The sequence below is a fragment of the Muscardinus avellanarius genome, assembly GCF_963383645.1.
Source record: "Muscardinus avellanarius genome assembly, chromosome: 13".
Lineage (NCBI taxonomy): Eukaryota > Metazoa > Chordata > Mammalia > Rodentia > Gliridae > Muscardinus > Muscardinus avellanarius.
This window is the reverse complement of record NC_137799.1, coordinates 8,451,272-8,573,683: the sequence shown is the minus strand read 5'-3', so window position 1 is coordinate 8,573,683 and position 122,412 is coordinate 8,451,272. Positions and strand designations below refer to the sequence as shown.

The following is a 122,412-nucleotide window of genomic DNA, read 5'->3' as shown; positions in this document are numbered from 1 at the left end:
CAACGCGGCATGCACAGAGAAATATCGCAGAAAATATAAATCAGACGCTTCTCTTAATCAGCAATAACTAGGAGGAAAAGGGCAACAGGAAGAGGTTGAGCTATAGAAAGGGCCCTATAGTGAAGCAACTAATGTGACCAATCAGAGGGTATGTAATACTGGAGGACGGAGCCTCTTTAAAACGCAGGAGGTACATAAACAAATGTATCAAAGTAAATCACCAAAGAAGGTGGGATGGAGGGAGGGGGAGGGAATGGGATGGGGGCTGGAGGAGGGCTAATTGGATGATGTATGCTTGTATATCCTCTCAAGTTTTGTACTCCAATGTGATTGATATATGACTACAATGCACCAATTTAAAAAATAAATTAATAAAAAAAATAAATAAATAGCTTGCACATTGAATTAGGTATTATAAGTCATCTAGCGATGACCTAACGTATCCTGGGAGCCAGGCATGGTGGTGTGTGCCTACAACCCCAGTACTTGGGAGACTGAAACAGGTGGATCACAGGTTCAAAACCAGCCCTAGCAACTTAGCAAGATCCCGTTTAAAAATAAAAAATTAAGAGATGAATGTGATGGTTCACGCTTGTAATCCTAGTATTTGGGAGGCTGAGAAATGAGGATCGCGGGTTTGAAGACAGCCTCAGCAATTTAGTGAGATTCTCAGCAACCTAGTGACTTAACCTAGTGAGACCGTTTCCAGAAAAGAAATAAAATCAGGGTATTTTATTTCTTTTTTGGAGATAGAATGTTTATGGATTCAATTATCAGTACCACAAACAAAATAAATCAATAGAATAAAATATGGCTTAGGGTATAGTTCAGAGGTAGAATGTCTTTGGGTTTAATCCCCAGTACTACAAAAAATAAAACATAAATATGGTATATGGAAGTGACGGGCGTGTAGCTCAGTGCTAGAGCACTTGCCCAACATGTACGAGGCCCTGGATTCAATCCTCACCAGCTCCAAAAAGTATAAAAGAACCACGTAGGAGAATGTGTGTGGGTTATATGCAAATACTAAGCCAGAAACCTCCTCCCCCCTCCCCACTGAGGATTAATCCCAGGGGTATTCTACCTCCAAGCTCCACCTCCGGTCCTATTTTTATTCTGAAATAGGATCTCTCTAGGTTGATTAAAGTCACACTACTTACTGGGGCTGTTCTAGAACCTGCAGTCCTCCTGTCTCAACCTCTCTCGAGTACTGGGATTACAGGTATGTGCCACCAGGCCTGGCTATACTAAGCCTTTTTTTTTTTTTTTTTTTTTTTTTGGCGGTATAGGGGATGGAACCCAGGGGCATTCTACCTCCGAGCTACACCTCCAGCCCTACTTTTTTATCCCTTATTTTGAAACAGGGTCTCACTGAGTTGCATAGGGCCTTCTTCACTAAGTAGCTGAGGCTGTCCGCGAACCGTGATCCTCTTGTCTCAGCCTCCCCACGCCGTTTTATATAAGAGACTTTTGGTATCCCCAGGGGATCCTGAAACCAATGTCTCTTGTACACAAAGGGACAACTGTAGGCTGGGCGTGGTGGCGCACGCTTGTAATCCCCGCGCTTGGGAGGCTGAGACAGGCGGATCACACGGGTTCGAAGCCAGCCTCAGCTACTTAGTGAGGCTCTCAGCAACTTAGTGAGACCCTGTTTCCAAATAAAATATAAAGCCCCTGGGTTCCATCCCCAATATCACAAAGGAAAAGAGAATAAAAGAAAGAAAAGGAAGAGAAAGAGACAACTATATTGCCTCTCGGCTCCAAGCTCACCTATTTTTGTCTGCTCTGTGAAAATGTATCTGTGCCCTTTAAATATTTTCCCTGGCCAGCCAGCTGTATATTAAGCTTTGTCCGTAGAGGGCGCTGGAAAGACTGCAGGAGGAAAGGTGTTTGTGCCTGGGTCCTGGGGGCTTGCTAGGAGGGTCTATAGTGCTCACCGGGTCCCTGGCACAGGCCTCATCTCTAGCACTCTAGCAGCACTCAGTAAGTCAGGCACCCGCCATCAGGAGAGCGCCTCTGGCTCCTGCGGTGACTGCAGCGCCCCCCAGTGGCCGTAGCTGTGTTCTCTTCATCAAAGCCCTCGGATGGGTGCTTTATACCTGCTGCTCCTCTACAGACCCCATGTGACTTAACAATGTTTTGTTCTTGTTGTTTTGTTATTGTTGTTTTGGTGGTACGGGGCTTCCTGGAAACCCTTCTACCTCCAGGATACCTCCCAGACCTATTTTATATGTTTTTTTTTTTTTTAATTTGGAAACAGGGTCTCTTAAGCCAGCGAGGCTGGCTTCAAACCTGCGCGATCCTCCTGTCTCAGCCTCCCAAGCGCGGGGATTACAAGCGCGCGCCACCACGCCCGGCTCCCTGTTACTGTTGATAATTCTTTGCATTAATATTCCCTGTTCAAAATACCGTATGGCCAGGTGCAGTGGCACAAGCCTGTAATCCTAGTACTTGGAAAGCTGAGACAGGAGGATCGCAAGTTCAAGGACAGCCTCAGCAACTTAGTGAACCCTTCGGCAACCTAGCAAGACCCTACTTCAAACCAAAAAATAAAAAAGTGCTGGAGACAAGGTGTAGCACCCAAGACCTAATAGACAATGTGTAGGCACAAGGCCTGATGGCCAGGAGCCCCTTGGCAACCACACAGAGTCCCTAGCAACCTGAGGAAGATAGTTGTCAGCACCTGAGACAGAAAACACCTCGCCTCCCTTGCCAAGAGGCTTCACTTCGCCGTGCCGACCACTGGTGAGGAGGCCGAACGCTGGCCTGGCCACCTATGCTGGTAGCTGCTTACCTGTACAAGCTCTCACCTCTGGTCCTGGCTGAGCACTGGTCAAAGTCAGGCCTGGAGACCTGGACCAGACAGGTGGGACCTGAGATCCTGACCCAGCCTGCCGGGCTGCGCGGTGCACAGACTACCCAGCCTGCCTTCCAGGTTCTACGACTTTCCCTCCCTCTGCCCCCAAACAGCATAGCTGGCATAAAGTCTGCACGGAGTGTTAATGAACAGAGAACCTGTCTCCATGGAGTGTTAATGAATAAAGAACCTGTCTCCATCTGGACCACAATAAATCATCATCTTCTTCTCCTCCTCCTCCTCCTCTTCCTCCTCCTCCTCCTCTTTCTTTTTCTTTTTCTTTTTTTTTTTTTTTTTTTTGGTGGTACTGGGGTTCCTGGAAGCCCTTCTACCTCCAGGCCACACTCCCAGACCCATTTTTATACTTTTATTTGGAAACAGGGTCTCTTAAGCCAGCGAGGCTGGCTTCAAACCTGCACGATCCTCCTGTCTCTGCTTCCCAAGCGCAGGGATTACAAACATGTGCCACCACACCCAGCTTGTAATAAATATTCTTGAAATGACCAGAAAAAGGGGGGAAGGACTGGGGTGTAGCCTGAAGGTAGAATGCCCCTGGGTTCAATCTCAACACACACACACACACACACACACACACACACACACACACACACACCAAACAAACAAAAACCACTGTATGGTATCTTTCAGTTTTAAGATTTTTCTGATATTATTAGAACAGCCACTCCAGCTTTCTTGTGATTGTTTTTTACATAATTTATCTTTGTCCACCCTTTTAGTTGTTTTTGTTTTGTTTTGTTTGCGGGTCTGGGGATGGAACCCAGGAGCATTCAACCTCTGAGCTACACCCCCTGCCCTGTTTTTTACTCTTTATTTTGAAACAGGGTCTCACTGAGTTGCAGAGGGCCTCGCTAAGTAGCTAAGGCTGTCCGCAAACCACGATCCTCTGGTCTCAGCCTCCCGAGTGCTGGGGTTACAAGCGTGCCCACCACGCCCGGCTCCTTCAATCACCCCACCCACACCTCTCTCTCTGCCAAGGATGTAACAATGGACCCTGAAGAAGAGGTGTGCAGGACCAGGCACACAGTGGGTGCTCAGGAAAGCAGGCATGACGGGACCTTGACATCCTTAGGGCTCTGCTCACACCGTGCCATCTCTGACCCCCGACAGCGCCCCCACCCCACTCCTGCACAGTGCTCCAGCCACCTTCGCCACCGCTGCCCTTTAGCACAGATAGACCTGTCAAGCCTGGGATGGCAGAAGTAACCTGGGCTCCGAGAGAGAGAGGCGGGAGCTGGCCCATCGCCACTCAGCAGGTCAATGGCTGAGGCAGGCTCCCAGCCCCGCCTCCCAGGCATCGGCTCATCCGCGGGAGGAGAGTCATGCGCGGGCCAGGCCTACAGGAGTCTGGAGGCCCTGGGCTGGCTGCAGCTCAGTGGCGGAGCGCCTGCCTGCCATGCACAAGGCCCTGGGTTCCACCCCAGTGCGCGGGAAGATGACGGGGACTTACTTTGTTGCTACTCATCTCTCTCCGCCGGCTGGTGAGGAGCAGGGGCCAGCGTCCTGCAGGTGGCCCGGGGGGCAGGGATGTGGGGTCACACCTGCAAGCCACCAGAAAGGGTTATGGCCTGAGCGCCCTCCGCAGGCCCAGCCAAGGCCTCACCCTCCGTGTCCCAGCAGCCTGCCCACATACCCTGAACTTTAAGGGGCAGGGCCTTATCTATGGTTCAGAAGGAGACACCTGAGGTCCGGAAAGGGAAGGTATTTCCCCCACACTGCACGGTGTTGGGGAAGCCCTGCCTCTCTCCCTCCCACTGTCCTTCCAGAGCAGAGACCAGCCATCCGCAAGAGCCCTGTTCATACCCTTGGGCTCCTGTGGCCTCAGAATATAACAACACTCCTCCTGCCTGTAATCCCAGGACTTGGGAGGCTAAGACTGACCGTTTGCAAATTCAAGGCCAGCCTGGGCAACTTGGCGTGACCCTGTTTCAAAATAAAAGAATAAAACAAGACTCCTGTTAAGTCCTCCAGCTCCTCTGCTCTGGCTCCCTTTCCGGTTATGCCCCTTATCTGGACCACGGTCCCTCCTGCCCGTCCTGAGTCCCACTCATCCTCCAAGCCTAGGGTGGGCCAGGCACTTGTCAGGTCCCGGACTGAGCCCCTCGAGGCAGGCAGCCCACACCGGTCCTCAGAGACCCTAGCTGCCACTCTCCGCTCGGGGACAGCGGGTACAGCCTTGCCCAGTGAACCCACTCATTAGCAAGTAAGACGCTGGGGTTAAGGGTGCGGTCTGAAGCCAGAGACAGCCTGGGCCTGCAGTCGGCCTGCTAGGACTCCTGATCCTTCAGCCTCTGGGTGGGGGCCAGCCCAGCCTCCTTCCTCCCCCCTCTCTCAAGCCTCCCTCCCACCCAGCTCTTCCCACCTGTAAACAGGGCCTAGGCACTGGCGTCCAGCCCACCCCAGCTGACACAGGCGGGGCCCACAGCTCAGCTCCCTCTGCTCTGGAGGCCACTATCTCCGCCCCTTGACCCAGCTGCTGTTTACTGTTAGCTCCCACTTGGTCACAGGAATAGCCTGTGAACCCCAGGACACACACACACACACACACACACACACACACACACACACACTCCCGGATTGGCCAGGCCCTGGTCCCGCCCACTACTGAACTAAGGCCACCACAGGCCTTAGGTTCCTCAGGTTGGGTCCCTCAGGGCGGGTCAGAGAGACCCCGGCTCCCATCTGTCCCTGCGTCACAGATCAGGAAACTGAGGCTCGCCAGGAGGGAGGACAGGTTTGTCCTTGGATTCAGACCATCCAGGGTGGCCCATCAGCCCCGGCCCAGGGCGCAGGTTGGGTTCAGCCGCTTTCCTACGGCCGGCCGCACAGCAGCCCCCTGGAGCCGGCCAGGTCCCAGGCCCACCCGGTACTCTCCCACCTTGGCCTGGACCACGGTCGCCCTGCCAGGCCCCTCTCAACCCCGCTCTGCGAAGTCCAGAGTCAGGGCGGCCGGTCGGGGGCCACCGCGAGCCTCGGTTCCACCACTTACTGGCCGGGGGGCTTCGGGCAAGCCATGTGACCTCTCTGAACCTCAGTCTCCTCATCTGTGAAATGGGAATGACGAGAGTAGGTAACTCCTGGGGTGGTAGGGGGGATGCGAGCGGCCGCGGCGGAGGGACGCGCAGGCTAGAGCGGGCTCCATCGCAGTACCGGGCGGCGGGGCCGGTGGTTCCTCATGGGTTCGAGGGCCGCGGAGAGGCGAGCTTGCGGGTGCAACGCCCCTCCTCCACTAACCCCAACCTAGCGACTTCCCACCTGAAGGAGCATGCCTGCAACGCAAAGGAGAGGGCCTGGAGGCGCGCTGGGCACCCACTCGCGACGCCCCCCGCACCGCCGCCGAGGAAGCGATCAGCCCCCACTTCACAGACGAGGAGACTGAGGCCGGGAGGCGGGGGCCCGGGTGGCGGCCTGGCGGGCAGGGCGGGGGAGCACCCGGCGGGCCGGGGCGGGTGCCCAGCCGGGGCCAGGCCTGGCGGGAGGCGCCGGCCCGGAGCCCACGCTGCCCGAGCTGGAGGCCGGAGGCCGAGCCCGGGGCCGCCCCCCGCCCCCCGGACGGGCGCGCGGGCTGCGTGGGGGCCGGGGTGCCCCGCCCGCGGCGACGGGCACCGGGCCCCCTGGAGGGGCTCCCCGCGCCCCCGGCTCGCGCACTCGGGGTCGGCGGTCTGGGGCCGGGTCTGGGGGCGCGGTCTCGGGAGCCGAGCGGGCGCGCATCAGCCCCCTCCCCGGCGGCCCCGAGGCGCCCCTCCCCGGCGCGGGGCGCCCCCGCCCGCCCCCGCTCGGCGCTCACCTCCGCCGGGGAGGGGCGCCCCCGCGGCCCCCAGCCCCTCACATGGCGCCGGGACCAGAGCCGGGGTCCCCGCCGCTCCGGCCGCCAGGCCCCGCCGCAGCCCCCGCCGCCGGGTCCTAGCGCCGCCGCCGCCCTGCCTGGGGGCGGGGCCTCGCGGTGGCTCCGCCCCGCGCGGGCGGGGGGACGGGGACGGGGATGGGGACCGGAATGGGGATGGGGACGGGGACGGGGATGCGGACGGGGATGGGGACGGGGGTGGGAATTGGGATGCGGACGGGGACGGGGACGGGGATGGGGATGCGGACGGGGATGCTGACGGGGATGCGGACGGGGATGCGGACGGGGATGGGGATGGGGATGGGGATGGGGACGGGGATGCTGACGGGGATGGGGATGGGGATGGGGATGGGGATGGGGACGGGGATGCTGACGGGGATGGGGATGGGGACGGGATGCTGACGGGGATGGGGACGGGGATGGGGACGGGGATGGGGATGGGGACGGGATGCTGACGGGGATGGGGATGGGGACGGGGATGGGGATGGGGACGGGGATGCGGACGGGGATGCTGACGGGGATGGGGACGGGGATGCTGACGGGGATGGGGACCGGGATGCGGACGGGGATGGGCGGGGGACCCCGCGTCCGCCGCTGCGGGAGCGCCCCTCTCCGCGCTGGACCGCGTCTAGTGACAACGACACCAGCAGCCGACCCCGATGGGGAGGCTGAGAGCCGAGCACGCTGGGCTCGGGCTCCGTGGAGTTTCTCCCGGGGCTCCCAGCTCCCTGCCCAGAGCTGGGAACCCAGCAGTCACCCTGGGCGGACTGGACACTTTACGATTGGATTCAGACCTCTCTGCCATCAGCTGGCCGCGCAGCCCTGATACATTATTTCCCCTTCCTAGCCTCTGCAAAATAGTTTAAATCTTCCCCTGGGCTTGCTGGGGCATGTCTGTAATTCCACTACTTGGGAGGCTGAGACAGGAAAATCGCGGATTACAGGACAGCCTCAGCAAATAGGCCCTCAAAATAAAAAGAAAGGGCTGTAGGTGTAATTCAAAGGTAGAATGCCCCTGGGCTCAAGCCCCAGCATCAAAATAAATAATAAAATGTCACTTTTTAGCCAGGCACGAGGGCAGGTGCCTATAATCCCAGGAGTGGGGAAGCCAAGACTGGAGGGTCGCAGGTGTGAGGCCAGCCTTAGCAATTCAAATTCAAGGAGACTCTCGGCAACTATCGAGACCCTATTTCAAAAGGGAAAAATAAAAAGGTCTAGAGGTGCAGCTCAGAGGAGGTAGAATGCTCCTGGCTTCAATCTTTAGTAACACAAAAGCAGTAAAATAAAATGTCACTTGTTATAATTACCAGGGTATTCATTACATCATTTTATGGTAGCGACACTAACAATTTAAGCAGGGGACTAGCTACATAGACGTAGGCAACGTCCTGCCCAGGTGAGCGGGAGGCTGTTAACGCGAGGGTGGTGGCCCACGCTTGTGATCCCAGCATTTGGAGGCTGAGACGGGAGGATCACAGTTGGTGGACAGCCTCAGCTACTACTTAGAAGTAGGCCTTACTACTTAGAGGCCTTTTGCAAAATAAAGAATAAAAGAAAAGGGTTGGGAGTGTAACTCGGAGGAAAAATTCCCTTAGGTTCCATCCCCAGTACCACACACACACACACACACACACACACACACACACACACACCCATAACGCACAGGTCAACCTGCACCACTGGGGAAGGACAGCCAGGGCACTTAAAAACTTAAAATTCTTTGTTGCTGTGCTGGGGACTGAACCCAGAGGTGTTCTACCTCTGAGCTACACCCCCAGCCCTATTTTTTATTCTTTATTTTATTTTTTTTATTCTTTATTTTTGAAATAGGGTCTCACTGAGTTGCAGAGGTCTCGCTGAGTATCCGAGGCTGGCCATAAACCTTAGTTTTTTCCTTCCTCAGCCTCCCAAGTACTGGGATTACAAACACTTGCCAGCACAAACATCCCCTGCTGGAAACAGGGATTTGCTAAATTACCGAGAGACTTGCTAAACAGCTGAGGCTGGCTTTGAACCCGCGATATTCCTGTCTCAGCCTCCCAAATACTGGATTACAGGGGTGCGCCACCACACCTGGCTGAACAAAATTTTAAAGAGCAGCATTTTTTTTTTGCGCCCCCAGGCCTGCCCTCATTTTGTATAATCACTTGAGAAAAACAAAGTTATAAAAGTTCTTATTCCATGCCTGTGTACATGTATCACCAGAAGAAATCCTTGCAGATATATGCAAAGAAATTTGTAGCAGCGCTGTTTACAATAATGCAGAAGCTTAGAGAAACAGCTAGGATGGAAATGTTTACATTATCAAACACTATGTAGCCGAGGAAATGAATGCGCTACACAGATGAATCTTAGAGACATAAGTAACAGAAACAAATGTGGGAAAGGAAAGAAAATACACACGATACTATTCAAGCCTACTGTAGGAGCGGCTGCTTACAGGAGAGACTGTCTATCACAGTGATTAAATTTTAAAGGTGCTGGGCGTGGTAATCCCAGCATTTGGGAGCCTGAGACAGGAGGATCGAGGTTCGTGAACAGCCTCAGCTACTTAATGAGGCCCTTTGCAACTCAGTGAGACCCTGTTTCCAAATTAAGAATAAAAAAGAGAGCTGAAAGCCGGGCGTGGTGGCGCAGGCTTGTAATCCCCTCGCTTGGGAGGCAGAGACAGGAGGATCGCGCAGGTTCTAAGCCAGCCGCGGGCGCTGGCTTAAGAGACCCTGTTTCCAAATAAAAAAATTTAAAAATAGGTCTGGGAGTGTAGCCTGGAGGTAGAATGCCCCCTGGATTCCATCTTCAGTATTATTTTTTTTCCCGGTACTGGGGATGGAACCCAGGGACATTCTACCTCTGAGCGATACCCCCAGCCCTAATTTTCTTTCTTTATTTTTGAAGTCTCACTAAACTGCGGAGGGCCTCACTAAGTAGCTGAGGCTGGCTGCGAACCTGCGATCCTCCAGTCTCAGCCTCGTAAATACTGGGATTACAAGCGTGCGCCATCACGCCCAGCTTCAAAGCCTGCGATTTATAATTCCAGTCTGGTAGGACGGTCTATGGCTCAAGAGGTCTGTGATTTTTATTATGCTTTATAACTTATATGATACAGTCATTTATGTATATCCCAATGCTTCAAAAAGAAAGGTGCAGAAAACGAGGTAAGTCAGAAGACAGCCTTTGCCTATCAGCAATTAGTGCTAATAGGGGTTATTTACGGAATGTTGGGCTGCTCGGTTTTGTTTGTGTTTTTGTTTTTGTTTTGACTTAACTATTTTCCAAAATTTTTAAGGTAATGGTCACACAATATTTTTATATTTGAAAGTTTCTAAATTGGGCATGGTGGTGCACACTTGTAACTCCAGTACTTAGGAGGCTGAGACAGAAGGATCACAGGTTTGCAGCCAGCCTCAGCTACTTAGTGAGGCCCTCAGCAGTTTAGTGAGACTGCAAAACTAAAGAAAAAAACAAACAGGGCTGGGGGTGTAGCTCGTACTGGGGATGGAACTCGGGCATCCTACCTCCTAACTACACTTCCAGTCACATTTTTTTATTCTTTATTTTGAAAAAGGGTCTCACTGAGTTGCAAAGGGCCTCACTAAGTAACTGAGGCTGTCCGCAAACCGCGTCCTGTCAGCCTCCCAAATGCTGGGATTACCACGCCCAGCACCTTTAAAATTTAATCACTGGGATTACAAGTGTGCGCCACCATGTCCGGTTTACCTCCAGCCCTATTTTATATTTTACTTTAAAACAGGGCCTCACTAAGTTGCTGAGGCTGTCCTCGTGCTTGCGATCCTCCTGTCTCAGCCTCCCAAGTACTGGGATTACAGGTGTGTACCACCATATCTAGTTAATTTGGTAAAGTATTAACACTCGTTTTAAATTAGAACCCGTGGGCGGGTGCGGATGAGGTCCAGCCTCCGGGCTGTGAGGGGCCGCCCTCGGGCCGAGGAAGGGGCTGGCCTAGCAGGGCGGACTCGGAAACCCCTGCGCCTGGCAGTCCACCTCGTCCTTGCTGGGCCTCAGCCGGATCCCCTCCCCTGGGCCTCACGGCCGCCGGCTCCACCCTGCTGACAGCCGAACGGAAAACCGCCGAGGGGGGCCGGGGAGCTGGCTTGCTCAAGGAGAACCCGAGATGGGGCCACCGGCGGCTACACTGGGCTGCGCCGGTGGAAGCTTCCTGCCCGCCGCCTTTCTCTCTAACCCAGGCCCCAGGACCCGGGGGGCTTCACCCCAGCCCGGAATCCAGTGCTGACCGACCTCCCTCATCAGGCCTGGCAGGTCTCCGGCCAGGAGGCTCGCTTCCTTCCCGCTCCCCTCAATAACCACCACCTCAATAGTAATAATGAAAGCGCGCTTGGAGTCCCAGCACTTGGGAGGCTGAGACAGGGGCATCGCGGTTTGAGGACAGCCTCAGCTACTTAGGCCCTTTGCAACCCAGTGAGATCCTGTTTCCAAATAAAGAATAAAAAAAGAATTTTAAAAAGGGGTTGGGGGTGTGGCTCCGAGTAGAATACCCCTGGGTTTCCATCCTCAGTACGAAAAAAAATAAGGGCTGGGGGTGTAGCTTGGAGGTAGAATGACCAGGGTTCCATCCCCAGTACCCCACACCCACAAACACCAAAAAAAAGTAATAATGATAAATAAAGCAACAGCTCCTGCTGCTCGGATGCCCCTCGTCGAGTCCCTAATAACTATGACATGGGGCACTGTTACCCCACCTTTTCTCTTTTTGCTGTACTGGGGATGGAACCCAGGGGCATTCTACCTCCAAGCTACACCCCCAGCCCTGTTTTTTCTTCTTTATTTTGAAACAGGGTCTCACTAAGTTGCAGAGGGCCTCACTAAGTAGCTGAGGCTGTCCGTGAATTGCAATCCTTCTGTCTCAGCCTCCCGATGCTGGTAATCCTCAGGTCTCATCCTCCCAAGTACTGGGATTACAGGCATGGACCACCACACCCTGCTTTGTGACCCCACCTTCTAGAAAGAGCTGAAGCTCAGGCACATGTAGCTGGCAGGGCTGGCACTCCCCCAGGTCTAATACTCACAGAGCTGTTCTGAACCGAGGCCCGATACCTGATGCTCATGGCTGGCCAGGAATGAGGGGGTCCTGTGTATGATCCCCCATACTTCCTGTCTCTTAGCAAACTTCTCCCTCTTCCTGCAGTGCTGGGGCCGGGGCCCAGGGCCAGGTGCAGGCCAGGCACACACTCTACTGCTGGGCCACACCCCCACCCCCACTTCCTTTTTGTGTGTGTGTGTGTGTGTGTGGTACTGGGGATGGAACCCTGGGGCATTCTACCTCTGAGCTACACCCCCAGCCCTATTTTTTATTCTTTATTTTGAAACAGGGTTTCACTGAGTTACAAAGGGCCTCACTAAGTAGCTGGGGCTGTCGGCAAATCACAATCCTCCTGTCTCAGCCTCCCGATGCTGGTCATACAAGCGTGCGCCACCAACCCGGCTCTACCCCATTTCCTTTAGCAAGCTTTTTTGTGCTCTTAGGATTTTACCCTTCTGTGAAGTTCTAGAAAGAGCCCTGCCTGCCACCCCAGGTCCCAATTTACAAAAACTAAGACCAAAGCCCAGGGGGGTGGCTTGGCCAAGATTCCCCAGGAGGATTTGCACAGAGCTTGCTGGAAGTCAGGAGGGGCCTCCCCAGGAGAGAGAGAAGCCAGGGAAACAGCCCTGGGCAGGCGAGGGCCTGGAAAAGGAGCTGCTTCCTGAGCGCGCACTCCCAGAACCTGGCTCGGAGGTCTGGGACCAGCCATGGCTGGCTCCTCCCAGACAGATCCTGGGGTGGTCAGACAGGCCCAGGAGACAGTGGACACCCGTACCCACCCAGAGGCAGGCCTGGCCTCCCTTCCTCACTGGGGATGAAGCCCCTTAGGTCACCTCCTGGTGAGACTCACCACCTGGTCTCAGATGGGAGGGGTCCCCAGGAAGTGTGCCGAGGGGCAAAAGGACCAGGGTGTGGATGGGAAAGGGACCCAGAGGGGCTGACACCCAGGTGCCCCTTCTCTTCAGGATGTGAAGCGGCTGCCCCCACTCACCTTTCAGCAGCCGCAGGGTCTGCAGTGATGGAGGAGGGGGTCCTCTGGGCCATCCTCCAGAGCCTTCAAGCTGACCCAGAACCAGCCAGCAGACCTATTGGGCCATGGGGATCGGCCTGGAGGAAACACTTTGTGTATATATGTCTCCAGGACACACCATTTGGACCAAGGCGGGAGTAAATACTCCACCCAGGGGCAGGGCCAGGACAGAGGCACCTCTGTCCTCTGAGCAGCTTCTCCTGGGGTATGGAGGAGGAAAGGGAGGTGGGCTCCCGGGGAGGTGGGGTTTGAATCTCGTCAGGATCAGCAGAACCCTGGGCCTTGGATACCCAGGAGGAGGCCCTGAGCAGGGAGACCACTAATAGGGTGTAGAGGCTGTGCCCCTCTGTTAGTACCAAGGCGGGCAGGGACGGGGGGATGGCCCCACTTAAATGTTGAGTCACACGGATCACATGCCAGCTAAGTCCTAAGCCCCAGGGACAGTTCAGTGTCTCTGAACTCACACAATCCTGTGACCTTTTTTGTACTATGGACTGAACCGAGGGGCATCTACCTTTGAGCTACACCCTCAGCCCTTTTTATTTTGAAATGGCCTAAGTTGCTGAGGTCTCGCAAGGTTGCCGAGTCTGGGCTTGAACCTGGGATCCCCGTCTAATCCCTCCCCAAGTACTGGGATTACAGGCAGGTGCTACCAGGCCTGGCTAGGTAGGGGCTATGACTGTGTGTGTGTATGTGGTACTGGAGATTGAACCCAGATGTACCCCACCTCCAAGTTACACCCCCAGCCCTTTTTAATTTTGTTTTGTTTTGGAACAGGGTTTCACTAACTTGCTGAGGCTGGTCTTGAAACTGTGATCCTCCCATCTCAGCCTGTCTTAATACTGAGATTATGCCTGTAGGGGCTATTTTAGTATCTTTTATAGACAAGGAAAGAGGGAGAAACCCAGAGAACAGTAACTGCCTGGGTCCCACGCAGGAAGAGGAGTCAGAATGAGGCCAGGCGCCCCCACGTCCATCTCCCCACCGCTGCTCAACACCTGCTCAGGGACCCTCCCCACCTCCAGGCCACGACTAGCGCCATCAACTGTGGGGTCCAGGGCTACATGAAAATGTGAAGCCCCTTGCTAAAAAAAAAAAGAATTTCAAGTTGGCCACAGCAGAGATTAAGCTGAGTCAGGCAGAACCTCTGGGTGACTGACAGGTGCATCCAAGTGGGCTCTGACCCTGCAGAAGACAGCTAGAACCCCGAGTCCTTTAAGTCTCCTAAAAGGAATTTAGTCCTTTCGTCTCCTTCTGGAGAGAGCCCTGGCCTCCCACACAGCTTCTGGGCCTGAGCGCATCCTGGCTGAGCCCTTCCAGGACCGCCAGTGCTGGGGGCAGACACCAGCCCCCTCCCAGAGAGGCTGCGCGCCCCATTAATGGTTGGAAGGTGGGACTGTTTTGCCCACTTGATAGGGAAGCCACGTGAAGCTCAGAAAAGGGGCCAGGGCCAGCTCCAACCAGCCCCCTTGCAGACCCACCCAGGACCGCCCTGGCTGGCTTTCCAGTCTTACAAAGGACCAAGCCCAGAGTTGATAGGGAATTACACTGGCCCAGCCTTTGGAATTTGACGCAGCCCAGATTTAATAGGGAATTTAACTGGCCAACCCTTTGGAATTTGACCCAAGTGCCCCCGGCCTCCCCCACTGCCAGCAGGGCATGCGCGTGCACGTGCGCGCGCACACACACACACACACACACACACAGAAGCAAAGTAGTAAAGGGGTCTGGCTGCCCTCCAGTCAGTAGGTTAGGGGACCGTGTCGGGCAAGGAAACCCCCATCCCCATGCAGACACGTGACCACACTAGACACAGTGTCCAAAACACGTTTACCCGTATGCTGAGACGGCCCTGGCAAACGGTGCTCACAGGCCTCCGTGCCCATCAAAGCCCAGGCTTCGGGCTGCCCCGACCAGGGCCACCAGCGCAAGAATGTGGCACCAAGGGCGACTAGGGGCGGAGGGTGGAGGAAGACCGGGACTGGCACAAGGTCACGATGCTGGTGAGCTGGGGCCGCTGGCCCCGGGGCGAAGGACACTTGAGAGGCTGGCAGTGGGATGGACCCCACATGACGGCGTGGTGGGCGCCTCGGGGCAGGGCTGGAGGCCGGAGCGCGCCAAGGGTCTCCGGTGGGGGGAAAGAAGGAACCCTCGGTCCACAGGGCACCGTCAGGAGTGAGAGTTCTAAATTCAGTGTCTGTTATGCAGCATGGCGGCCCGCACAGGCCTGGGGCGCAGCAGCCTGCCGGCCCTGGCGGCTACTCTGCCCTCCAGGACGGGTGGGCAAACACGATGGGCCTCTTCTTGGCCCAGCGGGAGAACACGGCCTTCTCCGTGATGAAGCGGTGGGCGCTCCGCGGCGCCCGCTCGTGCGCCAGGTACATCTCACACTCGTCCAGCCGGCCCTTCTCGAAGTAGTGGTAAGGCACCGAGGGGTGGCTCTCCTTCCTGCGGGGTAGGGAAGCACTAGTGGGGGGCAGGCGTGGAGCCCCAGAGCTGCCCACCTCCCCTCCCAGGCTGAGCCTGGCCCGAGGAACCCCATGGCCAGGGTTCAAAGCCCCAACCTGCCTCTTGCCAGCTGGGTGACTCTGGACCAGAGATGCATCTTGTTTTTTTTGTTTTTGTTTTTGTTTTTTTGCAGTACTGGGGATTGAACCAGGGACATTTAACCTCCGAGCTACATCCCCGGCCCTATTTTTTATTCTTTATTTTGAAACAGGGTCTCACTGAGTTGCAAGGGTTTCACTAAGTGGCTGAGGCACTCTGCCACTGAGCTGCACCCCCAGCCCCTGACGTCCGCCTACTGCTCCATTTTATACCCAGAGTGGCAGCGGTTCGGGGCAGTGGTAGCAGCTACAGGCCACACCACAGCGTGGGGTTCAGTGTCAGACACCGCTCCGGAGGCCAAGCTCTTTCTAGGATGGGTATCTTTGCCTTGGCCACCCGCAGCGAAGCCCCCACAGCTCCCAGGCCGTCTGCAGGGGCCCGCAGTGCTCTGAACCTCCCTCCTGCCCCGCTGGCCGGCCTGACCTGCAGTAGCTGTCGCTGACCATCCCGTAGACCACGATCTCCTCACACAGCTCCAAGGCCAGGATCATGGTGAACCAGCCGGTGCTGAGAAAGGAGCCCGACTTCCTCCTGGGAGAGGTCACAATGTTGCCAGTAGCCCTCCTGGCACCCCACGCTCTCAGGGTAGCAGCTCTGAGTCTCCTGACCCCGGCTAACCTCTACAGAGGGGCTCCTGAGGAAGGGGGGGCCAACCCAAGGACAGCATGGCGCCTGGACACAAGCCCAGGTGTGTTCAGCCTCCCACCCCAGCAAGACTTAAGGCAAATCGAGCTTGGTGGGCCGGAGGGAGGGGACCGGGCCCCCCACCACTTCCTCTTCTAGGCAGGTGGTGGCAGGCAGCGGGAAGGAGTTGGGGCATCTGGACGTTATGCTCCACGTGACCCAGCGCAGAGGGCGAGAGGATGGAATTCACCCAGGCGGCGACAAACCCAGACTGCAGGGACCCAGGACGGAGCAGGAAACCCGGCCAGGGGGCTGCCACAAGGGCAGGAAAAGATGGTACCTTGGGTCAAGGGATCACCCAAGGGCGTGCAAGAAAATTCAAGAGAGAAACATGTGGCAGGGGATGGCCCAAGGCAGGTCCAGGGCAAAGGCTGTTTTTGGCAGAACTCCTGGAGGCCGTTTCCTGAGCCGGGGGGAGCAGGTGTGCCGAGGACGGCTGGCGAGAGGGGGTCAGGAGAGTTCTTTTGGGTGAGGGAGAAAATGAGATTTTGGATGCAGAGTGCGTCATCCAATGCCTGGTGCATGGTGATGGCTGTTATTACTGTAACTGGTACATCTGTTATCTGGAAGGGACCTCAGAGGCCAACAGAGATCTCAGAGCTGTGGGGAGGGCCCCGGGCTCACCGGTTCTTGCCCGTCTCGTCCTGGAAGACCTGGTCGCAGTAGGCCATCATGCTGTCCGTGAAGGTGTACACCTGTAGGCCCGGGTACATCTCGGTGAGCTGTAACAGCTTGCGGTAGGTGCGGCCCAGCACCCGGTCCATGTTCCTGCCCTGGCCCCACACCACGTACACGGTGTCGCGGGCCTGCTGGAAATAGTGCGAGTAGTTGCGCAGCAGCAGCGGCACGCTCGTGTGCGAGACCACGCGCAGGGTACTGCGCCGGCCCACGTCCGCCTCAAAGCCCACGGTGGGCGCCTGGTTCATGCGTAGCACGCACTCCGCACCGTCGATCTGGGCGCCCAGGCCTGAGCCCAGCATCTGGCCGGAGCTGGACACCACCGCACAGCTGCGGCACAGCTCTCTGATGAGTGGCTGCAGGGGGGGAGAGAGGAGGGATGCTAGCGGCGGCCCCGCCCACCCATCCTCCCCTCCCGCCACCCCCCCATGGCAGTGGATCTGTCAGCTCTGGGGACCCACCTCCTTTTTTGCTGTTGGTGCTGTGTTAGGGATGGAACTCAGGGACACTCTACCACCGAGCTATGTCCCCAGCCCTTTTTATTATTTTAATTTTTATTATTATTATTTTGCGGTACTGTGGATGGAACCCAGGGGCTTTCTACCTCTAAGCCGCACACATCCCCCAGCCCTATTTTTTATTCTTTATTTTGAAACAGGGTCTCACTGAGTTACAGAGGGCCTAAGTAGGAGTTGAGGCTGTCCGCGAACCACGATCCTCCTGCCTCAGCCTCCCAAATACTGGCACACACCACCAAGTCCAGTTTATTATTATTTTTTATTTATTTTACGGTACTGGGGATGGAACGCGGGCATTCTTTTTTTTTTTTTTTTTTTTTTTCCCAGTACTAGGGATGGAACCCAGGGGCATTCTACCTCTGAGCTACACTCCCAGTCCTATTTTTTATTCTTTTTTTTTTTTTTTTTTTTTTTTTTTGTTTTTGTTTTTTTTTTGGTGGTACTGGGGTTCCTGGAAGCCCTTCTTCCTCCGGGCTACACTCCCAGACCTATTTTATATTTTTGAAACAGGGTCTCTTACACCAGCACGGCTGGCTTCGAACCTGCGCCATCCTCCTGTCTCCGCCTCCCAAGCGTGGGGATTACAAGCGTGCGCCACCACGCCCAGCTTTATTCTTTATTTTGAAACGGTCTCAGTTGCAAAGAGCCTCACTAAGTAGCTGAGGCTGGCCATGAACCTGCGATCCTCCTGTCTCAGTTTCTCAAGTACTGGGATTACAAGTATGTACCACCACACCCTGCTTTATTCTTTTTTTTTTTTTTTTTTTTTTTTTTTTTTTTTGGTGGTACTGGGGTTCCTGGAAACCCTTCTACCTTGGGGCTACACTCCCAGACCTATCTTAAACATTTTATTTGGAAATAGGGTCTCTTAAGCCAGCGTGATCCTCCTGTCTTCGCCTCCCAAGCACACGGATTACCAGCATGCGCCACCACGCCCAGCTATTCTTTATTTTAAAACAGGGTCTCATTAAGTTGCAGAGGGCCTCGCTAAGTTACTGAGGCTATCCTCAAACCTGTGATCTTCCAGTCTCAGCCTCCCAAGTACACGCCTGGGCCACCATGCTTAGCTTATTTTTTGATTTGAGACAGGGTCTCACTAAGTTGCCCAGGCTGGCCTCAAACTTGTGATCCTCCTGCTTCAGCCTCCCTAGTAGCTGGGATTGCAGGCATGTGCCTTCTTGCCTGGCTTCCAAGGACTGCCGTTAAGCCATTTGGCAGGCTGGGCAGGTGGAGTGACTTCCCCAAGTTACACTTAAACTAAGCGGTAGAGCTTAAGAGTCTACATTCCGAGCCCAGGCTCCCTCCTCAGCCAGACCTGTCCCTGTCCTGTCCCAAAGGCCCTAACCATGTGTAGTTAGGGTTGCAGGAACAAATATTTATCAAACACTTAGAACAGTTTTAGGCAGAGACTGGATATCAGAAAAGTGTTTGCTAAGTAAATATAAGCCTCAGAGTCAGCCTCAGTCCTTCCCTGCCCAAGACCCACCCATCATGTGTCTGGTTTATAAGTAAAAGAAAGGTCCTCAGAGCCAGGTGCTGGCACACACCTGGAGAAGGGGTAGCAGGTTAGTGAGGCTCTCAACAGCTTAACAAGGTCCAGTTTCTGTATAAAAAATGAGCCGGGCGTGGTGGCACACGCTTGTAATCCCAGTATTTAGGAGGCTGAGACAAGAGGATTATAGTTCATGGACAGCCTCAGCTACTTAGTAAGGCTCTTTGCAACTGTTCAGTGAGACCCTGTTTCAAAATAAAGAATAAAAAATAGCCGGGCATAGTGGCGCATGCTTGTAACCCAGCGCTTGGGAGGCTGAGACAGGAGGATCGCGCAGGTTCAAAGCCAGCCTCAGCTACTGAGTGAGGCTCTCGGCAACTTAGTGAGACCCTGTTTCCAAATAAAATAGAAAATAGGTCTTGGAGTATAGCTCGGAGATAGAAAAGCCCCTGGGTTCCACCCCCAGGACCACCAAAAAAAAAAAAAAAGAAGAAGAAGAAAGAAAAAGAATAAAAAATAGGGCTGGGGAGGATGGAGCTCAGAGGTAGATGCCCTGGGTTCCATCCTCAGCACCACAAAACAAAACAAAACATTAAAACAAGAGTCTCCATGTGTTGCTGAGAGTATTGCTCCTTGCTGAGGCTGTCCTCACACCTGTGTGAGCCTCCTGTTTGAGCCTCCCAAGTACTAGGATTACAGGCATGCACCACCACACTGGGCTTTTTTTTAATTATTATTTTTGCAGCACTGTGGATGGAACCCAGAGACATTCTACCTCCGAGCTACACCCCCAGCCCTAGTTCTAGCTGAGGCTGGCTTCGAACCTACGCGATCCTCCTGTCTCAGCCTCCCAAGCGCGGGGATTACAAGCGTGCGCCACCACGCCCGGCTTCGGCTCTAGTTCTTTATTTTGAAACAGAGTCTCACTGAGTTGCAAAGGGCCTCACTAACTAACTGAGGCTGTCCGCGAACCGTCTCGGCCTCTTGGCCTCCTGAATGCGGAGATTCCAAGCGTGCACCACCACGCCCGGCTCTTATTCTTTATTTTGAAAGAGGGTTCCACTAAGTTGCAGAGAGCCTCACTAAGTAGCTGAGGCTGGATGCAAACCTGCGATCCTCCTGACTCAGCCTCCCACATACGGGGATTACAAGGTGTACCACCAAGCCCACTAGTTTTTTTGTTTTTAAACAGGGACTGAGTTGCTGAGGCCTCACTGATCTGCTGAGGCTGTCCACAAACCTGTGATCCTCCTATCTCAGCTTCCCAAGTACTGGGATTACAGGCGTGCACCACCACACCCAGCCAGTGTGCGTTCTTGGCAGTGTTGGGATTCCTGGTCCCAAACCCGGGGAACGCACGCTTTTCCATGCAAAAGCCAATAATCCTGTATCAAACTTCTCCAAGTCAAGGGCTAGGAGGGTGGCTCTGTGGTGGAGCACTTGGCTGGCACACATGAGACCCTGCGGTCCAACCCCAGTACCCCAAAACCAAACAAAGCTGAAAACCACCTTCATAGAGTCGGCCCAGAGAGGGCTGCAGAAGGGCCCAGAGAACTTTTGGGGGTGACCTGAAAGTTCTCTGAAACTGCGGTTGTTAACGCTCCTCTGTACATTAGTCAAAGCCGGTTAAATGCTTTAAACAGGTCAGTTGTAAGCCGGGCGTGGTGCTTGGAATCCCAGCATTCGGGAGGCTGAGGCCTGGAGGATGGCGGTTCGCGGACAGCCTCAGCTACCTAGTGAGGCCCTCTGCAACTCAGTGAGACCCAGTTTCAAAATAAAGAATAAAAAATAGGACAGGGGGTGTAGCTCAGAGGTTGAATGCCCCTGGGTTCCATCCCCAGACCCGCAAAAATAAATAAATAAATAAATAAATAAATAAATAAGTCAGTTGTAGGCTGAGACAGGAGGATCCAGTTTCCCAGCCAGCCTCAGCTACTTAGTGAGGCCCTCCGCAACTCAGTGAGACCCTGTTTCAAATAAAGAAAAAAAAAAAAAAAAATAGGGCTGGAGTGTAGCTTGGAGGTAGAATACCCCTGGGTTCCATCCCCAGGATTGCAAAAAATAAATAGGTCAGTTGTGTTTTATGTAAATTATATACCTCAGTAAAACTGATTTTAATTTTTTTTTTCTTTGCAGTACTGGAGATTGAACCCAGGAGCATTCTACCTCTAAGCTACACCCCCAGCCCTGTTTTTTGTGTTAATTTTGAAACAGAGTCTCATTAAGTTGCAGAGGGCCTAAGTAGCGGAGGCTGGCTATGAACCCGTGAGCCTCCTGTCTTAGCCTCCCAAGTGCTGGGATGACAAACATGTGCCAGAACAACCTGCTGATTTTTTTTTTTTTTTTTTTTTGCGGGTCTGAAGATGGAACCCAGGGGCATTCGACCTCCAAGCTATACCTCCTGCCCTATTTTTTTATTCTTTAATTTGAAACAGGGTCTCACTAAGTTATGAAGGGCCTCCCTCAGTAAGGAGCTGAGGCTGTGTGCAAACTCGCAATCCTCTGGTCTCAGCCTCCCAATGCTGGGATTACAAGCGTGCGCAACCACACCCGGATGATTTTAACATTTTTTAAATGCCTGGAGAGTGATTTGCACAGACCTCAGGCTCGGTGAGGCCCTGCCTTGTCTTGTTAATCCTGCGAGGCAGGCCCTGGGCCACAGCCTGTGGATGTCCCTGGGGGCCAGCCGTCATGAGCCTTCCTGGGGTGAGGGCTTCAGAGGCCGCCAGGCCAGGCTTCAAGCCACGCCAGGCTTCAAGCCACGCCAGGCTTCAAACGCTGACTTTAAAGACTTATAAGGAAACCAGGCGTGGTGGTGTGTGCTTATAATTCCCGGAGGGTTGCAGGTTCAAGGACAACCTCAGCAAGTAGCAAGACTCTCGGCAATTTAGTGAGATCCTGTTTTAAAATAAAAATAAGCCCGGCGTGGTGGTGGCACACGCTTGTAATCCCGCGCTTGGGAGGCGGAGACAGGAGGATCGCGCAGGTTTGAAGCCAGCTGCGCTAGCTTAAGAGACCTAGCTTAAGAGACCGTGTTTCCAAATTTAAAAAAAAGTATAAAAATAGGTCTGGGAGCGTAGCCTGGAGGTAGAAGGGCTTCCAGGAACCCCAGTACCACAAAATAAATAAATAAATAAATAAATAAATAAATATAAAAATAAAATAGGGCTTGGTGGGTATCCTGGTAGCTTGGAGGTAGAAGGCCCTTGGGTTCCAACCCCATTACCACACACACACACACACACACACACACACACACACACACACACACACAAAAGACTTATAGGAACTAGGCATGGTGGCACATGCTTGTAATCCTGGTACCTGGGAGGCTGAGACAGGAGGATAAGAGATTCAAGGCCAGCCTCAGCAACTTAGCAAAATGCTCAGTAACTTAACAAATCACCCGGTTTCAAGACAAAACTAAAAAAGGGTTGAGAGTATATCTTGGAGGTAGAATGCCCTTGGATTCAATCCCAGTATCAGAAACCCCCGCTAAAAGCTAGGCTTGGTGGTGGGTGCCTATAATCCCAGGATTTGGGAGGCTGAGACAGGAGGTTTGCAGGTTTGAGGACAGTCTCAGTAACTTAGGGAGACCCTGTGTAAAAATAAAATAAAAAGGGCTCAGCCAGGCATAGTGGCAGACACTTGTAATCCCAGTACTTGGGAAGCTGAGACAGGAGGATCACGGGTTTGTGGACAGTGGACAGCCTCAGCTACTTAGTGAGGTACTCCACAACTTAGTGAGACCTTGTTTCAAAAGAAATAAAAAAATAAAGCTGGACGTGGTGGTGCACACTTATAATCCCAGCATCTGGGAGGCTGAGACAGGAGGATCATGATTCGCGAACAGCCTCAGCTACCTAGTGAGGCCCTCCGCAACTCAGTGAGACCCTGTTTCAAAATAAAGTGTAAAATAGGTCTGGGAGTATAGCCCGGAGGTAGAAAGCCCCTGGGTTCCACCCCAGTACTACAAAAAAAAAAAAAAAAAAAAAAGAGGGCTGGGAATGTCACTCGGAGGTAGAATGCCCTGTGGGTTCCATTCCTAGTACCACAAAAATAAATAAATTAATAATAAAATAAAAGAGCTGGGGGTACAACGTGGAGGTAGAATACCTCTGGGTTCCACCCCTAGTACTGAAAAAAAAGGAGGGAGCTGTGAGTATATCTTGGAGATAGAATGCCCCTGACATCAATCAATGTTCCACCCCCAAAAAACAAGCAACCAAGGAAAGAAAGGCAGACAGGATCTGGCCTCCCTGGGCTCATTCTCTGGGAGGGTGAAGGGTCTGAAATGGACTCTGGCTACCACGTGCTAGGCGGACGCCCTGACCCAGCCCACTTCATTATATCTCCTACCAGGGCCTCCCTGGGGCCTAAGAATGTGAATTCCCCAGTCATTTTGTTTCTCAACCAATTTTTTTTTTTTTTTTTTTTTGGTACTGGGGTTCCTAGAAGCCCTTCTACCTCTGGGCTACACTCCCAGACCTATTTTTTTATTTGGAAACAGGGTCTCTTAAACCAGCGCGGCTGGCTCCGAACCAGCGCGATCCTCCTGTCTCTGCCTCCCAAGCACGGGGAATTTACAAGCGTGCGCCACCACGCCACCACGCCTGGCATCAACCAAATATTTTTCACTGTTTTATTCCAGTGCTGGGGATGGAACCCAGGGCCTGGTGCACCCCAGGTGAGTGCTCTACCGCTGAGCTGCACCCCAGCCCCCCTCAAACACCTGTTCTATAGCTGAGCCTTCCCCGCAGCCCCGCGGAGGCAGAAACTGCCCCGCGGAGGCAGAAACTGCCTCTTACAGATGAAGAGAAGACTGACCCAGGGTGGAAACTCCAAAAACACCTCCTCCAAGCCAGAATTCTGAGCACACACGCCCAGCCCCCAGGCCAAACTGCCAGATCCCCTCCTGCAGAGGTAACGGAAGCAGGAAGCCTTCTGCGCTATGTATTAACATGAGATAACTTTGGGAACAGAGAAACCTTTTGATATGGGGCCACCAAAATCAGCTGCTTAAGCCCCACCCAGGAAGAGCAAAAGTGGGGAGGCGGGCACCACAGACAGCTCATCACCCCTGAGCTCCTGTCCCTGTTTCCCCCACCCTTGGAGAGCCCTGGGGTTGAATATAACCTTTATCTGGGTCATCTCTATCCTCAGCCAATCAGCCCAAAGTTAGACAGACACAGGGCAGGTGCCTGGGATGTACCGCTCAATGGACTGTGTGCAGACAGAAACCGAAAGGTGCACCTCTGCCGGCGTGGTGGGCACGCTTGTCATCCCAGCACTCGGGAGGCTGAGGCAGAGGATCGCGGTTCGTGGACAGCCGCAGGTACTTAGTGAGGCCCTTTGCAACTCAGTGAGACCCTGTTTCTAAATAAAGAATAAAAAGAAAATAGGGCTGGGGTGTAGCTCAGAGGTAGAATGTCCCTGAGTTCCATCCCCAGTACTGAAAATAAATAAATAAATAAATAAATAAATAAATATGCACCTATCACAGCGGACTACAATGATGATGTCTGTCCCTCCCACCTGATCACAGCTCTAAGACAGTCACCTCTCCCTCCCCCCTCCCTCCTTCTTTCTTTCTCTTTCTTTCTTCTTTCTTTCTTTCTTTCTTTCTTTCTTTCTTTCTTTCTTTCTTTCTTTCTTTTTGAGGGTGGCACTAGGAATTGAATCCAGAGATGTTCTACCTCTGATCTACACCCCCACCCCCAGCCCTATTTTATTTTATTTTTTGTGGTATTGGGGGTGGAACCCAGGGGCGTTCTACCTCCGAGCTTTGCCCCCAGCCCTATTTTTTATTCTTTATTTTGAAACAGGGTCTCACTGAGTTGCAAAGGGCCTAAGTAGCTGAGGCTGTCCACAAACCGTGATCCTCCTGTCTCAGGCTGGCTTTGAACCTGTGCGATCCTCCTGTCTCGGCCTCCCAAGCACGGGGATTACAAGCATGCGCCACCACGCCCAGCTTTACTTTTTATTTTGAAACAGGGTCTCACTGAGTTGCAGAGGACCTCACTAAATTGGCTGAGGCTGGCTGTGAACTTGCAATCCTCCTGTCTCAGCCTCCCAAGTACTGGGATTATAGGCGTAATATAATCTCCCATACCTGAGATTACAGTATGCTACACCATACTTGGCTATGCCCAGCTACATATATATATTTTAAACATGGTCTCAGAAAGTTGCTAAGGTTGGCTTTAAACTTAAGATACTTTTGTCCCAGCCTCCCAAGTACTGGGACTACAGGTGTACATGTGGCTCCCAGGCACCTTTTAATTAATTAGTTAATTAATTTGTGTGTGTATCTGTGGTGTGTGTGTGCGTATGGTACGGGGAGGGAAGCCAGGGGCATTATACCTCCGAGCTACATCCCCAGCCCTATTTTATTTATTTTTTTATTTTCAAACAGGGCCTCACTAAGTTGCTGAGGCTGGCTTCAAACCCTCTTGTCTCAGCCTCCAAAGTTCTGGGTCTGAGGTGTGCGCTACCACACCCTGCTGTCAAGTACGGTTTAACCCCAGCATCCACCTGGGAGCAGCCAGGCCATATTTGCTTAGCACAATCACTAGCTCCTGTTTTCCCCTGGATGCGGGGCTCAGGAAAGCGAAGCCACTGGTCCAGACGCCCCGGCTGGTGAGCAAAGGGGCGAAGCGCAGGTCCCGGCTGGCCCCCGTGCCCTAGAGTGGGGCACCGGGCAGCCCCGCCATGCCCGCCTGGGAAGGCCGACTCACCTTCCCATCCGGCACGCTGCTGTAGCCCCTGAAGTGCAGGGGCCCTGGCACAGTGGACCTGGGGCTCATGGGCAGGCGGTGGTCCCCCTGGCACGTCGCTGTGCAGAGGGGCAGGCAGGCCCAGCAGCACAGGAGGAGATAGACCACAGAGAGGACCAGGGAACACAGGACGATGAGCAGGACGCGATCCTGGGGAGACAGTGGGCAGTAGAGATGGGGCACCGGCTCCCCAAGAGTAGACTCCGCTTCAGCAGCTCCGAGAAGCCCCAGCCTCCCTCTGTAGAGGTGCCAGGCTCTGCGCACTCAAGCCCCGGGGAAAACCTCAGTGTCCCCTATTCTAGGTACGAGTTGGGGTTCAAGTGAGAGCCTGTCTCCTCAGGCCAAGACCATCTGGCAAGGAACTGGCAGGGTGGGCCTTACATCCACACTGCCGGCTCACCTTCTCAACCCTCGGCTGCTGGGGGGCACTGCAGCCTGGGGCAGGACTCTCCGTCCCTCCGGCCTTTAGCCCAGGAACCAGGGCAGTCCCCATACAAGCCAACTCAGTGGCAAACCCCTAGCTAATAAGAGACAATTTCATTTTTTCTTTTCTTTTTTTTTTTTTTTTGCAGTCCTGGGGATGGAACCCAGGGGCATTCTACCTCTGAGCTACACCTCCCACTCTATTTTTGATTCTTTATTTTGAAACAGAGGCTCACTGAGCTGCAAAGGGCCTCACTAAGTAGCTAAGGCTGTCTGCAAACTGCGATCCTCCTGTCTCGGCCTCCTGAATGCTGGGATTACAAGCGTGTGCTACCATGGCTGGCCTGAGATGATTTCTATAATTGAAAGCTGCTGCCCGGACACACCAGCCTCTAGAAACCCTGTACTCCATTCAGGCCATTTGAACCAAGGGGCCCTTCCAGCCCTCGGGGCCCTGCCCAGGCTCCGTGAAAGCCCCCACCCACCCTTTCAGGAGTTGCAGCCAGAGCGGGAAGAGGACCCTTGTTCTGGGCCACCGTGTGCTGGGCCATCCTGGTCAACACTGGTGTCTCTCTGGACTCCAATTTTCTAGGCCCTAAGCCAGCTTTCTGAAACCACCAAGTAGCTAGCTGTTCTCGGAAAGTCCAGTGTGGGTAGGCAGCCCCTGCTCTCAGCCGCCACACACATTTCTTCCCACAAGCCGCATCAGCTTCTAAAAATAAGTAAGTCTCCTTTGGGTAGCCAGCTGTTTAGGGGACCAGGCTTAGCCCTTAAGGCCTCAGGTCTGCCCAGCACCTGGTGCCCTGCTCAAGGGACCAAAGACCCAGAGACCCTAACTCAGTCGAGCAGTTGAGGTTAACGTCTCCCAACATGCAGGCCTCTTCCCACAAACAGGCTCCTGAACTTTCATGCCATTCCCAGACTGACGTCCTCTGGTGACCTTGTGGTACCAGCACTTACGCTTTTTTTTTTTTTTTAACTGGGGATGGAACCCAGGGGCATTCTACCTCTGAGCTACACCCCTAGCCCTATTCTTTCTTTTTTTTTTTTTTGAAACAGGGTCTCACTGAGTTGCAAAGGGCCTAAGTAACAGAGGCTGGCCTCCAACCGATATGCTCCTGTCTCAGCCTCCCAAATGCTGGGATTAAAAGTGTGCGCCACCATGCCAGGCTATCACTAAAGCAAGATACTGAAACTCACGAGGGGACGATGTCACTTGCCTGGGACCACACAGCCGCCCCGCAGGGCTGGACTCATTGCCCTGTCCCTCTGTTCTGGAGCAGTAGGGTCAGAGGGACCATCAGGGGTGGGGTGGGGGCGCGCGGGGAGCCCTGGCTTTCATCCCAGCACCCACACACACGCACACACAGTGACCATCGGTCCTGGCTGGGGAGGCTGCTGCTCCGTCCCCAGGTACTTATTCCCCGCCTGCCGGCCACTTACCCTAGCCTTCATGCTGTCGCTGGCCCTCCGCAGTCGGGCTTGGGCTGGAATGGGGTGTAAGCCTGGCCCCAGCCAAAGGTCGGAAACTCAGAGCTGGGAAGGGAAAGAGCAGACCCCAGGGTACGGGGAAACTGAGTCAAGGGAATTGGGGAGGGGGCCAGGCCGGGGTCAAGGCAAATGGCGTCCAGGAGTCAAATGCCTTTAAGCCTCCAAACATCGGGCAGCCGCGTCCCAGACTAACGGGGCCGGGATCGAGGACCTCCGCGAGGCCTCCCGCCAAATGGACACCCCTGTGCAGGCGGGGAGGGGCGGGGGGGGGCGCGATCAGATCAAGGTCACCCTCGGCCGAGGCCCAGGCGGCCGCCCCGATCCCACCGCATCCATCCTACCTCCCTGCCCGCGGGCGATGCCGAGGCCTGGGGAGGCGGGACGTGGGACCCCCACTCTCCTCCGGCGCTAACCAGGCGGGCAGGCGGGGGCCCCCGGAGGCTCGCGATCCGCGGCCCCGAGCTCCATGCCCCGCCGCCGGCGAGGGGCCGAAAGCCGGGCCCCCGGGCGGAGGCGGCGCCGCGGCCGCAGCTCCCGAGCTGGAACCAAATCGGCGCGGCGGGGCGGGGCGGCGGCGGGACGTGCGTGGCGAGCCCGGCCCGGGGGCGGGGCCTAAGGGGGCGGGGCCTAAGGGGGCGGGGCCTGCCTGGGCGGCTCGGCCTGCGGGTCCTCGGGACCCTCCTTCTGCCCCCCGCTGGACCATGTTGCAGAGACCTGGACGGTGCTGGTGATGCGGTGTTGTGACTCCCCCGCCATCCCGACAGGAGTTTCTCCATCTGAAATGGGGGGGGCGGGGGAATCGCAGGCGGCCCTCCGTCTCTAGCAGGCAGCTTCACCAGATTCAGCAATTAAAATGCTAGCTGCACAGTTGAATTGGAATTTCGTAGAAGCAGTGAAGAGAATCGTTGTTTTTTTTTAATATAGTTGTTCGTCTGTTTGAAACAGGATCTTGCTAAATTGCTGAGACTGATACTTGGGCGGCTGAGACAGGAGGATCGCAGGTTCGAGGTCAGCCTCAGCAACTTAGTGAGGCCCTCCGCAACTTAGTGAGATCCTGTTTCAAAATAAAAAATAAAAAGGGCTGGAGCCAGGCGTGGTGGCGCACGTTTATAATCCCAGTACTTGGGAGGCTGAGGCAGGAGGATCGCGCAGGTCCAAAGCCAATCTCAGCTACCTAGTGAGGCTCTCGGCAACTTGGTGAGACCCTGTTTCCAAATAAAATGTTTGGCAGTGTAACCCCAAGGTAGAAGCCCCTGGGTTCCATCCCCAGTGCCACAAAAAAGGGGAGGGGGCAGGAGATGTAGGGCAAAGGTCGAATGAATGCCCCTGGGTCTGATCCCTGGCACCACAAAACAATCCAACTGCTGAGACTGTCTTCCAACCTGCGATCCTCCTGGCTAAGCCTCCCAAGTCCAGGGATTGCAAGCATGCACCACCATACCGAGCTAAAATCGTCTTTAAGAAAACATTGCAGCCAGGTGTGGTGCCGCACATTTGTAATCCCAGTATTTGGGAACCTGAGAGAGGAGGATTGCAGGTTCGTGGCCAGCCTCAGCTACTTAGGCCCTCTGCAACCTGTTTCAAGGATAAAGAATATTCGGGCGTGGTGGCCCGTGCTTGTAATCCCAGCATTCAGGAGGCTGAGACCAGAGGATTGTGGTTTGCAAACAGCCTCAGCTACTTAGTGAGATCCTTTGCAACTCAGTGACACCCGGTTTGAAAAATAAAGAATAAAAAAATAGGGCAGGGCTGGGCGTGATGGTGCAAGCTTTTAATCCCTGCGCTTGGGAGGCTGAGACAGGAGGATCGCACAGGTTTGAAGTGAGGCTCTCGGTAACTTAGTGAGACCCTGTTTCCAAATAAAAAATATAAAATAGAGTATAGCCCAGAGGTAGAAGGCCTCTGGGTTCTACCCCTAGTGCCACCAAAAAAAAAAAAAAGAGTAGGGCTGGGGGTGTAGCTCGGAGGTAGAATGCCCCTGGATTCAATCCCCAGTACTGCAACAAAACAAACAAACAAACAAACAAACACTGCAGCCAGGCATGGTGGCACATGTCTGTCTGTAATCCAAGTACTTGGCAGGCCGAGATAAGAGGATCACAGGTTCGAAGTCAGCCTCAGCAACTTAGTGAGGCTCTCAGCAACTTAATGAAACCCTGTTTTCAAATAAAAAAATTAATAATAGCCAGGCGTGGTAGCCCACGCCTGTAATCCCAGCATTCGGGAGGCCTTGACCGGAGGATAGCAGTTCATGGACAGCCTCAGCTATTTAGTGAGGTCCTTTGCAACTCAGTGAGACCTGGTTTCAAAATAAAGAGTAAAAAATAGGGCAGGAGGTATAGCTCGGAGGTCAAATGTCCCTGGGTTCCATCCCCAGTACCGCAAAAAAAAAAAAAAAAAAATAATAATAATAATAATAAATAGGGCTGGAGATAAAGCCCAGAGGTAGAAGGGCCCTAGGTTTAATCCCTACTACCACAATGAATAAATAAATATGAATAAAAAATAAAATACATTGCATTTGGTGCCGGGATTCCAACCTTGGTAACACACACATGCACACACACACACACAGAGTCCTGCGTGGTGGTACATGTTTATAATTCCAGTACTTGGGAGGCTGAGAATTGAAGATTTGCAGCCAGCCTCAGCTACTTAGTGAGGCCCTCCACAACTTAGAGAGTACCTCTGGGTTCAATCTCCAGTACCGCAAACAAACAAACAAACAAACAAAGTGCATTCACTAGAGAGTTCCTCCAGCCCTCAGGCTCCGCCCTCCCTCCTCCGGGAACCAGCGGGCCTCCTCTCTCAGCCCCATTGCAGACTCCATTCGCTTTTTCTCCGAGGCCTGGGAACGGGCAGGATGTCAGAGGGTCTACCCCGCTCAGCAACCCTCCAAGTCGGCCTGCTCCAGCTTGGACGAGCGCCCTGCAAACCCGCCCCAGGGCGGCGCAGGCCCTGCCCAGGCCTCTCCTCCTGGGCCTCACCCAGCCTGGCCGCTCACCCGAGGGGAGGCGCACGGCGGTCCCCAGATCACAGCATGCCCGATGGCTCCAGCTGTCAGGGTAGAGGAAGATCCAGTCCACAGTGGAGCTGAGACCAGGAAACGCCATCGCCCCAGATGAATCTCTTCTGGTGTGTGTGTGTGTGTGTGTGTGTGTGTGTGTGTGATACTGGGGATGGAACCCAGGGGCACCGAGGTGGAACCGAGCTATACCCCCAGCCCTAGTTTTTATTCTTTAATTTGAAACTGGGTCTCACTGAGTTGCAGAGGGCCTCACTAAGTAGCTGAGGCTGTCCGCGAACCGCGATCCTCCGGTCTCAGCCTCCAGAATGCTGGGATGACAAGCGTGCGCCACCACGCCCGGCTGTCCTTCCATTTGTTTTTTTATCAGAATCCCGAGTCTTTCTCCAGCTGAATCTCCTGCATGATGTGAACTGCTGCGTTCCTCTTGGCCACCCTCCCTCACCCTGCCATTTCCCGTTCCAGTGAGCTCATCCCTGCCCCTGGGCCTTTGCACATACTCGTCTCTACCTGACCTGCTCTCATCACATGACTGGTTTCTATCATTCAGCTCAATCATCTCCATCTCAGAAAGGTTCTTGCTGACCTCCCGGTCTCAGCTGGGGCCCGCCATGTCCACACTGCAGGGCGCTGGGTACACACTAGGCCCCCTTAGCATCAGCTGAATGAGTGAGTAGGGAGAGCCCGGAGTCCTGGGTCCTGTGAGTGCGAGGCCCTGCCAGAACTCACTGCAGGAGACCGGGGAGGAGAAGGGCTGAGTCACCCTGTGTATGAGAGCAGGGCTCTGGACCCCCGGAAGTGTGGCAGCTGACCCCGGTTCCTGCCGCGAGGCGCTGACCGGTCACCTCCCTTAAGGACTCTCTGGCCCAACTTCCGGCTAAGCAAGAGCAAGAAATTCCGAGGTTCATGCCAGCTCAGAGAGGTTGAGTCATCACCCAAGGTCAGCCAGACAATAGCGGTGCTGACCCACCGTGTATAGTTCCAGAGCACACACGCCCGCCATCTTCCTTTGGCGGTACCTGAGGGCTTGTGACATGGCAATATGGGCTTTCCCATATTTCCCACGTGGCTTTCCTCAGTCCTGAGCTGTCCAGCCCTCCCTGGGGGGACAGCTCCCCCCTCGCCACACCCCCGGCCCCTCCCACCCTAAGATGTGTCATTCTCCCACCCTAGGCCTTGTGGGGACCCTCCCAGGAACATGGCTGACTCTTCCTGCTTCTGTTTAGAAGCGGAAGCCCAGCCGGGCGTGGTGGCGCACGCTTGTAATCCCAGCATTCTGGAGGCTGAGACTGGAGGATAGCGGTTCGCGGACAGCCTCAGCTACTTAGGGAGGGCCTCTGCAACTCAGTGAGACCCTGTTTCAAAATAAAGAATAAAAAATAGGGCAGGGGGTGTAGCTCGGAGGTCAAATGCCCCTGGGTTCCATCCCCAGACCCACACACACAAAAAAAAAGTAGTGAAAGCCCTACTTGGGAAGCGGAGACAGGATGATCGGATTGCAGGTTCATGGCCAGCTTTGGCAATTTAGTGAGGCCCTCGGCAACTTAGGGAGACCCTGTTTCAAAATAAAAATAAAGCGGGGTATGATGGCGCACGCTTAAAATCCCAGCATTTGGGAGGCTGAGACAGGAGGATCGCAGATTCATGGCCAGCCTCAGCTACTTAGTGAGGCCCTCTGCAATTTAGTGAGATCCTGTTTCAAAATTAAGAATAAAAAATAGGCTGGGTGTGGTGGTGCACGCTTATAATCCAGAAATCGGGAGGAGGAGACCAAAGGATCTCACAGTTCATGGCCAGCCTAGTACCTCAATCAATCAATCAATCAATCAATCAATCAATCAAGGGCTGGGAGGTAGAACGCCCTTGGGTTCAAGGCTGGCCTTCGCTGCCCACACGATCCAGGGAATAGCTTGGCCTCAGCACCTTGCCCTTGACACCCAGCAGGTGCATGTCCCCAAAGGCACCAAGCTCCTTCCCGGGTGGCTGCCTGGCAGAGAGCCTGTCACATGTCAGAAGCTTAGTAAATATTTAATGAGTTAATGAGGTGTTTCCCTCCTTCCGATTTCACACGTTAGACCACGAGCACAGAGAGGTTAGCACCTTGCCCTTAGTCACACAGCCAGGTGCTAGAGCAGCTGGGAAGGAAAGGCCCCCTTGGGCATGGGCGAATCGGACTGGGGCCAGAGGCCAGGCTGGAGTTTCCTGGAAAAGGGAGAAGCAGGCTCCCAGGGGTGTCTGTGCAGCCCGGACCCTCGGCCTGACCTCTGCCCCTTGCCCTCATTCCACGGATGGGAACAGAGATGTCAGAGGACTGGGCTCCCTGCAGACCATCAGCGACCCTTCCGCAGACCTCTAGGAAGCCCCAGCCCCTGCTCCCGCCCCAGCTCCCACCCGCATTCCAGAGACTCAGGAGCCAGGGGAGGGCCATGCACGAGCGGGGCCGGGGGAAGGCCTCAGTTTCCCCATCTGGACGACAGGGGAGCAGAGCCCTCCACCTCTTGGCTTCCCCAGGGCAGGGGGACTGGACCGCCGGAGCTGCCGTTTGTGAACACGGGCTCCACTGTCCAAAGGCAGGGTGGGGTCCCAGTCCAGCACTTATTGCTGAATAACCCTGCTCCGTCCCTTCACCCCCGAGCCTCCATTTCGCGGTCCAAAAAGAGAGAAGAAGAAGGGCAAATTTCGAGGATTAATGAGCTGATAGGGCGGAGTCACACCACAGGACAGCTGTCAGTACAGCTAGTTGGCGGATGCTGCCCTCTGGTGGCCGGAGCGAGGGTCAGCGGTTCCTCTGGTCCAGGCAGGGCCGGAGGCCGCGCCTCACTCGGTGTGCGCCTCCACCCACTGGCGGAGGCGACGCGCGTACAGAGTCGGGCTGACGGTGGAGAAGGTCCTGCCCGGGTAGCGCAGCGTCTTCCACAAGTACTCCAGCCGCTTGCGAAGCCCATAGACCGTGGCCAGATCCACGAGGCCCAGGAAATAGCGCTGCTCCGTCCCGTCCAGGGTGTGGAGGGCGTTGGGCACGTCGGGCAGCAGCCGGCGGTTCTGAGTCTCTGGCTCCTCCGGGCTCTGGGTCCCTTGCACAGACCTGAGTGCGGGCCAACAGTAGGTGAGACTGCGGCCTCATAACGCCGGGCGTGGTGGTGCACGCTCGTAATCCCAGGCGTGGGAGGCTGAGACAGGAGGATCCCACGGGTTCGAAGCCAGCCTCAGCTACTGAGTGAGGCTCTCAGCAACTTAGTGAGACCCTGTTTCCAAATAAAGTATAAAATAGGTCTGGGAGTGTAGCCCGGAGGTAGAAAAACCTCTGGGTTCACCCTCAGTACCATACACACACAAAATTAAAATAAAATAAAAGTTGCAAAATAGGTCTGGGGATGCAGCTGGTGGTGTAGGAAAGGCGGAATGAAAACAAATTTTGGTAAAGCCAGGCTTGGTGGCGCATACTTGTAATCCTAGTACTTGGGAGGCTAAGATAGGAGGATTGCAGGTTCAAAGCCAGCCTCAGCAATTTAGTGAGGCTCTCAGCAAATTAGCGAGACCCTATTTCTAATAAAAAAAATAAATAAAATTGGTCTGGGGATATAGTTTGGAGGTAGTAGGCCCTTGGGTTCTATCCCTAGGAAAACACATATACACACATAAAATTGGTATAAACACTATTCTATGCAAACTGGGGCTCACTGGCTGAGTGACAGGCATGGCCTAAGGCTGCCGGAGCTTGGATTGGTGGCTCAAAGGCTCTGTGTCCCGTGGCAGACATTCCACTAATCAATTCGGATGCAGCCAGCAATGGACTGTGTGGGGAACATGAGCCGGCATCCTGCTCCGGCCTCAGCCACCCAGGGTCATCTGCTAAGGGGCAGGAAGAAAGGCTGGAGGAGCACACCTCATCTTCCGCCCTATTATTTTATTTTTTTTTTATTTTTTTATTTTTTGGTGGTACTGGGGTTCCTGGAAGCCCTTCTACCTCCGGGCTACACTCCCAGACCTATTTTTACATTTTTATTTGGAAACAGGGTCTCCTAAGCCAGTGCATGCGGCTGGCTTCGAACCTGCGCGATCCTCCTGTCTCCGCCTCCCAAGCGCGGGGATGACAAGCGTGCGCCACCACGCCCGGCTATTTTTTATTTTAAAACAGGGTCTCACTGAGTTGCAAAGGGCCTAAGTAGCTGAGGCTGTTCGTGAACCGTGATCTTCCTGTCTCAGCCTCCCAAGCACTGGGATTACAAGTGTGTGCCACCAAGCCTGGCTCTGATTTTTTTTTTTTTTTTTTTTTTTTTGGTGGTACTGGGGGTGGGACCCAGGGGCTTTTCTACCTCCGGGCTATACTCCCAGACCTATTTTATAATTTATTTGGAAACAGGGTCTCACTAAGTTACTGAGAGCCTCACTAAGTAGCTGAGGCTGGCGATCCTCCTGTCTCATATTTTTTCTTTTTGAAACAAGGTCTTGCTGGGTTGCCGAGAGTCTCACCAAGTTGCTAAGGCTGTCCTTGAACCTATGATCCTTCTGTCTCAGCCTCCCCAAAGTGGGGATTACAGATGTACACCACCACAGCCCGCTGACATTCTCTTCAAATCCACACTGAAGCCCTTGTCCAACTGGACCTCGTCAATTCCGTTCCCTGACTGTGGTCTTCTTGTGCCCCCAGCTCCACCCACCAGGCTGCTCCAGTGAGGGGTATGCACGCACGCGCGCGCACACACACACACACACACACACTGTTTGCATCCATCTCCGAGCCTTTGTCTGTGCTGTTCTGCCGTGGGAGGTGTCCCTACACCTCCCGGTGTATCCTGCCCACACTCGATCTTCCTTGCCCTGGGCTCACCTGGCCATGCGGAAGATGAGGCTGTTGTCCTGGCCCCTCTCGTCCTCGTGGAGACGCTGGGAGGCCATGAGGAGGCTATAGTCTAGCACGTTGAGCTCCCGGAGGAAGGTGGTGTCCAGTTCTATCTGGCGGAGGAGCCAGCTCCGCTGGGGCCCTGCAGGAGCACCCGGCCAGCGCCTGAGTTCTGGTCATGTGCCAGCCCGGGAGCTCCACCTGCTCCTGCCCCAGGAGGGCGGGTGTCCTAATGTCCCCATTTCAAAAATAAGAATTCATCTGAAGCCAGGCATGGTGATACATACTCGTAATCCCAGTACTTGGGAGGCTGAGACAGGAGGATCCCAGGCTCAAGGCCAGCCTCAGCTACTTAGTGAGGCCGTCCTCAATTTAGGAAGAGCCTGTTTCAAAATAAAGAATAGCCGGGCGTGGTGGCACACACTTATAATCCCAGCATTTGGGAGGCTGAGACAGGAGGATCGCGGTTCGCGAACAGCTTCAGCTACTTAGTGAGGCCCTTTGCAACTCAGTGACACCTGTTTCAAAATAAAGAACAAAGCTGGGCGTGGTGGCGCACGCTTGTAATCCCCACGCTTGGGAGGCAGAGACAGGAGGATCGCGCAGGTTCGAAGCCAGCCGCGCGCGCTGGCTTAGGAGACCCTGTTTCCAAATAAAAATGTAAAAATAGGTCTGGGAGTGTAGCCCGGAGGTAGAAGGGCTTCCAGGAACCCCAGCACCACCAAAAAATAAGTAAAATAAAATAAAATAAAGAATAAAAAATAGGGCTGGGGGTGTAGCTCAGAGGTAGAATGCCCCTGGGTTCCGTCCCCAGTACTGTAAAAAAAGTTTTTAAATTTAAATATGTGTGTGTGTGTGTGTGTGTGTGTGTGTGTGTGTGTGTGTGTGTGTTACTTGGTTACTCAGGACTGAACTCAGAGGCATTCTTTTTTTATTTTTTATGGTACTGGGAAATGAACCCAGGGGCATTCTACCTCCAAACTATACCCCCATCCTATTTTTTTATTCTTTATTTTGAAATAGGCTCTCACTAAGTTGCTGAGGCGGGCTTTGAACCTCTGATCCTCCCGTCTCAGCCTCACAAGTACTGGGATTACAAGTGTGCGCCAGAACTCCTGGCCCTATGTTTTCATTTTGAAACAGGGCCAAGCCAGGCATGGTGGCGTACATTTGTAATCCCAGCATTTGGGAGGCTAAGACCAGATGATCACAGTTCACGAACAGCCTCAGCTACTTAGTGAGGCCCTTTGCAACTCAGTGAGACCCTGTTTCAAAATAAAGAATAAAAAATAGGGCAGGGGGTGTAGCTCTGAGGTCAAATGCCCTGGGTTCCATCCGCAGCACCGAAAAAAAAAAAAAAAACAGGCCTCACCAAGTTGCTGAGGCTAGCTTCAAACCCACAACCTCCTGTCTCAGCCTCCCAAGTCCTAGGATTATACGCATGCACCACTGTACCCAACTACTCATCTATATAATTTGCCTAACTTGCAAGCTATGGAGCCAGGATTGAGCCCTGCTCTGCCTGTCCCCAGAATCTATGCAGAGGGCAGTGCCAAGGATGCTCTGCTGAACTTCACCGTGGAGCAGCCGGTGCCCACGCCGCAGCTCACCCAGGTCCATGGTCCTGCCCTGGAAGTTGCGGTCCTTCAGCACCAGGACAATGGGGCTGCCCTCAGGGGCCGGCTCCACCCAGCGGCTCACCTCGCAGCCCTTGATGTCATACCTGGGAAGTAAGGAACCGTCAGCTTTGCGACACCCAGAAAGACTCACCCTGCAGGCACCAATCTCGTTATATACAACATCTCCTCACAAGAGATGAGGAGATGGAGGCTCTGAGCGTTCCTCTCACTCACCTGGGCCACAGGTAAGTAAAGAGCAGGACAGGGAATCCCACGCCAGCCTCTGGAAGCCCCTAGGGCAGGGGACGGGAAGCCCATGGCTCTGGGCAAGTGCCCAGGAGGGCAGCGATGGCAGCCAGGGCTGTGTGCGGCCAGAGGCTGACTTGAAATCCCTGCTCTTCATGTCCGTATGTGGCTTTTGCCTGCCTCAGTTGGCGTGGTGGTGCACACCTGTAATCCCAATATTTGGGAGGCTGAGAAAGGAGGATCACAGGTTCGAGGACAGACTCAGTAAATAGTGAGAGTCTTATCAACCTAGCAAGACTCTGTTTCAAAATAAAAATAAGTCGGGCATGGTGGCGCATGCTTATAATCCCAGCATTTGGGAGGCTGAGACCAGAGGATCGCGATTTTTGGACAGCCTCAGTTATTTAGTGAGGCCCTCTGCAACTCAGTGAGACCGGGTTTCAAAATAAAGAATAAAAAATAGGGCAGGGGGTGTAGCTCGGAGGTTGAATGCCCCTGGGTTCCATCCCCAGACCCGCAAATAATAACAACAACAACAACAACAACAATAATAATAATAATAATAATAATAATAATAAAGTTGGGCATGGTGGCACACGCTTGTAATCCCAGCAGTTGGGAGGCTGAAATAGGAGGATCATGGTTTGCCAACAACCTCAGCTACTTAGTGAGGCCCTCTGCAACTCAGTGAGACCCTGTTTCAAAATAAAGAATAAAAAATAGGGCAGGGGTATAGCTCGGAGGTAGAATGATCCTGGGTTCCATTCCCAGTACCACTAATAATAAAAATAACAATAATAATAATAATAATAATAATAATAATAATAATAATAATAATAAGGCTGAGAATGTAACTCGGAGGTAGAATGCCCTAGGTTCAATCCCCAGTACCACAAAAATAAATACATGAATAAATTAAATAAAATGAGGAAGATGGCAACGCCTACCCACAGCATCGTTCTGGGATAAAGATAAAGAACATTAAGGCCCCAGACAGTGCCTGACGCGGACCGCGCGTCAGCTGTCCGTCTCCAGCCGGCCGGTCGGGGAGCGTCCCCTCTCCTGGGCCTGGGCTTTGAGTGCGGTCCTTCCGGTGGCGCACAGGGGTGGGGTGGGCCTGCGCCTGCGCACAGCAGACTCACCTCTCAGAGATGCGACCCGGGGGGTAGAAGATGCTCTGCATGATGATGAAGTATTTCTGGGGACAGGGGTGCAGCGTGAGGGAGGCCGGGACCCCACCCCGTCCCTCCGCCCGGCCACCTCGTCTGGGCCTCACCCACCTTCTTTCCCTGGGCCACCCGCAGACTGTGCACTCCTGGAAGAGAAGAGGGTGCAGGTAAGGACCCTCAAACTTCACAGCCCAGGGCCCCCCCCCCCCGCATCCTCCCTTTTTTTTTTTTTTTTGCTGGTCTGGGGATGGAACCCAGGGGCATTTGACCTCTGAGCTACACCCCCTGCCCTCTTTTCTTTTCTTTTCTTTTTTGTACTGGGGTTCCTGGAAGCCCTTCTACCTCCGGTCTACACCCCCAGACCTATTTTTATTTTTTATTTGGAAACAGGGTCTCTTAAGCCAGCGAGGCTGGCTCCGAACCAGGGCGATCCTCCTGTCTCCGCCTCCCAAGAGCAGGGATTACAAGCGTGCGCCACCACGCCCGGCTTTTTTTTTTTTTTTTCTTCTTTATTTTTGAAACAGGGTCTCACTGAGTTGCAGAGGGCCTAAGTAACTGAGGCTGTCCACGAACCGCGATCCTCCAGTCTCAGCCTCCCAAATGCTGGGATTCCAAGCGTGTGCCACCACGCCCGGCTGGCATCCTCCCCAATTCTGAACTATGCTTCCTTTTTAGTTTTTAATTGTTTTTTGGTACTTGGAGATGGAGGTTGAACTTAAAGGCATTCTGCCTCCAAGCCACACTCCAATACTGAGGCTGGTCTTGAACTTGCAATTCTCCTGTCCCAGCCTCCCTGGGATGACAGGCGGGCGCCGCCACACCCCACGGGCCTGGCCTCCTCCTCGAGACCCTGCGCCTCCTCAACCCACCCCTCCGGGCCCCGACCCCAGACCCTACCCACAGAGGGAGCCAAGCCCCCACCCCAAACAATGCCAACGATGCCCCGCCCACAGGCAGGCCCCGCCCACCACCACCACCACCACCCCGCTCTGGACTGTCCAATCCCAAGCCTGCCTCCTTGAGCCCGCCCATAGACCCCGACTCCGCAGGTACTTTGCGGTCCCGCCTCGGTCCCCCGTACCCAGCAACCGCGCCAGCAGCGAGTGCGGGTGCCGCTGCAGGTGCCGCACGTAGCGGGGCAGGTGGGCGAGCAGCACCCTCACCTCCCGGCGCTCCTGGGTCTTCAGGAAGAAGCGCTGGTCGTGGCTGCGGGATACGAAGTAGAGGTCACCATCCGGCCGGGCTGGGGTCTCCCCGCCCTGCCCCGGGTCGTCAGGAGGAGGGTCCTCAGCCCCCTCCCCTGTCCCGCTGGGGCTCCGACCTTCCCCCCTGCCCGCCCCTGCCGCAAGCTCACGACAGGAAGAAGCTGGCCTTGCTCTTGGAGGTGCTGAGGAACTGCAGGAACGGGCCGCCGGGGCCCAGCGCCGCCTGGTAGTCCTCCTCCGCCAGGCCCAGCGAGCGCCGCAGCCGGGAGAAGGCCGGGCCGGCCAGCGTGCCCAGCTCGAAGCCCTGCGGGGAGGAGCCCGGGCGTCCACACGGGCCCAGGCTGGGTAAGCACTGGGCCCTGGTGTGGGAGGGGCGGGATGACCACAGACTCCCTGCAAGGCCCCCAGCCACCACTGCCCTACACAGATGGGGAAACTGAGGAAAGAGAGCACATACCAGCACCCCCCTCCCCCAGGATTCTTGGACTTCCTACCTCATGAACCTGGACCAGGACCTCAGAAAAATCCTCCTGGGTGGGCGGCCCCTGCGGGGATGGGTAGAGGGTCTTAGGGAAGTTGACTGGCTGTCCCGGGCTCTCCGGGTGCCCTGTAATGGACCCTGCTCACCCAGTCGATCCTTCAGCCAGCAGGGACCTGTGGGGTCTCTGGTGTGCCCCAGCTGGGCGGATGGGCTGGGGCAGGGGGGTGGCCTGAGGTGTGTCACCCACCGCCGGGTCCCCACAGCACCAGGCTCTGAGCACACAGGGTGGCCAAAGGCTTCCATCCCAGAGCCAGGAGATGGCCCTGGAGTCAAATGGCCGCCTGCCATGGCCTGGGGCAGGATCAGAGAGCGCTTCCTGGGGGTGGTGACCCTGAGCATATGCCTGAAAGGCCACGGGAGGAGGCGGCAGTGGGGACCCGCTGGTGGCTACAGCCGGAGCGGGGAGTGTCTGAGCCTGGAGGGGCGCTGGAGTGTGCACGAGGCTGGACCTTGGCCTTGCAGCCCACGGAGCGGAGGGGGGAGGAAAGGTGGGGGGTCAGGTCCCTGGGGACCCTCCACTGTCGCTGGTTTCCACACCAGGTTTCCACGCCAGGTGTTGATCTGTGAGATGTGGTCAGACTGTGCACATGTGCGCACACACAAACGACACACATGCCCAGCCGGGCCACCCGGCCGCTGAGTTGGCAGCCAGGTGACCTTTTCTGCTGAGCCAGCTGGGCTCTGGCCGGAGCTCCAGGGAGGCTGGGCTGGGCTGGGCCGGCAGAGTAGGGTGGGTCCCTCCTCCATGGGAGGCCCTGGCAGGCTGGGAGGCCTTTCCAACCTCCCAGTATAAGGGCTTCACCCATTATACAGACGGGGCACTGGGGCCCCCTAACAAGCACAGCCACGCTTGAGTCAGGGGTTCCTCAGTGCCCAACATCCTGGGCTTTCCACCACCCCCACAATGTCCCTCCCTCCCTGCAGCCAGCCCCTGCCTTCCTCCTCTGGGTACCCCCTTCTGATCCCCAGCTTGGCAGCAATAGCAAGACAGGCCATCAGCTGGGTCCTGCCCTCGGCACCATGGGGGTAGAGGAGACCAATTGCCATTCACCAGGGGCGGGTGGTCTACGAAGACCTGGGTGGCAGCCCACAGCCCCGCCTGCATCATACAGGTCAGCCCGTGCAGCTCATGCCCAGGGCTGATCTCGAACAGGCCCAGGCGCGGCTGCTTGTCTCGTAGGCGCCAGAGAAGGCCCCGGCGGCCGGATCTCGAGGCGGCGGCTCTGTGTCCAGCCTCTGGGGAGGGGGCCAGCACCTGGTGAGAAGAGGCACAGGGAGCAGGGAACAGGTGGAGGCATGGCAGAGGGTGGAGACCCAGGTTCAAGTCCCACTTCACTACTGTCAGCCTTCCCACCCGCTCTGCCTCAGATAGGACAACGCCATACCCGGCTCACCCGATGTCTGCAGGGTGGCACCCGGCACACAGTCCGCATCCCAAGAGTGAAGGTTCCTGCCTCAGTAGGCAGAGCCCAGCTGAGAGGACCGTCCCTCCCCGGCCTCCTGACCTTAGGTGAACCGCTTTGGGAAACTCTGCAGCCTGCCGACTACAGTAACCGGGCCTGGCCGGCCTCGGCTGTGTTGCTGAGGAGTTTGGGGCCCCGCGCACCGCAAGCCTGGGTAGCAGGCTGAGAGGCCATGATTCGGTCAGCTCGGCGCGTCCTGCTGAGTTCCTCCAGGCCAGCGGAGGGTCAGCACACGCTGACATCCTACCAGTTGGCCCGCGGACCCCCACCATGAGCCCCATCAAGGAGAAGCTTTTGTTATCATCCTCAATATTCCCGGAGAGGAAACTGAGGAAGACCGGGGCACCCCCATTAGGTCACACACACCCCTTCAAGCCTAAGCCCCGAGGTGGGGTGTGTCCTGATCCTCGCCCAGGACGGGGGCCCCCTCCTAGGCTGAGATGGGGGCGTGTCTGCGCCGCTGGCGGAGAGGAAGCCCGGCCCCTGCCCGCCAACCTTGCCTCTCCTGTCCTCTCTCAGGTCCGTTACCTACCTCGCGGGGCCCGGGGCTTGGCGCGGCCATCACCCCCGCAGCAGCTTCCCGGGCTTTGGCCGCGTCCCCGCCGCCCCCAGCAGCAGGATCCAGGCCCCGCCCCTGACTCACAACCGACCAATCGCACGGCGTTGGGCACGGCTGCGCCCAATCCGCGCAGGGGGCGCTGGCGATCGCCTGCAGGTCCCGCCCCCGCGGCTGCAGCATCCTTCGGACCGAGGTCCAGGCGGGGCGGGGCCGCCCCCGGCATCAGCTGGGGTTCACGGGAAGGAGACCCCCACACACCCGTTTCCCACCCTGCGGCCGCAGATCCCCGGGTTTCCCGAGGAGGCGAGTGGCCGAAACCCTGACCCTCCCACCCATTCGGGAATGACTTCACCATTCGCTGGCGTTCAGGTGAGGAAACTGGGATCCACAGAAAAAACGCGACTGCCTCCTGGGGAGCCAGGGTGTCCATTCATGCAACACATCTGTGTGGAACCCTCGAGCTGGGATAGGCCCCGAGAACACAGTGGCGAACCAATGGGAGGGACAGCGCCGCCAGTGTGGTCCTTTAAAGGCATACACCCAATGATGTCACTCTTCTGCTTAAAACCTCCTGTGGCTTCTCACAGCGCTGGAACAAATGTCCGGCTCTTCTCCGGGCCCTGGGGGGCCTGCCTGCCCCACTCCAGCTCCATCTCCGCCGTGCTCCCTCCCCAGCTCCCCACCCGCCCCCAAGCCGGCCCTGGGCCAGGCTGTTTCTAGCCACCAAACTTCAGTCCTTTCCCCCAGATTTCCCACAACCTGGTCACCTCTATCTTTTCCATTGTTAGAGATCGTCTTTTTTTTTTTTTTTTTTTTTTTCGGTACTGGGGATGGAACCCAGGGGCATTCTACCTCCAAGCTACACAAGCCCTATTTTTTTTTATTCTTTATTTTGAAACAGGGTCTCACTAAATTGTAGAGGGCCTAAGTAGTTGAGGCTGTCTGCAAACTGCAATCCTCCTTCCTCCTGTCTCAACCTCCTAAGTACTGGGATTACAAGCGTGCGCCACCACACCTGACTTTTTTTGTGTGTGTGCTGCTGGGATTGAACCCAGGGGTATTTTACTTCCAAGCTACACCCTCAGTCTATATATACATATATATATATATATATATATATATATATATATATATATATAGATAGATATAGATATGTATGTGTGTGTGTGTGTGTGTGTGTGTGTGTGTGTGTGTCTGGGGATAGAACCCAGGGGCATCTGACCTCCAAGTTACACCCCCTTCCCTATTTTTTATTCATTATTTTGAAACCGGGTCTCACTAAGTTGCAGAGCCTCACTGAGTAGCTGAGGCTGGCCATGAACTGCGATCCTCCTGTCTCAGCCTCCCAAATGCTGGGATTACAAACATGCGCCACCACGCCCGGCTTGTTTTATATTTTGAAAGAGGAACTTGCTAAGTTGCTGAGTCTTGCTGCGTGGCTTTCTTCCCCCATCCCAAATCCACATAACCCCCGCTTCTGTCAACTTTCCCTCCCTTTTCTTACTCCCGGCCAGCATCTTTTTCTAACCATTTTTATACTTTTATTGGTACACTGTACTTATATATCATAGTGAGATCCATAGCGACAGCTTCAGCTGGGCGTGGCGGCGCACACCTGTAATTCCCGATACTTGGAAGACTGAGCCAGGGGTAAATCTCAGGTTCAAGGGCAGCCTCAGCAAATTAGCAAGACCTTGTTTCAGAATAAAAAGCGATGGGGGTATAGCTTGGAGGTAGAATATTTCTGGTTTCAATTCCCAGTATAACACACACACACACACACACACACACACATACACACACACACGTGTTCAAGAGATGTAGCAGGCCAAATGGGGAGAGGGTCAGGGGAAAATCCTTTGGATTTTAGGGACAGACATCGGCTAGGCACACAACTGTAATCCCAGTACTTGGGAGGCTGAGGCAGGAGGATGGCAGGTTCGAGGCCAGCTTCAGCAATTTAGTAAGACCCTATTTTAAAATAAAAGATAAAAATAAAGGGCTATGGGAGTAACTCAGAGGTAGATTGCCTCTGGGTTCAATTCCCAGTACCAAAAATTAAAAAAATAAAGGACATAGAGACAAATAGCATTTATTGTTAAGTTTGCCCCAAAGAGGCCAGCCCTGGGCAGGTGGGGCTCAGCCTTCATGGAGAGTGGTCCGTCTAGGGGCCCAGCATGGCTGCCATAAAACGCCCCAGTGGTCCTGGCATCCGTCCGTGCGCCATTTCCCAGAGCCTCCCAGCCCCAGCAGCCTGGGCTGTGTCACACTCAGGAGAGCTGCCTGAGGAGAAGGTCAGGTGCTGCTTCTGAACCTGCTAAGTTCAACGTCAGGGAGGAAACTGAGGCAGGAGGGCAGAGCCCAGAGGAAAAAGTGACCGGAGCCCGACAGTGCAGTCAGGCTTTGTTCAGGCCGGAAGGCGAGAGGGGGGCTTTCGGGTCCTTCTCCCTCCTGGCTTCCGGGAGGGTGAGCAGGAAAGGAGGGGGTTCTGTTCTGTCAGGATGAGTCCGGAGCAGCTCTGCCTCCTGAGAGCCGCAGGGCTGGAGGGGCCAGCTTGGTCCCTGTCTCGGAGGGAGGTAGAGCAGAGGCCCTCACTGAGCCTTCTTGGTCCCGTTCCGGTTCCTGAGCATCACGTAGGTGATGAACAGCCCTGGAACGTGCAGACCAGAAAGACCAGGTAAGATCCCCGCTCTTGACCACAGGGCCGCGCACCTCCCCAGCCGCCCTCCTCATCATCTCCTCCTCCTACCCGCTCATCTGCCCTGGTCATTCCTCAAGCCCCGCATCTACCCAAGTCATGGGGAGCCCCGGGCAAGAGGCTGCATGTAGTGTCTCAGGTTCCCGGGGAACGAGAGCTACCTGTCCATTCCTCATGCACCTGCACCCTGACCTGTGAGGAAGAAAAGTAACTCAAACGGAAGGCCGTGTATCCAGGCAACCATAAGTCACTAGGCCGTAGCTTGCTCAGGAATTTCCTGCAGTCACTAACTGTCACGTTTCAACTTCTGTGAGCCTCCCTGCCTACTTCCACCCTTTGTTCTATAAAATAAGAGCTCCCATGGAACTCGGGGCCAGAGTTTTTCAGGAGCTACCCTAACTTCGGCTCGCCGGTATGATCCAGTTCCTCTTTTACACCCTACCTGGCGCCGGGTCAATTATTCTAGAGAATTTCTGCAACACCTACCTGTCTGCCACCGACCTACTCATCTACCCTACCTTCCAGTCACTCAAACTATTTTTTTGAGCACCAACTCAGTGTGACAGCCTGTGCTGGTGCTGAGGACACAGCAGTGATGCAGACACGGTCCCCTTCTGCGCAAAGCCACTAGAGATGAAAAGGTGCAGGACCCGAGGAGCACCGAGCCAGGTGACAAGAGGGTGAAGGTGACGACGGTGTGAGCAGAGTGGGGAGGGGATGGGAAAAAGGCAGACATGCCATCAGTCCAAGAGCCTGAGGCGCTGGGAAGACCGGACAGGCTACTGACTGTGGAACAGAAGGATGAAAAAGAAATGCCAGACAGAGTGGGGAGCAAGGAGCTTCCGGCAGACGTACAGAAGTGGAAGCATACTCGGCGCGGGAGAGGGTGGCGGGTCCCTCCAGACCCCCTGCCCGGGCTCAGGCTGATGACTCACCCACAAACAGGAGCAGCAGGAGGCCCGCAGCCAGGGGGATGGCGACAGCGTAGGCTCGGGGCAGGAAGAACTTGTGGATAACATGCTGGCTGTCGATGAATGGCTGGCAGGGAGGGCAGGGCCCAGGTGAGCCCTGCTCGTGCTGCCTGGCCCCCATGCCCCACCTCCCCGTCTCAGCCTCCCACTATTGGGATTACAAGTTTGTATAGGCCGCCACGCCTGGCCATTTTTATTTTTTATGGTCCTGGGAACTGCACCCAGGGGCACTGTATCTCTCATCTACATCCCCAGCCCCTTTGGGTTTTGAAACAGGGTCTCATGAGGTTGCTGAGAGTCGGTTGGGTTGCTGAGGCTGATGTCAGTCCTGCGATCCTCCTGTCTCAGCCTCCCAAGTATTGGGATTATACACAAGGGCCACCATGCCTATGCCAACTTACTTTGTTTATTTAAAATTGTTCACTGGGCACCTGCCTGGTGCCTGCTCTAAGCTGGTGCCAGGGATCTGGCAGAGAACACAAAATAAAGGACCTACCCTAAGCACACAGCCTGGCAAAGGGTATCTGAGGAATCCCCAGGGACTCCCAAACTAGGCTCCCAGGTCAGCTTCTGTTTAAATTTTTGTGGTACTGGGGACTGAACTCAGGGGCATTCCACCTGAAATATACTCCCAGCCCTTTAGTTACTGACAGCATCACTAAGTTGCTGAGGCTAGCTTTGAACCTGTGATCCTCCTGTCTCAGCCTCTCATGTGATTATAAGTGTGTGCTACCACACCCGGCTCAGGTCTTCTTTATCCAATTATTTTTTCTTTAAAGGATATCACGAAGCCGGGCGTGGTGGCGCACGCTTGTCATCCCAGCATTCGGGAGGCTGAGACCTGGAGGATCGCGGTTCGTGGACAGCCTCAGCTACTTAGTGAGGCCCTCTGCAACTCAGTGAGACCCGGTTTCAAAAGAAAGAATAAAAAATGGGGCAGGGGGTGTAGCTCGGAGGTTGAATGTCCCTGGGTTCCATCTCCAGACCCGCAAAAATAAAATAAAATAAAGGATACCACGTTCTGCAAGATTTTGCTTTTCAAACACATTACACTTCTTAAGCAATGACTAAAAGATTTTTCCAAATGGAAAAACAAACTCCTAAGTCTTCATAAAATCCAGGGTGCGTGTCAAGCCCGGGAGCCGGCTGACCAGAACTCCCTTCAAGGCAGAGCAAACCCGGATAAGAGTTCACGGTATAAGCGGTGAAGAATACGATCTTGGGCCAGACCTGTCTCCTTGAGCGTCGGCCTCCTTGTCTATAAATGGGAACAGCACTCCTATCTTCTTAGTGCTGTTTGGAGATTTCATGGGAAAGGGAAGGTAAAGTACCCAGCACACCCTGGTCTCAGAGGGCGGCTTCAGATCCAAGGATGGGGAAGGCGAGCCGAGGTTGGCGGGGGTTGGAACTAGGGGGTCCGACATACCAAGAGAATCACCCAGGCGGTGTAGTAGGTGAAGATGATCAGGCTAACGGCGACGAGGCCGAGTCCCACCACCTGGTCTGTCCCCGTGGCCTGGAGGAAAGGGAGGGCTCAGCTGACGAAGGGAGTCTCCATTTAGGTGCAGTAATGGCCGGGGGCGTGCAGCCAGTGTGCGCTCTAGCTTCCCATTCATTCCGCAGCTGGAAGAGGGCCGAGCCAGCACCAATCTCTAGGCTGGGAGGGCGAGCCAGGACTCGGCCTTCTCACCCGTGCGCGGCCGGCCGGAGAGCAACCCCAGCGGGGAGGGCTCGAGCACCGGCACCGGAGCAGACCCCCGGCCCCACCCCCTGACACCTCCGCCCGGCGGCTCTCAGCCCCAGCCTCACCATTTCCTCCACGCTCCCCACCTGAGCAGAGGACACATCCGGTTCCTGATCCGGGCGCTTCCGGCTCTGAGCCGCGGAGCACGCCGGGAATTGTAGTCCGCGGAGCAGTCAGGAGCCCGTTGCTCGTGACCGGCTGGCACCGCCTCCCTTTGCATGTCGGGAAATGTAGTTTCTTAAGAGCATTGTGGGAGGGTCTTTTCCCGAATCTCCCTAGGGCGTTGAAAGCCATCCCACCTGACCTTTGTGGTCATCCCGTCAGATACCCCACCCAAGCCCATCACTAAACATTCCATAGTCCCAAAGCCAGAGCGAGAAGGGGGTTCGAGGTAGGAAGCCCCGTTTTTCAGATGGATCTGGAAAGTGAGGATCTGAAAAGGGGAGATCTTAACTCCAGGTCAGCTGTGAAGTGGACACCAGATCCTGGGGGCCCTACTTCCTGGCATGTTATGTTGCAAGGGCAAAAGCAGATAAGAGACCAGGTCTCAAAGCCTTTTCCCCGGCAGGATCAATCTCCACTCCTGGGTTTCTGAGCTGCCCTTCAGCTCCACTGCACTTCAGTGACACCTTCAGAGATAAGTTCCTTTGCTCCCTAAATTGACTCTTGAGGGAAGGGACAGAATTTTCACAGCCTGGCCTGGATGGGAGAAGGAGCCCCAGCCCGCTCACAGGGATAGGGAAGGTTTCCGTCTGTCTTTCTTTTTTTCTTTTTTTTTGGGGGGTGCTAGGGATTGAACCCAGGGACATTCTACCTCCAAGCTACACCCCCAGCCCTATTTTTATTCTTTATTTTGAAACAAGGTCTCACTAAGTTGCAGAGAGCCTCACTAAGTAGCTGAGGCAAACCTGCTATTCTCATGTTGCAGCCTCCCAAATGCTGACTACAAGCATACATCACCACGCCTGACTATTTTTTATGTTGAAAGAGGGTCTCCCTAAGTTACAGAGAGCCTCCTCACTAAGTAGCTGAGGCTGGCCACGAACCTGCAATCCTCCTGTCTCAGTCTTCCAAGTACCAGGATTACAAACGTGTGCCACCATGCCCAGCTACGAGTTCTCTTTTGGTGCTGGAGATTGAACCCAGGGGCGCGCTACCACTAAGCTATAGCTCTACCCATTTATTTTTATTTATTTCATTTTTAAATATTTATTTATTTATTTAGTGGTACTGGGGGTGAAACCCAGGGGCTTTTCTACCTTCGGGCTATACTCCCAGCCTGGCTCTGATTTTTTTTTTTTTTTTTTGGTGGTACTGGGGGTGGGACCCAGGGGCTTTTCTACCTCCAGGCTATACTCCCAGACCTGTTTTATATTTATTTGGAAACAGGGTCTCACTAAGTTGCTGAGAGCCTCACTAAGTAGCTGAGGCTGGCTTTGAATCTGTGCTATACTCCTGTCTCAGCTTCCCCAGTGCAGGGATTACAAGCGTGCGCCACCATGCCGGCTCTACTTTATTTTCTTTATTTTTGCTACTGGGGATGGAACCCAGGGGCATTCTACCTCCGATCTACACCCCAGCCCTACTTTTTATTCTTTATTTTGAAACAGGGTCTCAATGAGTTGCAAAGGGCCTCAATAATTAGCTGAGGCTGTCCATGAACCGTGGTCCTCCTGTCTCAGCCTCCCAAATGCTGGGATTACCCAGTGTGCGCCACCACGCCTGGTTCTACCTGTTTATTTATTGACACCAGGAAATGAACCCAGAGGCAGTCTACCTCTGAGCTACACCCCCAACTCCATTTTTTATTTTTATTTTTATTTTTTGTTTTTTGGTGGTACTAGGGGTGGAACCCAGAGACCTTCTACCTCCAGGCTATACTCCCAGACCTATTTTATATTTTTTATTTGGAAACAGGGTCTCACTAAGTTGCTGAGAGCCTAAGTAGCTGAGGCTGGCTTCGAACTTGTGCGATCCTCCTGTCTCAGCCTCCCAAGTGCTGGGATTACAAGCGTGCGCCACCACGCACAGGTTTTATTCTCTATTTTAAAACAGGGTCTCACTAAGTTGTGGAGGGCCTCACCAAGTAGCTGAGGCTGGCCGAGAACTCCTGCCATCCTCCTGTCTCAGCCTCCCAAGTACTGAGAGTACAAGTGTAAGCCACCACATCCACCCCTTTTTATTTATTTATGTATTTATTTATTTATTTTTGCAGGTCTGGGGAATGGAACCCAGGGGCATTTGACCTCCGAGTTACACCCTCTGCCTTATTTATTTATTTATTTATTTATTTATTTATTTGTGGTACTGGGGATGGAACCCTTCTACATCCGGGCTATACTCTCAGACCTATAATTTTATATATATTTTATATATATAAATTTTATATATATTTCATATATTATATATTATATATATATAATTTTAAATATAAGTGTATATATTATATATATACACTTGTATATATATATGGAAGCTGGGCGTGGTGGTGCACGCTTGTAATCCCAGCATTCGGGAGGCTGAGACCTGGAGGATCACGGTTCGCGGACAGCCTCAGCTACTTAGTGAGGTCCTCTGCAACTCAGTGAGACCTGGTTTCAAAAAATAAATAATAAAAAATTAGGGCAGGGGCTGTAGCTCGGAGGTCAAATGCCCCTGGGTTCCATCCCCAGACCCGCAAATAAATAAATAAATAAATAAATAATAAAACATGGTCTCTTAAGCCAGCATGGCTGGCTTCGAACCTGCACGATCCACCTATTTTCGCCTACCAAGTGAGGGGATTACAAGTGTGTGCCACCATACCCACCCGGCTATTTTTTATTTTTGAAACAGGGTCTAAGTTGCAGAGGTCCTAAGTAGCTGAGGCTGTCCGCGTACCACGATCCTCCTGTCTCAGCCTCCCAAATGCTGGGATTACAAGCATGAGCTACCATGCCCGGCCCCCCCTTTTTTTTCCTTTTATTTTATTTATTTTTGTGTGTGTGGGTCTGGGGATGGAACCCCAGGCATTTGACCTCTGAGCTACATCCCCTGTCCTATTTAATTCATTATTTTGAAGCCAGGTCTCACTGAGTTGCAGAGGGCCTCACTAAGTAGCTGAGGCTGTCCAAGAACCGCGATCCTCCAGTCTCGGCCTCTCAAATGCTGGGATTACAAGTGTGTGCCACCACACCTGGCCCCTTTTTATTTTCTGAGACAGAATTTCACCAGATCTCCCAGACTCAAACTTTCAATCCTCCTGCCTTAGCCTCTGGTTTGGCTGGGATTACAGGGATGCACCAGGGGCCTTCAGGAGCCCTGCCCTCGCGTCACCACCTGCCTCTGGGACCCTGCGTGTAGGTTTTGGCAGTTCCCCCCCCCCCCCAGTCTTCGAGGCTCTTTCCTCTGAGACCAAAGGGTCAGGTCCGGCCGGATCATCTTTGATCTTTTCCTCTCTCTCTGGCACTGGAACACTTCCTACAGTGCACAGGCTGCTCTTCACCCATCAGGTCTCCCCAAGCTTCATTCTGAGCTGGAGACGTGGACTCCCCTCAGCACCCCAGGGGCCCAAGTGTGTCCCCATCAAGCCTGTCGTTACAGTGTGTGTATGTGTGTTACTGGGGACTGAACCCAGGGGGAGCCTAACTCCAAACTATACCCCCGGATTTATCGATTTATTTTTGTGGTACTGGGGATAGAACTCATGGGCATTCTACTTCTGAGCTACACCCCCAGCCCTAGTTTTCATTTTTTGCAGGTCTGGGGGTGGAACCCAGGGGCATTTGACCTCCAAGCTACACCCCCTGCCCTTTTTATTCTTTATTTGTAAACAGGATCTCACCAAATTGTTGAGGACCTAAGTAGCTGAGGCTGTCCACAATCCACAATCTTCCCGTCTCAGCCTCCCAAATGCTGGGATTACAAGTGTGCGCCACCACGCCCGGCTCCTATTCTTTCATTTGGAACAGGTCTCACTAGGCTGTCCTGTCCCAGCCTCCCAATACTGGGGTTACAGGAGTGTACCACCACACAGCTGTGCTGCTACATTTTAGCCAGTGGATTTGCTCATAGATATATCCCCAGCAGGCAAAATGGGGTTTGACACAAAATAGGAGCTTTGACTCATTAGACTAGCTTTGGCAATTTTTAAGATTTTGGACTGCTGGAGTACAGATTCCTGGGGACTCCAGGTCTCCCTGAAGGGTCAAGGAGACCTGGGCCTGCTGTCTCCACTAGAAAGTTTGGGAGAGGTCTGACCTGGTATGCCCCGCCCCACGTCAGTCTTCTTGGGTGCTCAGCCATCACTGTACAGGCTGCCCCCAAGCCTGAAAAGGCCAACCTCTTGACCTGCAGCAAAGTCTCCTCCTTGAAGGAACTTCCCCCACCCACGTGCGGAGAAGGGACGATGATCGACGATCGGCCATTGTGGGCCGTGGGGGAGGGGAGTCAGGCCTGAGAAGGGGGTGGGTAATGCTGTTTTGGGGAGAGAGCTGGTGGCCCAAACCATTAAGGCTTCCTGCCACCTCTGAGCACAGCAACAGCCCGAGTGGAGCTCGAGCACACCACTGGGGCCCTCTGGCTTGGGCCGGTCAGGGACAGGCTGAGGGCCCGGGCCGAGTCTGTAGAGGACGCTGGGAACCAGCTGGCCTCCTGCAGGTGGGGCGTACACTCGTTCTTGTGGCTCAGGAAGCACGTTTCTGCTGAGTCGAGGCCAGAGCTGTGGTTACTGGGTGTGGGACAGGCAAGGAGCTGCCCCTCTGGGCCTCAGTCAGGTGCTGGTGACTGGCCGCAGCCAGGGTTTGGAGACCACGGCCCACCGCCCTACCCACCCAGGGAGCTCACCTTTACACACCTGGCTTCCTTCCCAAGCTGTATCTACCATGTCTCGCAACATGGCAAAGTAACAAGGTAAAAATAAAAGAGCAAAATAAACAAAAAATGCAATATTTAATTTTCCCCCTCAGACCAAGATACACTAGGCTGATTTCCACTTATAATGTTATTTTCTACAATAGAAGCTGAGACGAGACACAAACAGCCCACAGAATGGGGAGCGGGTGGGTGGCAACATTGTTAGAAAGGAGGATGAAAAAATGAAAAAACCCAAACCCACAAGCGCCCATCCCCTCCCTACAGAGGGGAGCACATCCTCCACGGCAGATGCCACGGGATCAGTTGTGAGGACTAAAACAAAATTCTAAAAATATTGTAGACCTTTATTTTCTTTAAATCTAGTAAAAACGTTAAACTGCCTTTCAAGAAGATGCCAAACTAGCATTGCATAGACCAATTCCTTTCCAAAAATATTTCTAATATATTCTATTTCTTTCTGTATAGAGAATTTGAAGTCCGGGTGCTGTGGGCACCAGGTAGCAACTCACTGAGCTCAAGGGGACGAGCTGGGGCTCCGGGCCTCCGGCTCAGCCGGCGCTCGTTTGGTTGTGGGTGAATTCTCAGCCCAGGCGCTCTGGCCTAGGGCCTGGCGCGAGAGCAGGTGGCACGCTGTCTCCTGGGTGACCGTCCAGCTCAGACCCGGGCTGGGTGGGGCTGAAGCTCCCGGCTTAGAGGAGTCTCCCCAACAGCACCAAGCCAGCTGCTTTGTGCCTAACGCCCCCGAACTTCGAATCTGACCCAAATCACACCCCGGGCTGGATGAGGTCACACCAAGCAGATGGTGCTCCCCCTTCTTCTAGGGGTCACTTCCTCTGCAGACACTGCAGCCAGCTTCGTCTTAAAGTGCCAGGTATCTGCTGGGCAGGAAGGACTCACCAAGCTGACCGGAGCCTTGCCAGCGGGCGCTGGTGCTCGGCCTGCCTGCAGGGGCCTTCCAACACCCGCCATCTAAGAGCCATTAGGTGATTAAAATGATGAGGACAGAACACAAACGCGAGGGTGCTCTGGTCCCAACCCCAGGGAGTCCCAAGAACAAGAGCCCAACTCCTGCCTGGGGCGGACGGGGCCTGGGTGAGGGGCTCCCAACCTGGGGAGGATACCCAGACCCCACCCAGAGCCAAAGAGCGGCCCAGGCCCACCCAGTTCCCAGCACTGCTGGGACCAGCAGGCAGATGGGGCGGGGAACAGAGGCACCTCCCCTTGCTGGGAGAGGAGGAAATATAGACCTGTGGGGGGAAAAAAAAGAAGGGAAGGAAGAACCCTACAAGGCTAACACCAGCCCGCTGGGGTTATGCAGAGTGAGTGAGACTCAAGGGGCAGGAGTCTGCGGGCCTGGCTGCCAGCCAGAACCCTCCTTCAAGCAAGTTACGAAGACAGAGGGCAAAGTGCTGAATGGGGCTTTTGCAAGAGCCAAGGCAGGGCAAGGCCAGACCGCTCCCCACTGGGGAAGCAGCTCCTGAGGGACCCCACCTCTCCACCGTCCAGAGTGGGGGTGCTGCGGAGGAGGGCTGAGGCTGGTGCCAGGGAAGCCAGCTCCTGGCTGGTCCAGTCACAGCCCACCCACCTCTCCAGCACTGGCCCCAGCCTGGGCCAGTGGAGGGCAGAGAAAGGGGCTTTGCTCTCCCAGCCCACAGTGCCTCACCCTTCCTGCAGGAGAGCCGGCTGCTCAGGACCCAGCCCTGGGCAGAGGGCACCACAGTGCTCAGGCCTGTCGACAGGCCTGAGCCGGGGCTACCGGAGCAGAGGCGGCGCGCGTTCCAGCCGCGCTGCCGGGCCCTGGGCTCTGACTGCACAGCAGGCAGCACCCAGGAGGAGGGGAGGGCGGCAAGGGACAGAGGGGCTGGTGGGACTGTGCTGGGGACCGCGTGTGCAAAGTGCAGGCTGCCGGCGGCAGAACATTCGCAGGGCGAGCGGGGGCCTCAATCCAAAGTACTGGTGGGGCCTGAGGTCGTGGCTCCAGGAAGAGGCCGCCAGCGGGTCCCCCAGGACGCGGGGAAGGGACAGCTGAAGCACTGAGCACAGGGTTGCACAGGACAGGGCTCTGGGGTGGGCCGGTTCCCGAGGCCGAGGTGCCATGAACAGGGCGTGACAGAAGCCGGTGCTCCTGTGAGGCCCCTGGGCCACAAGCACCCCCACATGTTGAGGAGATGCGGGTCCTCGGCTGGGGACCAGGGGGGGCTCCAGAGGGGCAGTCCTGGCCGCTGGCTTGCCCTCGCGGCAGGGGCCCACCTGTCCTGCCCTCTAGTGGTTCAGAGGAGAATATTCACAGTGGTGCCAGGAGGGTCCCAGCGTGGTGGGGAGGACAATGGAATGATGCTTCTTGAGGAACAGGCGTCGGCCAGAGTTCACGGAGAGGCACGAGGAGACGCAGTGCGGATCCAAAGGGGAGGGTCCTCGTGGATGACGCGGCCGGGACAGCCGAGAGGGCAGGACCCCGCTCCTCAATGGCTTTCAATCACAACTGGCTCGTAGACCCCAGAGGAGACCCTGTGGGAAGGACAGGTCAGCATGCTCCCCTGGGTGCTGCAGTTACCGAGCGCTGCCCCACACGCACTCTGCAAGCAGGCTCCGTGACCCAGCCCTGCTCTGTATAGCTCAGAGGTGTGGAGCCACTGTCTCGGGTGACACCGATGGCGAGGATCAGTCTATGGGGTCCCAGAGCTGGCACTGCAGTGCCTGGCCCCTCCAGGGCACCCGCGGCTTACCTACCAGTGGACCACACTTACCCACAGGGGAACCCGCAGGAAGAGACTGTGCCCTGCCTATTTGACAGATGAGGAAACTGAGGACCAGAGATTGTGCAGTGCCAAGAGGACAGCGGGTAGTCAGAGAACCTCATCGCCTCTCCCTTCTGAGAACAGGCCTACCCATGAGACCAGGGACAACTGGGGTGCAGCATGCTACTGCTATCATCGTGCTGCCAACCAGATCAGTGTTTTTGGTGGTTTGGGGATGCAACCCAGGGACATTCGCCCTCCGAGCTACACCCCCTGCCCTATTTTTATTCTTCATTTTGAAACCAGGTCTCACTGAGTTGCAGAGGGCCTCACTAAGTAGCTGAGGCTGTCCGCGAACCGGGATCCTACGGTCTCAGCTTCCCGAATGCTGGGATTATAAGCATGCGCCACCATGCCCGGCTCCCAGATTAGTTTCTTGACCACCACTGAATCTGTTTTCTCATTTCCAGAGGAAGGTATAGAGGGGTTCTTACAAACCTCCAAGGAAGCCTCTCTTTTCTTGTCCATCCCACCCAGGGCAGCCCAGAAGGCAAGCTGGGCGTGGTGGCTGTAATTCTGAGCCTATGTCAGTAGGGGTCAGCAGAGCAGCATGAGCGGCAGTTCCCAGAGCCAGGGCTGCCAGCCAGCAACCCAGGCCTCTGGACCCAGACATTAAATGGGCACTTTCAGCCGGGCGTGGTGGCACACACTTGTAATCCCAGCACTTGGGAGGCTGAGACAGGAGGATCGCACAGGTTTGAAGCCAGCCTCAGCTACTGAGTGAGGCTCTCAGCAACTTAGTGAGACCCTGTTTCCAAATAAAAATTATAAAATAGGTCTGGGAGGATAGCCCGGAGGGAGAAAAGCCCCTGGGTTCCACCCCCAGTACCACAGAAAAAACAAAAAGGGCACTTTCCCCTCTGTAACACGGAGAAAAGCCATCAGCACAACTGTATACGTAGGAAGCCCCTCCACACTCTCCGCGAGCCAGAAACAGGGTAAGGTCTACTAAAGGCCGGAGAGCCTCTACGGACTGGATTCCTAACACAAGCTTGGCCCTGCCACTCTCCCGTCTGCAAATGTCGTGCAGGCACAAACCAAAGCTAGTCACGGCTCTAACGCTGGCACCCGCTGGTGCTTAGTAAGTGTAAGTTTAAGCTGGGCATGACGGCACAGGCTTGGGAGGCTGAGAGAGGAGGATCGCAGGTTCACGGCCAGCCTCAGCTACTTAGGCCCTTGCAACTTAGTGAGACCCTATTTCAAAATAAGGATAAAAAATAGAGCTCAGAGGTAGAATGCCCCTGGGTTCAATCCCCAGCACCACAAAAATAAGTAAATACATAAATAGGTATTTAATAAGTACATGAGTCAGCACCAACATTGCTTTAGGGGTTCTCAGACCCAGGAGTAAAGAAGGGAGGTAAAAAATAAACAGGAACGAAGCCCCTGTGTACACTGAACTGCTCTGTGCCAGGCCCCTTCCCAGGTGACTGGGGACGCACCCCACGGCTCATCCACACCACCTGACAGATGGGGAAGCAGGCTCCGAGAGCGGTGACGCGGGCACTCAGAGACAGGGCTGCGGCCTCTGCCCCCAGCACAGGCACGGCGGCCTGGCCAGCCCTCCCCTTCGCCCTTACCTGTTGGCCAGCTGGATGCCACTTAGTGTGGTGGAGCCGTCGCGGCTCACGAACAGCCGCAGGTTGCTGTCTGTGGGGACATGGGAACAGAAGGGTGAGCAGGCGCGGGCGGCCTGTGGCGCCTCCCCGAGCTCCCGGCGGCACCTCACCCTCAGTGTTGCTGCCGTCCGTGAAGTCCTGGCTCTGCATGATCTTCTCCACGACGTCGTCTGCGTCAATGCGTGTGTCGTCCACCCAGGTCGGGTGGCTCTCCACCGAGTCCTTCTTCCGCCTGAGCGGGGGGGGGGGGGGGGGGACGGGGGACAGTCAGAGCAGCAACTGGCGCGGCGAGTGGGCACCCGCAGCACCAAGAAAGTTCTAGGCACACCCACGCTGCAGTTCCCTGGACTCACAGCTCGGCCACAGGTGCTGGCCACCTGGCCTGGCATGAGGACAGGCCACGGGAATGCTCAAGGTCTGGGGCGTGGAAGAGCTAAGGCTCAACCCTGGAAGTCTTTCAGGCTCCCGACAGACATGCAAAACCCCAAACAGCGACATTAACCAGGCAGAGGCGGCGCGAGGTCCTCGAGCTGAGCGCTTTATGGCCGTCAGCAGCAGATGGACAGCCGCCACCACCCCTCCAAGGGCCTGTCAGAGTGCAGAAGCGGAGCTCTAGGGAGCCGCTGGGAGGAGCTGGTCCCCAGGGAGCACGGCGCAGGGACGGGACTCACCGGAATGAGCGGTCGGACAGATGCAGGGGCCGTGGAGGCCGGGGCGGCTTCTCAGGGGGCCTGTGCTCGCGCTCGCCACCCTCAGGGCCCTCCACGGCCATGCCCGGGCCTCCGGAGGCGCTGCTGCTCGTGGACGTGTTGCGGCGGTGCGTCAGGTCCGACAGGCTGGAGGAGCGTGAGTGCTCCGTGCTGTAGCCTGGGGGGGTGGGCGGCCATGGTTGTTACAGGGGCCCAGAGGACGTGGGGGGCTGAGGGGCAGAGCCAGGCCACTCACCTGAGACCCTGGACTGCTGGCTGGCGTAGCTAGAGTTGCGCGAGTGGCCGGAGTGGAATACCTCCTCAGGGCTGGACAGGTTCTGGTCTGGCTCCTCTGGCAGCCCTGGAGGGGGAGCAGGTTACCCAGGTGCCACCCTCTCCCTTCCGCCCTCTCACATCCAGCCTCTCCTGGGGCACACATGTCTCCACTGCACAGACTGGGAAGCTGAGGTCTGTAGGAACCTGTGCTGACCCCCCAGGTCACTGAAGCCAGGCCCCCTCATTCCCTGGAGAGCTGTTAGGGACCTCCGTGGGCAGGGTGCCTGCCACCGGCCAGCGAGGAAGAAGGACGCTGAACAACCATGGGCCAATTACTGAGAGCCACAGTGAGCGGGCAGAGCAGGGACAGTGCGAAGGGACCTGGCCTAGTGCAGTGACCAGGGAAGGCTTCTCTGAGAAGATGGTCTTACTGCTGAGAGCTTCAGGACATGTGCGTGGGAAGGAGGGAGCCAGACAGCACCAGAGACAGGGCCTTCCAGACGGATGGCTAGGTACAACCCCTGAGGCCAGAACGAGCTTGGTCCATGGAGCAGGGCGAGCGGGGTGCGGGAGAGAGGGGTGGGTCAGACCAACACCTCTATCCCAGGACACTGAGCAAACCTTCCTGAAACGCACTTGCCAGAGACACAGGGAGCCAGCGGGACTCCACGAGGCTGAGTACCGCTCACCCCTCCCCACCAACACAGGGGTGAAGAACTCAACCATCCCCCTTCAGAGACAGCACCCTATGCCTATGCGCCCCCCAAAGCCAGGTGGCTGTTCACGTCTCCAGCAGGTCCTCTGCATACGGTGAGGACAAGCTGCACAACAAGTGGGGACTCCTGTCCCAGCGCACCTGAGAGAAGGGCTTCTACACATGAAGATAGGGCCCTCCCCAAGGCTGGAGAGCACTGGTGCTAGCCAGCTCCCACTCCGGCAGGCTCCAGGTCACGGCCGACCAGGCCAGCCTTCTGCTCTGGCCTCACGGGCTGGGTCTGCAGGAGCCCTGGGTCCTTGCAGTCAGATGGCCCCGCAGAGCTCCCAACCCCTGCCCCGGGACAGAACTGCCCAGCAGGTATCTTCCAGGCCGCCCAAGCCCGTGCCTGTGCGTGTGCATGCGTGCACGTGTGCTTTCCTGGAGACTGAGCCCAGGGCAATCTACCCGTGGACCACATTCCAGTCCTGTTTTACTTTTTATTTGGAAACAGTCTCACTACTTACTGAGGCTGCCACAGACCTTCGCTCTTCCTATCTCAGCTTCCCAAGTACCAGGATCACAAGCTTGCACCACACACCCGGCCTCTAATTACTCTTGTGACAAATCAGAGCCTCGCGCGCTGCCCTGCTCCCTGATCAGAGTGGGGACTGCCTGCAGCTCTGAGCCCACTCGAGAAAGGCGCAGGCGACCTTGCTTCGCCTTGCAGTAGGGACCAGCAAGCACCCGGGCAGGCCAGAGCCTTCTCCCCAGCGGCGCCAGCCTAACTGCCACAGGCTCCTCTGAGATTCCAGCTCCCTCTCCCTTCCCACATCACCAGCTGCAGAGTACTAAACCGTGTGCCCTGAGCACTGCCATGTGTGAGTGCAGCACACTAGCACTCGCCTCCCAGCCACGTGGTGCCCGGCCCCTCTGCAGCTTCCCCAAGGAAGCCCTCACTGGAGCGGTCAGACCCACCTGCTGGGCCGTCCCCCAGCTCACACCTGCAGGTGGACATGCATATGATTTGCCCTCGGTTTGAGTAATGCCTGTTCTTCCTGTTAGACTGGAAGTCCACTGGGCAGGGTCTGCTCCAGTCACAGTGCGGAGCATTGCTGTGGCCGGGAATCCCAGCACTGTGGCGGACACTTGAAGCTCAGACCAGTCACTAACGGAAGCAGGAACACACACACACCACATCCCACCGCCCCCTTCACTGAGCCTCCTCTGGGACATGGAGGAGAGGTAAAGCTTGGGCCAAGCTGGGCATGGTGGCACACGCTTGTAATCCCAGTGCTTGGGAGGCGGAGACAGGAGGATCCCAGGTCTGAGACCAGCCTCAGCAACCCAACAAGACTCTTAGCAACCTAGCTAGACCCTGTTTCAAAACAGAAAATACTAAAATGGAGCTAGAGTAGAGCTCAGAGGTAGAACGCCCCTGGGTTCCATCCCCATCTCTCACACTCACACCTTGAGCCACAGGCTGGGGGCGGGGGAGGGGTGTACGGAATGGTACCTGAACCCAGAATGGTGGGCCGGGCCTTAGGGGGCCGGGAGCCTGTTAAGGAGCTGGTGCCTCCGCCGGTGCTGCTGGTCCCACCACCCTTGCAGGTCAGCTGTAGGGAGGAGTCCTGGCCCGGGATGGAGATGGACTTGGCAGTGGAAGGAGGCCTGAGGAGGACAGATGTGTGACTGAGCTGCCCACCTCAGGACCCCCACGGCCTAGAGGAAGAGCTCCTATGCCCCCAGCCCCAGGACCACGCTCCCATCCCCTTCTAAGCCTGCTGGCACTCACGTTTTGAAGCAGGGGTCTCCAGAGAGCAGGAACATACCAATGGTGACCTATGGGAGGAGAGAAGGAGCCGTGGCCACCCCTGCCCGGCCCAGGTGTGGCTGCCCAGTAGCCTCCTGGCCCTGCCCCATCCTGGCTGGGCATCCTGGAGACGCCTGCACATGCCATGTCCCCACTTCCTGTGAAGAGTGGACTGGACCCCGAGGCCCGCCTGGTGGGGCTGCAGAGACAGAGTGTGACGAGGCCTTGCTCGGCCAGTGCTTGGCAGTGACTGGAAGTCAGTTCTGAGGATTTAAATACAAGTCGGTGAGCCGCTCAGGGCGAGCCACATCCTCTCTTATCGCAGGGCCGTGTGTGAGGGGCTCCGGGCCCACCTGGCGCGAGGCGGGAGGAGGCGCAGAGCCCCATGTGGCGGGAGGGAACTCCCGGGGCCCAGCACTGCAGGCAGGGCTGGCGGATCAAAGGATAACGAGGGCACGAAGCCACCTGGACAAGGACTTTGGCAGTGGCCCAAAGTGCAGGCTGAGATGGGGCAATGGGAAGAGGGCCTCAGAACAGAGAAGAGGTGCAGAGAGCCCGGCCACCAGGGACATAAGTGGTGACCATGGCCGAGGCCTTTTCTTTTTCTTTTTTTTGCAGTACTGAGGATTGAATCCAGGTGCTTTCTTTTTTTTTTTTTGGTGGTACTGGGGTTCCTGGAAGCCCTTCTACCTCCGGGCTACACTCCCAGACCTATTTTTACATTTTTATTTGGAAACAGGGTCTCCCAAGCCAGCGCACGCGGCTGGCTTCGAACCTGCGCGATCCTCCTGTCTCTGCCTCCCAAGCGCGGGGATTACAAGCGTGCGCCACCACGCCCGGCGAATCCAGGTGCTTTCTATCACCGAGCACATCCCTATCCCTTCTGCTGTGTGTGTATGTGTGTGTGTGTATGTGTATGTGTGTGTGCATGTGTGTATGTGTATGTGTGTGCATGCGTGTGTGCGTATGTTTCTGTGTGTGTGTATGCATGTGTGTGTGTGTATGTTTCTGTGTGTGCATGTGTGTGTGTGTGTGTGTGTGTGTGTGTTACTGGGGGTTGAACCCAGGGCTATTCTACCTCCGAGCTACACCCTCAGCCTTATTTTTAAATTTATTTTCATTTGTGTGTGGTTCTGTGAATGGAGCTCAGGCATTCTACCTCTGAGTGACACCTCCAGCCCTATTTTTTATTCTTATTCTTATTTTTTATTTTTCTGTGGTCCTGGGGTGGACCCCAGGGGCCTTCTACCCCCAGGCTATCCTCCCAGCCCTATTTTTTATTCTTATTATTTTATTTTTTGTGGTCCTGGGGTGGACCCCAGGGGCCTTCTACCCCCAGGCTATCCTCCCAGACCTATTTCTTATTCTTATTATTTTTATTTTTCTGTGGTCCTGGGGTGGACCCCAGGGGCCTTCTACCCCCAGGCTATCCTCCCAGACCTATTTTTTATTCTTATTATTTTATTTTTTGTGGTCCTGGGGGTGGACCCCAGGGGCCTTCTACCCCCAGGCTATCCTCCCAGACCTATTTTTTTATTCTTATTTTTATTTTTATTTTTCTGTGGTCCTGGGGTGGACCCCAGGGGCCTTCTACCCCCAGGCTATCCTCCCAGCCCTATTTTTTATTCTTATTATTTTTATTTTCTGTGGTCCTGGGGTGGACCCCAGGGCCCTCTACCCCCAGGCTATCCTCCCAGTCCTATTTTTTATTCTTATTTTTATTTTTATTTTCTGTGGTCCTGGGGTGGACCCCAGGGGCCTTCTACCCCCAGGCTATCCTCCCAGTCCTATTTCTTATTCTTATTATTTTTATTTTCTGTGGTCCTGGGGTGGACCCCAAGGCCCTCTACCACCAGGCTATCCTCCCAGACCTATTTTTTATTCTTATTATTTTTATTTTCTGTGGTCCTGGGTGGACCCCAGGGGCCTTCTACCCCCAGGCTATCCTCCCAGTCCTATTTTTTATTCTTATTATTTTTATTTTCTGTGGTCCTGGGGTGGACCCCAGGGCCCTCTACCCCCAGGCTATCCTCCCAGTCCTATTTTTTATTCTTATTTTTATTTTTATTTTCTGTGGTCCTGGGGTGGACCCCAGGGGCCTTCTACCCCCAGGCTATCCTCCCAGTCCTATTTTTTATTCTTATTATTTTTATTTTCTGTGGTCCTGGGGTGGACCCCAGGGCCCTCTACCCCCAGGCTATCCTCCCAGCCCTATTTTTTATTCTTATTATTTTTATTTTCTGTGGTCCCGGGGTGGACCCCAGGGCCCTCTACCCCCAGGCTATCCTCCCAGCCCTATTTCTTCTTATTATTTTATTTTCTGTGGTCTTGGGTGGACCCCAGGGCCCTCTGCCCCCAGGCTATCCTCCGGACCTATTTTATACTTGCTTCCCAAGTACTGGAATTGCAAGCATGCGCCACCGCACCCAGCTCTGTTTTTTACTCTTAATTTTGAAACGGGTCTCACTAGGTAGTGGAGGCCGGTCCTGCGATCCTCCTGTCTCAGCCTCCCAAGTACTAGGATTACAAGTGTGTGCCACCATGCCCAGCTTCTTATCTAATTTTGAAAAAAGGTCTAAGTTACCCAGGCTGGCCTCAAATTTGTGATCCTCCTACCTCAGCCTCCTTAGTCACTAGGATTATAGGAGTGGCCGCTGCATCTGGCTTGGACTGAAGCCTTTCATGGATTATTTCACTTGGCAATATTAGCAAGCTATAACGTTGGTGACAGCCGGGCGTGGTGGCACATGCTTGTAATCCCTGTGCTTGGGAGGCTGAGACAGGAGGATCGTGCAGGTTCGAAGCCAGCCTCAGCTACTTAGTGAGGCTCTCAGCAACTTAGTGAGACCCCCGTTTCCAAATAAAATATAAAATGGGTCTGGGAGTATAGCCTGGAGGTAGAAAACCTCTGGGTTCCACCCCCAGTACCACACACACACACACACACACACACACACACACACACACACACACACAGTTGGTGACAGCCCTTCCATGTAGACAAGGAAACCAAGACCCACAGAGGGGACGTGACAGCCCAAGACCTTGTGGGCAGAACATGGGGGCTGGCCTTCAACCCAAGCCACCTGACCCCCAGGTTCCCTTCCTCTGTCCTAGTTGAGAACACACAGGCCCGCTATGAGGCGGGCTCAAAGGCCTAACCATCGCCATATCTGGACCTTTCTGGTGCTTCCAGAGCCCCCACTATCACCCGCCCAGCTCTGCACAGGACACAGCTCGCTATTGCTAGGCTGGTTCTCGGAGGTTGTGGTAGAATAGCCTGTTTTCTCAACAGAGTGGAAGGGTGTGCAGAGGAGGGAAGACAGGTGTGTTGCTTTTAGACACCCAGAATCTCTGTTCCCAAGAGGCTGAGAGGTAGCTGCCTGTGGGGTGGGAGCTGCCCCAGCCGCTGGAGGCCTGCGTGTGGCCAGCAGGGGCGGTCGGACCTGCTGCCTGCAGTGCACGCAGGTCCAGGACATGGGTTCTCCTCTTCCCCACCCACATTCCTCCAGGAGCCACGCGACTCGAGTCCTGCAGGGCCACAGCTGAGCTGGGCTGCAGAGGCCAAGGCCGCGGATCAAGTGGCAGCTCTTCTCGTGGCCTGGGCCAGCGTCATCTTTTGTCTCACTTGCCTCCTATGCACACCTGGAATTAACAGATACCATCTCCTCCTCCCCATGGAGCTGTGCTGGGGTCGTGAGACAGGAGGTAGCAAGAGCTCAGCACAGCTGGGCGTGGTGGTGCACACTTGTAATCCCAGTACCTGAGCGGCTGAAACAGGAGGAGCAGAGGTTCATGCCGACCTCGGCTACTTAGTGAGGCCCTCTGCAACTTAGAGACCCTATCTCAAAATCAAAAAAAATTAAAAATAGGACTGGGAGTCAGGCGTGGTAGTGCATGTTTGTAATCCCAGCATTTGGGAGGCCGAGACAGGATTGCACAGGTTCAAAGCCAGCCTCAGCTACTTAGTGAGGCCCTTTGCAACTCAGTAAGACCTTGTTTAAAAATAAAGAATAAAAAAAATAGGTCTAGGGGTATCACTCGGAGGTAGGAGGTAGAATGCCCCTGCCCTGGGTTCTATCCCCAGTATATCTATCTATCTATCTCTCTCTCTCTCTCTCTCTCTCTCTCTCTCTCTCTCTCTCTCTCTCTCTCACACACACACACACACACACACACACACACACGGCCAGGAGTGTAGCTCAGAGGGAGAATGTCCCTGGGGTTCAATCCCCAGTACTGGGGTGGGGGTGGGGGCTGATTTCACTGAAGGTATTCTCCAACCCTCACAGATGGGAACCTGGCTTTTTGTTTTTGCTCTTATGCAGAGCTGCAGACGAAACCCCTCACATATGCTAGGCAAGCACTTTGCCACTGAGCTACACCCCCAGCCCCAAGAACCTGTAATTTAAAAAAAAAATTTTTTTTTAGAACTGGGAATTGAACCGAGAGGTGCTCTGAGCTACATCCCAGCACATTTATTTATTTATTTATTTTTATTTCAAGACAAAGTCTAACTAGGCTTCTCAGGCTGGCCTTGAACATGTGATCCTCCTGCCCCTGCTACCTGAGTTGCTGGGATCACAGGCATGTGCCACCACACCCAGAGAACCTCATTTTCTTTGTGTGTGTGTGTGGTACTGGGGATTGAACCCACAGGTATTCTGCCTCTGAGCTATACCCCCTGCCCTATTTTTTATTTTGAACAGGGTCTAAGTTGCGGACGGTCACACTAGGTTTCTGAGGCTGGCCATAAACCTGTGATCCTCCTGTCTCAGCTCCCAAGTACTGTGATTACAAAGTATGTACCATCACACCCATTGAGGACCTGTATCTTTTTGTGTGTGTGTGGCACTGGGGATTAAAACTAGAGGCATTCTACCTCTGAGCCACACCCTCAGTCCTAGATTATTTTCATTTGGAAACAGGGTTCTGCCAGGTCGACAAGGATATCACTACTTGCCAAGGCTGTCTTCGAACCCACGATCCTTGACTACAAGTGTGTGCCACCATGCCCGGCAGGACATTCCCTCTGGGGCATTCTGATGGGGAGCCATGTTTGTCCCCCCTTGGTGAGGTCAAAGAGGCAGCGGGCCCTTGGTACCTTGAGGATGGAGTTGTCCTGGCGGGTGTTCTTGGTGTCATATCCCTCCAGTAGGCAGCAGCGTACCGTGGAGCCTGAACCTGCGCACTCAGCCAGGTTCAAGTCAGCGAAGCCCAGCTGCAACGGCAAGAGGACGGCGCTGCAGAGCGGGGCTGGGGCGGGCAGAGTCTCCCCAAGGGTTAACTGGGGGGGGCTCCCGGGCCCACCCTAGAGCCCAGCTCTTGCATAACGAAGACCCAAGGACAGGGGCCCTGGGTCGGCAGCACTGACGTGGCAAAGCAGGAGCTCACATCCCGAGTGGCACAAAGCGCCCTTTGTGCCTCGTCCCAGTGTGCACTGGGGCCAGCGCCTGAGATGAAAGGGCATTGTTGTTTGTGACACAGACACATTGTTCCCTGGGAAACAGGGCCATGCTGTCTGTCAGGAGCTGCCAGGAGAGTGGGCAGGGAGGGGAAGGCCCGTGGGAACTCTGGTGCAGGATGGGGTGATGCGATACCCATGGGCGGGCTGGGAGTGGAAGGGAAGGATGCCCTGTAGAGGTGGCAGGACCCCAGGGACATCCCCTGGAGAGGCCAGAGTGCAGGATGGGTGGGCAGGCCCCTGAGGACAAGCAAGGGACAGGGAGGGCTGTGGAAGCGGCTGAGGAAGAGGCATGAGCTAGAAGGAAGCCACGTCTGCCCGACTGAAGAGGAAGTGGGGTGGGGGCTTGTGTACTTCAGGAAGGACCAACCAGATCAGGGCATTCGCTGAGTGACAGCAGCAGACCAGTCTCTACTGCGGTGCTCAGAATCAGGGAACTGGGTGGGATCCCAGCCCCTCTAACTCAGAGGGACCTCACTGCAGAGGAGGGACTATGTTCAAGAAGTGACCTGCTAGGGGCACACAGCTCGACCAGCAGAATCAGAACGCAAACTAGGCCGCATCAGCGCAAGGTCCCAGACCTTCTCCAGGCCTCTGTTCTACTCTGCGACAGGAGTAAAGATGGAGGTGGAGGCTGTTACGGGAGAGGGAGGGTCCTGGCAGCCTGGCAGGTGCCAGGTGCCTGAGCAGTGTCTGCTGAGGTGCTCCTGGCTGGCTGCTGCTAGTTTCTTTCCCGACTGAATGTCCTCACCCAAATGTCAACTCTGACAGCACCCTCACAGCTGGTGCTCGCCACCCTCCCCTCTGCCTGCAGAAGGTCAGCAGCCTGTGCCAGGCCAGGTGCATGGTATGGCCCGCAGAGTTCCAGCGCTCTGGCCTGGCTCAGAGAGGAAAGGGAGGGCGAGTCACCTCGTGACTGACCAGAGCCCAGGTGAGAGGCTGAGAATCCCCCATCCACAGAGGACAGGCAGAAAGTCCCCAGAGAGAAGAGGGACTGAGGGCAGAGCGGGCTCATTGACAGCCAGGGCCAACTTCTCTCCCTCTGCCCAGTTGAAAGGGCTTCCTGTGCAGAGCGGAGCCCTGTGGTGCTATGAAAACCTGGCAACAACACAGATGTCCAACAGTGGGGACCGGCTGCGTCAGCGTCACCGGCCAAGAAGTGGGATCCTGCTGTACTAGAAAGCGCACAGAAATCTATGATGGCCATGTGTGCTGGCACAAGCCTGTAATCCCAGTACTTGGTAGGCTGATATAGGAGGATCACAGGTTCGAAGCCAGCCGCAGCAATTTAGCAAAGCTCTCAGCAACTTACCAAGATCCTGTTTCCAAATAAAAATAAAATAGGAGCCAGGTGTGATCAAGTACTTGTGATCCCAGTACTTGAGAGGCTGAGACAGGAGGATTGTAGATTTGCAACCAGCCTCAGCTACTTAGTGAGGCCCTCTACAACTTAGTGAGACAGTTTCAAAATAAAGAATAAAGCCAGGCATGGTGGCGTATGTTTGTAATCGCAGCATTTGGGAGGCTGAGACAGGAGGATCACAACCCTGTTTCAAAACAGAATAAAAAATAGGGCTGGGGGCGTAGCTTGGAGGTAGAATGCCCCTGGGTTCCATCCCCAGTACCGCCAAAAAAAAAAAAAAAAAAAAAAAAAAAAAGGGCTGGAAGTGCGGCTCAGTGGTAGAATGTCCCTGGGTTCAGTCTCTCCAGAACTGCCAAAAATAAAATAAAATAGGGCTGGGGGTGTAACTCAGAGGCAGAACGCCTCTGGGTTAAATCCCCAGTACCACAAAAAAACAAAAAGCAACAATCAAAAAACAAAACTATGATGACATGAAAAGATGCTGCAGAATCCATGTTTGTTTGTTTATTTTTGGAACTGCAAGTCGAACCCAGGCCATTGTGCTTCTAAGGCAAACTTTACCACTGAGGTACATCCCAGCCTTTATTTACTTTTTAAATTTTTTATTTATTTATTTTTTGTGTGTGGCACTGGGGGTGGGACCCAGGGGCTTTTCTGCCTCCGGGCTACACTCCCAGACCTATTTTATATTTTATTTGGAAACAGGATCTCACTAAGTTGCTGAGAGCCTCGCTAAGTAGCTGAGGCTGGTTCCGAACCTGTGCGATCCTCCTGTCTTGGCCTTCCAAGCACGGGGATTACAAGTGTGTACTACCACGCCCGGCTACTTTTTAAAATTTTTAATTTTTGGTACTGGGAATTTAACCCAGGGACATTTTATCTCTGAGCCACACCCCCAGTCTTATTTTATATTTTATTTTGAAATAGGTCTTACTAAGTGGCTGGGACTGGCCTTGACAGATCCTCCTGTCACAGGCTCCCAAGTACTGGGATTCCAAGATTTCATGTATTTTAACAATTAGATTGTTTGCAGGCACACAAATACATGAAGATGTTCATTTTACGTTTCTCCAAGTCATGCTTTTTTGGTGGTGGTCTTTTTTTTTGTGGTACCTGGGCTGTAACCCTATTCTATCTCCAAGCTACATACCCCGCCCTTTTTATTCTTTATTTTGAAACAGGGTCTCACTGAGTTTCAAAGGGCCTCGCTAAGGAGCTGAAGCTGCCCACAAACTGCGATCCTTCTGTCTCAGCCTCCCTAATGCTGGGATCACAAGCGTGTGCACCACGCCCGGCTTCACACTTGTTTTTGTTTTGTTTTGCGGTGCTGGGGATGGAACCCAGGAACATTCTACCTCCAAGCTAAACACCCAGCCCTACCTTTTATTCTTTATTTTGAAACAGGGTCTCACTGAGTTGCAAAGGGCCTCACTAAGTAACTGAGGCTGGCCGTGAACCGCGATCCTCCTGTTTCAGCCTCCCGAATGCTGAGATTACAAGCTGGGCCACCACGCCCTGCTTCACACTTGTTTTTATTCATTGCTCAAAAGCAGAATATATTGCTTTTCTTTTCTTTGGTACTGGGATTGAACCCAAGGGCATTCTACCTTCACCTCCGAGCTGCACGCCCTTCCCCAGCCCTTGTTATTTTTTCTTTTGAAACAGGGCCTTGCTAAGTTGCTAACCCTGGTCCTAATCCTGTTATCCTCCTCCCTCACCCCCCAAGTACTAGGATTACAGGTGTACTATGCCCGCTGGACTGTGGCTCCTGGCACAGCACTTGCCTAGAATGCAGGAGGCACTGGGTTCCATCCCCAGTCCTGCAAAAAACCCCAAAGATCTGGAAAGACCCTAACCACTCCTAATGGTGAGGTCCTGGGAGGGGGGAAAGAGGAAGGAGGACAGGAGCAATCACTTTATGAACTTCCACATGTTTGTACTGCAACGAGCAAATGCTAACCTTACATTAAGTACAAAGACTATCAACAGAGATATCCCCTAAAAATAACGCAGTTTATGTAGGGCTGCGTGTCTACTGTTTGGAGCAGAGAGGCTGGAGGTCCTTCTAGAAGCTTCTCTGATGCCCGTCCCCCGCCACCCTATCCCATCCCACTGCCTCCTGGCACAGACCCTCTTACCTTGGAATAAGCCTTCCCGCCTTTCAGCTCCTGCAGAGAGAGACAAGCGGCAAGATGACTCAGCACCCCGGCATCTCGTGGGTCTCCCCAGACCTCCCCAAATCTGAGCGCCAGGAGAGGAGGATAAGAAAAGGGCAAAGCAGCGTCCCACAATTTTCCTTGGGGGGACAGGTCAGGGGAGGGGATGGCCCCTCAGTCCTGGGCCCCCACAGATCCCGCCACCCCACCAGCCGCCTCACCTTGCGCACAGACACACGGAAGATGCAAGGGTCCAGCAAGCCCGTGGCCGGGTTGGCGCTCATCTTACACACGAAGGTGAACCTCTTGTGCCAGCGCACGCAGTTCTCCTGCACCTCCTCCCTGCAGACCAGACCCAACAGGTGAGTGTGTAACAGGAGGGCATGGTCATGCCTAGGAGGCCCTGCCGCCAGCGGGAGGGGGTGGGAGCTCCCATTTCTCACTTTGTATCACAAAGTGACTATATTTTCACATGAATGTGCTTATGTAAGTATTGTAAAAACACAGGAAACAATGAAAAATGAAAAGATACCAGCCAGGCATGGTGGTGCACACTTACAATCTGAGTACTTGGGGGGGGGCTGAGATGGGAGGATCACAGGTTCAAGGACAGCCTCCGCAAGTAGTGAGACTCTCATTAACCTAATGAGACCCTGTTTCAGAATAAAAATAAGACGGACGTGGTGGCTCACACTTGTAATCTCAGTGCTTGGGAGGCTGAGACAGGAGGATCGCACAGATTCCAAGCCAGCCTCAGCTACTTAGTGAGGCTCTCAGCAATTTAGTGAGACCCTGTTTCCAAATAAAATATAAAATGGGTCTGGGAGTATAGCCCGGAGGTAGAAAGCCTCTGGGTTCCACCCCCAGTACCACCAAAAAATAAAATAGGAATGTAGCTCAGAGGCAGAATGCCCCTGGGTTCAATCTCCAGCAACACATACACACACACACACACACACACACACACACACACACACACACACACGAGGAAACACAAAGTAGTCAGTGGAGGCAGCTGCCCTCTCTCGGGAGCCCCTGAGCAGCAGAGCCTCCTTCTGCTCCCAAGACCACCACCACCTTGACCTTGGCTGGCTGCTCCTCCACTGCAGTTCCCTGTCCAGCCAGGCTCCCACTGGCTGCCTCCTATGACCCGCACATCAGTCTTCCCCGGCACATTGTGCAGACTCAGCCCAGTGTACAGAGAAGAGGCTGAAGCCAGGTAAATCCCCAGTACCACCCAGCCAGACTGGCCGCCCGATGTGCCAGATTCCAAGGCCCCCTTCTTCACACCAATGACGACGATAACCCTAACAACTCTATGAGCTTCTCACATGCTGGGTACTGCTCCAAGAACGTAAAAGCCATCAGACACTGGCCCTGCTCGGAAGGCAGAGGCAGGTGATCATACGGCACCCTTGCAACCACTCTCTGGACCACCGCCCTGTCAGCCCAGTCCCCTGAACCCAGAAGCTCTGGGGCTGTCACCCTCTCTTGGGGCCCACCACTGGAAGAGCAGAGCCGGGACTGACCCAAGCAGCCTGGCCTGGGGCCCCTGGGGCCCTGACACTAACTGGGGTGTGCCCTTCCACCTGAGCATCCTCAGGGCCAAGAGCTCAGCCACGCTGACCAGGCCAGCCTATTCAGGCCTCGCCCAGCCGCAGGGAAGAGGGTCAGCAGGACCTGGGTGGCACGTGTTATGAGCCCCACCACCACCACGCCTAACAGAACCGGTGCTCAGGAAGGGGTGGCCACGGAAGGGCGGGGGTGGCGTGGGAGCCGGTATTTCAGCTCATCCCACCTGACCGGACGCCCAAGCAGACAGCTGAGGAAGTGGCCTCTCCACACCCTGGGTGACCCGAGGAGCAAGGGTTAACTTCCAGACCGGGTGGAGGGTCAGAGAGGACCAGAGTCAGGCACCTCCTGCACACTGCAGCCTCCTGCATCAGGCCCCGAGCCGCCCCCTTCTCAGCGGAGGGCGCTGAGGCTCCGAGAGAGAGCCAACCCGCCACACCTGAGATTACGACCCTAGGGACCCACAGAGCCAGGACCTGAGGGCCAGAGCCCTCGCCCATCACCCCGGCGCACAGCCAGAGCCCAGCGAAGGCCGACAGGGGAACCCATGGGGCCTGTGGGGCCCAGAGTCCTACCACGTACCTGACATGCCCGCCCATGCCCACCTGGAAACTGGCAGTTCTGCAGAAAGTTAAACAGAGTGATCATCTGATGAGCAATTCCACCCCCAGATGCACACCCAACAGGAACGAAGCCCAGGCCCACACCAACGCACACGCACTATTACTCCCCACAGCACACAGTGAAAGCAGCCCAGGCGGCTGCCAAGTGGAGAACGGGTAAGTAGCATGTGGCCTGTTCATACGATGGAACAGCGCTTGGCAATCAAAAGGAAGGAAGCACTTACTCATGCCGCAGTGGGCTGACCTCAGAAACATCAGCGCTAAGGGCGAGCAGCCAGGCACAACAGCAAGTGTGAGTCCACCTGTAGGAAATGCCCAGAATGGGGAGCCCCAGAGAGGTTGAAAGGGCTTGGGGAGCTGGGAAAAGTGAGTGACGATTAGTGGGTGTGGGGTTTCCTTATGGATAAAAGTGTTCCGCAAGTGGCTGTAGTGATGGCCACACAACTCTGAATGTTAGGAACCCTGAACTGCAGGATGGGGTGTAGCTCAGTGGCAGATCGCTTGCCTAGCATGTTGGAGGCCCTGGGTTCCACCCCCAGCACTGAAGAACAAAATAAAAACCCCGCCGCGCCGTACACTCCAAGGAGTCAACTGTGGTATGTTCACACTATCTCGATAGCACTGATCTCCCTCCCCTCAAACATACACGGTGGGTCAGGTAAATAGGACCATGGCGTGCTCAGCGCGGGGAGGGCGGCGGGCAGGTGGGAGGCCCTCAAGGCAGGGGCATCTGAGGGCTCAGAGGGAGGGAGGATGTAAGCACAGGCGGCAGAGGTCGGGCCGCCTCATCAAGGACCATCTGAGAGTGGCGCTGGCTCCGAGGAGGCCTCAGCAGGCAGAGGGAAGGGGGCGCCGCCAGCCCGCCCGGGAGCCAGCGCTGCGGAGATGAGAAGGAAGCTGCTGTGGTCCCAGGCTCTGGGCGTGTTGGAACACCCCAGGAATTTGGGTTCGTGTTCGGAACACAAGCTGACGGAGATTATGGGCTCTCTCCCTTCCCCTTTGTGGCACTGCCATGGGAACACCTGGCCAGCCGGGAAGTCTCAAACCTATTTATGGCTCAGGTCAGCACTGCCAGGCAGAGAAAGCCACAGGAGCCCTCCCAGGCTCAGGTGACAGGCATGTTCCCTCCCGCAGGAAGGTGAGCCGCAGCAGGGCTCACGGGACCAGCTCAGGCTCTAAACAATCACCTATTAGGTGTCATCACTCCCACGGGAAGGGGCAGCCTCGCCCTGGCCCACCCCAGGGGGTCAGAGAGCAGGTGAAATAAACACAGGGGTGGTCACTTCCTGGAGGCTCCTGTACCCCCAGGGCCTCTTCAAAACTGAGAGGTGACTGTCTTCCTTGTCCACTTTTTGGATGAAGAGAATGAGACTCAGAAATGCTTCACTGTTCACCCAAGGACTCAGCGCCACGGGGAGCAGAGCCAGGCTGACCCCAGGCCCGTCTGTGCCCAGGGCGGTGCCACGGCTCAGGGACAGCAGTAACTCCCCATCCGTCACCATCCATCACCCAGGGCCCTGCTGGGGGAGGGGCATGCTCAGACACAGGGCGGAGACGAAGAAATGAATACAGGCCCAGGGCTGGAAGTGGGCTGGGGAATGCTTGTAAAAACAGGCCGTGTGAGGGTGCCAGGAGGGTGGCCACGAGCCCCAGGGAGCCAGCAGGGCAGGATGGAGGAAATCTGGGGACTTGATTCCCTCAAAACCTTTTTATTAAGTACCCACTACACACCAGGCACTGCTAAAGCCCTAGAGACATGCGCAGTAAACAAAGCAGACAAACTCCTGCCTCCGAGGAGCTGATGCTCTGGTGGTGGGTAGGAGACAGCCAAAACTGAAGGCATGCCCAAGGGTGCTGGCTGTGGGGACAGGGAACTGGGGAGGAAGGGGGCAGTGCCCAGGCAAGCGAGAGGGAGAGCAAGGTGACCAGGGAAGGTCTTAGTGGGAGGGTGACAGTGGAGCCAAGAGCGAGGGTGAGAGGTGGGCCATGTAGGTACCTGGGGGAGAGCAATTCGGGCACGAGGAAGAGCAGTGTAAAGGCCCTGAGGTAGGAATGCAGCTGAGGTCTGTGCAGGGTTGGCACGGAGGCATCAGGGGACAGTGGTGGGAAGGGAGGCTGGAGAGGGAGGCTCACGCCCAAACTCACAAAGGGTCATGTGAAGACACCAGGAAGCGCGAGAATCCACACGCGCAGGAGCGGCCACAGCTGCAGGGTTCACAACAGCAAGAACGGGACAGGCTCCAGGGTGCAGCAGGGGACCGTGCACCGGCATGGCACGGGACTGCCAGACAGGAGGGGGCGTGAGGGCGGCCTGTGCTCGCGGGCAGGAAGACGGCCCCACTGCCCGAAGGAAAAGCATGGTACAGAAGAGCCCCACTTTAGAGTTTTTTAAGAGACATATGTGTGGGGCACGGTGGCACACACCTGTAATCCTAGTGCTTGGGAGGCTAAGACCGGAGGACTGCAAGTTCAAAGACAGCCGCAGCAGCTTAGCGAGGCCCTCAACAATTTAGCAAGACCCTATTTCAAAACACAAAAATAAGCCGGGCGTGGTGGCGCACACTTGTAATCCCAGCATTCGGGAGGTTGAGACAGGAGGATCGCATTTCCCGGACAGCCTCAGCTACTTAGTGAGGCCATCTGCAACTCCATGAGCCCCTGCTTCAAAATAAAGAATAAAAAAGTAGGTCTGGAGGTGTAGCTTTGAGGTAGACTACCCCTTGGTTCCATCCACAGTACCGTAAAATATATGTATAAATAAAAATATAAATAAATAAATAAATAAAATAGGGCTGGGGATATAGCTTGGAGATAGAATGCCCCTGGGTTCATCCCCAGGACTAAAAAAAAGAAAAAGAAATTTGAACCACCAGCTCCCCGATTCAAGGCCTGGCCCACACTGCCTACCTGAGGCCCTGCTGAGCAGGGTGGCTCTGCGCGGTGAGGGCCATGCTGGCAGGGCGAGCACGCTGGAAGGAGCAGCCCTGGCCCTCATGCCCTGAGGTTTCAGGGCGTGCTTCCCAGTTCCCCGCTGCTGGGAACAGGTAATTACAGAGAGCAGTTTCGTTTTTAGCTTTAAGAAATACAATTAGACGTGTGAACCCCAGCGAGGCAGGCCGAGCCCTCCACCCACCACAGCCCGTGGCCGTCACAGAGGCGGCATTCAGCTATTTCTGCGCTGTCCTGAAATAGAGCGGAGTACCCACCAGGCTGGTGTCCTTGGAACCTCCAGCTTCCCTGCACTCTCCTGGCCCTGGGCAGGCCAGCCCAGAGACCTCACCCTCTGGCTCACCCCAGGCGGCCATGCCACACAGTGTGGGGACACTCAGGGACCCAGGTCTTGAAGCGGCATCCCAGAGAGTTACTGTGGGTGCGCGCTTGGGTGTGGGACCTAACACAAGCAAATTTGAGGAGGGGCCCAGCCAGGTGGGGGAGGCAGCCACTGGCAACTGCTCATCTCTGAGAAAGAAAAGGCCTACAGAACACTGGCCAGAGTGTGACCTACTGGTCCGAGAGCAGCAACGGAGCCAGGACCTCAGGCCTGACCTTGGCCAGGGGAGACAGGCATGTCCCAGGCAGTGGGATCAGCACAGGAAGATCCAGAAGGAAAGAGGTGGCTCCCCGCAGTCCAGAGAGAGCCAGGAGCAGGAGCAGGCTGCAGAGCAACTGAGAAAGCCTGTATCGTGTGCCTCAACTTGTCTGTAAGCCTGCTCTGAGTCGGGCGTGGGGCGCACGCTTGTGACCCCAGCATTTGGGAGGCTGAGACAGGAGGATAGAGGTTCGCGGACAGCCTCAGCCAGTACTTAGTGAGGCCCTTTACAACTCAGTGAGACTGTTTCAAAATAAAGAATAAAAAAATATGGGCGTGGTGGCACACACTTGTAATCCCAGCATTTGGCAGGCTGAGACAGGAGGATCGTGTTTCGGGGACAGCCTCAACTACTTAGGCTCTTTACAACTCAGTGAGACCCTGTTTCAAAATAAGAATAATAAAAAATAGGGCTGGGGGGGTATAGCTAGAAGGTAGAATGCCCCTGGGTTCCAACCCCAGTACCATAAAAAAAAAAAAAAAGCCTGCTCTGCCCATTGCACAGGGCTGTCAGGCGATAGTGCAGTGTCCATACTCCTTTCTGTGCTGCTCAGCTCGAAGCAGATGCAAAGAATTGTGCCGGCATAGTGTCTGGGGCCACATCTTTCCAGCATCTGTCCTTTGCACCAGGAGACCAGGGAGGGCTGCCAGCCATCATCAGAGCCCATGCAGACCGGCATACCTCCTGTCTGTTACTACTACCTCTCTCCCCAGAACCCAAGACAGAGCTGGGAAAGCAGAGCCCCTCTGAGCTCCAGGGCCTGCTCTGAAACAGGTTCCCCCCACTTTTTTGTGTGTGGGGCACAGGGGATTGAACCCAGAAGCACTCTACCTCTGAGCTACACTCCCAGCCCCCTATTATTTATTTATTTTTATTTACTGCAGTACTGGGGATGGAACGCAAGGGCATTCTACCTCTGAGCTACACCTACAGCCCTATTTTATTTATTCTTTATTTTTAAACAGGGTCTCACTGAGTTGCAAAAAGCCTAAGTAGCTAAGAATGTCTGCGAGCCTTACTTGTGGGAACTTACACCTGGGCTGGAAGGTAGCACGCTGAGGGAAGCCATAGGCTCACCCTGGAGCTCTGTCCCACGGCCCCCTCATAGGGGCCAGGCCGCCCCCAGTCTCCAGGGTGTCATTTGCCGGCTCTCTGCTCCTGCAGCAATGACCAGCCATGTCTGCACCTTGCTCTTGACTGAGGAGAGGCCCCATGGGGCCTCTGATCCTTCTGTTTCAGCCTCCCGAATGCTGGAATTACAAACATGTGCCACCGTGCCCAGCTTTATTTTTATTTAGAAACAGGACTGCTCACTAAGTTGCTGAGGCTGACCTTGAACCTGAAATCCTCCCGTCTCAACCTTCCAGGAACTGGGCTTCATGCTCCCCCTTTGTTAATGACACGTAGATCCCGGGCCTTGAGCTCACTCTGCAGGACACGTGTTCGATGCACGTGACGAGTGAAACTCTACCACAGTCCTGTGAGTTGCGTGCCATCATTCCCACTCTGCAGGAGAGAAAACTGGGGTCCAGAGCAGCAGGACAGGCCAAGGTCATGAGCACCGAGGCTGATGCTGCGCCAAGACACCTGCGACCACGGCCACCGCTGGCCCTCAAGGCAAGGTATCCGTGGCTGCTCGGAGGAGGGCAACGCTGGCCCCCGCTCCCAGCTACCCAGGCCTCAGGACCACGCAGGGTGGCAGGCCTGGCAGAGTGAGCCACCCTCAGCTCCCCAGCAGCAACCACCCAGAGGTGGGTCTCCGCGGTTCACCAAGGTCAGCTCACTGCCACATCGCAGCACCTGGTGTGGCCGCACCACTCCCAGGAAGTATAACAGGGTCCCGGAGCCTTGGCCGCCCGGGTCCACGCCATGCTGGCGACAAGGGGTCGGAGCCAGAGGAGCCACCTCCAGGTCACAGACTGCTGGGGCCTCTCCTCAGAGTCAAGAGCAAGGTGCAGTCATGGCTGGTCATCGCTGCAGGAGCAGAGAGCCGGCAAATGACACCCTGGGGACTGGGGGCGGCCTGGCCCCTATGAGGGGGCCGTGGGACAGAGCTCCAGGGTGAGCCTACGGCCTCCCTCAGCGTGCTACCTTCCAGCCCAGGTGTAAGTTCCCACAAGTAAGGCAAGCGGCAGGTGCTCACCCCTGCAAGCCAAAGGGTGCCTGGGCCTGGCAAGGAAGGCAAGCTTTTCAGACTCAAGAGGGCACAGACGTATCTACTAGCTTTACACAGATTCCCAGTAGGCCCAACCCAAACTCAGAGTGTAGAACAGCGATTCTCTTTGTGGGGAACCACCCTGTGCATTATGAGACATTTAGTAGCACCCTGCCCATAGCACGACTCATGGACGACGACCAAAGATGTCTGCAGAAGCTGCCGAGTCATGCCCGTGAGAGCCACTGCCACAGCAGATCTGCGCCACCTGTGAGGGAGCCCAAGGACCAGCCCCAGCCGAGCGCCTGGGTTCCAGAGAGGGCTGGCCCCAATTCAGACCCACTAAGAAGGGGTCCTTGGACTGAGCCCCATCACGAGTCCCTCCCTGGCAATCCCGCCAGCCCGCTGGGCCGGCGTCACGGTGATGCAACCTTAGTTCCCTGCCGATGAAAGCCAGCCCTGGCCAGGAGAGCGGGAATCTAACGAGGAAACGATTCAAATCAACAACATGTGCCAGTGCCTTCCTGAAGACAAGAGCGCACAGCCGGCCTGGGGCGGACCCGCCAGGGGCCAAGCAAGGAGTCCACGCAGGGCTGCAGGGCGGGACGGCCAGCGTGGCAGCCACGGCAGCTGGCTGTTGCCAGTGTGGGGCCACGTGCCTGGGAAGCAGCTCGTTAAGTTTTGGCAGCGCCAGCCCCTCCTCCCGCAGCGAGGCAGCACGAAGTTCCCAGCAGCCAAACCGCTGGGTGCCGACAGACACTGGAGTGCTGGGCTGTCCCTGGAACTGCCTTCTCTGCTCTCCTGCCAGCAGAGCCCTGGGATGGCTCGGGGACTGACAGATGGGCTGGGAGGGAGGCAGGCATCAGCGAGTGGCCCAAGTAAGCACACAGTGAATACCCTGCTGGGGCTTTGGAACTCCCTCCCTGGTGCGGGTCAGCCAGGCGACTCGGGCTTGCTCCAGAAGCATCAAAGTTAAGAGTAAGGATTCTGGAGTCAGACACACCTGGGTTTGAATCCTGCCCCACTCTAGCCAAGGAAACCTGAATCTGATCTTTAAAAGCCCAACACAGGCAGGTGTCAGCTTAGCCACACTGGCAAGCAGCTACCCTGCCCTGCTCCTGCCCTAGAGCCAGGTTATCCAGGTGGCCAGAGCTACTGCCCAGGCAAGTGCCTGAGAATGTGACTCTCAACCGGATGCCAGGCGTTACTTCCTCTTACAGCCCAAGAGGACTGCAAGTGAAGGGATCCAAAGTAGACTGCTGGCCGGGCGTGGTGGCGCACGCTTGTAATCCCCGCACTTGGGAGGCGGAGACAGGAGGATCGCGCAGGTTCGAAGCCAGCCGCGCTGGCGTAAGAGACCCTGTTTCAGAAATATAAAATAGGTCTGGGAGTGTAGCCCGGAGGTAGAAGGGCTTCCAGGAACCCCAGTACCACCAAAAAAAAAACAAAACAAAGTAGAGTGCTTGCCTAGCATGCCAAGGCCCTGTGTTTAATTCTCAGCACTGCAAGACAGCAAGAGGGAGGGAGAGAGGGAGGGCTGCTGGCTTTGACACGTGCTGGCCCAACTCTATGCCCAATCACCCACTGTGGCCCAGCCTGGCTCCTGCTTCCTGGCACCTCCTTGGGTGCCCACTGCTTCTCAAGCATTGCCTTCCTGCTCCCACTTCACAGGTCAGGACACTGACACTGAGTGCAGGCACTTGCTGCAGGTCACACAGGAGGTGAGGGGTGGTCTGCACTCCCAGTCCCCATCCTGCAGGATCCCTAGAAATCTGCCAAGACAGTGGAGCCATTCTCAGGGGCTGCGGCAGCATAAGCATCCGTGGGCTGAACCTTCATAAGCATCCACACCACGGAACACGTCGCTCTGCGACCAGTCTCGAGCCGAGGGAGAGACAGTCCCTGGCTTGGACTATGGAATTAGTGGGATGCGGCACGGATCACACCTATCAACCTGCTGGGGTTGGAGACCAGAGTAGGTCAACCCAGGTCGGGGGAAAGTGGAAAAATGCTCCCCACAAAGCAGCCCTGCAAAGCGCCCGAGCGTGGCTTCCCGCCTCGTGGGTACTTGCTTGCACTAAGCCAAGGGTTCTCCCTACTGGACCTCCGCATCCACAGCCCAGTGACCCCATGTCACACACAGGCTAGGACCCTGAGCCCTAGGTGGGGAAGGCACCTGCCCAAGGTCTCCTGGACTCTGAACCCATGGCTGACTGACCCAGGAGTGCCCATCAAGGACACAGCGAGCCTGCAAAGGCTGCATTAGGAAATGCCCCTCCCAGGACCCTGGACTCTCAGACTGCGGGGCTGCCTCCAGGGGCGCCCCTCCTGCGCCCAGAGGACTCCACAAAATGCCCTTGAGAGGCACGGAGAGGCAGGAGACTGGGGTTCACAGACAGCCTCTGCACCCAAGAGACACTCATCTGGGCCTCATCCACCCTGTCCATCTCACGGAGTTGCTACAGGCCTGGCACACCGTGGACACCCACACTGAACGGGGACACAGCCTACCCTTTCAGAAGTAACAGCAGAAAGGGACCTCAAGCTCCCCTGGGAGGCAGATGGTCCAGGAAGCAAAGCCCCTACCCAGCACCCCTCCCTGCCCCAGGACAGGGATCTGATCACTTCCTCAGGGCTTGGGCTGGGCTGTGCAGGGGGGTGGGCTGGCAGGCAGCCCAGGCACGTGCAGCTGCTGCTGGCTGACTCACACCTGGGTGGTGTTTGATTCACACAGGAGGAAGGGGAGAGAAGAGGAGGGAATTTCCACCCCTAGGGCCCGGTTCCTCCAATGACTGGACTGCATCATGGGGACACTTCTGTCCTCTGAACCCACACCCTCCATCCAGGCCCATCTGAGGGCTCCCTACACACACAGACTTCCTCTTCTGGGCCTGGGTCCTATCTACAAGGGGAACAGCTCCTGGAGGTGGGGCCTCTGCTTGCTCTCCGTGCTCCTCCGGCCCAACCCAAGAACAGCGCCCAGCTTACGGTGGGTACTCAGTCATGTCTATGGCTAAATGAGAGCCCTGGCACCCTGCTTCCACAAGGGCTACCCTGAGCCTCCTGGTACTGCCTCCAGACAGGGGCTTCCCAGCTGAGATCAGGCCTCATTTCTGCAGTCCAAGGAGTCAGGGATCATCACCATTGCTGACCTACCAGCCAGGTGTCCCACCAACCTACACAGCAGTTCCTGTGGCTCCCTGGACTTCTAGGATGACCAGAAGGATGATCAGGAACTGTTTGGCCAGAGTCACTTTTCCTCATCCAGCACGGTCTCAGATCTGTATTTCCAGCCTCGCTTAGCGGCTCCCAGAGATGCCAACCACAGGACTAAGGGCCTCAGAGTCAGGCAGGACAAGGCCCCAAACCACCAGTCTCCATCTCCTTCCTGGAAACCTGGTTCACTGAGAAAGCACAGGCCAACCCTGGGCCAATCCCTGCTCTGCCACTCACTCCACACACATTTACTAAGCACGTACTAAGAGCTGAGCCGAGCGGGGCACTGGGGACACATCTGAACAGGCCTGCATCCAAGCTGGGCACGGCTGGCCACACACAGGTCCAGCTGTAGCCAACACATACTGCCTAGTAGACTGCAGCAGCCCAGGGTTAGCCTTCTCTTAGCTGGGGGGAGCACATCAAAGGCCACTCCCAGCCAGATATGGTAGCACACACCTGTAATCCCAGTACTTGGGAGGCTGAGACAGGAGGATCACTGGTTCCTGCCAGCCTCAGGTACTTACTGAGGCCCTGTTTCAAAAATAAAGAATAAAGCTGGGCGTAGTGGCGCAGGCTTTTAATTCTAGCATTAGCTTATAATCCCAGCATTCGGGAGGCTGAGACAGGAGGATCACTGTTCGCAGCCAGCCTCAGCTACTTAGTGAGGCCCTTGCAACTCAGTGAGACCCTGTTTCAAAATAAAGAATAAAAACTAGGGCTGGGGGTGTAGCTCTGATGTAGAATGTCCCTGGTTGTCATCCCCAGTACGGCAAATAAATTAAATAAGCCAGGCATGGTGGCTTTTAATTCCAGCATTTGGGAGGCTGAGACAGGAGGATCCAGGTTTGCAGACAGCCTCAGCTACTTAGGACCTCTGCAACTCACTGAGACCCTGTTTCAAAATAAAAAGAATATTGCTGGGCGTGGTGGTGGACACTTGTAATCCCCGCGCTTGGGAGTCTGAGATAGGAGGATCGCACGGGTTTGAAGCCAGCCTCAGCTACTTAGTGAGGCTCTCAGCAACTCAGTGAGACCCTATTTCCAAATAAAGTATAAAATAGGTCTGGGAGTGTAGCCTGGAGGTAGAAAGCCACTGGGTTCCACACCCAGTACCAATAAATAGATAGATAGATAGATAGATAGATAGATAGAATAAAAAATAGGGCTGGGGGTATAGCTTAGTGGTAGAATGTCCCTGAGTTCTATATCCAGTACTGGGAAGAAGGGAAAGAAAGAAAAGGAAAAGGAAAGAATGAATAAAAAGTTAGGAATGAATAAAAATAGGGCTAGGGATATAGCTCAGAGATAGAATGCCTCTGAGTTCTATCCCCAGTACCGGAAGGAAGGAAGGAAGGAAGGAAGGAACTTGGGCTGAGGATGTGGCTCAGAGGTAGAATGCTCCTGAGTTCAATCCCCAGTACCCGCCCAACACACATACACACACAGGCTGTCCCGGAGGAGAGGGTTTGAGCCAGTGCAGGCGGGGCAGTGATGCCCCCTCTGCTCTGCTCAGCACTTTTGAGACGGATGTGTCTAATGGTCTCATCATGAGACCCAGGCTGGGACCACAAGTGTCCTGGCCAGAGCAGGAGCCCAGCTGCTTGACAGGCAGTCACCCTTTCATCCAAGCACCATGGAGAAGCTTATGATCCCATTTTACAGATGAGGAGAAGCAAGGCTCAGAGATCCTGCAGTCTGGCAGCCTCACGAGCCCAGCAAGGCTCAGAGTGCCAAGCCCCACAGCCCAGAAAGCCCTCTACAGTGTACAAGAGGCCAAAGAAAATTCCCCAGCTAGAAAGGACTACTGCAGCTGCCAAGATGAGAAACTCCCTTGTACACAAGAGTGATATTCATCAGGTCAGGATGGTTCAGATTGGCCCACCAGAAAGGCTCAGAAAGGCCCGAGGACCTCTTCCAGGCTTCCAGGCACCCCAAAAGGCGCCTCACTTTTGTTTATAGGGCTTTGGTCCCTGCCCAGCACCACCCAGAGGTGTGGGTCATCTCAAGGCTTGCTCTGGCACAAAGACGTACAATTCATGAATTTTCAGAGAAAACACCCATGGAACCAGCCCTGGAAGCAGAACACTGCAGGCCCAGAAGCCCTTCCAGACAAACCCCTACCCAACAAAGATAAACACCTGACTTGTACTGCCATGCTTGGGACTTGTATAAATGGCATCATATACTGTGTGTGTGTGTGTGTGTGTGTGTGTGTGTGTGTGTGTGTAGTACTGGAATGGAACCCAGGGGCTTTCTACCCCCATAATATACTCCCAGACCTAATATGTGTGTGTGTGTGTGCGCGCGCGCACGTGTGTGTGTGTGTCTGGGGGTGGAACCCAGGGGCATTTAACCTCCAAGCTACACCCCAGCCCTATTTTTTATTCTTTATTTTGAAACCGGGTCTCACTGAGTTGCAGAGGGCCTCACTAAGTAGCTGAGGCTGTCCGCGAACCGCGAACTGCGATCCTCCGGTCTCAGCCTCCCAAATGCTGGGATTACAAGCGTGCGCCACCACGCCCGGCAACCTATTTTATATTTTATTTGGAAACAGGGTCTCACTAAGTTGCTGAGAGCCTCACTTAGCATCTAAGGCTGGCTTCGAACCTGCGTGATCCTCCCGTCTCAGCCTCCCAAGTACTGGGATTACAAGTGCGCCACCACGCCCGGCTGGCATCACACACTCAGGCCTTCTAGCTTCATGGGTCTGTGCGCCTAGTCCTTTTCTGAAGATCATTCCATGATGACTGGGGTGGGAAGTCGCCTTTCTCCACTGACACTTGCCTGCCCTTCCGCAACCTGCAGCCCCAAAGCAGTCCTTGCCATCACTGCCCGTGGTAACTCCAAAATGCAAACCTGACTCTGGTTCAAACCTTCCAAGGCTTCCACTCTTCAGGATGCTATCCGGGCCCCTCCCAGGCTCCTGGCACTTCATGCCAGGAGAGCCCCCCTCTAACTCTACCCCCCACGTCACTTCCTCTGGGCCTGCCACACAGCTCTAATTGGATTCTGTGCCTCCTCTTCAGGAGGGATCTTGCAGAGACTGCATCCCCAGGGCACAAACGGCCTCAGACACAGAAGGTGTCCAGGAAATTGGCAGAGCAGCCAGGGAAGTCATGGCGGAGCACCAAATACAGGTGTGTTGCCCCCACAGAGAGTCCAGCGACTCAGAGAGGAAGTGGTGGGAAGGGAGGGTGCTTTGCATGTGAACGAGACCCAGACTTCTGCCCTCCCCAGCACCAGGCTGCACATCTCTCATGGCAGGTTTAGTGTGCCAGAGGCCTGGCTGTGTACTCAGCAGGTAGCGCTGCTGCTGCTGCTGCTGCTGCTGCTGCTGCTGCTGCTGCTGCTGCTGCTGCTACTGCTGCGGTTTGCAAGAGGCAGCCCTCCGCCCCACATAGGCAGCCCTATTTGCTGGAGGAGGAAGCTGAGGCTGTGAGAGCAAAGCGCTTGATGTAGCCAAAGAGCAATCCAGCAGCTGCTGTGGTCCAAGTGCTGAGCCACAGGGGCCCAGCCCCCTTCTCCTCCTTAGTCTGCTGGGCACTGCCACCCCATGGGGGTTCTGCCCAACTCCAGCCATGGCCCTCAGCCTCCTCTCAATCACAGCCTCTGAGCCCATGGTGGTACCCAGCTGCCTGGGGTGTGGGTGAAGGCTGCTCCTGACACCGACTGATACCTCCAGCACAGGGGAGGGGGGCAAGGGAGGGGCTGAGCTCAGCAGCTGGCAGTGGCTGCCACACTGCCCAGCACCAGCACCCACACTGGTGCAGAGCCAGGGGAGAAAAGTCCCAGCCCAGGGCAGCACAGGCTCTGGACCCAAGATGCAATGGAAGCCACTTCTGCCCATAAGGGGCCCACAATCTGGGGATGAGCCGGACACAGAGGGGGACTGTAGCACCCTGAGATGAAGGCCCACAGCAGGCAAAAGGCCAACATGGTCAGGGAAGGCTTCCCAGAGGAGGTGGCTCTTGGGCTGGGCAGGAATTCAGCAAATGGAGAAGTGGAGGGGGGACTGAGGAGGCGGAGCAAAGCTGGGAACCAGAGGGTGAGGGGAGATGAGGGCCACAGGGGCCCCGGCCTCCCTGACCTGTGCCCTGTCCACTAGCAGGCTGACGGCCACCTGCTTTCCACCTGCCAGAACAGTCTCTGAGCTGGCTGTGCAGAGGACAGTCCAGATGGGCAGCCCAAGCCAGTGAGGCAAGACAGCACACGGACCCTCCAGACGCGAGCTCAGACGCTAGATACACTCCCCCACCCCTGCAGGAGGCGGAGGTGAAGGCCTAGGAGGGAAGCACCCTCTCCTGGTGGCAGCCATTGGTCCTGGCACACAGAGGAGTGCCGGCTGCCAGGGGACAAGCAAGGCCCACCATTCAGCCCAGAGCTTTGGCTTAGCTCAGGGACAGGGGGACAGGCTGTGGCACGGTGTGTCTACCATGGGCCAGGAGCCAATCTGGCCAGCTGACAGGCGTTATCTCACCATGTCGGCCTCCATCCTCCTTCAGAGAACACTGCAGCAGGCGCCAGCAGGCAGGCTTCAAGGAGGGTCAGAGGAAACTAGGATCTAAAGTCCCTTGCCCAAGGTCACTGGCAACAAATGGTAAACCAGGGAGGGGCGGGCCAAGGCAGAAGACAAACAGGCAGACAGCCTATCAGAGCTCGTTCCTCCAACTACTGAACCCAGCTGGCCACAGGAGCCCTGGTCTGCCGGTTACTAGTCAATACCTGGGCAGGATGGAGGTGTCAGTAGTTCTGGGCATACATTTAGGAGCTCTTCCCAGCCCTGGGTACCAAAAGAGGCTCCACACAAAGACCAAGGCTCAAAGCAAGCCCCGCCCTACAAAGACCAAGGCCAAGCACAGGCTGGGCAGCTTCAAGCCAACCAACCAGTCCAACCTCTGGGGAGGCAGCAGGTCCAAGGCATGGCTGAGAGGTCACAGTACCCGTCTGGAACCTGGGGGCAGGGTTGTCCCCACCATCCAAAGCACTTGCTGGGGTGGGGCTGGAGAATGAGGAACCATATTCCCCTCCCCTCCATGTTGGCTCTAGGTTTCTTTCTTTCTTTCTTTCTTTCTTTCTTTCTTTCTTTCTTTCTTTCTTTCTTTCTTTCTTTTGCAGGTCTGGAGATGGAATCCAGAGGCAGCTGACCCACCCTCAGGCTTATTTATTTATTTATTGTGGGTCTGGGGATGGAACCAAGGGGCATTTGACCTCCAAACTACACCCCTTGCCCTATTTTTTATTCTTTATTTTGAAACTGGGTCTCACTGAGTTGCGGAGGGCCTCACTAAGTAGCTGAGGTTGTCCAAGAACCGTGATCCTCTGGTCTCAGCCTCCCGAATGCTGGGATTACAGGCGTGCGCCACCAGAGCCTTCCAAGTACAAGGATTACAGGCATGTGCCGCCATACCCAGCTCTAGGTCTCTTTCTAAGCAAATTTAAGGTCTCTCCCCCACTCAGCACCTCTCCGTAGCTCCACATGAGACGAGAACAGACCTAAACTGGTTGCCCCAGTATTGCTGCTGGAACCTGACTCCACACATGGGTCCCAAGGCTCCTGAGGTGGGTGGGCAGACTTGCCACTAGCTAACCCAATGCCCACACAGTAAGGGTGTCTTGAAAGTGAGTCAGGTCTCCCAGGTAATGAACAAGGGGTCTCAAAGTCACTCAGCCTCCCAGGCACTCAGTGTGGCTGCTGCTAGGAGCCCCTGGCCAGAGCAGCTCCGGGGCAGTGCTCTAAGCAAGGAACAGGCCTCAGGGAATAGCCTTGGCTCCAGAGCTGGGTCACCTCGGCCAGGTCTGTCGCCAGGCTGGCAGACAGGCGACAGTGACTGCCAGGGCAGCACCTGCCTAAAGTGTGGCCAGCTGGCAGTAAAGGCCAGGTCCAAGGGACAGACACTGAGTCTAGACACAGGCTGGGAAGCTTCAGGCCTCACGAAGAGGACCTACAGCCAACTCCTGACCTCGAGGAGAGCCAGGAGCTGGCCTGGTGAGGTCAGACACAGCCTTGCTGCCCAGGCCGGGCCCTGGGGAGGCCTTGTGAGCTGCCCCATACCCTCTCCCACCAGCAGACTTCTCTCCACAACTCCACAGGGAAGGCCTTCCCCAGGGACCAGGCTGGTCCTGGTGAAACAAGGGATGCAGGCCATACTGCGGATCCAAACTGGCAAAAAAGCCTGGTGTGGCGGCTCCTGCTTTAATCCCAGTACTCAGGAGGCTGAGACAACAGGAGGATCGTGAGTTCAAGGCCAGTCTCTGCAATTTAGTGAGGCCCTCTGCAACTTAGTGTTTTTAAATAAGAAATAAAATCAGTCTGGGGGTGTTACTTGGAGGTAGAATGCTCCTGGGTTCTGTCCCCGGCCCCCCAAAAAAACTGCCAAAGAAGGGAAAAGGGAGAGGGTACTCAGCTAGCCTGGCAATCCAGGAGAGAGCAGGCGCCCCCGCAGGTACCTTTCCTCTCCTTTGTGCAATGCGGGGTACTGAGGCTGAGGAAAAGGTCAGGGCCAAAGCAGTCTGCAGGGCTGCGCTATCTGCTCTTCCTAGGCCATGACCCTGGGCAGTTGCTGCTGTCCCAGGATGCTTCCCACTGGCTGAGATGCACTCTGCTTCCTCTCCTCCTTCCTGGCACTGCCAGCCACATGCCTGGGACAAGCCAAAGACTGGAAGAAGAGCCCTCTGGAGATGTTTGGGGTTCTTCCTGTCTGATGGCCGCCTAGCACAGGCAGACTACTTCCTGCTCACCAGACCTGGCTGGGACCTCAGCATCCCTCCCAGCCCTGTCCCCAACCCCACACCAGGAAAGCCTCCCAGATACCATCTAGATCTCTCTGCCTGGGCAGACTCCAGGCAAGGATGCCGGCAGATGCCCACTGTGTCCCAGTGCCAGCCTGTGCCTGGCCCTAAATTCAGCCCCACCTCTGCCATCTGGTCCTGGGGACTCTACCTTGGGCCTCACAAGACCCAGCTCAAGGCTCTGAACTTTCCTGTTCCACTCCATCCACTGAAAGAAACCTTTTCCAGAGGTCTGGGGTGTCACGTGGGTCTGTAGCTGCTTCTCACCCGCTGCCACCGTGGCAAACGAGGGCTTTGGAGCCAGTCCTGCTGTGATTCAAGCCACATCTCAGCCGCTCTCTAGCTGAGTGGCACAGGCAGTCTACTCAACCCTCCTGACCCACCGTCCTCATCCAGAAGTGAGGCCATCTCCTCGGCTCACGAGGGAGCTGTGGGGGCTCAGCTGCATGTCCCTGAGGTGCCTGGCAAGTCCCTGGCACATGAGCAAAAGTGGTTTAGACAATCATAAGAATTCTTTTCCAACTGCCATCTACCACCCAGTGACCTCTACCTAGCATGTGGCTTCCCCTCTGGCCTCAACACCTCTCCAGACAGCAGAGGACGAATGGGGACACCGTCTGCAAACAGCACGGTGCATGGCACACAGCAGGGCACCCGGAACATAATGGCTGTGAGGATTAACTACTGTAAGGAGGTATCGGAAAGATAAGGCCAACGAACAGCCCAACTACCACCTGCTCTACCTGCTCCAACTGGGTCAGGCGGAGCTGTGTACCCAGCTGTTGCCATGGCACCCAACACACAGGGAACACACTCCAGCTAGGAGGGCGGGCACTGCAAGGGTGGAGCCACGGGCTGCCTCACTCCGACACAGCCCAAGCTGCAACACCAGTCTGAGCCATCTTGGAGGTCCCTGGGGTTGAGGGGAATGCGCAACTGGATCTGGGCCGAGGATCTAACCAGGTCCAGTCATCTAGTCCCTACTCAACTCGTAAACAATGGCACCTTAGCAGCCTGAAAGGGCCAACTGTGAGGCAGGGCTCCTGGGCTAGAGACCAGGGTGGGTGGGGTGTGGGTGGGGAGCAAGAAACCAGAAACCCCCACCTCCTGGCTAGAGCCCAACAAAGCCAAAGCAGATCTCAACTGGCTGCACCTTACAATGCCACTGCTCTCTCCAGCCTCACCTGCCCACGGAAACAGGGGCCCAGCACCCACTAAGTGCCCAGCCTCGGGGAGCCTCAATGTCAGCTCATCCACGGGGAAAGGCTCAGCCGGGTTCGCGGAATCCAAGGCCCCTTGCCAGGAGGGAAGAAGGGAAAACAGAGGTGAAATCCAGACACGTGGGCTAGGATCTGGAACTTTCCAGAGATTCCTTGGATGGGAAGGCAGGTTTAGGGCAACGGAAAGGCTACCAGCAGTGTGACAGTGGCTATGGGGCCTGGGAGGCCAGGCAAGATCTCCATGGGATTCCAGACGCTGTCCCAACCCCATCTCAGGAGCAGACTGCCTGATGACTCTACAGGGGGGCTGTCCTAAAACCCGGGAGGGCTGAAGTCTGCATCCCTCTCCCCAAAGTAACCACAACTGCTGCAACAATTGGCTGGGGTGGGACAAGGTACAAACATTATTTCCCCACAGCCCAAGGGATGGATTTCACTTCCCTGTTTTACAAAAGAGGAAACTGAGGCTCACAGGCACAACAAGAACGGCGGTTAAAGGCACATCCTGAGTTTGAATCTAGAATTCTGCTGTACTAACTCAGGCAAATCATTTGCCGAGCCTCAGTTTTCACCTCTGCAAAATGGAGATAATAAGCTCATGGGATCCAGGCATGGTGGTGCACACTTGTAAGCCCAGTACCTGGGAGGCTGAGACAGGAGGATCATAGGGTCACGGCCAGTCTCTGCAACTTAGAGAGGCCATCATCTGCAACTTAGTGAGACCCTGTTTCAAAATAAAATAATAAAACAGGGCTGGAAGTATAGCTTGGAGGTAGACTGTCCCTTGGTTCCATCCCCAGTACTACACATACACACACACACACACACACACACACACACACACACACACACGTACGTCATGGGGCCCCCACCTCTATCCATGCTTGAAAGGGGCTAGTAAAGCAGGGAGCATGGCACAATAATTGCTGCCTCTTGTGATGAGAGAATTTAGGTAAATCACCTAAGGCCGTCCAGCCAGTGAGAGGCCAATTCCGGACCCCAGATCTGAGCAAAACCCTGAGACTGTGCACCACTGTGTGGGGTGGCTGCCCAGGCAGCCTAGGATTGCGCCACCCCCACCACAAAGGGCAGTTCTTGTCCAAATTCCTCAGATAAGAAGCTCCCAGCAGAACAGAGAGCCAGTGCATGGAGAAGGCACCCCACCCTGTCCACGCAGGGGATTCCAAATCTGGGTTAGGCCAGCAGCTCCCCCTTTTCCTTTCCTTCCTTCCTGCAGAGCACTAGACCTCCAGATTCGCCCAACAGGTCTCCCAAGAGGACACAGTCAGCTCACAAATGCCTCCTGGGAGGTCCCTGGAAAGCCACTATTTCTCTTTTCGGGGGCTCAGTTTCTCCACCTATAACACCCCCTCTCTATCTCAGAATAGTGAGGCAGCTCTTGCTAACTGGACCCCCAGGGTCAGAGGAGCAAAGGGCAGGCCAGGAAAGGAAAGCGTGCCCCAGGCCCTGGGCCAGGCTCAGCATTGCTTTCTATCTACTGAAACGTCTTCACAACTCCAGGAGAGACCGGATTAGGTTCGATTTCCAGAAGAGGAAAAGAGAGCCCAGAAAAAGTTAGGATTCAAATCCCTATCTGGAGGACTCCAAGGATCTCCCAGGATAGGCCAAGACTGGGTGACCCCCAGGGGGGCCTGGCCAGTCGGCCGGCAGCAGCCTGGGAGCTCAATGGCTTCTAGCAATAAGCTGGGCTCCTGGACCTGCCAGGATGGGATCCACACAAAAGCAAACCCCAAGCTTCTTTCGGAAAGGGCGGCAGCCTCCCGCAAGGCGTTTGCAATGCAAAGCAGCCTGGCTCCTGCCACCACCCTCCCACCAGACTGGGAGTGCCTGCCACCAGCCTTCCCCGCCACTGGGGAGTGCCAGAGAACCTGTGGCTGGCCAGTTCTCTGACAGCCCCAGTGGCCAGCTGGGGTGCAGAGTAGCCTGGACCAACTCTGCCCCACTCGCTCCCACAAGCACAAGTTCCACTGGGCTCTACCTGCACAGCTTCAGAATGGGCCTATTGTGGGGTGCAGGAAGGTCCCCAAAAGGGGGCTGAAAAAAGACCCCAGGTATCTGGCTGGTCACCTGCAGACAGGTGCCTGGCACCCTGCCAGCTTGCTTAGGCCCAGACCTGCCTTATGCAAGCAAACCTGTCCCAAACATAATCCCCGGGGCCCTCCCGGCTTCAAGGGGGGCTTCAGCACTTGCCACGAGGCTGAATCTCATCGCCCCGCTCCCCTGCTGGCACCAATGCCCTGCCTCCTACCTCGACGACAAGCTGACAAAATCCCCGCCATCCAGCAGCCGGACCTTGCAGAAGAGGACCCCGTTCACGAACGGGACCGCAGTCAGCTCCTCCAGGGTGAAAGTGGTTTGGAATTTGAATTTCTTCTTCTTCATCAAGAAAGCCATGGGCGAGTTCCCTGAGTCTGCAGCCCCAAAGGCCAAATAAAAGAGGGGGCCAGAAATCCCCAGGGCTCTCTTCCTACACCACACCCCCTCCTCAAAAACACCAGAGCCGGGTCCCGCCCAGATGGTGCTGGAGGCGGCGGAGCGGGCGGGGATCCGAGTCCGGGGCCCCAGGTCGGAACGACCAGTCCCGTTCGCGGGGCGGCTGGCTTCACCCTCGGGAAGCCGGCGCTCGGAGGGGCTGGGCGCGGCGGGGGGCTTCACCGGCATGGGAACGGCGGCGCATGGCCCGGGAGGCAGGCGCGGCGGCGCGGGCGGGCAGCATCCCGAGCCGCCGGCCCGGGCAGCGGCGAGGCGGAGGCGGCGCCGGCCGCGCACACGCCCCGCGCCTGGGGCGGGCGGCCGGCGCAGGTGAGGCCGGGGCGGCCCCGGCTCGGGCGGCCTCTCGGCGGGGCGCAGCGGGGGCGCCGCCGCCGCCTCCTCGGTCCTGGGACCCGCGCCGCGGGCCCTGGCGGAGCCGAGGCGCCCTCCGGCCCGGCCGGCGGCTTCGCCTCGCCCGCCGCCTCTGCCCCGCACCCGGGCGAGCAGCAGCGCCGCCTCCCGCGTCCCCGCCGCGGCCGCCGGAGCCCGACGCTGTGCGGCGCCGCTCGGAGAATGCCGAGGCCCCGCTCGGCCGCCCGCCGAGCCGCCGCGGCGCGCGGTGGGCGGGGCGGCGGCGGCCTGGCTCGCCCGCGATTGGACGGTCTGGCTGGCGGGCTGGAATCTCCATTGGCGCACAGCAGCGTGGGGCGGGACTCGCGAGAGGCCGAGGCGGCTGGGGCGCTCGGATTGGTGCGCCGCGCGGCCGGGCCCGCCTCCTCGGGCAGGGCGGTGTGGAGCGGCAGGGAGAGGAGCCCGGGCAAGGCTGTGGGAGGTCGCCGGGTGGGGAGCCGGGGCTGGCGGGGCCGGGAGGAGAGTGCGAGCAGAAGAAAAGAAACAATGACGGGGAGAAACAGTCTGAAAAGTAAGGCCAGAACGGCCTTCCAGGGTCCCGCCAGACTTGAGCTCGTTGAGCAGGCCTGGAAGGCAATGACACCCCGAGAGGTGGCCCAGGACCCAGGCGCCTTTCCCCGTGGACAAAAGTCCCTGCGGAGGCTTCGCGGCCGCCTAGTGACTCGGACCGGTTCCTCACGCAGCCCTGTGACCCAGCTCGTCTCCTTCCAAGCTGTTATCTAAGCCTTTTGTTATCCTGTAGTTTCTTGGATAGTTATGGCTGGTCTTACTGGCTACATTTACCGCCTGGGGGCAGGGAACACTCTAGGAGGCTTGTCCTCCCCCCACCCACCCGGCCATTGCATAGGTCATTCATCCTGCCCCCAAATGTTTAGAGGAACTCAGGACGGGAAGCTTGCTGGGCTTGCCCTCTCCGATTCCTGCAAGCTTAAGGCTAGGTGGAGAGGCAGACCGGGACACAGACACGCAAATCTGGTGGCTACGAGCTCTAATAAGCCGGGCGCGATGGCTCGTGTCTGTAATCAAATGCTTAGGAGGCCGAGACTGGAGGATCGCAGGTTCGAAGCCAGCCTCAGCAACTTAGACCTTGTTTCAAAATAAGAAAATATAACAGGACTGGAGATGTCATTTGGAGGTAGAATGCCCCTGGGTTCAATCCCCAGTATGCCACCACCACTACCCCAAAAAGCTGTAACAGACATACTAGGAACTGGAGGAGCTCAACCAAGCACCTGGAATGTGGGGATGGGAAGGGGACTCAGAAGGTTTCTAGCATAAAGCAACACAAGCCGCTGGCAGGACGAGGCCTGGGTCTGCAGTGTGGGCGAGGTGCTCTGGGAGTCACTGCAAGTTACCGGCACCACCGCTGGGAGGTTGCATTGCAGTGATTTGAGATGGGGCTGGAAAGGCCCACGGCAGCTGATCTGGCAGTCTTGTAGACCAGAGTAAGAGGGAGCCAGAGAATTCCGTGGTGCGATGCTACGATGCTTGGGGGGCTGTAGAGAGAAGATGGGAAACTGGTGGGAGGGGCATGTTGTGAGCCAGCCCCCCCCCCCCCGCAAATCTCAGCCTGGGGGAAATGAGAGGAGGGGGCTGGATTTGGGGGAGTTATGTCTAGACATGTAAATGAGGACTCCCATTCTGCTTTCTTCCTGCTGCCGGGTGACATGAGTGGCAACTCATGTGATATCTGTCCTTTCATTTGTCCCCTAATTTAGAAAACACACTGGAGAAAACAGCAGTAGGTTTCTGTGCTATTTTGTAGCCCCTTTTATAGGCAGGGAAGTCGAGGCCTGGAGGGCTTAAATCACTTGGCGAGGTCTTGACCCCGCCGCCTTTGTTCAGAATGCTAAGCTGTGCTGCCCACGCAGCTCGGGGGATGCTTTCTCAGGAATTCTGGCTGGGCCTGCTCCACAAGGGAACAGGGTGGCTACCTGAGCCCAGGAGGGGATGTCAGAGGGAGCTAGCCAAGGATATCCCAAGGCCTGGCTGACTCCTCAGCCGTGACCCTGAATAACCTCAGGGTTACTCCAACAGGAAGTAGGGTGGCCCTTGCTGCCAGGCTAAGCTCCATTTCTCTCTGGCGCTCGAAGGCTGGGAACCCAGGAAGTTTCCCTTCCCTCATTTCCCACAGGATGTCTGGGGAAGGCAGGGAGCGTGGCCCCAGGACAGGATGGTAGATTTGGGGTGAAACAAGCCAGAGCTAGAATCCCGGCTCTGTTATATTTTTAGGGCTCAGTTTAAAACACCGAGGTTTGGGGGCTGCAAATGGGGAAGAGGTTCAGTTTAGGATGGCGAGGACCGCTTGCCCAGGAATCAGCAGGGCTGAATTTGAAATTCCGCTGATAGGCCATTGATCACTTATATCACAGAAATTTGGGGTGTAGTTTTATTTATTTATTTTTGGTGGTACTGGGGGTGGAACCCAGGAGCTTTTCTACCTCCGGGCTATACTCCAGACCTATTTTACACTTTATTTGGAAACAGGGTCTCACTAAGTTGCTGAGAGCCTCACTAAGTAGCTGAGGCTGGCTTCGAACCCGCGCGATCCTCCTGTCTCAGCCTCCCAAGCGCGGGGATTACAAGCGTGCGCCACCACGCCCGGCTTCTTGGGGTATAGTTTTACAGGCACATAGGACTGGGATCTTGAAGACAACCTTAGCTTTTCCATCTCTGAGCCACAGTTTTTTGTTTCTTTGTTTTGTCTGCAAAATGGGAATAAGAATACCAACCTTTCTAGAATATTGTGTCTTACAAAAGGCCTGGCAGGACAAGAGGATCTAGCAAGTAGTCAGTGGGGGACCTCCGGCCCAGCATTTCTACACTTCTCCAGTGCCCCAAATTCCAGAGCATGGCCCGTCCTTCCTCCAGAGCCCCTGGCCCAGAAAACAAGGAAGATAATAGCAAACAAGACCATTTCAGACGAGTGGTCTGGGGAGGGAAAGCCAGGGAAATGAAAGATTGACTGAGTCAGGGGTCCTGATTTAGACAGGGTGATCAAAGAAGGCCTCCTAGAGATGTCACCCAGCCGAGATGCCACCAGTGAGGAGCCGGGCATGGTGGCGCACACTTGTAATCCCAGCATTCAGGAGGCTGAGACCAGAGGATCATGGTTCACGATCAGCCTCAGCTACTTAGTGAGACCCTCTGCAACTCAGTGAGAGCCTGTTTCAAATAAAGAATAAAAAATTGGGGAGGGGTTGTAGCTCAGAGGTAAAATATCTCTGGGTTCCATCCCTAGACCCGCAAAAAAAAAAAAAAAAAAAAAATTAAAATAGAGCTAGGCATGGTGGCACACACCTGTAATCCCAGTACTTGAGAGGCTGAGACAGGAGGATTGTAGGTTTGAGGACAGCCTCAGCAAGTAGTGAGACTCTTATCAACCTAGTGAGATCCTGCCTCTAAATAAGAAATAAAATCAGGCTGGGGGTGTAGCTCAAAGGTAGAATATACCTCTTGAGTTCAATTCCTAGTAATACGCATATATACACACAAAAAATAATAATAGTAATAAAATAGGGCCGGGGATGTAGTTAAGAGGAAAGGGTCCCTGGGTTCAATTTCCAGCCCTCCCCCACCCCAGAAAAAGGACCGGAAATATAGCCTGGTGGTAGAGCACTTGCAATCAATCAATCAATCAATAAATAAATAAATAGCCAGCATGGTGGCACATGTCTATAATCCAGTACCTGGGAGGCTGAGAGGTTCATGGCCAGCCTCAGCATCTTAGTGAGGTCCTTTGTAACTTAGTGAGACCCTCTTTCCAAATAAAGAATAAAAATTAGAGCTAGGGGTGTAGCTTAAAGGGAGAATGCCCCTGGGTTCCATCTCCAGTACTGCAAATAAATAAATAGCCGGGCGTGGTGGCGCACGCTTGTAATCCCCCCCACCCCACTTGGGAGGCAGAGACAGGAGGATCGCGCAGCTTCAAAGCCAGCTCGCTGGCTTAAGAGACCCTGTTTCCAAATAAAAATATTTAAAAAAATAGGTGTCTGGGAGTGTAACCCAGAGGTAGAAGGGTTTCCAGGAACCCCAGTACCACCAAAAATAATAAATAAATAAAGAATAAAAAATAGCTCTGGGGGTGTAGCTTGAAGGTAGAATGTCCCGAGTTCAATCCCCAGTACTGCAAAAAAATTTTTTTTCAATGTGCACAATTCCTTTGAACATAAATTCCTCAATTGCAATATTTGTATGTCCAAGACATGTATACAGGCACCACTGTGTATTATGGGAAATAGTGGAAGTGGGCCAATGTCTAGGGCCGGGTCTTCAAGAGGGAGGTCTTGAAGACAAGGACTGTTTTCTGCCCTGCCCCATCACGGGCAGGCAGGACATACCTGGGATGCAATAGGGCTCAATAAGGGTCCTGGCAGGGGAGGCCGTGCCGCTGCTGAGGAGTCTGGGAAAGTGTGTGCGGAGGTGGGAGATGGCCCCTTCCTGCATGGCGCAGTCACCCGTAAAGGATAAGATGATTTTTGTGTAGACAACTGGATATTTTTATGTATGCATAGAAAAGGTTGTTGCGCCAGACGTGGTGTCTCAGCCTCCCAAATACTGGGATTACAGACGTGTATCATCACACCCAGCTATTTACTTTTTTTTTTTTTTTTTTTTTTGGTGGCACTGGGAATTGAACACAGGGGAATTCTACCTCTGATCTACTCCCCAGCCCTATTTTTTTTTTTTTTTTTTTTTTGAGTACTGGGGATGGAACCTGGAACCCAGGGGCATTCTACCTCCAAGTTACCCCAGCCCCATTTTTTATTCTTCTTTTTTGGGGGGTGATACTGAGGGTGGAACCCAGGGGCTTTTCTACCTCCAGGCTATACTCCCAGACCTATTTTATACTTTATTTGGAAACAGGGTCTCACTAAGTTGCTGACAGCCTCACTAAGTAGCTGAGGCTGGCTTTGAACCTGTGTGATGCTTCTGTCTCAGCCTCCCAAGTGCTGGGATTACAGGCATGTGCCACCACACTCAGCTCTATTTTTTATTCTTTATTTTGAAACAGTCTCACTGAATTGCAAAAGGCCTTACTAAGTAGCTAAGGCTGTCTGCGAACTGCAATCCTCCTGTCTCAGCCTCCCAAACGCTAAGATTACAAGTGTGCGCCACCATGCCTGGCTTTCATCAGCCCTTTTTTGTTTTGTTTTATTTTATTTATTTTTATTTTATTATTATTATTTTTTTGTGATACCAGGGGTGGAACCCAGGGGCATTCTACCTCCAAGCTACACCCCTGCCCTATTTTTTATTCTTTATTTTGAAACAGGCTCTAAGTTGCAGAGGGCCTCACTAAGTAGCTGAGGCTGGCTGCGAACCTGTGATCCTCCTGTCTCAGCCTCCCAAGTACTGGGATTACAAGTGTGTGCCACTACACCCAGCTATAATTGTGTGTGTGTGTGTGTGTGTGTGTGTTTGTGTGTGTGTGTTTGTGTGTTAGTGGGGATTGAACCCAGGGGTCTTTTACCTCCAAGATACACTCGAGCCCTATTTTATTTTTATTTTGAAACAGGGTCTTGCTAGGTTGATAAGAGTCTCACTATTTGCTGAGACTGTCCTTGAACCTGTGATCCTCCTGTCTCAACCTCCCAAGTACTGGGATTATAGGTATACACTACCACACCTGGCTAGTTTTATAGTTTAACAACACATAGCTATATATATATACACATATATATATGTCACACACAATATATATATGTGTGTATATATGTATATCATATATAGCTACTGGGAATCGAAACCAGGAGTGTTCTATCTCTGAGCTATACCCACAGTACTTTTTGTGTGTGTGGTGCGGGGGATTAATCTCAGGGACACTCTACCTCTAAGCTACATGTACCCCAGGCCTATTTTATTTTTTATTTGGAAACAGGGTCTCGCTAAGTTGCAGAGAGCCTCACTAAGTAGCTGAGGCTGGCTTCGAACGTGTGCGATCCTCCTGTCTCCGCCTCCCAAGCGCTGGGATCACGGTGTGCGCCACCACGCCCGGCTATCATAAAAACCCTTCCATGCTTTTATCACTCTCTGGTGAAAGCCCACGTTCTTAACCTGCTGTTCAGGCCTCTCTGAAAGCAAGTGTTCAATCCCTCCTCCCTTCCTGCCTCCCTCAGGCCGCTGCAGCCCTGCTGCCTGAAGGTCCCTGACTCATCCACCTCCCCACCCAGTGACACCGGACCAAACGTCTGGCTCTGGCTCAGGCGCCCCACTCCTCCCTCTCCGCCAGGTACAAGTCCCCTCCGCTCCGCTCCTCTGCTCAGAGAGAAGGGGGCTCAGCCTCCTATTTTGTCTCCCCAGGGCTTAGAACAACATCTGATCCATTCATTGGGAGAAAAGGGGGGACGCGGAAGAGAAAGAGTCAGAGAAAGGGGGAACCGATAGAGGAGTGGGAAAGGTTACCTGCCCGCATCGCCCAGGACAGCCCCGCAGCTGGCCCTCCCTCTGGTCACCTGACACCCAGCACAGTGGCTTCCTGCAGCGGAGCCCCTGCCAAGCCGCCCGCCCGGCCCGCTGGCCCAGAGCAGTCAGTGCTGATTCACCCGTGAGTGACTGGACTCCGATTATTTGCAGAACCAGAATGGCAGCCAAGCCACCAAAGCAGCTGACCATGGGTGCATCGATTTGTGCCGGGCTTCTCTGGACCATCCCAGCCAGCCACACGGGAAGATCAAGGCTCCCAAGACTCGCCCACGCCAGTCTGTCCTGCTTACGCCTCCCCCAACCAAGTCCGCAAGCCTCCCTGCTCACCGGCGACTCTGCCCTTGCCAACCCAAGCCTGACCACCACAGACACAGGGAGGTCACGGTTCACAGCATGAGGTCTCCAGTCAGGGGTTCCGGTCAGGGATTTGCATATTTACTGTTGAGTGATACTACCCAACTGCTTTCTGGAGAAGTTGGACACATATATGCCCACCAACCGTGCCAAAAAAGCACCCATTCCACTTTTCCTCCACCGTGTGTGTGTGTGTGTGTGTGTGTGTGTGTGTGTGTGTGTGTGTGTTACTGGGGATTGAGTCCAGGGGTATTCTACCCCCAGTCCTGTTTTAGTTTTCATTTTGAAATAGTGTCTCACCAAGCTGAGGGGGGCCTGAGTAGCCGAGGCTGGCTGCCAACCTGTGATCCTCCTGTCTCAGCCTCTCAAGCACCAGGATTGCAAGCGTGCGCCACCATAACCAGCTTCTTCCTCCATCTTTGCCAATCTGTTTGAACAAGAGAGAACTATCCTACAGTGTTAGTATTTCTTTCATAATACATATTTTTTGATATTTTAATTTCTTCTAGGAATTGTCCATACCCTTTGTCCAGTCTTAAATTAGGGGAGCGATATTTTATTATTTATTTGTAATTAGGGGAGTGATATTTTATTATTTAGTTGTAGCAGCTTGCTATAGGTTGTAGCTATCAACTGCTGTTATATATTTTAAGGTATTACTTTCAACCAGGTAGGGTCACACATGCCTTTAATCCCAGTACTATGGGAGCTGAAGCAGGAGGATTGCATGTTTGAGGCCAGCGTGTGGTAATTTAGCTAGACCTTGTTTCAAAATAAAATAAAACTAGGGCCAGACATAGTGGTGCATGCCTATAATCCCTTTACTTGGGAGGCTGAGACAGGAGGATTACAGGTTTGAGGTGAGCCTCAGCAATTTAGTGAGACCCTGTTTCAAATTTCAAAAAGGGCTAGAGGTATAGTTGGGTGGTAGAATGCCCCCTGGGTCCCACCCCCAGTACAAAAAATAAATAAAATAAAGCAAAAGGCACTAAAAAAAAAATAGTACTAGGGGGATAGCTCAAAGGTAGAATGCCCCGGGGTTCAATCTCTAGTAAAACACACATACTATTGCTTCCACATAAACAATATTCTTTAAACTGCATATGGTATCACTTTACCTCATAGAGGCTCCATACTGAGCCCCAGACAAGAGTTGGACTCAGTGGCCACATTTGTAATCCCAGTACTTCAGAAGCTGAGACAGGAGTGTGGCAAGTTTGAGTCCAGCCTGGGCAACTTAGTGAGACCCTATTTCAAAATAAAAAGTTAAAAAAAAAAGCCGGGGGAGTGAGATGTGGTGGTACACACGTATAATCCCAGTTCTTGGGAGGTAGAGATGGGAGGATCGCAGGTTTGAGGCCAGCCTCATTAACTTAGTAAGACCATATTTCAAAAAAATAAAATAGGAGCCAGGTGTGCTGGTGCACACTTGTAATCCCAGGGCTTGGGAGGCTGAGACAGGAGGATCATGGTTCGCGGCCAGCCTCAGCTACTACTTAGTAAGACCCTTCGCAACTAGTGAGACCCTGTTTCAAAATAAAGAATAAAAAAATAGGGCTTGGGGGTATAGCTCGGAGGTAGAATGCCCCTGGGTTCCATCCCCAGTACCGCAATAAATAAATAAATAAATAAAGTAAAATAGGGTTGGGGGGTGTAGCTCAAAGGTAGAATGCCCCTGGGTTCAATCTCTAGTACCACACACACAAAGGCAAAACCAGAAAAGGGCTAAGGGTGCAGCTCAGTAATAGCACACCCTTGGTTTGAATCCCCAGTACCCAAAACAAAGCAAAACAAAAACCAACTAGCCAGGTGCAGGGGCGCACGCTTGTAATCCCAGCATGTGAGAGGCTGAGACAGGAGGATCATGGTTCGCGGACAGCCCCAACTACCTACTTAGTGAAGCCCAACTCAGTGAGACCCTGTTTCAAGATAAAAAGAATAAAAAAATAGGGCTGGGGGTGCAGCTTGGAGGTAGAATGCCCTGGGTTCTATCCTTGGTACCGAGTTAAAAAAAAAAATCTAAGATCTGGGTGTGGTGGCACACTCCTAGAACTTGGGAGGCTAAGACAGGAGTTTCACAGATTCAAGGCAGCCTCGGCATCAACCTAGCAAGACCCTATTTCAAACTAAAGATAAAATAGGGATGGGGGTTTAGCTTGAAAGTAGAATACTCCTGGGTTCAATCCCCAGTATCCCCAATACACACACACACACACACACACACACACACACACACACACACGAGGCTGAAGTTAATCTACTCCAATGTAGAAAGCACTAGATTGGGAGTCAGGAACTCAGGTATTGAATAAATGGTGTCTGAGGACCTGCCTACTTCCGTGGTCTGGACCAGCACGTCCGGTAGAACTTTCTGCGGTGATTATGATTATAATGCTCCATATCTGTGCGGCTCAGCATGCTTATCTTTTTTTTTTTTTTTTTTTTTTTTGGTGGTCCTGGGGGTGGAACCCAGAGGCTTTCTACCTCCGGGCTATACTCCCAGACCTTTTTTATATTTTATTTGGAAACAGGGTCTCGCTAAGTTGCTGAGAGCCTCACTAAGTAGCTGAGGCTGGCTTCGAACCCGTGCGCTCCTCCTGTCTCAGCTTCCCAAGCGCGGGGATTATAAGTGTGCGCCACCACGCCCAGTTTAGAATGCCCCTAGGTTTAATCCCCAGCACCAAAACCAAATAAACAGCCAGGTGTGGTGGGCCAAGCCTATAATCTTAGTCCTTGTGAGGCTGAGATAGGAGGATGGCAGATTTGAGGACAGCCTTAGCAACATAATGAGACTCTCAGAAACCTCATGAGAACTTGTTTCTAACCAAAAAACAAACAAAAAGGGCTCAGAGTTAGAATGCCCTTGGATTCAATCCCCAGTACCACAAAGGGATCAGAAAACAAACAAGCCGGGCGTGGTGGCACACACTTGTAATCCCAGCATTCAGTAGGATGAGACTGAAGGATCGTGGTTCTCAGACAGCCTCAGCTCTTTGCGAGGCCCTTCGCTACTCAGTGAGACCCTGTTTCAAAAACTAAAAGACTGAGAGCCGGGCGTGGTGGCGCACGCTTGTAATCCCAGCATTTGGGAGGCTGAGACAGGAGGATCGCAATTTGTGAACAGCCTCAGCTACTACTTAGTGAAGCCCTTTGCAACTCAGCGAGACCCTGTTTCAAAATAAAGAATAAAAAATAGGGCTAGAGGTGTAGCTCAGAGGTAGAGTGCCCCTGGGTTCTATCCCCAATACTGCAAAAAAATTAATAAATAAATAAAAATAAAAAGACTAAAAAATAGGGTTGGGGGTGTAGCTTGGAGGTACAATGCCCCTGGGTTCCATCCCCAGACCCACAAAACAAACTAACACCAAGGCTTTAGCTGCAGCGGGCCTTCACCAAGACCTTTAATCGCTGACGGGGCTCAGTCCTACCCCTCAGCCTGTGCCGACCCGTGTACTACCCTGGGCACACCACTGATCACAGCAGCCTCAACCTCACAGAGGCCCGCCTCACACCCCAGCTCTCCAAGGCCTGCCAGGTCCGTCCTTCCTTCCTTCCTTCCTTCCTTCCTTCCTTCCTTCCTTCCTTCCATCCCTCCTTCCTTCCTTTCTTCCGCCATCCTTTAGGCCCAGGTGTTTATCCCACTGCGGGGGGCCGGGGCTGCAGAGAGGGCCTCAGGTGTGGTCCGAGCAGGCACAGCTGGGACACTCCCGCGGGGGCAGGACTTGGGAGGCACAGATCTCAGAGCCGAGGAGGAAGCAGAGTCGCCCCGGGTGGAAGGAAGCTGCCTGCGAGCCCACGCCTGACACAGAGGTCAGTCAGGAGCAGAGGTTGGTGCCGAGGACACAGCTGGCCCAGGAAGGAGAGAATGTAGAGTCCAGGATCCGCAGGAGGCCTGGCAAGGCTAGGCCCAATCCCACAGGAGGGCCTTCTCCACCATATTAATGATGTTGCAGCTGGGCGTGGTGGCGCACACTTGTAATCCCAGCATTGGGGAGGCTGAGACAGGAGGATCGCGATTCGAGGACAGCCTCACCTACTACTTAGTGAGGCCCTTGTCAACTCAGTGAGACCCTGTTTCAAAATTAAGAATAAAATAGCTGGGCGTGGCGGCGCACGCTTGTAATCCCAGCATTCAGGAGGCATAGACCGGAGGATCATGATTCACAGAGTCTCTCAGCTACTTGGCAAGGCACTTCACAACTCGGTGAGACCCTGTTTCAAAAATTAAAAAGACTAGAAAATAGGGCTGGGGGTGTAGCTCGGAGATACAATGTGATCTGAACCCAGGTCACATCTCAGGCAGAAGGCAGACCCTGGGTTCCATCCCAGTACTGAAGAAGAAAGAAAGAAAGAAAGAAAGAAAGAAAGAAAGAAAGAAAGAAAGAAAGAAAGAAAGAAAGAAAGGAAGAAAGAAAGAAAAGGAAAGGAAGGAAGGAAGGAAGAATAAAAATAGGACTGGGGATGTAGCTCAGAGGTACAATTCTCCTGAGTTCCATCCCGGTACTGCAAATAAATAAATTAATTAATTCAATAAAATAAATAAATAAATAAAATAGGGCTGGAGGTGTAGCTCGGAGGTATAATGCCCCTGGGTTCCATCCCGGTACTGCAAATAAATAAATAAATAAATAAATAAATAAATAAATAAATAAAATAGGGCTGGGGGTGTAGCTCGGAGGTACAATGCCCCTGGGTTCCATCCCGGTACTGCAAAAAAATAAAAATAAAAATAGGGCTGGGGGTGTAGCTCAGAGGTAAAAATGCCCCAGTACTGCAAAAAATAAAAAATAAAAAAAATAAAGGTAATGGGGAGCCATGGAAGGTATTGGGGAGAAGATGGTGTGGTTAGTTCAGGGCAGCCCCCCACACAGACTTTGCCTCCCTGTGGGTTCAGGCACGCAGCTCGCCCGCACCTGCCCTTTCTCCACCTACTGCTTGAGTCTCTAAAGACTAGAGGAACAGGCGGTTCCCAGGGTCTGCTTCTGCCTGGGATGTGACCTGGGTTCAGATCCCAGGCCTGACACTCCCTGGTCCTATCACTTCAAGGAAGTTGTTAATCTCTTTCTTTCACCTTCAGGTCCCACCCCAGTCAAGGGGAGACAGACACCTCTGCGTTACATAAGCCTGGGGGAAGTGTGGGCGCAGAGCCAAGGAGGAAACAGAGTCCCCTGAGCTTCCTCAGCGAGGGGCGGGGAGCCTCCCAAAGGCCAAGCCGGAGTCCCGGCTCTGGGAAGCGTCCCCTGCCAGCCCTGATACACGAGCGAAGGTTCAGGAGAAGGTTCGGCAGAAGCCTTCCTTGGGCGTCCCCTGGGCAAGGCGATCAGAGACCTCCGGAGCCTAGACTTGGTCTTCTGGACTCTTCTCAACTAGCCAGCCCAGCACAGAGCTTACATAAGCTGGCAGGAGTCCCACGCCTTCTCCCCAGCCACCAGGGCTGTTTGCTGAGAAGAGGTGTGCCCAGGTCGCCTCCCGTCCTGTCCTCTCCATACCTGCGCCCACAGCCCTTTAACCTTGGCTGAGCTCGGCTTGTTTGCTGAGTCACAGTCCGTGGTATTACTGTCCCCGATTGTTGTTAAATGTCAGAAGCATGGGCGGTGGCATTCAGGGGTGAGGACTGGGGTAGTGGGAGAGGACTGGAGATCCAGCCTGGGTGTTGGTGCCAGCCTCCGCCGCCGCGAGCTCTGACTTGGAGCCTCAGTCTTTTTTTTTTGGTGCTGGGGATTGGACCCAGGTGCATACACCCCGGCCCCCTTTTATTTTTTATTTTGAAAGGGGTTTTGCTAAGTTGTTGAGGGTCCTGCGAAGTTGCTAAGGCTAGTCTCAAACTTGCAATCCTCCTGTCTCAGTCTCCCAAATACTGGGATTACAGGCCTGCACCATGATGCCCAGCTAAATAACGTACTTTTTTGGGGAGGTGTGGGAACTAGACATTGAACCCAGAGGCATTGTACCTCTGAACTACATCCCAGCCCTTTTTATTTATTTTTTATGTTTTATTTTATTTTATTTACAGTACGGGGGATTGAATCCAGGGGCATTCTATCTCAGAGCTACACCCCAGCCTTATTTTTTATTCTTTATTTTGAAACAGATCCTCACTAAGTTGCCAAGGGCCTCACTAAGTAGCTGAAGCTTCTGGGAACCTGTGATCCTCCTGTCTCAGCCTCCCAAGTACTGGGATTACAGGCGTGCGCCATCACACCAGGCCCAAACAACATATTCTTAATTAATTTTTTTGTGTGTGTGGTAATGGGGGTGGAACCCAGAGGCTTTCTACCTCCGGGCTATACTCCCAGCCCTATTTTATATTTTATTTGGAAACAGGGTCTCACTAAGTTGCTGAGAGCCTCACTAAGTAGCTGAGGCTGGCTTCGAACCTGTGCGATCTTCCTGTCTCAGCCTCCCAAGCGTGGGGATTACAAGCGTGCGCCACCACGCCAGGTCTAAACAATATATTCTTAAATACCCAACCAAGAAGAAATCACAAAGGAAATTGAGAAATATCTGAGACAGATAAAAATAAAAACACAATATGACAAGACCTACAGGGTGCCGCTAAAGCAATATTTTGAGGCAAGGTTAGAGCAGTAAACACATTAAAATAAAAGCATTTCTCAAAAGTAACACATGTGTGAGCATGGTGCACAGACCTGTAGACCAGGTACTTGGAAGGCTGAGACAAGAGGATCGCAGGTTCATGGCGAGTCTCAGCAACTTAGCAAGACCCTGTTTCCAAATAAAAATTAAAATAGGCTGAGGATGTGGCTCAGAGGTAGAATGCCCCTCTACCTACTGGGTTCAATTCCCAGTACACACACACACACACACACACACACACACGCACGCACGCACGCACGCACGCAGCATGCTTGAATTATAAACCTCAAGCATTGCACAATATTATCCTATAGAAAGAAAAAGTTTAAAAATGAAAGTCAAGCCAGGCAGGCATGGTGGCGCACGCTTGTAATTCTAGTACTTAGGAGGCTGAGACAGGAGGATCGCAGGTTCGTGGCCAGCCTCAGCTACTTAGGCCCTCTGCAACTTAGTGAGACCCTGTTTCAAAATAAAGAATAAAATAGAGCTGGGGGTGTAGCTTGGAGGTAGAATGTCCCTGGGTTCAACCCCTAGTATCAGAAAGGAAGAGAAAGAAAGAAAGAAAGAAAGAAAGAGGAAGAAAGAAAGAAAAGAAGAGAAGAGAAAGGCTGGAGATGTTGCTCAGTGATAGAACCCTAATGCTTGAGACCCTGGGTTCAGTTCCTAGACCTGGAGAGAGAGAGAGGAGAGAGAAGAAAGAGAGGCCCTCTGTTCCCTGTAATGATCTCTCTCCTCCCCAGAGTTAACTCTGTTAACAGAGTAGTAGAGGCACTTTAACTTGGGGTGTGTGTGTGTGTGTTAGACTGGGGAATTAAACTCAGGAACGCCGGGCGTGGTGGCGCACGCTTGTCATCCCCCCACTTGGGAGGCTGAGACAGGAAGATCGCACGGGTTCGAAGCCAGCCTCAGCTACTTAGTGAGGCTCTCAGCAACTTAGTGAAACCCTGTTCCCAAATAAAATATAAAATAGGTCTGGGAGTATAGCCCGGAGGTAGAAAAGACCCTCGGTTCAACCCCAGTACCACCAAAATAAATAAATAAATAAATAAAATAAATAAATATTAAAAAAAAATAAACTCAGGAGCATTCTACCTCCAAGCTACACCCCCAGCCCCATATTATTTTTACTTGGAAACAGGGTCTCACTAGGTTGACGAGGGTCTCACTACTTGCCGAGGCTGGCCTCGAACCTGCCGTTCCTGTTGTGAGTCATCAGCACTATCCATCTCAGTAACCTTTGTTATTCCCCAACAGTAATACTGTAGGCGTTAAACAGTAGCTCCTTATTCTCCTCTCCCCTTCACCCTGCCAACACCATTCTGCTTTGTGTCTCTGATGGTAATTATTCTAAATGCTCAGCAAGTGGACTCATCCGCAATTGTCTCTTTGTAACTGGCTTCTTTTCCTAGCAGAGTCTTGAGAGCCCCTTCACGTGCAGCATGTGTGAGGATTTCCCCTGCCTCAGGCTAGAGAATATTCCATTGTTTGTATAGACCACATTTTGCTTCTGCGTTCGTCCACCCTTTAGCTCTGGGATGCAGCTGCTATGAACACAGCACGCAAGTATCTCTCTGAGACACTGCTCTCAATTCGTTGGGATATGAATCCACAAGTGAAATTGCTAGGTCATAGGTCAATTCTATTTTTTAATTTCTTTTTTATTATTTATTTATTTATTTATTTATTTTTGCGGTACTGGGGATGAAACCCAGGGGCATTCTACCTCCGAGCTACACCCCCAGCCCTATTTTTTAGTCTTTATTTTTTATTTTATTTATTTATTTGTTTATTTATTTATTTATTTATTTATTGGTGGTACTGGGGTTCCTGGAAGCCCTTCTACCTCCAGGCTACACTCCCAGACCTATTTTTACATTTTTGATTTGGAAACAGGGTCTCCTAAGCCAGTGCACGGCTGGCTTCGAACCTGCGCGATCCTCCTGTCTCCGCCTCCCAAGCGCCAGGATTACAAGCGTGCGCCACCACGCCCCGCTAGTCTTTATTTTTGAAACGGGGTCTCGCCGATTTGCAAAGGACCTCGCTAAGTAGTAGCTGAGGTTGTCTGCGAACTCGGATCCTCTGTCTCAACTTCCCGAATGCTGGGATTACAATCGTGCGTCACCACGTCTGGCTCTTTTTTTAAATTTTTGGGTACTGGGGGGTTAAACTCAGGGTCATTCTACCTCCGAGCCGTACCCCTAGCCCTATTTTTTTATTCTTTATTTTTGAAACACGGTCTCACTGAGTTGCAGAGGGCTGGGGGTAGAGCTCAGAGATAGAATGACTAAGTAGCTGAGGCTGTCCTCGAACCGCGATCCTCCCGTCTCAGCCTCGTGCGCCACCACGCCCGGCTCGCTGTTTTTTTATTCTCTATTTTGAAACAGGATTGGATCCTCCTGTCTCAGCCTCCCAAATGCTGGAATTACAAGTGTGTGCCACCATGGCCAGCTTAAAACAAAAAAAAAATTTTTTTTAATAGGGCTAGGGGTGTAACTCGGAGTTACAACGTCCCTCAGTGTAATCCCCAGTATCACAAAAAAGAAAAAAAGATAAAGAAAGGATAACACAATATCATTGCTTAGTTTTGTTTTACTTCTCAGTGATTCTTAGATGCCTCTTTAGCCGGCCATGGTGATGCAGGCTTGTAATCCCTGCACTTGGGAGGCGGAGACAGGAGGATCACGCAGGTTTGAAGCCAGCCTTGCTGGTTTAAGAGACCCTGTTTCCAAATAAAAATATTAAAAAATAGCTGTCTGGGAGTGTAGCCCGGAGGTAGAAGAGTTTCCAACAACCCCAGTAACACTTAAAAAAAGAAAGAAAGAAAAAAAAAAAGAAAGAATAAAAAATAGGGCTTGAAGCCGGGCATGGTGGCGCACGCTTGTAATCCCAGCATTTGGGAGGCTGAGACCGGAGGATCGCGGTTCTTGGACAACCTCAGCTACTTAGTGAGGCCCTTTGCAACTCAGTGAGACCTGGTTTCAAAATAATGAATAAAAAATAGGGCAGGAGGTGTAGCTCGGAGGTCGAATGCCCCTGGGTTCCATCCCCAGAACCGAAAAAAAAAAAAAAAATAGGGCTTGAGATGTAGCTTAGAGGTAGAATGCCCCTGGGTTCAAAGTCAATCCCCAGTAGGAAGGAAAGAAAGAAAGAGAGAAAGAAAGAAAGAAAGACAGACAGAAAAGAAGGAAGAGAGGAAAGAGAAAAAGAAAGGAAAGAGAAAGAAGGAAAGGAAGGAGGAGGAAGGGGAGTGAGTGTGCCATTGCTGGAACACTCTCTTCAGAACTGCACAGCCCTGTAGGTGAGGACATCCACACTGGATTCAGCCAGTTCCATCAGGACCAGGTATCTGCAAGTTTTTTCTGATTTTAAGCCACTCTGAGGTGAGCACCCCTGTACCTGTCCCCTGGGAGCCAGTGGGAGGGTCTGGAGTAAATTGCAGAAGGAAAACTTCCGGGGCAAAGGCCAAGAATGTCCCCAGGTTCCCTGGAGGGCCAGCTTCAGCCGGAGGGCAGGAGGGGCAGCTCCCTGCCTCATCCCCGTGCCGCTGTGGTCTCTGCTTAGCAGGTTGTTTTGAGCCCTACCTCTTTTTTTTCTTTCTTTTTTTCTTTTTTTTTTTTGTACTGGGATTTAACTCAGGGATGTTCTACCTCCAAGCTATATCCCTGCCTTGTGTTTTTTATTTAGAGATGGGCTCGCCAAGTAGCTACGGGTTTGTTTGTTTATTTATTTATTTATTTTGTGGTACTGGGGGTGAAACCCAGGGGCTTTCTACCTCCGGGCTATACTCCTTTTTTATATTTTATTTGGAAACAGGGTCTCACTAAGTTGCCGAGAGCCTCACTAAGTCGCTGAGGCTGGCTTTGAAACTGTTCGATCCTCCTGTCTCAGCCTCCCAAGCGCGGGGATTACAAGGGTGCGCCACCACGCCCGGCTGTAACTAAGGGTTTAGATGATAACTTGCGGAGGCTGGCCTCGAACCTGCGATCTTGCTGTCTCAGCCGCCCAATCTGTTGGCTTATTCTGCCAAGCAATGCTGGACCGTGAGACCAGACCAGGGGTAACAGTCCTGCTGCCGCCACTGGGTCTAGAAATCGATTTCTTAAAGCACTTATCAAGAACCCCAGCGTTCAGCTTTTAACTCATGTAGGTAGGTCAGGAAGGTCCCAAAGGAGCCATTGAAGAGAAGCCAGGGTGGGTGTATGTGAGCAGCCAAGGCCTTACCCACTGCAGGCCAGAGAGCTGGGCTGCCTTCCCTTCCTTCGTCCTATCAGCCACGTTTTTTGAGTCATGGGGGACTCCATAAACAGGGCACTACAGTAGTAACACCCTTCAGGGACTCTTGCTGGCAAAGGTCTCAAGGGGCAGGGTCACAGGCGAGCAGCCAGTGACCTGGAGACCAGGGCAGGGTGCTCACCTGTGCCTCCAGTGTGACTCCCGCGACCTTTGACAAAGCGCTCACCTACCCCGAGGGAACTGCACTTACTGTTCCCTGGTGCCGGGCACCCCCATGCTGTGCTGGTCCTCCCTTGTCACCCTTCGGACCTCGGACTCTTGGGTGTCACTCTTACGGGGAGACTCCTCTGGGGAGGGATGGGCCCTTTCTAGATACCAGTACAGAGCCCGCAGTACTAAAACTGATAACAGTCAGGTGTGGTGGAGCACACGGTAATCCCAGTACTTGGGAGGCTGAGACAGGGGGATTGCAGGTTCCAGCAATTTAGTGAGACTCAGTAAGACCCAGTTTCAAAATAAAGAATAAAGTCGGCCGTGGTGGCACACGCTTGTAATCCCCTCGCTTGGGAGGCGGAGACAGGAGGATCGCGCAGGTTTGAAGTCAGCCGCGCTGCCTTAAGAGACCCTGTTTCCAAAAGTAGCCCAGAGGTAGAAGGGCTTCCAGGAATCCCAGTACCACCAAAATAAGAAAGAAAGTGAGAAAGAAAGAAAGAAAGAAAGAAAGAAAGAAAGAAGGAAGGAAGGAAGGAAGGAAGGAAGGAAGGAAGGAAAGGAAGGAAGGAAGGAAGGAAGGAAGGAAGGAAAGGAAAGGAAAGGAAAGGAAAGGAAAGGAAAGGAAAAGGAAGGGAAGGGAAGGAAGAAAGAAGTCGGCCATGGTGGTGTACACTTATAATCTCAGTACTTGGGAGGCTGATACAGGAGAATCAAGGTTGGCAGACAGCCTCAGCTACTTTTTTTTTTTTTTTTTTCTGGTACTGGGGCTGGAACCCAGGGGCTTTCAACCACCAGGCCACACTCCCAGACCTATTTGATATTTTATTTGGAAACAGGGTCTCACTTAGTTGCTGAGAGCCTCACTAAGTAGCTGAGGCTGGCTTCGAACCTGTGCGATCCTCCTGTCTCAGCCTTCCAAGTACTGGGATTACAAGCATGAGCCACCACGCCTGGCTTCAGGTGCTATTTAGTGAGGCCCTTTGCAACTCAGTGAGACCATGTTTCAAAATAAAGAATAAAAAATAGCTCGGAGGTAGAATGCTCCTGGCTTCCATCCCCAGTACAATAAATAAATAAATAATAAATAAATAAATAGGGCTGAGGGATGTGGCTCAGTGGTAGAGTGTCCCTGGGTTCAGTTCTCAGTACTGTCAAAGAGAGGGGTCAATTCTTCAACTCAGAATCAGTCGAATCCTTAGCCTACTTGAAGGAAAAGAATCTAAGCACCCGCCATTCAGAGATAGAGAGGTTCATTTAAGAAAGTAGGGCCGGGCATGATGGTGCACACTTGTAATCCCAGCATTTGAGAGGCTGAGACGAGGATCACAGTTCACAGATAGCCTCAGCTACTATTTAGTGCGGCCTTCTGCAACTCAGTGAGACTCTGTTTCAAAAAATAAAGAATAAGCCGGGCGTGGTGGCGCACGCTTGTAATCCCTGCGCTTGGGAGGCAGAGACAGGAGGATCGCGCAGGTTCGAAGCCAGCCACGCACGCTGGCTTAGGAGACCCTGTTTCCAAATAAAAATGTAAAAATAGGTCTGGGAGTGTAGCCCGGAGGTAGAAGGGCTTCCAGGAACCCCAGTACCACAAAAAAATAAAGATAAAAAATAAATAAAGAAAGAAAGAAAGAAAGAAAGAAAGAAAGAAAGAAAGAAAGAATAAGCCGGGTGTGGTGGCGCATGCTTGTAATCCCAGCATTTGGGAGGCTGAGAGCAGAGGATTGTGGTTTGTGGACAGCCTCCGTTACTTAGTGAGGCCCTCCGCAACTCAGTGAGACCCTGTTTCAAAATAAAGACTAAGACGGGCGTGGTGGCGCACGCTTGTAATCCCCGCGTTTGGGAGGCTGAGACAGGAGGATCACGCAGGTTCAAAGCCAGCCTCAGTGACTTAGTGAGGCTCTCAGCAACTTAGTGAGACCCCGTTTCCAAATAAAATATAAAATAGGTCTGGGAGTATAACCCAGAGGTAGAAAACCACTGGGTTCCACTCCCAGTACCACCAGAAAAAATAAATAAACAAAGACTAAAAATTGGGCAGGGTGGTGTAGCTTGGAGGCCAAATGCCCCTGGGTTCCATCCCCAGACCCGTAAAAAAAAAAAAAAAAAAAAAGATTGTAGGGGTCTTCTTTTTGTTTGGCACTAGGGATGGTACCCGGGGGCATTCTACCTCTGAGCTATATCTTCATCCCTATTTTATTTTTATTTATGTATTTATTTTATTTTACTTTTTTGCAGGTCTGGGAATGGAACCCAGGGGCATTTGACCTCCGAGCTGCACCCCTAGCCCTATTTTTTATCCTTTATTTTGAAACAGGGTCTCTCTAAATTGCAAAGGGCCTCAGTAGCTGAGGCTGTCCATGAACCATGATCCTCCTGTCTCAGCCTCCCAAGCACTGGGATTACAAACGTGTGTCACCACACCCAGCTCCCTATTTTAGTTTTATTTTTTTAATTTTTTTTGGTGGTACTGGAGTTCCTGGAAACCCTTCTACTTCCAGATTATACTCCCAGACCTATTTTTTATATATTTTTTTTATTTGGAAGCAGGGTCTCTTAAGCCAACGCGGCTGGCTTCGAACCAGCGCAATCCTCCTGTCTCCGCCTCCCAAGCGCGGGTATTACAAGCGTGCGCCACCACACCCGGCACAATTTTTTATTTTAAAACAGGGTCTCACTAGGTTTATGAGTCTCACTACTTAATGATGCTGTCCTCAAACCTCCGACTCTCCTGTCTCAGCCTCCCAAGTACCGGAATCACAGGTGAGTACCACATGCTGGCTAGGGCTCTTCCTTTACAGGGGGTTTCCTGAGGGGGGCAGGAGGAGGTTGGAGGGGTGACCTCTGTTAGTCACAGGCAGGTTCGGTGGTCCACTCCCCAGCAGGGTCTACATCTGATGTGGTCTCCATTATCTGATCAACAGATAAACTGGAAAGTCCCCTAACCACCGGGATTTTTTTTTTTTTTTTTTTTTTTTTTTGGTGGTACTGGGGGTGGAACCCAGAGGCTTTCTACCTCTGGGCTACACTCCCAGACTCACTTTATATTTTATTTGGAAACAGGGTCTCACTAAATTGCTGAGAGCCTCACTAAGTAATGAGGCTGGCTTCGAACCCGCGCGATCCTCCTGTCTCACTGTCTCAGCCACCCAAGTGCGGGGATTACAAGCGTGCGCCACCACGCCCGGCTTTAACCACCGGGATTATCAAGATATTTTCATCTGTCTTGTTAAAAGTACACAGGGCAATTATAGTTTTTTTGTTTGTCTCTTTTGCTTTTGTGTTTTTTCCAGTTAACTTTAAGATTGCCAGATTTCCCAGGAATTTGGGAGAGACAGTCCTGGGAGAGAAAGCTGGTTTGGGGGGTAAAGGTATGAGGAACTTTAGTACCAGGTTTATACATATACATGTATATATGCATAGTGTGGGTATGTACGTATGTGTGTGGGGGTGTGTGTGTGGTACTAGGGATTGAATTCAGAGGCATTATATCTCCAGGCTACACCTTCAGCCCCCTTTTTGAAATTTTTTTTTTTTTTTTTTGGTGCTACTGGGGGTAGAACCCAGAGGCTTTCTACCTCCGAGATATCCTCCCAAACCTTTTTTTTTTTTTTTTTTTTTTTTTGAAACAGGGTCTCACTAAGTTGCTGAGAGCCTCACTAAGTAGCTGAGGCTGGCTTCGAACCCGTGTGATCCTCCTGTCTCAGCCTTCCAAGCGCGGGGATGACAAGCGTGCGCCACCACGCCCAGCAAAATTTTTGTTTTTTTGAAAATGAATTTTGATTACAGTCGTGGCGCATACTTGTAATCCCAGTCCTTGGGAAGCTGAGGTAGTAGGATCGTGGGTTTGAAGCCAGCCCCAGCAAGTAGTGAGATTTTATCACCTAGTGAGACCCTGTTTCAAGTAAAATAGAGTTAGGAGTGTAGCTCAGAGGTAGAATGCCCTTGGGTTCAATGCCCAGTACCACACAAAAAAACTTGTTTTGAAATAGGGTCTTGTGTGTGTGTGTGTGTGTGTGTGTGTGTGTGTGTGTGTGTGTATGTGGTACCGGGGATGGAACCCGGGGGCTTTCTACCTCTGGGCTATACTCCCAGATCTATTTTATACTTTATTTGGAAACAGGGTCTCACTAAGTTGCTGAGAGCCTCACTAAGTAGCAGAGGCTGGCTTCGAACCTGCGCGATCTTCCTGTCTCCGCCTCCCAAGTGCTGGGATTACAAGCGTGCGCCACCATGGCTGGCTGGGTCTTTTTTTTTTTTTTTTTTTAATGGTACTGGGGATTGAACCCAAGGCTATTCTATCTCCAAGCTATACCCCTAGCCTTATTTTATTCTTTATATTGAATCAGGATCTCACTAAATTGTAGAGGGCCTTGCTAAATTGTTGAGGCTGGTTTTGAACCTGCAATCCTCCTGTCTCAACCTCCCAAGTACTAGGATTAGGTGTGCACCACCACACCCAGCTTTCCCAATTTTTTAAATTTCTTCTACCCTACATAAGTACCACAGGATGGAGTCAGACTAAGAGGAGGAGGAGGAGAAGGAGGAGAAGGAGGAGAAGGAGGAGAGGAGGAGGAGGAGGAGGAGGAGGAGGAGGAGGAGGAGGAGGAGGAGGAGGCGGCATTTTAGTACACCTGACCCTACCCTGTTGGCTGACTGAGTACCACCTGACACAAGATGGGCCAATCAGATTCTACCCTGGGAATTTGGAGTCTGAGCTCGTCTTCAAAGACACAGACCAATCATCAGGGAGAGTCGCATGACAGAGAAGCAGAGAATGAAGCCAGTGGTCGTTGCCACTAAGAATTCTAGAGGGTACTAATGGTTTTCCTGATCTCTATTTCAGTCCTCAGGAGTTGGGCTGGACCAAGGGCCCCGTTTCCATCAGGTGCCTCTTCCTCCCTGTATCAATTCTCCACCCCTTTCCATGTGAGTAAGCTCCCCGCTCTAATCCAGATGTGTGCGAGCATCTCCCCACCACATCCCGCTGGCCCTGCCTCTGCTCAGGAAACGCTCTGGCCCCTGCACAGCCAGGACCGGCACCAGCAAGTAATTTACTGATTCAGAGAAGCTGACCCTGGGCCTTCCGGGAAGCATCTGTGAAGCTGCTCCCGTCACTACCCTGGGGGCCCTGGCTCCTGGGAAGAGCTCAGCTGCCCAGGACAGGAAGCCCTTGAGCCTGTCACCTCCGGCTCTGGCAGGAGGAAGGAGGGACTGGCCCGCAGAGGGGAGCCTGGGTGAGGTCAGCAGGGGCTGGGCTCTCCTTACAGCACTTGTTTAGTTTTCCTCTTGCGAGATGGAAATTGCTTTATTTATTATGAATATAAATGCAGACGTGTGGGCTTTTTAAAAAGCATTACGCAAATGCAGAAGAGTTTAATGAAAAGAACCTGCTTCACCTCTGATCTCCTCAGCCAGAAAACACACACAGACACTTTTTGTTCCAGAAAGGAAATCAAGGGGCTGGGATGTAGCTCAGAGGCAAAGCGCCTGCTTTGCAGGTGTGGCGCTCTGGGTTTGCAGGTGTGGCGCTCTGGTTTCGATCCCCAGTTCCAAAAAGGACAAAAAAAATAAAAAATTAAAAAAATTAAAAAAGAACCCCTTTAAAAAAATAATAAGCTAAGAACAGAAAGGAAATCGAGCTGTATATATTGTTGGGAGTCTGGGAGTCTGTTTTTTTTTTTTAAGCAATATATCCAGAGGCCATCTTTTTTTTTCTTTCCTTTTCCTTCCTTCCTTCCTTCCTTCCTTCCTTCCTTCCTTTCTTTCTTTCTTTCTTCCTTCCTTTCTTTCTGTGGTACTAGGGATGGAACCCAGGGGCATTCTACCTCTGGGCTACACCCCAGCCCTATTTTTTTTTTTTTTTTTTTGCGGGTTTGGAGCTGGAACCCAGAGGCATTTGACCTCCGAGCTACACCCCCTGCCTAATTTTTTATTCTTTATTTTGAAACAGGGTCTCACTGAGTTGCAAAGGGCCTCATTAAGTAGCTGAGGCTGTCTGCGAACCATGATCCTCCAGTCTCAGCCTCCCAAATGCTGGGATTACAAGCGTGCGCCACCACGCCCGGCCCCAGCCCTATTTTTTTCTTCTTTATTTTGAAACAGGGTCTCACTGAGTTACAAAGGGCCTCACTAAGTGGCTGAGTCTGTCCGTGAACTGCGATCCTCCTGTCTCAGCCTCCCAAATGCTGGGATTACAAGCATGTGCCACCACGCCCAGCTTTATGTTTTATTTTTGAAACAGGGTCTCATTAAGTTGTGAGTACCTCACTAAGTTGCTGAGGCTGGATATGAACCTGTAATCCTCCTGCCTCAGCCTCTCAAGTACTGGAATTACAGGTGTGCACGAGCCACCACACCCAGATTTATTTTTTGTTTTGAAACAAGGTCTTGCTAGGTTGCTGAGAATTTCACTGTGTTGCTGAGGCTGTCCTTGAACCTGTGATCCTCTTGTCTCAGCCTCTCAAGTACTGAGGCTATAGGTGTGTACCACCATATCTGGCTCCACATCCTCTCCTGTGTTTATTTGAGGCTATTTTGGAACCAGTCTTGTATGTTGGCACATGCCTGTAATCTCAGTACTTGGGACGTTGAGATAAGAGGATCACAGGTTCAAGGACAACCTTAGTAACTTAGTGAGGCCCTTAGACACTTAGTGAGACCCCTATTTCAAATAAAAATTTAAAAAAGAGCTGGTAGTATAGCTCAGAGGTAGAATGCCCTGGGTTCAATCACCAGTACCACAAAAATAATAAATTAATTAATTAAAAAGACCTACACCATCATCATTATTCCCTTCCTTCCTTCCTTCCTTCCTTCCTTCCTTCCTTCCTTCCTTCCTTTTATTATTTGTAGTGCTGGGGATCAAATCCAGGACCTCAGCCGGGCGTGGTGGCGCACGCTTGTAATCCCCGTGCTTGGGAGGCGGAGACAGGAGGATCGTGCAGGTTCAAAGTCAGCCTTGCTGGTTTAAGAGACCCTGTTTCCAAATATAAAAAAGTATAAAATAGGTCTGGGAGTGTAGCCCAGAGGTAGAAGGGTTCCAGGAACCCCAGTACCACCAAAAAGAAAAAAAATCCAGGACCTCATATTTGCTACATAGGTGCTCTTACCACTGAGCTACACCCTAGCGTACACTATTATTATTACTATTTTTTGGGGGGGGAATAGCGGGGGTTGAACCCAACAGCATTCTACCTTGGAGCTATGCCCCCAGCCCTATTTTTTATTCTTTATTTTTGAAGCAGGGCCTCACTAAGTTGCAGAGGGCCTCACTAGTAGTTTTTGAAACACATGACAAATGCCCCCTGGAAACTTGCACCGGCTTACTGCAGCCTCTTGGGCGGCATATAGGAAACCGTTTCTGCTTCTAACTCGGGCAGTACCTCCAGAGTGATGACTTGTGGGTTGGAGGAAGTGTTTCAAGTGTGACCCAGTGACTCTTGGCAGGAAGCCTGAAGGGAAAATCGGCCACAGAACGCCCTTGGAGTGGCCTTGGGAAGTCTTTAGGACGGACTCGGGGAATGAGGCTGTTTCAGGGCTGGGGATGAAGAAGGGGAGCTGGGTCAGGCCTGGGGGTGAGCCCAGCCATGTCCCCGTCCTCATCCTGTATCCTTAGTTCAGCCCTTGATCACCCTAACCACGGTTTTCTCAGATGTAGAATAGAACAAATAATACCGCTCCCCAAGTACGTGACGTCCAGCACACCCAGCTCCCCTTTAGAAACTTGAAAACACTCTACAAGGCTGTGTTCTGAGGGACTTTCGTTTCCTCTCCAGAAGTGCAGAGGATCAGACTTTTAGACGCCTTCTGAAGGGCGCCTGCCTACCTGGGAGGATGGTGAGGAAGGGACCAGCTCTGGGGGGGGACGAGGGGGATGTGTGGCCTGGGTTCATCCCCGGTACCACACAACACGCACAAAAAGAACTGGTTTATTTAGTTCACATATCTGGAGATTCTAGTCCAAGGTTGAGCCGCCTCGTGGGTCTTGTCCTCTGATGAGGGTGCTGGGTGGTAACAGCAGAAGCATATGTTCCAGGGAGTGGTTACATCTCCAGCCACAAAGGAGAGGACCAGCCTGGGTCCCACAGTCCCTCTGAGGGTACCCAATGACCTAAAGACCTCCCATGGGGACCCGCCTCTTCCAGGTTCCTCCACCTCTCGGAAGCACCACTCTGGGGACCCAGCCTTAACCAGTGGGCCTCCGGAGGACCCTCGACATCGCCTGGAATACCCTGCAACCCCTCCCAGCTGTTCCTGCAGCCCATCGTGCCCCTGAACTCCTGTATAAGGTTCCTAGCGCCAAGTAACAGATGACCACACGCTCTTCTCAACTCAGTGAGACCCTTTTCAAAATAAAGAATAAAAAAAAAAAAAATAGAGTTGGGGTATAGCTCAGAGGTAGAAGGCCCCTGGGATTAATACCCAGTACCAATAAGTAAATAAATAAGACTGAGAAAGAAGGATCACAGGTTCGGAGCCAGCTTTAGTAACTTAGACTCTGTTTCAAAATAAAAATAAAATAAGGCCGGGAGTGGTAGCCCACGCTTATAATCTCTGTACTGGGAAGGAGAGACAGGAGGATCACAGGTTTGAGGCCAGCCTCAGCTACTTACTGAGGTCCTCCACAACTTAGTAAGATCCTGTTTTATTTTGTTTTGTTTTGTTTGTTTGTTTGTTTTTTGGTGGTACTGGGGGTGGAACCCAGAGGCTTTCTACCTCCGGGCTATACTCCCAGACCTATTTTTTATATTTTATTTGGAAACAGGGTCTAAGTTGCTGAGAGCCTCACTAAGTAGCTGAGGCTGGCTTTGAACCTGTGCGATCCTCCTGTCTCAGCCTCCCAAGCACGGGGATTACAAGCGTGCGCCACCATGCCTGTCTCGTAAGATCCTGTTTTAAAATAAAAAATAAGCCAGGCGTGGTGGTACACTCTTGTAATCCCAGCATTTGGGAGGCTGAGACAGGAGGATGGCGGTTCGCAGACAGCCTCAGCTACTTAGGCCCTTTGCAACTCAGTGAGACCCTGTTTCAAAATAAAGAATAAAAATAGGGCTGGGGGTGTACCTCAGAGGTAGAATGCCTCTAGGTTCCATCCTTAGTACCACACACACAAAAAAAATAATAAATAAATAAAATAAACTAGGGTGGTGGCGCACGTTTATAATCCCAGCATTTGGGAGGCTTGAGACGAGAGGATCATGGTTCGCAGACAGCCTCAGCTACTTAGTGAGGCCTGTTTCAAGATAAAAAGAATAAAAAATAGGGCAGGGGGGTAGCTCAGAGGTCGAATTCCCCTAGGTTTCATCCCCAGACTAGCAAATAAATAAATAAATAAATATAAATAAATAAATAGGGCTGGGGAAGTAACTTGGAGGTAGAATATCCATGTTCAGTCCCCAGTAATGTAAAAATAAATAAATAAATAAATAAATAAATAAATAAATAAATAAATAGGGTGTGGGTGGAGTTTATAGGTAAAATGCCCACTGGGTTCAATCCCTCATACTCTCCTAACACACACACACACACACACACACACACACACACACACACACACACTCAGAAGACACAAAATGCTTCTGAATTAATCTCCTCACCATCCCATCGATGGCTCCCCAGTGCTCTTGGCTAGTGACTAAAGATCGTCGTCCCCACTCTGGCCATAAAGGGTGCGTAGTGTTGTCCTGCTGACGACACAGTCCTCATCTCTGACCTCTTACCTTTCTCCCCTTCACTCTCTCACCCAGCTTCTTTCAGTCCAGAAATGACCGTGGCCTGGCTTTCCTGCCTCAGGGCCTTTGCACAGTCATCCCACCAACCATGAATGCTCTACCTGCTCAGCCTGTTCGTCCCTGCTCCCCGCAGTGGCCATACAGCCACCAACTCCCCAGCTAAGTCAGGTTGCTGTGTATTCACCGTCAATCGCAGGTGACATGGGTCTGTAGGTATATAAGTAGGTACAAAAGCCAGGCACGGCGGTACATGCCTGTAATCCCAATACTTGGGAGGCTGACACAGGAGGCCAGCCTCAGCAAGTTAGCAAGACTCTGTTTCAACATAAAAAATGAAATAGGGCCGGACATGGTGGCACACACTTTTAATCTCAGCATTTGGGGGGCTGAGAGAGCAGGATCGTGGTTTGCACACAGCCTCAGCTACTTAGTGAGGCCCTTTGCAACTCAGTGAGATCCTGCTTCAAAATAAAGAAGAAAAAATAGGGCTAGGGGTATAGCTCAGAGGTAGAATGCCCCTAGGTTCCATCCCCAGTACCCTCCCCCACAAAATATATGTGTGTTCATCAGCTTGGTCTCTGCCACTCCCACCAGGTCCTGTGGTCCAAGAGGTTAGGATAGTAAATGTTTGCTCAAGGAATAAAGGAAATAAATAGATAACTGTCTTTATGGAAAGTACAAACAAACAACAGAGCCCAGAGGGCTGCTATTGTTTATATATATATATATATATATATATATATATTTATATATTTATATATTTATGGGTCTGGGGATGAAACCCAGGGGCATTTGACCTCTGAGCTACACCTCCTGCCCTATTTTGTATTCTTTATTTTGAAACATGGTCTCACTGAGTTGCAAAGGGCCTCCCTAAGTAGCCGAGGCTAGCTTTGAACAGTGATCCTCCTGTCTCAGCCTCCCTAATACTGGGATTACAAGTGTGCGCCACCATGCTCTGCTTCTTCTGTATTTTTTCAAAAGCAAAAATGAGCTCAGTGAAGCTCAGAGATTTGTCCAAAGTCTCTGGTGGGCCTGGAAGGGTCCCCTCTTGTGGAAGGCGCAGGTGGACTGGGCCCCTCCAAGCAGAGGGTCCCGGGGAGTGAGGGTCAAGGCTGGAGGAACTTGGGCCCGTCCAAGAGCAGGTCGGCTGGGGAGGAACCTTCCAGAGAATGTGCTGAGCGCAGCGGGCCCAGCAGAAGAGGAAGGAACTGGGGCATGGGGTTGCGGCCAAGCACATCTCCCACAGTCTGGCCCAGCTCCTCTCCACCATCCTGCTCTGGAACATTTTTTTCCCCAGTACTGAGTATTAAACCCAGAGCATTCTTTTTTTGGTGGTACTGGGGATGGAACCCTTCTACCTCCGGGCTACACTCCCAGACCTATTTTATATTTTATTTGGAAACAGGGTCTCCTAAGCCAGCGCGGCTGGCTTTGAACCTGCGCGATCCCCCGTCTCCGCCTTCGAAGCGCAGGGATTACAAGCGTCCCCAGCAACCCAGAGGCGTTCTACCTCTGAACTATACCCCAGCCCCCAATTTTTTTTTTTTTTTTTTTCAGGTCTGGGGACGGAACCCAGGGGCATTTGACATCCGAGCTACACCTCCTGCCCTATTTTTTTTTTTTTTTTTACTATTCTTTATTTTGAAACAGGGTCTCACTAAGTTGCAGAGGGCCTCACTAAGTAGCTGAGGCTGTCCGCGAACCGAGATCCTCCAGTCTCAGCCTCCCGAATGCTGGGATTTCAAGCATGCGCCACCATGCCCGGCTTCCCCAGCCCCAATTTTTTTATTCTTTTTTTTTTTTTTTTTTTGCAGTAATGGGGATGGAACCCATGGACCTCCGAGCTACACCCCCAGCCCTATTTGTATTCTTTATTTTGAATAAGATCTCACTGAGTTGCAAAGGGCCTCACTAAGTAGCTGAGGCTGGCCGCAAACTTGTGATTCTCCTGAGCCCCCCAACTACTGGGATTATAAGTGTGTGCCACCACACCCAGCTTAACACTTACACCTGCTCACTCTGGCCAATATTGCTATTTAATTAAATTTTCTTGAGGCTCACACTGAGTCTGGAACAGGGTCACAGCCTGGAATTCCGAGACTCTAGACTCGGCCAGCCTCAGCAACCTGTGAGGACCTCCACAAATTAGTGTTACTGTTTCAAAATAAAAAATAAAATAGAGCTGCGGCTATACCTTGGAGGTAGTATGCTCCTGGTTCAATCCCCAGTGCCAAATAAAACAAAAACAAACAGTGGGTTCATTAGGTGATCTTGTAGCAGGTATGAAAACTTGTTTTTGGGGGGTACTGAGGATGGAACCCAGAGGCGTTCTACCTCTAAGAGAGACCCCCCCAGCTCTATTTTTTTATAATTTCCTGCTTTATTTATTTCTTCCAGAGAAAAAATTCTCCCATCTTTAAAGACACAGCTCCTAAGCCAGGCGTGGTGGCGCATGCTTATAATCCCCGTGCTTGGGAGGCTGAGACAGGAGGATCACACAGGTTCGAAGCCAGCCTCAGCTACTGAGTGAGGCTCTCAGCAACTTAGTGAGACCCTGTTTCCAAATAAAATATAAAATAGGTCTGGGAGTATAGCCCGGAGGTAGAAGAAAGCCTCTGGGTTCCACCTCCAGTACCACCAAAAAAAAAAAAAAAAGACACAGCTCCTAACATGGGCTTTGGAGGAGGCCGTGGGGCAGCACCAGCAGGTCTAAATTGGGGTGGGGGTTTCTGGTCTTCCCTGGCTTCACGAGATCGATTCCTGACCACCTTGCCGTGAATGGCACAACTCCTCATCCAGTAATGTAGCTTCACATAGAGCTTGGGAGCACATAAGCTCCAAGACACTTGCTTCATGTCCCTGATGGCTGCAGCCTCCACTATCTTTCAAATGGCAAACTTCTTAATGGCCTTGTCTTTGGGCGCGCACCGGGTACAGCTCGTACAGTGAATGGGCTGCACATGGCCTCAGCCTTTATTGGCACGACCGTTATTCCTTCTTTTTTTGGTCATCTTGGATGAGAGAACTCAAAAGACGCCAGCTCTATTTGTGTGTGTGTGGGGTCTGGAGATGGAACCCAGGGGCATTTGACCTCTGAGCTACACCCCCTGCCCTACTTTTTATTCTTTATTTTGAAACAGGGTCTCACTGAGTTGCGAAGGGCCTCACTAAGTAGCTGAGGCTGTCTGCAAACTGCGATCCTCTGGTCTCAGCCTCCCGAATGCTGGGATTACAAGCGTGCGCCACCACACCCGGCTCCCAGCTCTCTTTTTTAATTCTCTATTTTTTATTCTTTATTTAGAAACAGGGTCTCACTGAGTTGCAAAGGGCCTCGCTAAGTAGCTGAGGTTGGCCATGAACCATGATCCTTCTGTCTCAGCCTCCCAAATGCTGGGATTACAAGCGTGCGCCACCACGCTGGGCTCATGTATGAAAACTTTCAAAGCGTATCAAGTTGATCCAGAAGTCTGCTCCTGGGAAGTAATCCTAAAGATAAC

General features: G+C 53.7%; 5 protein-coding genes and 1 pseudogene across 6 annotated transcripts in view; all 6 read right to left on the bottom strand.

Annotated features, from left to right (window-relative positions):
• Positions 1–5,919, bottom strand: part of ST6GALNAC6 (ST6 N-acetylgalactosaminide alpha-2,6-sialyltransferase 6) — a gene marked incomplete at both ends in the record, with an annotated part of 13,754 nt that extends 7,835 nt beyond the window's left edge. The window contains 3 exons of the mRNA XM_080708881.1: positions 4,326–4,416; positions 4,505–4,535; positions 5,865–5,919. Coding sequence (XP_080565007.1) covers positions 4,326–4,416; positions 4,505–4,535; positions 5,865–5,919 — 177 coding nt within the window. The remainder of the gene's footprint in view (positions 1–4,325; positions 4,417–4,504; positions 4,536–5,864) is intronic.
• Positions 5,920–15,066: 9,147 nt separating this feature from the next.
• Positions 15,067–17,128, bottom strand: ST6GALNAC4 (ST6 N-acetylgalactosaminide alpha-2,6-sialyltransferase 4; the record flags this gene model as incomplete). The annotated part of the gene is made up of 3 exons (XM_080709417.1): positions 16,724–17,128; positions 15,839–15,946; positions 15,067–15,256 (listed from the first exon to the last, which is right to left on the bottom strand). The coding sequence occupies exons 1-3, from the start codon at positions 17,077–17,079 to the stop codon at positions 15,067–15,069; spliced, it is 654 nt and encodes a 217-aa protein (XP_080565543.1). The 5' UTR covers positions 17,080–17,128.
• A 16,191-nt stretch (positions 17,129–33,319) lies between these two features.
• PIP5KL1 (phosphatidylinositol-4-phosphate 5-kinase like 1) lies at positions 33,320–42,327 on the bottom strand (the record flags this gene model as incomplete). The annotated part of the gene is made up of 10 exons (XM_080708683.1): positions 33,320–33,587; positions 35,334–35,487; positions 36,956–37,068; positions 38,353–38,408; positions 38,491–38,525; positions 39,461–39,585; positions 39,734–39,888; positions 40,079–40,129; positions 41,177–41,380; positions 42,121–42,327. 10 exons carry the CDS (start codon positions 42,325–42,327, stop codon positions 33,320–33,322), a joined length of 1,368 nt encoding a protein of 455 aa, XP_080564809.1.
• Positions 42,328–44,738: 2,411 nt separating this feature from the next.
• DPM2 (dolichyl-phosphate mannosyltransferase subunit 2, regulatory) lies at positions 44,739–47,854 on the bottom strand (the record flags this gene model as incomplete). Its single annotated transcript, XM_080708880.1, is given in 6 exon segments — positions 44,739–44,797; positions 45,781–45,883; positions 47,243–47,332; positions 47,626–47,642; positions 47,645–47,653; positions 47,656–47,854. Coding segments are annotated over 6 exon segments (477 nt in total).
• A 7,022-nt stretch (positions 47,855–54,876) lies between these two features.
• Positions 54,877–91,136, bottom strand: EEIG1 (estrogen-induced osteoclastogenesis regulator 1; the record flags this gene model as incomplete). The annotated part of the gene is made up of 11 exons (XM_080708631.1): positions 54,877–54,922; positions 56,793–56,862; positions 56,942–57,063; positions 57,503–57,698; positions 57,777–57,881; positions 60,007–60,161; positions 60,286–60,332; positions 65,408–65,524; positions 69,269–69,298; positions 69,508–69,628; positions 90,724–91,136. 11 exons carry the CDS (start codon positions 91,134–91,136, stop codon positions 54,877–54,879), a joined length of 1,422 nt encoding a protein of 473 aa, XP_080564757.1.
• Positions 91,137–92,578: 1,442 nt separating this feature from the next.
• On the bottom strand, positions 92,579–121,926 carry LOC308272090 (small ribosomal subunit protein eS26-like; annotated as a pseudogene). The gene is made up of 2 exons: positions 121,576–121,926; positions 92,579–92,875 (listed from the first exon to the last, which is right to left on the bottom strand). The product of its transcript is annotated as a small ribosomal subunit protein eS26-like (transcript).
• Positions 121,927–122,412: the final 486 nt, after the last annotated feature.